This window comes from Anolis sagrei, chromosome X, assembly GCF_037176765.1.
Source record: "Anolis sagrei isolate rAnoSag1 chromosome X, rAnoSag1.mat, whole genome shotgun sequence".
NCBI classification, from domain to species: domain Eukaryota; kingdom Metazoa; phylum Chordata; class Lepidosauria; order Squamata; family Dactyloidae; genus Anolis; species Anolis sagrei.
This window is the reverse complement of record NC_090034.1, coordinates 83991999-84110272: the sequence shown is the minus strand read 5'-3', so window position 1 is coordinate 84110272 and position 118274 is coordinate 83991999. Positions and strand designations below refer to the sequence as shown.

The following is a 118274-nucleotide window of genomic DNA, read 5'->3' as shown; positions in this document are numbered from 1 at the left end:
TCCCGATAATGAAAGAAGATCTGTGAGGATATCATTATGCTTCTGATGAAGACGTTGAGAGAACTGTGAGACCCTGGTTGTGGAAAAAAGAGTGTAGACTTCTTCTGTGACGGCTTCAGAAAACTTGTTCATTATTGGCAGAAATGTATCCAATTGTCTGGTGATTGTGTGGAAAAGTGAATGGTAGTAGTTAAAGAGTACATTTTAAGGATTATTTCTGCGTTTGATTTATTAAAATATTCCCATCCAAACCCAAGTAACAAAGGTGGAGGCATTACTTTTCATTCAACCCTCGTAAACTCTCTGAAAGAAGCCAATTGGATGTCAAGGGTTTTAACTTTCAGGAAGTTGTGAATGTTCAGCATCAGGAGCCCCCCGGTGGCGCAATGAGTTAAACTATTGTGCCGGGAGGACTGAAAACCAACAGATCGGAGATTCGAATCCGGGAAGAGCACGGATGAGCTCCCTCCGTCCACTCTAGCTCCCCATGCAGAGACATGAGAGAAGCCTCCCACAAGGATGGTAAAACATCAAAACATTGGGGCGTCCCCTGTGCAACATCCTTGCAGACAACCAATTCTCTCACACCAGAAGTGACTTGCAGTTTCTCAAGTTGCTCCTGATGAGGGGAGGGGGGAGCCTCAGGGGTTTACAATGGCAAGCTGGTGTGTGCTATTTCTAAATAAACTTTTAATGTATGAGCAGTGGAGGCTGGGAGCTTCCATTGCCCTGAGGACAGTGAATTGATCCCATGTTTTAATGTCAAAAGAGCTCTCCAAGGTGCTGGCCCTTTGCTTTAAAATTCAAACTAAAACATGGAATTGGCACCGCTGCTGTTCGGAATGGAAGCTTTTAGGAAGTTGTGAATATTTTGCCTCGGGGACTTACAATGGCAAGTGGGTATGCGCTATTTATAAATAAACTCCACAAGTGCCTTGCCAATAAATACGACAGCAATTTGGACAAGGGTTAATAAGAACACAGGGAACATAGAGTAGTGGTTATCTTAGCAACAATATGAGGACTGCTTACTATTGGTCACTTGTACTTCCTATAAATGAAATTGGCCATAGCTATACATGGTTGGGTTTTTGTGTGTGTGTGTGTGTGTGTGTGTGTCAGAAGTGACTTGAAAAACTGCATGCCCATTCAGGTGCGTGCTAAATAATGCCCAGCTAAGAAGAAGGCTTTGCTTTGGGAGAGTGAATATTGCAATATTCTAAAACTCATCAACTAAAAGCAATGTTTGGGGGCAATCGGAATTTTTTTTAATGTCAGGAGTGACTTGAGAAACTGCAAGTTGCTTCTGGTGTGAGAAAACTGGCCGTATGCAAGGATGTTGCCCAAGGCCCGCCTGGAAGTTTTGATGTTTTATCATCCTTGTGGGAGGCTTCTCTAATGTCCATGCATGGAAAGCTAGAGCTGACAGAGGGAGCTCATCTGCACTCTCCCTGGATTCGAACCTCTGACCTGTCGGTCATTGGTCCTGCTGGCACAAGGGTTTAACCCACTGTGCCACTGGGGGCTCCACAGGGCCTATTGCTTGGTGGTTTTCCATGCCTCTTGGTGCATTTAGGACAATAAATTGTTTTGGGATAAGCAGTATATGCGCCCCAAGATTGTTTCTGTGGCTCTCAGTACTTTCAGAACTTCCAAAGGGCCTTTTATGGTCATAAAAAGAGGACAAGTTATCTTTAGATGCAAAATTTTGCCCTCTAAATACATTCTAAGGTTTAGATATTGGTTAATTGCACTTAGGAGACTTGTATTATATTGCTAGAGTTATACCAGGGACAGGCAAAGTGTGCAAGGATGATTGTGTGCCCTTGACAACACTCTTCCTGGCCCATAAAAGGAGAGAATTGCCTCCATGTGCAAGAATTTACCTTTAAAATACATTATAAGTTCTTGTATATTGAACAAAGCTTGAGAACCAAAAGTGGGCATCCAACCATTTTGGATTTTTCTGCTTTATTTTTCAGTTCTCCATATTGTTCCCGAGGGTTCTTGGGCCTAAAAATGACTCCGAGACCAGCTTCATTTCTCATATTGTTCCTTTTTTGCAAAGCTGGGTTTCAAGGAGCCTTATAAGTGTTTACAAAATGCAAATGAAGGTAAATATGGATAAAAATGCACAGTTCTGTTTCCAATGGACTTGAACTGTTTGTAGAATTAAATATCATCCAAATACATCAATCTGAAAGCAAAGCGTTAACATAAGAGCAGCATAATATGACAAAGCGGTTCTGGAGAAGAGTTTGTAAATCTTAGGTAAAGGTTTTCCCCTGACATTAAGTCCAATCATGTCCGACTCTGGAGGTTGGTGTTCATCTCCATTTCTAAGCTGAAGAGCCGGCGTTGTCCGTAGTCACCTGCAAAGTCATATGGCCGGCATGACTGCATGGAGTGCCATTACCTTCCTGCTGGAGCAGTACCTATTGATCTACTCACATTTGCATGTTTTGGAACTGCTAGGTTGGCAGAAACTGGGGCTAACAGCAGGAGCTCACACCGTTCTCCTGATTCGAATCTGTGACCTTTCAATCAGCAAGTTCAACAGCTCAACAGTTTAACCCACTGTGCCACCGGGGCTCCTTGTAAATCTTAACCAGTGCGTTTAATTCAAGTTATTGTAACAAGGGAGTTGTGTATTCCTCTTAAGCTGTCCCAGCTAGCTATTGGGTTGCAAAGATAGAATCCTAGAGTTGGAAGGGACCCCAAGGGAACACCTAGTCTGGTCCCCTTTTGCCATCCAGTCTCAGCTAACAACCCCATCTATCTTGCACAAACAGGCTGCGCAAAGCTCTGTGTTTACAGAAGAGACGAGCTAATGTGCCTTTCTTTCTGCTTGGAAACCCGCTGGCTCCCTAGCAACTCTTTTCTTCTCAGAGAGGTTGCCAACACGACTCCCGAGTGGCATGGGGAAATGAAGCTGAACAATATTAAATTGTCTTATGTATTCAAGGCTGCGGAAGATCTAAAACTACAACTCCCATGACACCATAGCATTCAGCCATGGCAATGAGTGGTGTCAAGTGTCATTCACTCTAGATCAACGTTTCTCAACCTGGGGGACAGGACCTCTGGGGGGGTCGTGAAAGGAGTGTCAGAGGGGTCACCCAAGACCACCAGAAAACACATATTTCTGATGGTCTTCGGAATCAAGTTTGGTCCAGATCCATCACTGTGTTGAGTCCACAGAGCACTCTGGATGTAGGTGAACTACAACTCCCAAACTCAAGGTCAATGCCCATCAAACTCTTCCAGTATTTCATGTTGGTCATGGGAGTTCTGTGTGCCAAGTTTGGTTCACTTCCATCATGGGTGGGGTTCAGAATGCTCTTTGATTGTAGGTGAACTGTAAATCCCAGCAACTACAACTCCCAAATATCAAGGTCTATTTTCCCAAGCTCCACCAGTGTTCACAATTGGGCATATTGAATATTTGTGCTAAGTTTGGGCCAGATCCACCATTGTTTGAGTCCACAGTGCTCTGGATGTACGTGAACTACATCTTCAAAACTCAATGTCAATGCCCATCAAACCCTTCCAGTATTTTGTGTTGGTCATGGGAATTCTGTGTGCCAAGTTTGGTTCCATTCCATCATTGGTGGAGTTCAGATTGCTCTTTGATTGTAGGTAAACTATAAATCCCAGTTACTACAACTCCCAAATGTCAAGGTCTATTTTCCCCAACCAACACCAGTGTTCACATTTGGGCATATTGAGTATTTGTGCTAAGTTTGGTCCAGATCCATCATTGCTTGAGTCCACAGTGCTCTCTGGACGTAGGTGAACTGCAACTCCCAAACTCAAGGTCTATGCTCACCAAACCCTTCCAGCATTTTCTGTTGGTCATGGGAGTTCTGTGTTCCAAGTTTGGTTCACTTCCATCATTGCTGGAGTTCAGATTGCTCTTTGATTGTAGGTAAACTATAAATCCCAGTTACTACAACTCCCAAATGTCAAGGTCTATTTTCCCCAACCAACACCAGTGTTCACATTTGGGCATATTGAGTATTTGTGCTAAGTTTGGTCCAGATCCATCATTGTTTGAGTCCACAGTGCTCTCTGGACGTAGGTGAACTGCAACTCCCAAACTCAAGGTCTATGCTCACCAAACCCTTCCAGCATTTTCTGTTGGTCATGGGAGTTCTGTGTTCCAAGTTTGGTTCACTTCCATCATTGCTGGAGTTCAGATTGCTCTTTGATTGTAGGTAAACTATAAATCCCAGTTACTACAACTCCCAAATGTCAAGGTCTATTTTCCCCAACCAACACCAGTGTTCACATTTGGGCATATTGAGTATTTGTGCTAAGTTTGGTCCAGATCCATCATTGTTTGAGTCCACAGTGCTCTCTGGACGTAGGTGAACTACAACTCCCAAACTCAAGGTCTATGCTCACCAAACCCTTCCAGCATTTTCTGTTGGTCATGGGAGTTCTGTGTTCCAAGTTTGGTTCACTTCCATCATTGCTGGAGTTCAGATTGCTCTTTGATTGTAGGTGAACTATAAATCCCAGCAACTACAACCTCCAAATGACAACCTCAATCCCCTTTCCAACCCCACAAGTGTTCAAATTTGGGTGCATCGGTTATTTGTGCCAAATTTGGTCCAGTGGATGAAAATACATCCTGCATATCAGATATTTATATTACGATTCATAACAGTAGCAAAATTACAGTTATGAAGCAGCAATGAAAATAATGTTATGGTTGAGGGTCACCACAACATGAGGAACTGAATTAAGGGGTCACGGCATTAGGAAGGTTGAGATGTACCTCTTATCATGGGAGGATGGGGTGGAACATTTTGTTCAATGCGAGAGTGCCTTTGCCTTCTCTCTGAGGCTGAGAGAGTGTCACTAAATGGATTTCCAATTTGAGCGATGATTCGAAGCCTGCTCTCCCAGTATCCTAGCCCAACAATAATAGGTACTGTATTTCTTCCTTTGTAAGAGCTGGGTAGGTTTAGCTTGAAGAAGAGAACTCTAGAAGGAACATGAGAGCCGTATTCGAATATTTCAAAGAAGGTCCCATTGAGGAGAAATGCTCAGGCTTGCATTCTGCTGCTTTGGAGACTAGGATTCAGTGGATTCAAACTGCAGTAAAAGATATTCCACCTAAACCTTAGGAAGAAACCCTTGATGGTAAGAGCTGTGCGACAGTGGAATATGGTTCCTGGGAATCCAGTGGAATTGCCTTCTCTGTAGGTTTTTAATCAGAAGCTGGATGGCCATCTGTTGGGAGGGCTTGAGTTGTGTTTTCCTGCCTGGAAGAATGGGGTCAGACTGGATGGCCTTTGTAGATTCCTTCCAACTCTATCTAATTCTATGAATTTTCAAGATGCAATGGATGGTGGCGGAGTTGCCTTTTCTATAGGTTTTTTAATCATAGGCTGGATGGCCATCTGTTGGGAGGGCTTTCATTATATCTTCCTGCCTGGAAGGATGGGGTCAGGCTGGATGGCTTATGTAGATTCCTTCCAACTCTATATGATTCCATGAACTTTCAAGATGTGATGGATGGTGGTGGAGTTGCCTTCTCTCGAGGTTTTTAATCAGAGGCTGGATGGCCATCTGTTGGGAGGGCTTTCATTGTATCTTTCTGCCTGGAAGAATGGGGTCAGGCTAGATGGACTTTGTAGATCCCTTCCAACTATATGAGCCCATGAACTTTCAAGATGTGGTGGTTGATGGTGGTCGACTTCTCTGGAGGTTTTTAATCATAGGCTGGATGGCCATCTGTTGGGAGGGCTTTCATTATATCTTCCTGCCTGGAAGGATGGGGTCAGGCTGGATGGCTTATGTAGATTCCTTCCAACTCTATATGATTCCATGAACTTTCAAGATGTGATGGATGGTGGTGGAGTTGCCTTCTCTCGAGGTTTTTAATCAGAGGCTGGATGGCCATCTGTTGGGAGGGCTTTCATTGTATCTTTCTGCCTGGAAGAATGGGGTCAGGCTAGATGGACTTTGTAGATCCCTTCCAACTATATGAGCCCATGAACTTTCAAGATGTGGTGGTTGATGGTGGTCGACTTCTCTGGAGGTTTTTAATCATAGGCTGGATGGCCATCTGTTGGGAGGGCTTTCATTATATCTTCCTGCCTGGAAGGATGGAGTCAGGCTGGATGGCTTTTGTAGATTCCTTCCAACTCTATATGATTCCATGAACTTTCAAGATGTGATGGATGGTGGTGGAGTCGCCTTTTCTGGAGGTTTTTAATCACAGGCTGGATGGCCATCTGTTGGGAGGGTTTTGATTGTATCTTCCTGCTTGACAGAAGGGAGGGCAGACTGGAGGCCTTTGTAGATCCCTTTCAACTCTATATGATTCCATGAACTTTCAAGATGTGGTTGATGGTGGTCGCCTTCTCTGGAGGATTTTAATCATAGGCTGGATGGCCATCTGTTGGGAAGGCTTTCATTGCATCTTTCTGCCTGGAAGAATGGGGTCAGGCTGGATGGCTTTTGTAGATTCCTTCCAACTCTATATGATTCTATGAACTTTCAAGATGTGATGGATGGTGGTGGTCACCTTCTCTAGAGGTTTTCAATTAGAGGCTGGCTAGCCATTTGTGGAGAAGGCTTTGATTGTGTTTTCCAGCTTGGAAGAATGGGGTCAGACTGGATGGACTTTGTAGGTCCCATCCAATTCTATAGGAATCATAGCATCAAAGACTTGGAAGAGGCCTCAAGGGCCATTCAGCCCAACCTTCTTCTGCCTGGCAGGAAGACACTATCAAAACCCTCCCAACAGATGGCCATCTCATTTCTGTTGAATCATAGAACCCGAAAGTTGGAAGGGACCCTTAAAGGCCACCCAGTCCAACCCTTTTGTGCCAGGCAGGAAGACACTATCCGATCCCTCCTGAGAGATGTTTCTACAGACTTGCAATATACAATGGATGGCGGTGGAGCAACTTTCTCTGGAGGTTTTTAATCAGAGGCCAGATGCCCATCTGTTGGGAGGGCGTTTATAGTCTCTTCCTGCCTGGAAGAATGGGGTCAGGCTGGATGGCCTTTAAGGGTACCTTCCAACTCTATATGATTCCATGAACTTTCAAGATGTGATGGATGGTGGTGGCCGGCTTCTCAAAAGGTTTTCAATCAGAGGCTGGATAGCCATTTGCGGAGAGGGCTTTGATTGTGTTTCCTGGATTGGAAGAATGGGGCCAGACTGGATGGACTTTGTAGATCTTATCCAACTCTATAGGGATCATAGCATCAAAGACTTGGAAGAGGCCTCAAGGGCCATTCAGTCCAACCTTCTTCTGCCTGGCAGGAAAACACCATCAGATTGGACTACTGCAATGCGCTCTACGTGGGGCTGCCCTTGAAAACGGCTCGGAAGTTCCAATTGGTCCAACGAGCAGCGGCCAGGATGTTAACTGGGGCCCCTTACAGAGAGGGGTCAACCCTCCTGTTCAAGGAGCTCCACTGGCTGCCGTTTATTTTCTGAGCCCAATTTAAGGTGCAGGTGCTTACCTACAAAGCCCTGAACGGTTTGGGACCATCCTACCTGCGTGACCGCATCTCCGTCTACGAACCCACGCATTCACTTCGGTCATCTGGAGAGGCCCTGCTCGTGATCCCGCCTGCGTCGTAAGTGCGTTTGGTGGGGACACGAGACAAGGCCTTTTCTGTGGTGGCCCCCGACTCTGGAACACCCTCCCCAAAGATCTTAGACAGGCCCCTACCCTGGCAGTCTTTAGAAAAAACTTGAAGACCTGGCTGTTCCGATGTGCCTTCCCAGATTAGGAAATCTCCAATACCAAGTCCCATAAGCACTTTATTAAAACTAAGATTGCTGCACACTGCACACTGCACTTGCCTTATAAGCCTTATATTCCACCTGTCACATCAGCACTTTTAATCCTGTACCCATTACTCTGGCCAGGTCCAGTTTCATTGTGTCTTAGTGTATTGTTTATTGCTTGTTATTATATTGCTTTAATTGTTTTTTTAATTTGCCTTGGGTTTTGTATTATTATGTTGTGTGTTGAGGCCTTGGCCTTTGTAAGCTGCATCGAGTCCTTCGGGAGATGCTAGCGGGGTACAAATAAAGTTAATAATAATAATAATTTAAAAAAAACCCCTACCAACAGATGGCCATCTCATTTCTGTTGAATCATAGAATCATAGAATCAAAGAGTTGGAAGAGACCTCATGGGCCATCCAGTCCAACCCCCTGCCAAGAAGCAGGAATATTGCATTCAAATCACCCCTGACAAATGGCCATCCAGCCTCTGCTTAAAAGCTTCCAAAGAAGGAGCCTCCACCACACTCCGGGGCAGAGAGTTCCACTGCTGAACGGCTCTCACAGTCAGGAAGTTCTTCCTAATGTTCAGATGGAATCTCCTCTCTTGTAGTTTGAAGCCATTGTTCCGCGTCTTAGTCTCCAAGGAAGCAGAAAACAAGCTTGCTCCCTCCTCCCTGTGGCTTCCTCTCACATATTTATACATGGCTATCATATCTCCTCTCAGCCTTCTCTTCTTCAGGCTAAACATGCCCAGTTCCCTAAGCCGCTCCTCATAGGGCTTGTTCTCCAGACCCTTGATCATTTTAGTCGCCCTCCTCTGGACACATTCCAGCTTGTCAATATCTCTCTTGAATTGTGGTGCCCAGAATTGGACACAATATTCCAGGTGTGGTCTAACCAAAGCAGAATAGAGGGGTAGCATTACTTCCTTAGATCTAGACACTATGCTCCTATTGATGCAGGCCAAAATCCCATTGGCTTTTTTTGCCACATCACATTGTTGGCTCATGTTTAACTTGTTGTCCACGAGGACTCCAAGATCTTTTTCACACGTACTGCTCTCGAGCCAGGCGTCACCCATTCTGTATCTTTGCATTTCATTTTTTCTGCCAAAGTGGAGTATCTTGCATTTGTCACTGTTGAACTTCATTTTGTTAGTTTTGGCCCATCTCTCTAATCTGTCAAGATCGTTTTGAATTCTGCTCCTGTCCTCTGGAGTATTGGCTATCCCTCCCAATTTGGTGTCGTCTGCAAACTTGATGATCATGCCTTCTAGCCCTTCATCTAAGTCATTAATAAAGATGTTGAACAGGACCGGGCCCAGGACGGAACCCTGCGGCACTCCACTTGTCACTTCTTTCCAAGATGAAGAGGAAGCATTAGTGAGCACTCTCTGTGTTCGTCCATTTAACCAATAACCCGAAAGTCCACTTAACCAAAAACCCGAAAGTTGGAAGATACCCTTAAAGGCCATCCAGTCCAACCCTTTTGTGCCAGACAGGAAGACACTATCTGAACCCTCCTGAGAGATGTTTCTACAAACTTGCAATATGCAATGGATGGTGTTGGAGCAGCTTTCTCTGGAGGGGTTTTAATCAGAGTCTGTCTGGAAGGCTTTGGTAGTGTGTCCTGGCTTGGAAGAACAGGGTCAGATTGGATGTCCTTTGGGATGTGTGTGCTCTCTTCCACTCTAGGATCCTATGAGTCAACCCAGCTTGGAAGCCGAGGCCTGCCTTGCTCCTCAGGACGCTCCTCAGGACGTGCCAAGTCAAGCTGATACACCTGGGGAGCCAGTCAGGAAGAGCTGGCGCAGAGGTGCTCCTGGGAGGGTGGGGCTTGGCAGGTGAATCACTGGCTCCTGCGGGAAGGAGAAGGTGGAGTTTGGGGGCCCTTTTGTTCTGCAGAGCCTGGAGAGCTGGTCAGACAGGAAGAGCTGACTCCTTGCAGCAGCAACAGGAGAGGAAAGAGGAGGCTGGCCAGGAGAAGGAGCTTGGATGGTGGTCCAGGTGTGCCAAAACCAGGCGCATGAATGTGGCGATGAGGAGTCAACACTGATCGGATGCTGTAGGGCAGCTTGGATGGCCTGATCTCCTAAGAACTACCATGTGTCGCCTGGGTGAGTGGCCACCTTCCCAAGGTCAACAAGGAGGAGCACCAAGGAAGCAATGTACCAGGGCCAGAGATAAGGGGCAGATCCATATTCGGGGTTGGACTAGATGACCTTTGGAGATCCCTTTCCTCTCCTGGAAGGCAGCAAAGTGTTGAGCCGAGACGATATCCAATTAACGCGATGTAACAAAATTTGAAAAAAATCTGCTCCTGGTTTGAAAGTGTTATTTCTTCTTTAATTATGCAGCACTTACTTTGAAAGTAGTCCTTCTACTCCAGAAACTTTGTTTTTTGTGGCTGCCACAAACTATGCTGAATTGCTTGAGGCTTGATGAGAAATTCATTGAAAAACTATCACAACATGTGCTGCAGGGTGTCCTGCAACAACAAAGTTTTTGTAGTTGAACCAACTTTCCCTATGTTTTTTTAAATGATATAGCCAATTAGCAAATGGCATTTATAACCCAAGGACAAAAATTATGTTACATAGTGTAATTTCTGCAAATTTTGGGGTTGGATTAGATGGCCTTTTGGGGTATTTCTCTTCTTCTGGGAGGTGGCAAGACACAAACCAAAGGTGCATCCGAATAATATCTGCACTGCCAAGGGTTGGATGCTGATTTGTTTTGTGAGACGTGGATAATTTTGGAAATTTTATTATTTGTCCAGCACCTTAAGGCATTGAATGTTCGCTGATTCGTTGTAAACCGCCCAGAGTCCCTACTGCAGCGTTTCTCAACCTGGGGATCAGGACCGCTGGGGGGGGGGGGGGGTCACAGAGGGGTCGCCAAAGACCATCAGAAAACACAGTATTTTATGTTGGTCTTGGAGGTTCTGTGGGAAGTTTGGCCTAATTCTATCGTTGGTGGGTTCAAAGGGCTCTTTAATTGTAGGTTAACTATAAATCCCAGCAACTACAACTCCCAAATGTCAAGGTCTATTTCCCTCAAACTCAATCAGTATTCACATTTGGACATATTAAGTATTCATGCCAAGTTTGATCCAGATCCATCATTGCTTGAGTCCACAGTGCTCTACAGATGTAGATGAACTACAACTCCAAAACTACTCAATGCCCATCAAACCTTTCCAGTTTTTTCTGTTGGTCATGGGGGTTCTGTGTGCCAAGTTTAGTTCAATTCCATCATTGGTTGAGTTCAGAATGCTCTTTGACTGTAGGTGAACTATAAATCCCAGCAACTACAACTCCCAAATGTCAAGGTCTATTTTCCCCAAACTCCATCAGTATTCACATTTGGACATATTAAGTATTTGTGACAAGTCTGATCCAGATCCATCATTGTTTGAGTCCACAGTGCTTTCTGGATGTAGGTGAACTACAGTTCCCAAACTCAATGTCAATGCCCACCAAACCCTTTCAGTATTTTCTGTTGCTCATGGGAGTTCTGTGTGCCAAGTTTGGTTCAATTCCATCATTGGTGGAGTTCAGAATGCTCTTTGATTGTAGGTGAACTATAAATCCCAGCAACTACAACTCCCAAAAGACAAAATCAATCCTCCCCTTCCCCCAACCCCACCAGTGTTCAAATTTCTGTGTGCCGGGTATTTGTGCCCAATTTGGTCCAGTGAATGAAAATACATCCTGTATATCAGATATGTACATTATGATTCATAACAGTAGCAAAATTACAGTTATGAAGTAGCGACAAAAATAATGTTATGGTTGGGGGCCACCACAACATGAGGAACTGTATCAAGGGGTAGCAACATGTGTCCTAACTTTTCCCTTATTAATTGCAATATTTCTACATTAAAAGGTCTCAGGGTGGCTTCTCATAAAGTCAACTGAAAACTATTTAAAAGATGCATCCAACAATCCAGCAAGTTCACACAAGCTGAAAATAGTTCATCGGTAATATTTCCTAAAGCAATGATTCTAATCCCAGACTCCCTTTTCATGGCAGAAAAAGGCCTTATGGGTTAAAAGGTGTGTCCTTTCCAACGTATTGTCTTTAGAAAGGTTGTTGTGAGTTTCCCGGTCTGTATGGCCATGTTCCAGAAGCATTCTCTCCTGACGTTTCTCCCACATCTATGGCAGGCATCCTCAGAGGTTGTGAGGTCTGTTGGAAACTAGGCAAGTGGAATCTGTGGAATTATGTCCAGAGTGGGAGAAAGAACTCTTGCCTGTTGGAGGCCAGCGTGAATGTTACCATTGGCCACCTTGATTAGCATTAAATAGCCTTGCGGCTATTCAATTCCAGGCAGGAAACAATCAGAGCTAGTTAACACCTCCCAACAAAGGATTCCTCCAGGCAGGAAACAGCCAGGTTTTGAAGTTGCAAGTCTATTCAATGCTAATCAAGCTGGCTAATAATGTGTTGTCAAAGGCTTTCATGGCCGGAGTCGTTGAGTTGCTGTGGGTTTACAACCATGTTCCAGAAGCATTCTCTCCTGACGATTCACCGACATCTATGGCAGGCATCCTCAGAGATTGTGAGGTCTTGCAGCCTTGCAGCTATTCAATTCCAGACAGGAAACAATCAGGGCCAGTTAACACCTCCCAACAAAGGATTCTCCCAGGCAGGAAGCAGTCAGGTTTTGAAGTTGCAAGGCTATTCAACGCTAATCAAGCTGGCCAACTGCAACATTCACTCTTGCCTGAATTGAATAGCCATGAATAGTCTTGCAGTTTCAAAACCTGGCTGCTTCCTGCCTGGGGGAATCCTTTGTTGGGAGGTGTTAGCTGGCCTTGATTGCTTCCAGTCTGGAATTGAATAGCTGCAAGGCTATTCAGTGCTCATCAAGGTGGCCAAAGGCAACATTCACACTTGTCTTCAACAGACAAGACCAGGAAAGGCTTTCTCAACACCTTTTGTCTTGTGTAAATCCAATAATTTCCCCCAAAGTTCAGATCCCACCTGCCTGGCATATTGGATGGCACCAAGGTTTTGGGATTTTCTAATGGAAAGATAATGACCTCTGTTCCCGTTCGATGTTTAACAAGTGGTTAATCTTTAAAGACACTGACTTGTTTGCGAAGGAAATGCCGCATTACCTGGGACTTCCTTATGGCCCTTAGGTCAACATACCACAATTCCTGATCTGGGGAGGGATTTTATGCTTGGAAAATAGCTGGCTGATAAGATCCGAATCTGGAGCCTCAGGGCAGGAATGTGGCTGGTATCTGTGTGCGTGCCTATTGTCTCCCATGCGGTGGTTTTCCTTGATAGTGGGCAGCCTGGCAGTTGTGCCTCGAATGCAAATTCAACAGTGGATTGCCTGCATAGGTAGAGAGTTGGGCTAGATGACCTCTGAGGTCCCCTCCAACTGGAAAAGTTCTATGAAACTTCCTTTTTACTGGCAAAGGGTACGTCTACACTGAAAAATGAATGCAGTTTGGCACCAGCTCAGACTGCCGTGGCTCTATGCCTGTGGTTATCAACCTTCCTAATACCGCGACCCCTTAATACAGTTCCTCATGTTGTGGTGACCCCCCAACCATAAAATTATTTTCGTTACTACTTCATAACTGTAATTTTGCTACTGTTATGAATCGTAATGTAAATATCTGATATGCAGGATGTATTTTCATTCACGGGACCAAATTTGGCACAAATACCCGACACACAGAAATTTGAATACTGGTGGGGCTTGGGGGTTTGATTTTGTTATTTGGGAGTTGTAGCTGTTGGGATTTATAGTAACCTACAATCAAAAAGCATTCTGAACTCCATCAGCGATGGAATTGAACCAATCTTGGCACTCAGAACTCCCATAACCAACAGAAAATAGTGGAAGGGTTTGGTGGGCATCGACCTTGAGTTTGGGAGTTGTAGTTCACCTACACCCAGAGAGCACCGTGGGTGTAAACAATGATGGATCTGGACCAAATCTCCCACGAATACTGAACATGGCACTCAGAACGCCCATGACCAACAGAAAATACTGGAAGGGTTTGGTGGGCATCGATCTTGAGTTTGGGAATTGTAGTTCACCTACACCCAGAGAGCAGCGTGGGCTTAAACAATGATGGATCTGGACCAAATCTGGCACAAATACTCAACATGGCACTCAGAACGCCCATGGCCAACAGAAAATAGTGGAAGGGTTTGGTGGGCATCGACCTTGAGTTTGCGAGTTGTAGTTCACCTACACCCAGAGAGCAGCGTGGGCTTAAACAATGATGGATCTGGACCAAATCTGTCACGAATACTCAACATGCCCAAATGTGAACACTGATGGAGGTTGGGGGAAAATAGACCTTGATATTTGGGAGTTGTACTTGTTGGGATTTATAGTTCACCTACAATCAAAAAGCATTCTGAACTCCATCAACAATGGAATTGAACCAATCTTGGCACACAGCGCTCCCATGACCAACAGAAAATACTGGAAGGGTTTGGTGGGCGTCTACCTTGAGTTTGGGAGTTTTAGTTCACCTTTATTCAGAAAGCACTGTGGTCTCAAACAATGATGGATCTGGACCAAATCTGGCATGAATACTCCACATGCCCAAATGTGAACATTGATGGAGTTTGGGGGAAAAATAGACCTTGATATTTGGGAGTTGTAGTTGCTGGGATTTATAGTTCACCTACAATCAAAAAGCATTCTGAACTCCATCAACAATGGAATTGAAACAATCCTGGCACACAGAGCTCCCGTGACCAACAGAAAATACTGGAAAGGCTTGATGGACATGGACCTTTGGAGTTGTAGTTCACCTACATCCAGAGAGCACTGTGGACTCAAACAATGATGGATCTGGACCAAACTTTGTTCTTAAGACTATCAGAAATATGTGTTTTTTGGTGGTCTTTGGCAACCCCTCTGACACTCTCTTTACAACCCCTGACCCCCAGGTTGAGAAACCCTGCTCTATGCGATAGAATCCTGGGATTTGCAGTTTTGCAAGGTCTTGAGCCTCCTTTGCTTCCCCAAACTACAACTTTTATGTTCCCATAGCATAACATTGAGGCATGGCGGTTGAAGTGATGTCAAGCTTCATTCATTATGCTGTGTCAATAAAATAAATTAGATTATTATGATTTTTAAAATATTTATCCTGGAAATCCTTGCGGATGGTAACTTACCCTTTAAACAAGGTTAGATATTAAAAGAAAGGCCACACTTTTCATAATCTGAAGTAGACTTAACAGCCACGTTTACTTTCCTGCTCCTGGTTTTATGCAGTTCGGTATATTATCCAAGTGCTGTCCCAAATTGATCAACTTTGCTATCACAAAATTGGGGATTTTTACTAGAAAGGATATTGGGATGCTTGGTCAGGACTACCAAGCCAAGACCTGGATCCTGGGTTGATTCCTTGTGATGCCTTGAGCATGAAGCCCACTTTGCCATGCGCAATTCAGATGTGAAACAAGTCTTACAAGAAAAGCATATAGACCAGGACTGGGCAAACTTTGGGCCTCCAGGTGTTTTGGATTTCAACTCCCACAATTCCTAACAGCCTCAGGCCCTTTCTTTTCCCCCCTCAGCCGCTTACTGAATGAGTCTCCCTTATATAGAATCCTAGATTTGGAAGGGATTCCCAAGGGCCATCCAGTCCAACCCCCTTCTGTCAGCAGAAAATGCACAATCAAAACCTTCCCAACAGATGACCATCCAGCCTGTTTAAAGATCTTCAGAAAAGGAGATGATAGATAGAGTTGGAAGGGATTCCCAAGTGCCATTCTGTCCAACCCCCTTCTGTCGGCAGGTAAAGCAAAATCAAAGCTTTCCAGACAGATGGCCATCAAGCCTGTTTAAAAATCCCCGGAGAAGGACATGGTAGAGATAGATAGAAACCTAGAGTTGGAAGGGATTTCCAAGGGCCATCCAGTCCAACCCCCTTCTGTCGGCAGGAAAAGCACAATCAAAGCCCTCCAGACAGATGGCCATCCAGCCTGTTTAAAGATCCCCAGAAAAGGAGATGGTAGATAGATAGAATCCTAGAGTTGGAAGGGATTCCCAAGGGCCATCCAGTCCAAACCTCTTCTGTCAGCAGGTAAAACACAATCAAAACCTTCCAGACAGATGGTATCCAGCCTGTTTAAAGATCCCCAGAATAGGAGAGGGGAGATAGATAGAATCCTAGAGTTGGAAGGGACTCCCAAGGGCCATCCAGTCCAACCCTCTTCTGTCGGCAAGAAAAGCACAATCAAAGCCCTCCAGACAGATGGACATTCAGCCTGTTTAACGATCCCAGAAAAGGAGAGGGTAGATAGATAGAATCCTAGAGTTGGAAGGGACTCCCAAGGGCCATTCAGTCCAACACCTTTCTGGCAGGCAGGAAAAGCACAACCAAAGGCTATCCAGCTTCTGTTTAAAAGCCTCCAAGGAAAGAGCCTCCATCACTGGACCCCCAGGCAGTGAGTTCCCCTGTTGAACAGCTCTTCTTATGGATGGGAGGTTCTTCCTCATGTTCAGGTGGGATCTCCTTTCCAGGAGATTGCACCTCCTCTGGGATGTTGAGGTCTGAATCTGAGCTCTTTTCTTCCCACCCTTCCAGACCACCTAAGCCCAAGTTGCACCCAGAAGCTCCTGATGAAAACGGGCCTCATCCTAATTGTCATCGGCCACCTCAACTTCATCACCGGAGCTCTGGTCCATGGCACAGTGCTGCGCCACATCGCCAACCCCAGGGACACCATCTCCTTGCAGTACGCTGTCTCCAACATTGTGACCGTCGTCTCCGCCATCTTGGTATGCATACTTTCCTTGTATCCTTTTTATGGTCAGAGGGAGTCATCGGAAAAGGCCGTTGCATGTATTTCCCATTGCATATATGACCCATGTAGTAATTTTATTGATTAGCCCTGAGGCCAGGGGTCCTCAAACTTTTTAAACCGGGGGCCAGTTCACTGTCCCTCAGACCGTTGGAGGGCCGGACTATAGTTTTTTTATTTAAAAAAATCAATAAAATATTCCTATGCACATGGCACATATCTTATTTTGCTGTGTGGAAAGGCCCTAAGAGGGTTAGGGTTCTTTCTAGCCCTCTTTAGGCAATAATTCCAGGAGCAGAGAATGGGAAATCGTCCTATTTCTAGTCTGAACAAAATCTGGCTACCAGTATTAAAAAAAACTCTAAAATTATAACTGTAAATAAAGAACAACACTCAAACACAGGGGAACTCCAGACAAGAAACAATCAGGGCCAGCTAATCACCTCTCAACAAAGGATTCTCCCTAAAAACTGTCAGGCTATGAAATGGTAATCAAGGTGGCCAATTGAAACATTCATACCTACCTCCAACAGACAAGAGTTCTTTCTCCCACCCCAGATCTTCCACAATTTTCCTAGTTAAAGGTTTTCCTCTGACATGAAGTCCAGTCGTGTCCAACTCTGGGGGGTGGTGCTCATCTTCATTTCTAAGTTGAAGAGCCGGCGTTGTCCGTAGACACCTCCAAGGTCATGTGGCCAGCATGGAGCACCGTTACCTTCCCGCCGGAGCGGTACCTATTGATCTACTCACATTTGCATGTTTTTGAACTGCTAGGTTGGCAGAAGCTGGGGCTGACATCGGAAGCTTATGCTGCTCCCCAGATTCGAACCTGCAACCTTTTGGTCAACAAGTTTAGTAGCTCAGTGGTTTAACCCACTGTGCCACCGGGTGCTCCAATACATGTTAGCAGTCTTCAAAAAGTTCAGCTTTTTGCAACTCAGAGCCCCTCCATGCAACTGAATAAAATCCCACATAAAATCTGCTTTGAACTGGGTTATCTGAATCCACACTGCCATATATCCCAGTTCAAAGCAGATATTGTGGGGTTTTCTTCCTTGATATTCTGGGGACCCTTCCACACAGCCCTCTATCCCAGAATATCAAGGCAAAAAAAACAAACAAACCCCACAATATCTGCTTTGAACTGGAATATATGGCAGTGTGGATTCAGATAACCCAGTTCAAAGCAGATATTGTGGGGTTTTCTTCCTTGATATTCTGGGGACCCTTCCAAACAGCCCTCTATCCCAGAATATCAAGGCAAAAAAAAAACCCCACAATATCTGCTTTGAACTGGAATATATGGCAGTGTGGATAACCCAGTTCAAAGCAGATACTGTGGCTGGCATGGCTGCATGGAGCAGCACCGCGCGCTCACACGTAAAGCATCTCGCGAGGTGCTTTACACGCGAGTAGACCCCGCGGAGCAGCCTCCCTTGGCTGGCTCACACTGCGCATTGGCCCTGATGGGCAGCCTGAGCCTGCCAAGGGAGGAGCAGCACCGCACCGCGTACTCACGCGTAAACACCTCACGAGGTGCTTTACACGCGAGTAGACCCCCGCGGAGCAGCCTCCCTTGGCTGGCTCTGCTCTGCGGGGTCTACTCGTGCGTAAAGCACCTCGCGAGGTGTTTACGCGCGAGTAGACCCCGCGGAGCAGCTTCCCTTGGCTGGCTCACGCTGCGCATCGCCCCCGATGGGCAACGTGAGCCTGCCAAGGGAGGGGGGCTGTGGGGGGGGGCGCTCCTCCCCCGCGGGCCGGATAGGTGCCCTTGGCGGGCCGGAAGTGGCCCGCGGGCCGTAGTTTGGGGACCCCTGCCTTAGGCCATATCACAATACAAACTAATTAATTAATTAATTAAATAAATATGATAAGATATGATAAAACCGAGTATATACATCATATTTCCTTATCACCCCTACAATTTACCCTCATCACCCCACATATGTGGTTCTCAAACATATTGTTTGACTCATTGTATATGTGTCCCATGGCATATGTATCCCATTCCATATATGTACCCTTGCATATATGTACCATTGCATATATATTCCATTGTATATATGTCCCATTGCATATGTGTCACTTGCATATATGTACCCTTGCATATATGTACCCTTGCATATATGTACCCTTGTATTTATGTCCCATTGCATATATATCCTGTTGCATATATATCCTGTTGCATCTATGTCCCCTTGCATATATGTCCCATTGTATATGTGCCCCATTGCATATATGTACCCTTGCATATATGTGCACTTGCATATATGTACCCTTGCATTTCTGTCCCATCGCATAAATGTCCCTTTGCATATATGTCCCATTTCATATATGTACCCTTGCATATATATACCTTTGTATTTATGTCCAATTGCATATATGTCCCATTGCATATGTGTCCCCTTGCATATCTGTCCCATTGTATATGTGTCCCACTGCATAAATATCCCCTTGCATTTATATATATACCCTTGTATTTATGTCAAATTGCACATATGTCTCATTACATATATGTCCCATTGCATATGTGTCCCATTGCATATATGTCCCATTGCATATGTGTCCTCTTGCATATCTGTCCCATTCTATATGTGTCCCATCGCATAAATATCCCTTTGCGCATATGTCCCATTGCATATGTGTCCCATTATATATGTCCTACTGTGCTTCTTCCATGCTTTTCAATGGGTTGCCATTAAGCTATATGTAATAGACTTTGGTTAACTCAGAGAACCCCTATAAATGCCACCTTCAATTCAGGAGGAAAGATGGGATATACGTAAATCAAATAAGCATATAAATACCCATCTTAAAGTATCATCTCATGGTTCTTTTCGTGATAGGAAAAAAAATTAGACTATAGAACAAGTGGAATAGTTTGCTCAAGGAAGTTTCCATTTACCAAAGCAAAGCAAAGCTATCATGTTTGTGTAATGCCTTCTTATGGAGATGTCTGCCTACTTATGGAGATCTCTGTGGATTTTCCATTAGATTTTCTTCAACAAGGAATATTTAAAGTGGTTTTGCTAATCCCTCGCTCTGAAATAAAGCCTAAAAGAACCTAGGTTTCATTGGCGGTCCTTTTAAGCTTGGACTTTTGGGCTGCCATTCCCAGAGTTCCCAAACTTGGTGGATTCTGGAAGCGACAGCCCCAAAACACTCCTGGTACCTTGGAAGATCTATCCTGCGCCAATTAGGAGAAAGGGACCAAGGCTAGAACTCATGGATGGATGTACCTTCAAATTGCCTGCTGATAAATGGGGACCCCATAAATTTCATAGGATTTTCTTAGGCAAGGAATGCCTATTCCTTTCTCTGAAATATAGCCTACAGTATTGATTTGTGGTTTCCCATCCAAGGACTGACCCTGCTTAACTTCCAAGATCATCTCAGTTCTGGTGCCTTACATTACATGCATAACATTACTTTCGATGCTACTTCATAACTGTAATTTTGCTACTGTTATGATTCACAATGTAAATATCTGAAAAGGATGTATTTCCATTCACTGGACCAAACTAAGCACAAATACCCCATACACCTAAATTTGAATTCAATTGAGATTTGGGGGGGGTGGGGTGGTGGTATTGATTTTGTCATTTGGGAGTTGTAGTTGCTGGGATTTATAGTTCACCTACACTCAAAGAGCATTCCGGCATTCCGGATTCCACCAGCGATGGAATTGGGACAAACTTGGCACACAGAACTCCCATAACCAACAGAAAATACTGGAAGGGTTTGGAGGTGTAGTTCACCTACATCCAGAGAACACTGTGGACTCAAACAATGATGGATCTGGACCAAACTTGGCACAAATGCTCAATATGCCCAAATGTGAACACTGGTGGAGTTTGGGGAAGATAGACCTTGACATTTGGGAGTTGTGGTTTCTGGGATTTATAGTTCACCTACAATGAAAGAGCATTCTGAACTCCACCGACGATAGAATTGGGCCAAACTTCCCACAAAGAACCCCCATGACCACCAGAAAATACTGTGTTTTATTATGGTCTTTGGTGACCCCTCTGACACCCCCTCATGACCCCCTCAGGGGTCCTGACCCCCAGGTTGAGAAACACTGTTTTAGGGTATTTCAAACCTTTGCTGTTCTTAATAAGCTTCCATTCATAAGGCTGCTATAACTTGAAGCGGATTTGATAGTTCATAGTAAGTGCCCACACTTTTGGGCCTAATGGGTCCCTTCTGTGGTCAATATTTTTCCTCCCAAACTCGGTTTTATCGTAGCATAAGCCAAAATGATGTGGTGTTTATTGTTCTTATTGGGACCCTATGATTGGCCTGCAGAGGCATCAAACACTGCTCCATTGATGTGTATTCATTCTCCCCTGGAGATGCAGCTGGGATTTGGGAGCTCCGCGAGAGCAATGTGGCATAGATATTGTGTCTCATTCCCTGACATCTGCGTTCTCTTGGCAGACAATCTCCTGCGGCATCGCAGCCATTGTACTCTCTCGATACATCTCCCGGAAACCGCTGGTAAGAAATGCCCGTTTTCTCTTAAGCTGCCAGTCGTCTTTCAGAGCAAGAGAGACCTGAAATATGCCGTGTTACTGATGGGAGGCATATTTGGACATACAGTTTGAGCATCCAGAATTCTGAAATCCAAAATCCCCAAACCCGGGGAACTGAAATAGTAGCACCTTTGCTCTGCAATAATTCAATGTACACAATATTTAAAAAAATGAACAAAATTATGAATAATGTTGTTGTATGAAATCACCTTCAGACTTTATGCTAATGGTACATCTGCATTGGGGAATTAATGCAGTTTGATGCTACTTTAACTGCTGTGGTTCAATAGGACGGTGTCCTGGGAGTTGTAGCTTTACAAGGTCTGCCCATAAGTATTTGGGCTTCGCCAAACTGCAACTCCTAGGATCTATAGTATTAAACTATGGTCATTGAAGTGTGGATGCATCCAATGAAACATAAATGTATTTTATGCTTCGACGTTGGTGCCATATCCAAGGTAGCACATTCTATCTGTGTATGCAAATACAAACATTCCAAATTCTGAATACGAGGGGTGTTCATTAAAGATTTCCCCTGACCCACTTCCTGTGGACTGAGAGCAATGAAACTTGGCCCAGTTCTGAGTCCTCCTCTCCATAGGTGCCACCTAGGGACACACACTTCTCCCATCTTTTTAATCAGCTGTAAACACCTTGCTTGTAGAAGTCAACAAGTTGCTCCAAAAGCCACGTTGTGGGTTTGGAAATCAGAGTCTCATGATCCGCAAAATGTTTGGCCTTCAGAAATAACTTAACTGTTGGAAAGAGGTGGAAATCCAATGTTGCAAGGTCAGGTGAATAAGGGGAATGAGGTAGAATTTCAAAGCCACAGGAGAACGCTTCCATTTGGGCAACATGTGAGTTGTGAACTGGTGCACTGTCTTGCAGAAGGCGAGCATGCCACATTGTCTCTTGGTTTTGATGGCCTCCCGCAGTTTCCCCGGCAGTGAAGCATAGTATGCCCCAGTGATCATTATACCCTTTGCTAGGAAATTCATCAATACTACTCTATGCTGGTCCCAAAATACTGTGAGCATGAGTTTGCCTGCTGAGAGTTGGGCACGTGACTTCTTTGGAGGCAGTGAGCCATGATGCTTCCATTGCATCGACTGGACTTTAGTCTCAGGATCATAGTGATGGACCCATCTTTCACCCTTTGTGATCACTCTGTTGACAAAGTCCTCCTGGTTTCCATGGCACATCATTGTCAATAGAGCCTGAGAGCATTCAACTCGTTCCTGCTTCTGGAAAGGTGTGAGCAGTCGGGAGACCCAGCCAGCGGATACCTTACGCATGTGAAGATGGTATTGGATGATTTTTTCCATGGACCCCACACTAATCTTGACATTTTGGGCTAAGTGGCAATTAGATATGCGGCGATTTTACACAATGGTGACCTCCACTTGATAGATGGTGTGTTTATCAATAGCGGAGTGGGGTTGCCCTGGAATTGGAGCTGCTTGCACCAAAGTCCGACCACATTTGAATTGGGTTGTTGTAGGTTTTTTCGGGCTATATGGCCATGGTCTAGAGGCATTCTCTCCTAACGTTTCGCCTGCATCTATGGCAAGCATCTTCAGAGGTAGTGACCTCACTTCCTCTAAGGATGCTTGCCATAGATGCAGGCGAAACATCAGGAGAGAATGCCTCAAGACCATGGCCATATAGCCCGAAAAAACCTACAACAACCCAGTGATTCCGGCCATGAAAGCCTTCGACAAAACATTTGAATTGATGATGCCAGTTCTTGACTACATAGAATCATAGAATCATAGAATCAAAGAGTTGGAAGAGACCTCATGGGCCATCCAGTCCAACCCCCTGCCAAGAAGCAGGAATATTGCATTCAAATCACCCCTGACAAATGGCCATCCAGCCTCTGCTTAAAAGCTTCCAAAGAAGGAGCCTCCACCACACTCCGGGGCAGAGAGTTCCACTGCTGAACGGCTCTCACAGTCAGGAAGTTCTTCCTAATGTTCAGATGGAATCTCCTCTCTTGTAGTTTGAAGCCATTGTTCCGCGTCCTAGTCTCCAAGGAAGCAGAAAACAAGCTTGCTCCCTCCTCCCTGTGGCTTCCTCTCACATATTTATACATGGCTATCATATCTCCTCTCAGCCTTCTCTTCTTCAGGCTAAACATGCCCAGTTCCCTAAGCCGCTCCTCATAGGGCTTGTTCTCCAGACCCTTGATCATTTTAGTCGCCCTCCTCTGGACACATTCCAGCTTGTCAATATCTCTCTTGAATTGTGGTGCCCAGAATTGGACACAATATTCCAGATGTGGTCTAACCAAAGCAGAATAGAGGCGTAGCATTACTTCCTTAGATCTAGACACTATGCTCCTATTGATGCAGGCCAAAATCCCATTGGCTTTTTTTGCCGCCACATCACATTGTTGGCTCATGTTTAACTTGTTGTCCACGAGGACTCCAAGATCTTTTTCACATGTACTGCTCTCGAGCCAGGCATCACCCATTCTGTATCTTTGCATTTCATTTTTTCTGCCAAAGTGGAGTATCTTGCATTTGTCACTGTTGAACTTCATTTTGTTAGTTTTGGCCCATCTCTCTAATCTGTCAAGATCGTTTTGAATTCTGCTCCTGTCCTCTGGACTATTGGCTATCCCTCCCAATTTGGTGTCGTCTGCAAACTTGATGATCATGCCTTCTACATCATAAGACAGCAAATCATCACCATAAACCTCTTTCATCTCATTGAATGTCTCCTTTGGTGTGCGGCCTTTCAAGTCAAGGAACTTGAGGACTGCTCTGTATTCCACTGGGTCCATTATCAAACCTCCCACCACTTCAGCACCTGTAAAATCAAGACCGTTATTAATTCTGAGTTGTAAATTGGTACATAACCTATTGAGACTTATATCATTACACATGTGCAGTTTCAGCGACGTGTGATAAATAGAACTGGGTCAGATGAAATCGTTAATGAATGCCTCTCGTAAAATCCCAAATCTGCATCATCTTTAGAAATTCGAATAAAAGGTAACCAACCTGTAATGTTACAGGTTTAAAAAATGGCTCAGGAAGAATAACATAATTTTGTGGGATTTTCTGCATCCATCTAATTAATATCACACAGTAAAAGGAGCATCCTGCAGAAAAAAGACGTCATTTTTGTGCATATAATAAAATAATGTATTTTCCATCTAGTAAATGAGCTTCCTAAACAGGAAACTCAATTTCCTGTCTGGGGAACCTGTTTTCTCTGCAGATATATATTATGCACAAGATTAGAAGATGTTTGGATACAGGGAGAAGTTGCAATCCACTGTTTTTCTTCTCCAACTTGCAATTATTCGGATAGTGAAGGATTTGCTTCCCTGTCTGCCAGAAGTGAGCAACTTGCATAAAGGTGTAAATGTGCTTTTTATTTGCTCCTAGTCATGGCACGAGCTGGCAGCTTTGCCACCTGCTACATCCAGAATATCAGATAATGGCTTGGAAAGCTTGGTCTTTCCAAAGTTCATTAAATCTGCTGTTGGAGACTTCAGATAAAAATGCCACACCCCAGCAGGGCGTTTTCCAAAGCCGTTTGTTTATGATCTTGAACTCACAAAATCGCAAGTCTAGGGCTCCAAAGTCCATTTTCTTCAAAGGGCTTAGTGTATACATGCTTCCCCGCTTCTGTGTTTGCAGAGTCCTCATAGGGCACAATCCAGGCGGGAGTTTCTTGAGACCTATTGTAATGAATGGGAAACATGCAAGAGCACCAATGCCTCCCGTTGTCCCCAGGGCTCAATGATGCCCCAATCAGAACCCCAAAAGCTTGGCAGCTGCAGGACAGAGATGTGGAATTATTATTATTATTATTATTATTATTATTATTATTATTTGATACACAACAAGATTAGTACACAGCAAACAAGATCACTATGCTGCCTTTGTATTACATCACACATCATACACTTCCCAAGTGCCTAGGACTGTGTGATGTATCCGCAAATAATGCATGCAGATCCGAGTAGGGTGGCCTTTTGCAGCTGACAGATGGTAATTTTGTCAGCGCCGATTGTTTTTAAGTGCAGGCCAAGGTCTTTAGGCACTGCACCCAGTCTGCCGATCACTGTTGTTGTTTGATGATGATGATGATGATGATGATGATTGTTGTTGTTGTTGTTGTTGTGTTTATTTATTCCCCACTTTTCCTAGCCACAAAGGAGACTTAAAACAGCTAGAAATGCCCATGCATGTTCTTAACCAAGAACTGTGTATTTGTTGGATTCTTATTTTGGGATCAGGTGGAACACTGCAATAGAGAAAGTGTCCTTCCTCTTCCTTTCAGTGTCCCAGTTTCTTTCCTTCTTCTGTTTCCCCCTTACTTCAATTGCTGCAAATTGAGCTGAAACTACAAAAAAATAACACAATGTAAGACAATTTTTGTTCCTGGGTTATAAATGTCGTTTCCTAATTGGTTGTATGATAAAAAACATGGAAAAAGTGTATTAAACTGCAAAAACTTTGTCTTTGCAAGAGATACATCCTGCAGCAGCACATTTTGCTATAGTTTTTCAATGAATATCTCATTGAGTCTCAATCAATTCAACGGTTTGTGGCAGCCACAAAAACAAAGTTTCTGGAGTGGAACAATTACTTTCAAAGTAAGGACTGGACACTTAAACAGGAAATAACACTTTCAAATCAGGAATAGATTTTTTCCCCCCAAATTTTGTTGCATATTGTAATTTATGGCCAGGATGGCCCAAAACAAAGCTCTGTGGAAACGACAGTCACAATGCTAACTCCTCCATTGGGAAAATAGCTTAGAAAGAAGGAGTGTAATTTGTGTTCAGGCTGGTTCTACATTGCTGAATTGATGCAGTTTGATGCCACTTGAACTGCCATGGCTCAATACCTTGGAAACAAGGGATATGTAGTTTGGTGAGGCACCAAGCACTCTACACTGTCAAATTAATGCAGTTTGACACCATTTTAATGGCTATGGCTCAATGCTATGGAATCATGGGATTTGTGTTTTTATAACCTCTTCAGCCTTCTCTGACAAAGAGTGCTAGTGCCTCACTAAACTACATATCCCTTGATTCCTTAAGCCCCTGGTGGCGCAGTGGGTTAAACCCCTGTGCTGGCAGGATTGAAGACCGACAGGTGAGCAGATGAGCTCCCTTTATCAGCTCCAGCTCCTCGTGCGGGGACATGAGAGAAGCCTCCCACAAGGATGATAAAAACATCAAATCATCCGGGCGTCCCCTGGGCAACGTCCTTGCAGACGGCCAATTCTCTCACACCAGAAGCAACTTGCAGTTTCTCAAGTTGCTCCTGACACGACAAAAAACAAACAAAAATAAACTAAACTACAGATCCTTTGATTCCATAGTATTGAGCCATGGCAAAGAAAATGGTGTCAAAGTGTCAAAGTGTGTTCATGTGACAATAGAGCTAACTCTGTAGAAGGCAGAGCAGAGGAAGCGTGAAATATTACTCTTCCCAGTTGAACGAAGCAGAAGCAAACAGCTGCAGCCTCTCCAGGCTTGCGCATAAGCGTACACAATTAATAACATGTAACAAAATTTGATTTTTTTTCCTGTTCCTGGTTTGAAAGTGCTGTTTCCTGTTTAATTGTGCAGTCCTTACTTTGAAAGTCATTGTTAAACTTCATAAACTTCTTTTGTGGCTGCCACAAACGATGTTGAATTGGTTGAAAGTTTGAAAAACGAGAGTAAAACGTGCTGCAGAATGTCCCGCAGAAGCAGAATTTTGGCAGTTTATTCATTGTTTTCCATGTTCTTATGATAGATTAGGAAATGAGATTATTGTATTGTTGAAGGCTTTCATGGCCAGAATCACTGAGTTGAGGACCTCACAACCTCTGAGGATGCCTGCCATAGATGAAGGCAAAACGTCAGGAGAGAATGCTTCTGGAACATGGCCGTACAGCCCGAAAAACTTACAGCAACCCAATGAGATTATTATTAGGAAATGACATTTATAATCCAGGGACAAAAATTGTGTTACATAGTATTAACTGGACATGTTGGCTATACTCTGATGCTGCTTGGCCATACAAATCTGGTTTTCATCTGGGTAGGAGAGTGCCTGGTGCACTTTGGGTCCCAGTTTTGTCTTACTATCCAAGAGGGTTTGGATTCTGCTTCTCACTGCTTGAACCAAAAAGAGATGTGTTTCTTTGGGCTTGACTCTTTCCCTCTTTCCAGAAATGGGCCGTCTTCTCCCTGAGTGTGGGCAGCACCCTGCTCTCACTCTTCTGCTCCGGAGGGCTGGCGGTGGCCATCGTGGTGACCTTTGCCAACCAGGGCCGCACCCTCCTGGAGCTCTGCACCTTCGCTAACGTGGACCTCATCCAGATCTCCCATGAGTGCCCCTTCGATCCCACCCGTGTCTACGTAAGTCTGCAGGAGCCCCTGCGCATGAAGGCTTCTATGTATGGAGGGTTTGTTTGTAAAGGAAACCTTTGAAGGCAATGACGGTTCCCCCCTAGGTTCATTATGGGAGTCAACATGTTCCTTTCTGGATGTTGTTGGGTTGCACCTTTGGATGTATCTACATCAGTGATTCTCAACTTTCCTAATGCCGCAACCCCTTAATATAGTTCCTCATGTTGTGGTGACCCCCAACCATAAAATTATTTTCGTTGCTACTTCATAACTGCAATTTTGCTACTGTTATGAATTATAATGTAAATATCTGATATACAGGATCTCTTTTCATTCAGTGGACCAAATTTGTCACAGATACCTGATACTCCTAAATTTGAATACTGGTGGGATTGGGACGTGATTGATTTTGTCATTTCGGAGTTGTAGTTGCTGGGATTTATAATTCACCTGCAATCAAAGAGCATTCTGAACTCCAACAACTATAGAATTAAACCAATCTTGGCACACAGAACACCCATGACCAACAGAAAATATTAGAAGGGTTTGGTGGACACTGACCTTGAGTTTTGGAGTTGTAGTTTACCTACACCCAGAGAGCACTGTGGACTCAAACAATGATAGATCTGGACCAAACTTGGCACAGATACTCAATATGCCCAAATGTGAACATTGGTGGAGTTTGGGGAAAATAGACCTTGACATTTGGGAGTTGTTGTTGCTGGAATTTATAGTTCACATACAATCAAAGAGCATTCTGAACCCCACCAATGATAGAATTGGGCTAAACTTATCACACAAATCCCTATGACCAACAGAAAATACTGTGTTTTCTGATGGTCTTTGGTGACCCCTTTGACACCTACTCACGACCCCCCAGGGGTCCTGACCTCCAGGTTGAGAGATGGCTGATTGTAGAACAGCTGCCATTGGATCTCACTTGAACTGCTATGTCTTTGTGCTATGGAATCCTGAGAATTTTGTAATGTACCAGCCCCTCTTTTGCGGGCAGCTTAAAGACCTTGTAAAACTACAACTCCCATACCATGGAGCCCTGGCAGTTCAAGAGGTGTCAAACTGCATTCATTCCACAGGTTAGATCCCCCCTTGGGTTAATTAACACTCACGAAAAACACTTTTTCTACCAGTTTTGGATTACACTATGTAACACGATTTTTGTTCCTGGGTTATAAATGTCATTTCCTAATTGGTTCTATCATAAACATGGGGAAAAAGTTTATTGCACTGCTTTATTTTTGCAGTCTGCACAAAAGGTTCAAAATGGCACATTGAAAGGTTAAAAATGGCAGCCACAAAAATGAAGTTTCTGGAGTATAACTACTTTCAAAGTAAGTATTGTGCAATTAAACAGAAAATAGCATTTTCAAACCAGGAGCAGACATTTTTTGTTACATAGTGTTATTTCCCAATCCCATTGCATTGCTGGTTGGAGGTACCATCTAGTAACTGTTGGTTTTGGGATGGACAGAAGGGCATCTTTGCTTCAGAGGGGAAAAAAGAGGGGACAATATGGGGTGCTTAGATCTCCCCAAGGGCTGTAATGTCTCCAGTTGTTGTGGGACTGCACCTCCCAGCATCCCTAAGTCAGGGATGACAATACTGGGAGTTGGAGTCCAACCATCTCCAAGGAGCTGCTTGATCCATATTCCCCTCCCATTCCTGAGTCTACAGCTAAGTACTGAAGAGAATTGTTTCCACACAAAAAATATTTTCTGCCCCCTCTCCAGAGCTCTGCCTTGGCCCTTTGGGGGCTTTCCTTTATCCTGGACTCCATTGAGATCGTCTTCAGCATCCGCTGCTTAATCATCGTTTCGGGGCTCCTCAACTTGAAGCTCTGTTGCAAAGGGACGCGCAAGAAGAAGGTAGGAGGAAAACGCTTGGAAACACCCTCCATATTTGGGGGAAGAGATTCCTTTGGGTGCATCTACATGGTTAGAATGAATGCAGATTGATCCCACTTAACTGCCATGTCTCAGTGCTATGGAATGATAGGAGCTGTAGTTTGGGGAGGCAGCAACACTCTTCAGCAGAAAAGGCTAAATAGATATATATATTTTTGGTTTCATAGCTGTGAGAATGTATTGTATTGCTTTGAGTGTTAGCTTTGGGTCTCCTTTTAGAGAGATGAAGCAGGATAGGAGTAATAAAGATGGTAATCAAAACAATAATAATAACTATTCTCCACTGCTGTCCATTATTATCATTGAATATACAGTGTTCCCTCACTTATTGCGGAGGTTACGCAATAAGTGAAAAACCGTGATGTAGGGACGCTATATTTATTTTAATATTTATACATTATTTTAGTAGTTATACACTATTTTAAGTCTTTATAAACTTAAAATAAAGAGAAGGAAAGGAAGGAAAGGCCCTTCAAGGCTAGAGGGAAGCAGGGAGGACTGAGGAGGGAAAGCACCTCGGAGAGCGGCAGTGGCAAAAACCCGCGAAACAGCGAAGATACTTCAATATATATATTAAATTAATATTTTTTTAACCGCGAAACAGTGAGTCCGCTAAAAGCGAACCATGAAGTAGCGAGGGAACACTGTACAGCCAACCGTCTGACAGCTTGAAAATATTCCAAGTAAAATCCAAAAACTTTGATTTGTCATTGGATATAATGGGACTTGAATGTCCATGGATTTTGGAACCAAACCCAAGGATCCACTATAACGCCCATTTATTACCTAGCCAATAGTAGTTTGTGAAAAAAAACACAATTTCTCTGCATTTATCTAAGCCCTTTTAATGCCATGGGATATTCCTTCCATCTTGTGGCCAGGAGTCCCACAGACAATACATTGCACAAAGTTCTCTTCATTACTTTTTCTTATGGGGTGCATCTCCACTGCAAAACTAATGCAGTTCTGTACCACGTGAACTGCAATTCTAGTAAATCATAGTAGTTATAGTTTCACAAAGTCCTTAGCCTTCTCCGCCAAAGAGTGTTGGTGCCTCTCCAAGCTACAAACTCTAGGACTGCAAGACATGGCAGTTCATATGGTGTCAACTGCATTAATTCTACAGTGTAGATCAGGCATGAGCAAACTTGGGCCCTCTGGGTGTTTTGGACTTCAACTCCCACCATTCCTAACAGCCTCATGCCCTTTCCTTTCCCCGCTCAGCCAGTTAAGCTTAGGTGGCTGAGGGGGAAATGGAAAGCGCCTGAGGCTGTTAGGAATTGTGGGAGTTGAAGTCCAAAACACCTGGAGAGAGGGCCCAAATTTGCCCAAGCCTGGTGTAAATGACCTGAGTCTGCCAGGATTATGATCTTTTGCTCATAGTAAAGCCCGATAATGCCCGGACCTAGAATGAGTCTTGTAGGGATGAGACTGAGAATAAAAGACTGAGAGGAGAGGAGAGAAGTCTGAGAGGAGACCTCATGAGGGCCATGTATAAATATGTGAGGGGAAGTCATAGGGAGGAGGGAGCAAGCTTGTTTTCTGCTGCCCTGGAGACTAGAACGCAATGGAACAATGGAAAGGAGATTCCACCTGAACATGAGGAAGAACTTCCTGACTGTGAGAGCTGTTCAGCAGTGGAACTCTCTGCCCCGGATTGTGCTCCTTCTTTTAAACAGAGGGTGGATGGCCATATATTGAGGGGTGCTTTGAATGCGGTTTTTCTGCTTCTTGGCAGGGGGTTGGACTGGATAGCCCACGAGGTCTCTTCCAACTATGATTCTGTGAGTCTATGATCCTGTCCCAATGACTGCTTGCAAATCTAAATTTGCACGAGTTTTCCCTTGATGTTACCTTTTTGGATTTAAAGGTCTCGCTGCAGCTGGTCCCAGTGGAGAACAGAGATGCCAGCGAAGGACGGGATCTTTTGAGGTTGGAGCGAGTGGAGACTGTGTGGCTGTAGAGCCCAACGGCTGCAGCCAAGGCGTGACCACAATTTCGGAAAGACCTTGGACAATGCAAGGACACATTCAGCCTTGAAGACGTCTCACTCCGAAAAGGACAGGAAGGAAATTTAGTGGACATTTGCATCTGCTGGGGTTTGCTCCCAGCATACCAAAATCCGTGGATGACCCAGTCCCATAATTACAGTAGAGTCTCGGTTATCCGACATAAACAGGATGACAGAACATCAGATAAACGAAAATGTCAGATAATATGGAGTCCCCTACTGTTACCCGTCCAACGTGGCACTGGACACCTAGAATATTAACAGAGACTCAAAGGTTTAAGGCAAGGCAATGCCTCGGGCTACAATCCCCCCAGAAGGAAGTGCCCGGATTCAGAAGAGGAGTGTGGAAATCACAGAGGGAAGGAGGGAGGATGCTTCTGCTTCCAGTCGTGCCTTTTTTCCTCCTTTCCTTCCTCTGCCTCATCTTGCCTCTTTCACTTATTGAGAATGGAGAGAGAGTTAGGGAGCGCTCCTTTAATTGAAGGGGAAATGCTGGAGGATAAGAGCGGTGGATAAGATGGAATGTCGGATAAGTGAAGGTCGGATAAGAGAGACTCTACTGTATATACATTATATAAAATAGCAAATAACTCAAATGAATACCAGGGAGGAATGAAGGAGCTATGAAACAGTGGGAGGCATCAGCATTGAGCAAGATCAAGATTTAGGAAAAAATTAAGAAAAATTCCTTTGGATGCAGGACTTATGGATAGGGAGGACTCAACTGTATTCAATCTCCATTGTGGATGAAAGTCTGGAGATAACTAAGCCTCCAATGGAAAATGTAGCAAAATATCGCTTTCCATCAACCTGAATCTCCCCAAATTTTGTTCCGTTCCCCTCTTTCTGTGTACTTTTAATACTCTGTACTTTTCAATTCTTTTCATTCTCCGGAACCAAAGGCAGAGCAGCCACAAACCTCTGTTGTGATCCGACGGACTTATGCACTGAGACAAAGCAACCCTTCTTGCATTTCCTTTTCAATTTTTTAATTTTGAAGGTATTAAAAAGAAACAAACAGCCCCACGATTGCCGCTGCCCGCTCCTCTTGGCATGCACCCTGGTGATAAGTGGATTGTAATATATATATTACATATATATATTAAAAATATTTTTTTCAAACAGCCGAACGTTTTGATTTGCACAATGAGGTGGAGCTGTGTGGTCTGTAGGTCCATATGTCTGTCCATAATGTGGGGTAGTGAGTGACCGTTGTTTTCAGCCATTTTGGAGGTAGAAAAGCCACCGTATGGTGCTCTCTCTTGGCAAGTAGCCCATCAAAGGGGCAACTTGGAGGGGAAAATAGCAAGGAAGGGAAATCTAGGGGTAGATCAATTGCAAAATGCCTTCTTACTTGGGGAGCAGAGGGAGAGTTTGAACTTTGAGGGCCTACAAGTCTTTCATTACTCCAATTGTAGAGGGATGGAAATCTAGGAGTATGTTTATGAAACGAAGTCACTAAGTCAAAGGGAAGGTATGGATGGAAACCACTGTGTGCCTTTAAACCTTTTCCAATTTATGGAAACCCTAAAGCAGGGTAGTTAAACTCACGTTCATGGAGGGTCACATCAGCCTTATTATGGTTGCCTTCAAAGGGTTGTTGAATCCATGGACAGACAATCCACGGACATAGAGAGTCAACTATAATTACGAAGTGGTCAGTGCTTTTTAATTTTACCTAGTTTGATGTTATTGAATGACAGCTAGGAGCTGTAGTGGCGCAATAGGTTAAACCTTTGTGCCAACTGAACTGCTGATCTATAGATCGGCAGTTCGAATCCGCAAGACGGACTGAGCTCCCATCTGTTAGCTCCAGCTTCTTATGCAGGGACATGAGAGAAGCCTCCAACAGGATGGTAACTCATCCAGGCAGATGGCCAATTCTCTCACACCAGTAGCGACTTGCAGTTTCTGAAGTTGCTTCTGACATGATAAAAAAAACAACTGCCATCAGAGGGGATAATGGAGACTGCAAGCCAACAACTCTTGTGGCTTTGAGGCTGGGAATGATTAAAGGGAAATTTAAGATCTGGCATCTCCACAAGCCTTGCATCTCAATCCAAACCCCTCTCCTGACAATTCCCATCATGTCTAATAAGGAATACAGGAGTTATTGTCAAAGGCTTTCATGGCTGGAATCACTGGGATGTTATAGATTTTTGGGGCTATATGGCCATGTTCTAGAAGTATTCTCTCCTGACGTTTCACCTGCATCTATGGCAAGTATCCTCAGAGGTTGTGACCTCACAACCTGTGAGGATGCTTGCCATAGATGCAGGTGAAATGTCAGGAGAGAATGCTTCTAGAACATGGCCATATATTCCAAAAAACCTACAACAACCCAATACAGGAGTTGTCATCCAGCATCTGGAGAATCACATAAAATGACATGGAGGGCTGGATTTGGGATGTGGGCATTGGGTTTGACACATGTGCCCTTATCATGGGGGTTTCTTGAGCTGACAATATGTGACTTGTCTAATATCAACCAATGAGTTTTCATGGCCAAGGGGGGATTTGAACTCACGTCTTCACAGAGTCTTAATCCAGTGCTCAAACCATGAAACTGCACTGGATTTCAAGATTCTTTCAGGGGAATTTTGTCAACATTTTGCCTCCTCCTGAGGCCGAGAGAGTGTGACTTGCCCATTTAGTCTCCATGGCTGAATGGGGATTTGAACCCAGAGTCCTAGTCTAATGTTCAAACCATGACATTGCTCACAGAGGAGTCAAGCAATGATCCGAAGTAAAGAGTGTAAACACAGCAAATGGGTCCTTGGTTTGAATGGCTTTCAGGGTTTCTACCTCTCCAATGCTAGAAATATAGGGGATGATGGAAAATTTCATTGGCAGGGTTCTTATGTCTTAATGCCTTCCTTTGGCTCCTTTGAACTACACTCCAATTCTGTTCCATTCATTATCAAACAGGATTCCTCTGTTAGTGGTTATTGGGAAGCATTTTCCATTGTAATCCTAGCCAGTATCCTCTCACAACTGAGTTAACGAAGTGCAAACTCTTTTTGCATTTGAAGTAAGCTGAGGGCAAAAGGAGACAGCGAAGAGGGAGAAAGGGGGGGCATTTTAAAAGTGGGATGGCAGAGGATGAATTGGGACTCTTCTGGCCAAATAGGGACTCTTAGACAGTACACGGAGTGGGTTCTGTCCAAAATAAGAAGCCAATTTCTGATCCGCAAAGCTGCCTCCCGCATTTTGCAGCTCCCAAATTCATTTTCAAATTATCCCTCCCCAAAACCCTAGTTTCTTTGGGGCCTCCAAAGGCCACATAGTCCATCCTGTGCAAAGAGACAAGACAGTGTCCGTTCTGCTAGGCCAAACCATAACTACAAAGGACGTTGGACTCTATAAACGATGCAAACTCGTACATGTTGTGCTTAGTTTACAGAATATATATATATAGATATAGATATAGATCTCCACTAGCCAAAGGAGAGGGACCAAGACCTTCTCCATCATACACACATGCACACACACACGCATTCACCCCATTGCTTCTACATTGGCACCCCTTTGACGTGGCTTTGAGGGCTGTTTCGGACCCGAATCCTCCCTTGATTTTGGAACAAACCGGAGACAGACAGAGCATGCATGCAGCCACCACAGTCATCAAAGTGTGCTAGACACACGTACGGACACACAAGCAACATGCAACCAAACCCCAAGGAGGTTGGTGGGTGAGACAGAGGCCCCAACACCCCCTGGAAAAGGAACCCCTCGGCCTCCTCAGTGGGGTCAGCATTCACACAAAACTACTGTGTTTCGGATGGAGGGATTTGGGGTAACGGAAGGGGCTTCCTGGCAGTGCCTAGGCTTGGCAGTGCAGTGGGGAGACATGTCCGGTTTCTCCGCAACGGGGGGCATGGGAAGCCAGTCGCCTCCCTGTGAGCCGCGTGAGGTGGATGGTGGTTGTCGTGCCGCGGTGGTTTGTTTGGGGGGTGTTTTGACTTATCCCCCACTTCTCTGGGAGACTGGCTCCTCCGACCAGTCGGTCGCACAGGCGGAAAGGGGACAGAGGGGGTCTCAGAACTGGGAAGCACTGCTGGGGTCACACTGGAGCAACCGCACGATGGAGGGGTCACTCTTGGCGCCTTTGATGAACTCCTCCAGGGACAGTTTGCCTGCCAAGGGAAGAGAGAAGAGAAGAGAAGGGAAGAGAAGGGAATTAAGCTGGACATCTGAAATGCACATATAGAACAGTGCATGGGAAAGGGATATTATGTATTTATTATTTTGTATCAAAAGCATTGCATAAATTATTACAAAACAGATAAAAATAGAAGGAGAACAAGCGGATATATATATATATATATATATTACCAAAAACAGGCAACAGCAACAGAAAGAGCCTCCTTGAAGACTGAGTAAATACCGCTGGGCGTCCCCTGGGCAACGTTTCTTGGAAGCGGCTAATCTTGCCAAACCCAAAAGCATTGCTTTCACACATTTTAAACATTTTAAATTGGAGATGTGTTTTTTCCCTCCACATATGGATGAACACCAAAGGTCTTCATCAAGACCATTGCTAGTGGTTATGTCTATCCTGTGCAAAGAGAAGGTTTGTCACTTGCTAAGGAAGAACTACTGGCCAAAATGTCTGAGGACATTTTGTGTGCCATCTTATGTATACAGGAAACACACAGAGACATCACAATGGGAAATATATAGGAATCTACTGTCTAGATCAAAATGAATCTACTGTCTAGATCGACAATATACAGGATGATTAGTCCAGGTGAGAGCTGAACAATGCTGAAGAGAGACTTCCTTCGATCTAGACTAGATTCCTTTTGATGTGTCACAGTGTTGACTTATGGTCTACTCAGAGTTCTAGATCCTTTTTCTATGGACTATTCTCAAACCAAGTCTCATCCATTTTATGATGGATATCTATCCAGTCCCTTTCTACTTAAAACATAATACATTCAAAAGCATTGGCCTTTTTCCTGCTGCACCACACTCTTAGCTCATGGCTGGAATAACTGGGTTGCTGTGAGTTTTCTGGGCTGTCTGGCTATGTTCCAGAAGCATTCTCTTCTGACGTTTCACCTGCATCTATGGCAGGCATGCTCAGAAGCCCTTAGACCTCACAACCTCTGAGGATGCCTGCCATAGATGTGGGTGAAATGTCAGAGAGAATGCTTCTGGAACATGACCATACAGCCCAGAAAACTCACAGCAACCCACTAATCATCCTGTGTTCAGTTCTGGTCACCACAGTTCAGGAAAGAGAGGGACCAGATGGAAGGTGTCCAGAGAAAGGAGACCAAAATGGGCAAAGCTCTGGAAACCACAAATCCCTCTGAGGAGTACCTTCAGGAGTAAGGGATGTTTAGCTTGGAGAACGTTAAATTAAGAGGGGACTTGAGAACCATGTTGAATTATCTGAAAAGGATGAGGAGGGGCTCATGCTGCAGCCGAATTGCATAGGCAAGACCATTGATTTGTAATCCAGTTGCACTCTGTTGTTGTTGATCTTCAGGGTTACAAAACGCAAGCCATGTGCAATCCCACATGTGGAGATTTATGCCCTACAGCCCCAGTACCTGATCTTGCATAGATAGCAACTGGGGCAAAGAAGCACAGGGTTGTTTACGTGTTGTACACCATGAAAGGACCAGAGCTCCATTGTGACAGATTGTGATGACCCTCTTGCACAATATATGAATGTATGGAAACTGTGAAGCAATGGATAGAAATGGCTGAGGGCACTACGGCCTGAAGCCATTTCTAAAACAGGTTCTTCTTGCTGCGTTGCATTTTGTGTGGGAACGGCATGTCGCTCCTTCTGCACTGGAAGTGGGCACAGAATGCAATCTTATCTTGAAAATAGGTAAATCCCAAGCAGATGCACAACAGCATTCCAGAAGCATTTGAGCTCATTGTGCCTCATTTTTTGCAAATCTGGCATGGGAAGAGTGACTGGGATTCTGTTGTGATGTAACAAAATATGGTCCTGGCAATGATCCATGGGACTATGAAAGTGCAGAGGAGTCCCTATGTGTTTCTGCAGTTCCCATGTATTTTTTGTGGATGGGTGCAAACTAGGGCACAACTTGGATAATAATAATAATAATAATTATTATTATTATTATTATTATTATTATTATTATTTAATTTATATGTCGCCACCATGTACCAAAAGGGACTCGGGGGCCTTACAAAAACACGCATTAATGCAACAGAATACACAAGGTACAGTAAAATACATATAATATTTTACTGTATCTTCTGAGGATGAGGGAGACCTTCTTATGGAAGAACAGAAAAAAGGCGAATCATTGGTATGTTTGGCTAGTTACACAGAGGAGGAGGAAAACGAGGAGGAGGAGAAAAGGAAGAAGAGGAAGAAGAGGAAGGTGAAGAATAAGAAGAGGAGGAAGGAGAAAGAAAGGAAGGAGAAGAAATAGAAGGAAGATGAATAAAGAAGAAGAGGAGGAGAAGGAAAGGAGGAAGAAGAAGAAAAGGAGGAAAAGGAGGAAGAGTAGGATGAAAGAAAGAAGGAGAAGAAGAATAGAAGGAGGAAGAAAAGGAAAAAGAGGAAGAGGGAGAGAAGGAAAGGAAGAAGAAGGAGAAAAAGAAGAGAAACAGGAGGAGGAGGAAAAGGAGGAGGAGAAGGAAAGGAAGAAGAAGGAGAGGAAGAAGATGAACAGGAGGAGAAGGATGAAGAGGAGGAAGTGAAGGAAAGGAAGAAAGAATAGAAGGATGAGGAAAGGAAGGGGGGAGGAGGAATAAAGAAAGGGAGGAAAAGGAGGAGGAGGAAGAGGAGGATAAAGAGGAGGTGTAAGAGGAGGAGAAGGAAAGGAAGGAGAAGAAGGAATAGAAGGCGGAGGAAGAAGAAAAAGTAGAGGAAGAGGAAGAGGAGGAGGAATGCCCTTCAATCCTTCTCACATTATATATTTGATAGAATAGTGATTTACGCATGTTAATTACAGGCCACATGTGACCCTGACTATTTTTTGAGGGAGTCTTTCACAAACCTTTGTGCAAATAATTCACAATCTCCATGATCCATATACTCAATACCTGGTTGAAAAAGTTATTTCCGGGCCTTAAAACAGCCTAGAGAAGACAGCAAAATGACACCGTGGCCCTAATGGTTATGGCTGGTGGATAATATTCTAAAACATATGAAGTGGGACCCAATTTAATGCGATGGAATCTTGGGAGTTGTAGTTTGGTACTCTTTGGCAGACAGGGCAAAAGGCCTTGGAAAACTACAGCTCCCAGGATTCCATGACACTGAACTGCAACCATTCAAGTAGTATCAAACGGAATTAATTTGACAGTGTAGATGCAGTGTCTTGACCTTGAAGGAGATGGGGGTGGTGATGGCTGACAGGGAGCTTTGGCATGGGCTGGTTCATGAGGTCACAAAGAGTTGGAAGCGACTGAACTAATAAACAACAGATGCAGTGCAGGACGATGCAACCTTGGAAGGTGGCCTTTAGGGTCATTTCAGAGCATGGCATCTAAATGCACCTTCTTTCTCCCCTATTGATCAGACATGGAGGCGCTTCCTTTTCACACTTTCACACCAGCAATTCATTTCTTGTGGCACTTTCCGGATAATTAGCCGATTAGCTCTTCCATCCTGGCAAGATCCATTATGGGTTTCAATCTGAACTTTGAAAGAGCTCTCCAAGGTGATGAACCTGTCTAAGGGTCATCCTTGGTGAGTTCCTATCAACAACAACAACACAATGTATTTCTTCAGTTTTAAGAAGCCCTTTCCCCCTCAATATGAATATATCTAAAAAGGTGGGATGTGTCTTAGAATTGCAGGTACTTTTCTAATACATAAAGCTTTTTTCACCCTGTGATACTGAAATTAGTGGAATTAGTGTGTTATGATCCATGTTGTCTTAGAAATGAGGGAATGCAGTTATTATTATTATATTTACATCCCAATTTCCTCACTTAAACAAGACTCAAAGTCGTTCCCAACATGGAAACCAATACAGTTTAAAACCTGCACGCACACACACACACACACACACACACACACATGAGAATGAAAATGGAATTGAACTTAGAATTGTGTTGTCAAAGGTTTTCATGGCCGGAATCACTGGTTTGCTGTGAGTTTTCTGGGCTGTATGGCCATGTTCCAGAAGCATTTTCTCCTGATGTTTCACTCACATCTGTGGCAAGCATCCTCAGAGGTTGAGGGGTTTGTTGGAAACTAAGTAAGTGAGGTTTATACCCTGGACATTCAACAGATATATAAACCTCACTTACTTAGTTTCCAACAGACCCCTCAACCTTTAAGGATGCCTGCAATAGATGTGGGCAAAACGTCAGGAGAGAATGCTTCTGGAACATGGCCATACAGCCCGGAAAACTCACAGCAACCCAAACTTAGAATTGTTAGAAACAAAACCACATAAAACCATGAAAAAAGGTTAAAATAATTAAAGTTTGAACTAAATTCAGAACAGATGCAACTTTACGGATTCCACCAGCAACAACAGGAATTCTGTTTCATTTTGAAGGTTGTCTTTAAAGTGAACTTTCTCTCTATTTTTTCACACATCGAAACAGGTAAGTGCATGCAATTTCATGAGGCAAATAGGCACATCCTCCCTATTTAGTTTTCCACTATGTAACAAAATGTGAAACATTTTCTGTTCCTGTTTTTAAAGTGTTATTTCCTGTTTAATTATTTGGTATTTACTTTGGAAGTAGCTTTTCTACCCCAGAAACTTTGTTTTTTTGTCTGCCACAAACTAGGTTGAATTGGTTGACTGTATGAGATATTCCTTGAAAAATAAGAACAAAATGTGTTGCAGGATTTCCTACCCACAAAAACAAAGTTTGTGCAGTTTAATAAACTTTTCCCATGTTTTTTAAATTATAGAACCAATTCGGAAATGACATTTATAACCTAGGAACAAAAATAGTGTAATTAAAGTTCAGACTAAAATCTGGAATGGATGCAACTGTACGGATGGCAGCAGCAACAACGGAAATTCTTTTCATTTTGAAGGTTGTGCTTCAAGGTGAATTTTCCATCTGCTTTTCGCACATCAAAGCAGGTAAGAGCATGCAATTTCATGGCCAACACAGCAAACAGACGTATTATCCCTAATTATTATCATTATTATCTGAACATGAGGAAGAACTTCCTGACTGTGAGAGCCGTTCAGCAGTGGAACTCTCTGCCCCGGAGTGTGATGGAGGCTCCTTCTTTGGAAGCTTTTAAACAGAGGCTGGATGGCCATCTGTCAAGAGTGATTTGAATGCAAAATTCCTGCTTCTTGGCAGGGGGTTGGACTGGTTGGCCCATGAGGTCTCTTCCAACTCTTTGATTCTATGATTATCATCATTATTATTATTACTAGCCACCCCCTGCCACACGTTGCTGTGGCCCACATGGGGGTTCTGTGTGGGAAGTTTGGCCCAATTCTATCATTGGTGGGGTTCAGAATGCTTTGTGATTGTTGGTAAACTATAAATCCCAACAACTACAACTCCCAAATGTCAAGGTTCTATTTTCCCCAAACTCCACCAGTGTTCACATTTGGGCATATTGAGTCTTCGTATAGAGTTTGGTCCAGATCCATCATTGTTTGAGTCTACAGTGATCTCTGGATGTAGGTGAACTACAACTCCAAAACCAAAGGACACTGCCCGCCAAACCCTTCCGGTATGGGAGAACTATGTGCCAAGTTTGGTTCAATTCCATCGTTGGTGGGATTCAGAATGCTCTTTGATTGTAGGTGAACTATAAATCCCAGCAACTACAATTCCCAAATGACAAAATCATATATTTTTTTGCATAAAGGACATACATTGGGTTGTTAGGTGTCTTGGGTCCAAATTTGGTGTCAATTGGTCCAGTGGTTTTTGAGCTATGTTAATCCCACAAACGAAAATTACCTTTTTATTTATATAGATTATTATTATTATTATTATTATTATTATTATTATTATTACTACTACTACTACCTTTGGCCCTGAATTTCTTGTGTAGGTCACCTCTCTGTCTGACCCAATTCCCCCTCTTTAAAAACCTGCTGTATTTAATCAGCCGCTCGCTGGATTTAGCTATGAGGTCCGTGTCCTAATCCCTTTCTCTCCCCTCATTTACCGTCGTTGTTGGTATCCATCTGTCGAAAGATTTTCTCCGTCCGTTTCTCTGGGGTCGACTCGTCCTCCGGCATCTTCATCACTGACGAGACCATTTTGTAGATGGCCTGCAAGAGAAGGAATAGAGGGAAAGAAGCCATTGAGACAAGCAGATCCCCCTCAAATTTCCACTCTCCGGATGGGGTTTGCCATGTCAGCGGGGTGGTGAATCCATTCCAGGCTTTAATGGGAGTTTATGCAAGAACTCCACAACCCAAAACGTGGAATGGATTCAGTGCTCCGTCGCAATATGAGTCACTTGCATTTGGAGATTGCTAAATTTGGCCAGTTTTTATTCGGATGTTTTGGGGGAAAGAACCTTGCAGCGAGTCCTTCTGTTGCTTTGAACACAGGTAAACATGAGGACCAGGAAGAGGATATTCACCCTTTAAACATTCCTAGACTAAGGGACAGATATCCTGATTCCTATTGATCAGTTCCTGTTAGAGGGATATTGATTAGTTCCCATTTGATGAGGCCCATTAACCCATTGATAAACACAAAGATGCAAAGTAACTTGAAGTGCTATACATTTGTAAAATTGAAGGGCCACTATAAAGCAGAGCTTTTAAAATCCCATCGGAAGGTTTCCTATAGCAGAGCCATTGAAATCAATGGGGTTTGAATGGCTCTGCTATAGGAACCCTTTCACAAGATACATTCATAGAATCATAGAGTTGGAAGAGACCTTGTGGGCCATCCAGTCCAACCCCCTGCCACGAAGCAGGAAAATCGCATTCAAAGCACCCCCGACAGACAGCCATCCAGCCTCTGTTTAAAAGCCTCCACAACACTCCAGGGCAGAGAGTTCCACTGCTGAACAGTTCTCACAGTCAGGAAGTTCTTCCTCATGTTCAGGTGGAATCTCCTTTCCTATAGTTTGAAGCCATTGTTCCGCATCCTAGTCTCCAGAGAAGTAGAAAACAAGATTGCTTCCTTCTCCCCATGACTTCCTCTCACATACTTATGCATGGCCCTCTCATCCTTCTCTTCTGCAGGCTAAGCATGCCCAGCTCTTTAAGCCGCTCCTCACTGGGATTGTTCTCCAGACCCTTGATCATTTTAGTCGCCCTCCTCTGGACACATTCCAGCTTGTCAACATCTCCCTTCAATTGTGGTGCCCAGAATTGGACGCTGTATTCCAGGTGTGGCCTCACCAAGGCAGAATAGAGGAGTAGCATGTCTTCCCTGGATCTAGGTACTATACTCCTATTGATGCAGGTCAAAATCCCATTGGCTTTTGTAGCTGCCGCATGACATCATTGGCTCATATTTAACTTGTTGTCCATAGCAGTTTGAGTCTACTTTATGGCCAAGGTTGCATCTCATGGCATCTTGGGATTTGTCGTTTGCTCTAGTGCCTCCTCCCTAACTACAAATATTAGGACTTCCCATGTAGGGTGCATCTACATTGTAGATTTAATGCAGTTTGACACCGGTTTAATTTATTTATTATTTATTTATTTGCTTTATTTCTATACCGCATTTTTCAGCCCCAAAAGGCGACTCAATGCGGTTTTGCCACAGTTCAATGTTATGGGATTCTGGGAGTTGTAGTTTTACAAAGCTTTTGGTGTCTCGCTAACTACAAATGCAATATCCCATAGTACTGAACCATAGTGGTTAAAGTGGGGTCAAACTGCATTAATTCTATGGTGTAGGTGCACCTTGAGCACTCTACTGGTGAGGTTTCCTCCTTTCATTTTAAGGTTCAGGAGGTTCCGAGAAAGGACTTCACATCTGTCTGCGTCTTCAATCCAAATCCGAACAGAGGAGAAAAAAACTGATTAAACAAAAGAAGCATTTGAAAAATACTCAGTGTGCAATTTCCCTGAGGACAGTGAGCATCAAATAATTAACATCCAATATGTTGAGGACGGGTTTCTCTGGGAGGAAAAACACAAAGTGTAGGAGCAGTTTGCCTCCCTCCCTCCCTTCTCTCTCTCTCTCTCTTTTCTCTTTCTTTTTGTCTCTTCTTTCTTTCTTTCTTCCTCTTTCTTTCCTTCTCTCTCTTTCTCTCTCCCTCTCCCTTCCCTCCCCCTCGCTTACTTTCCTTTGTTCCTTCCTTCCCCCCTCTCTTTTCTCTTTCTCTTTGTCTCCTCTTTCTTTCTTTCTTTCTTTCTTTCTTTCTCTTTCTTTTCTTTCCTTCTCTCTCTTTCTCTCTCCCTCTCCCTTCCTTCCTTCTCTCTCTCTTTCTTTTGTTCCTTCCTTCCCTCTCTCTCTTTTCTCTTTCTCTCCTCTTTCTTTCTGTCTTTTTCTTTCTTTCCTTCTCTTTCTCTCTCTCCCCCTTCCTTCTTTCTCTTTCCTTTGTTCCTTCCTTCCCCCCTCTCTCTTTTCTCTTTCTCTCCTCTTTCTTTCTTTCCTTCCTATCTCTCCCCCTTCCTTTCTTCTCTCTCTCTCTCTTTCCTTTGTTCCTTCCTTCCTTTCCTCTCTCTCTCTCTTTCCCCTTTCTCTCTTCTCTCTTTTCTTCCTTCCTTCTCTCTCTCTCTCTTCTCAGCATCCTTTGGAAATACCTACTTATAACCTCCATCCCTCACTTTGAAAGGTTTGGACACCATTTGTATGGTCTCACATCATCATCATAATCAACAACAACAATAGTAACAGCAGCAGCAGCAGCGACAACAACAACAATGTGTTTACACCCCACTTTCCTCTCTTGAGTGAGGCCAGAAGGGGCTCACAACCTTAAAAACAATACAATATAATATAAATATTGAAATATAATTAAATGTACAAAGAGAGGAAAAGCTGAAACTCTTGGCCCTAGGAACAGAGAAAGAAAGAAAGAAAGGGAGAGATGGAAGAAAGAAAGAAAGAAAGAAAGAAAGAAAGAGAGGCTGGGTGGGAGGGAGGGAGGGAGGGAGGGAGGAAAGAAGGAATAAAGGAGAGGGAGGGAAGGAGGGAAGAAAAAAAGAAACAAAGAGGGAGAGAGGGGAGAGAGGGAAGGAAGAGAGGGAGGAATGAAGGAAAAGAAAGAAAGAAAGAAAGGGAGGGAGGAAAGAGAGGGAGGAAGGAGAGGGAGGAAAGAAAGAAAGAAAGAAAGAAAGAAAGGGAACAAAAAGAGAGGGAGGGAAGAAAGAAAGAGAGAGAGGGGAGGGAGGGAGGGAGGGAGGGAGGGAGGGAGGGAGGGAGGGAGGCAGGAAGGAAGGAAGGAAGAGGGAGGGAAGGAGGGGAGAGAGGGAAGGAAGAGAGGAAGGAATGAAGGAAAAAAGAAAGAAAGAAAGAAAGAAAGTGAGGGAGGGAACAAAAAGAGAGGGAGGGAAGAAAGAAAGAGAGAGGGGGGAGGCAGGAAGGAAGGAAGGAAGGAAGGAAGGAAGGAAGGAAGGAAGGAAGGAAAGAAGAGGGAGGGAGAGAGGGAGGGAGAGAGGAAAGAAAGAGAGGGAGGAAAGAAAGAAAGAAAGAAAGAAAGGAAGGAAGGAAAGAAGGAAGCAAGCAAGCAAGCAAGGAGAGGGAGTGAGGGAGGGAAGGAGTGAGGGAGGGAAGGATGGAGGGAGGAATGAATGAAAGAAAGAAAGAAAGTGAGGAAAGAAGGAAGCAAGGAAGGAAGGAAAGAGAGGGAGGGAGGGAAGGAAGGAGGGAGGGAAGGAGGGAGGAAAGAGAGGGAGGAAAGAAAGAAAGAAAGAAAGAAAGAAAGAAAGGGAGGGAACAAAAAGAGAGGGAGGGAGTGAAGAAAGAAAGAGAGGGGGGAGGGAGGGAAGGAGGCAGGAAGGAAGGAAGGAATGAAGGAAGAGGAAGGGAAGGAGGGGAGAGAGGGAAGGAAAAGAGGAAGGAATGAAGGAAAAAAGAAAGAAAGAAAGGGAGGGGGGAGGAAAGAAAGAGAGTGAGGAATGAAAGAAAGAAAGGAAAGAAGGAAGCAAGGAAGAAAGAAAGAGAGAGAGGGATGGAGGGAGGAAAGAAAGAGAGGGAGGAAAGAAAGAAAGAAAGGGAGAGAGGGAGGGAGGGAGGAAAGAAAGAGAGTGAGGAATGAAAGAAAGAAAGGAAAGAAGGAAGCAAGGAAGAAAGAAAGAGAGAGAGGGATGGAGGGAGGAAAGAAAGAGAGGAAGGAAAGAAAGAAAGAAAGAAAGAAAGAAAGGGAGGAAAGAAGGAAGCAAGGAAGGAAGGAGAGGGAGGGAAGGAAGGAGGGAGGGAAGGAGGGAGGAAAGAGAGGGAGGAAAGAAAGAAAGAAAGAAAGAAAGAAAGAAAGGGAGGGAACAAAAAGAGAGGGAGGGAGTGAAGAAAGAAAGAGAGGGGGGAGGGAGGGAAGGAGGCAGGAAGGAAGGAAGGAATGAAGGAAGAGGAAGGGAAGGAGGGGAGAGAGGGAAGGAAAAGAGGAAGGAATGAAGGAAAAAAGAAAGAAAGAAAGGGAGGGGGGAGGAAAGAAAGAGAGTGAGGAATGAAAGAAAGAAAGGAAAGAAGGAAGCAAGGAAGAAAGAAAGAGAGAGAGGGATGGAGGGAGGAAAGAAAGAGAGGGAGGAAAGAAAGAAAGAAAGGGAGAGAGGGAGGGAGGGAGGAAAGAAAGAGAGTGAGGAATGAAAGAAAGAAAGGAAAGAAGGAAGCAAGGAAGAAAGAAAGAGAGAGAGGGATGGAGGGAGGAAAGAAAGAGAGGAAGGAAAGAAAGAAAGAAAGAAAGAAAGAAAGGGAGGAAAGAAGGAAGCAAGGAAGGAAGGAGAGGGAGGGAAGGAAGGAAGGAAGGAAGGAAGGAAGGAAGGAAGGAGGGAGGGAGGGAGGCAGGGAGGGAGGCAGGGAGGGAGGCAGGGAGGGAAGAATGAAAGAAAGAAAGAAAGGGAGGAAAGAAGGAAGGAAGGAAGGAAGGAAGGAAGGAAGGAAGGAAGGAAGGAAGGAAGGAGAGAGAGAGAGGGAGGGAGGGAAGGAAGGAGGGAAGGAAGGAAGGAAGGAAGGAAGGAGAGGGATTCAATTTGGAAGAAAGGAAACCAAAGTACAGTACTAGTTTGACATTATAGTAAGGGCTGCAGCAACAGCAGGGGGCGATACAGAGCCAGGCAAGAAAAGGAAAGGTTTTGCTGCATGCAAGAAATCCCAGCATCCCCTTTTCAGGCAATGAGGAACGAAAAGGAGGTTCTATATATTGCTTTTGATACTGACTTTCTTAATTGCATGGGAAGATCATGCCTCTTTGTTTATATCCATTTTCATTTTTGTCTCTTTTTAAGTTTTAAATTGTATTGTATTGTGTTGTCGAAGGCTTTCATGGCCAGACAATTCTAAGTTTGGGTTGTTGTGAGTTTTCCAGGCTGTATGGCCATGTTCCAGAAGCATTCTCTCCTGACGTTTCACCCACATCTATGGCAGGCATCCTCAGAGGTTGTGAGGTCTGTTGGAAACTAGGCAAGTGAGGTTTGTATATCTGTGGAATAATGTCCAGGGTGGGAGAAAGAACCTTTGTCTGTTTGAGACAAGTGTGAATGTTGCAATTGGCTACCTTGATGTGCATTGAATAGCCTTGCAGCTTCAAAGCCAGGCTGGTTGCTGCCTGGAGCTATCCCTTGTTGGGAGGTGTTAGCTGGCCCTGATTGATTTTTGTCTAGAATTCCCCTTTTGTGTGTTGCTCTTTATTTACTGTCCTGATTTTAGAGGTTTTTTTTAAATATTGGTAGCCACATTTTGCTCATTTTTATTCCCAACAAAGGATTCCCTCCCAGGCAGCAACCAGCCAGGCTTTGAAGCTGCAATTATTATTATTATTATTTGGTAGTTTTGTATACCGGTCTTCTCACCTCCATTCGAGGGACTCGGGCCGGTTTCCAACATCAATATTACAGACCATCATTAAAACATCATATTTCTAAATCACACTAAAACATTAAAACATTGAAACAATTAAAATGGCAAAAATACAATCATATGATTACAGTGGTCAGTCGTCATCAAAGTCATTATTCGTCATCATCCATCCATATCACAGGATCATGGCTCATTCGTTGAATACCAATCCCCAAAGCCAGGTTTTCACCTGTTTCCTGAACGTTAAGATCGAAGAGGCAGTTCTGATCTCCAGTGGAAGGGAGTTCCAGAGTCGAGGGGCCACCACCGAGAAGGCCCTGTCTCTCGTCCCCACCAGCCGCGCCTGTGAGGCCAGTGGGATCGAGAGCAGGGCCCCTCCAGACGATCTTAACAATCTTGATGGCTCATAGGGGAGGATACGTTCGGACAGGTAAATTGGGCCGGAGTCGTTTAGGGCTTTATAGGTTAAGACCAGCACTTTGAATTGTGCTCGGAAGCTGAGGCCATTAAATGCTAACCAAGGTAGCCAATTACAACATTCAGACTTCCCTCAAGCAGAGAAGAGTTAGGAAATGTGGGAGTTGAAGTCCAAAACACCTGGAGGGCCCAAGTTTGCCCATGCCTGGTTTAAGTGCACCTATGGTGACCCTAAATCATAGTATGATAAAACACTCTTACCTGGACATTTGCAAGCCTTTGTTTACAGAAAAAGATCCTTTTTTTCTGTAAAGGGAACAGTTGCATTTTATCCAGAGAATCTTTGCATCAAAAAAAGATTTGCTTGGACTGTATCACCATCAATCCCTTACCTGACTAATCTCCTAATAGGCTTTTTGGAAGGGATATCTGTCACAATCCCCTTTTCTCCGAAATTCTCTCATTTCGGTCACGGTAAAAAGGAGAGCAGCAGGCGGAGAGGCCGAATCCTGTCTAATCTTTCCACTTTTTGTAGTTCGAGGTCATTTTGGGTTTTGCTCACCGCAATGGTCGGTTGCTGTTGTGATGGGCCTTCGAGTCTCGTCAATACCATACATTAATGAGACTCGAAGGCCCATCACAACAACTCGAAGGCCCATAACAGTTGCTGTTGTTATGGGCCATCAAGTCTCATTAATGGATAGTATTAAGGAGACTCGAAGGCCCATCACAACAGCAACCAACTATTGCTGTTAGCAAAACCCAAACTGTATTAATTCTACAGTGTAGACGCACCTCGGCCATAGTTACTCTTCTCCCTTGTGGACAGAAAAAGTGGGGTATGAACATAAACAAAATAATAATAATAATAATAATAATAATAATAATAATAATACCGTTGCTCAGATTATAAATGCCATCTGCCTGCGACAAAGAACTGGTGGGATCACAAGCCGGAAAAAGTTACAGAGAATGAACACATCAAACTCCTCTGGGACTTCCGAATTCAGACAGACAGAGTTTTGGAGCACAATACTCCTGACCTCATGATCGTGTTAAAAAAAACAAAGTATGGATTGTCGATGTTGCAATCCCAGGTGACAGCAGGATTGAAGAGAAACAACTGGAAAAGCTGACACGATATGAGGATTTAAAGATCGAACTGCAAAAACTCTGGCACAAGCCAGTCAAGGTGGTCCCAGTGGTGATTAGCATACTGGGTGCAGTGCCTAAAGACCTTGGCCTGCACTTAAACACAATCAGCGCTGACAAGATTACCACCTGCCAGCTGCAGAAGGCCACCTTACTGGGATCTTCACGCATTTTTCGCCGATACATCACACAGTCCTAGACACTTGGGAAGTGTCCAACGTGTGATCCAATACAACAGCCAGCAGAGTGTCTGCTGTGGACTCATCTTGTTGTGTTTCAAATAATAATAATAATAATAATAATAATAATAATAATAATAATAATAGAACTCCAAAGACTCTGGCACGAGCCAGTAAAGGTGGTCCTACTGGTGATTGGCACACTGGGTGCAGTGCCTAAAGACTTTGGCATGCACTTAAAAACAATCAGCACTGACAAATTTACCCTCTGTCAGCTGCAAAAGGCCACCGTACTGGGATCTGCACAAATTATTCGCCGATACAATACACATTCATAGACACCTGGGAAATGTCCGACGTGTGACCAAATACAAAAGCAGCATAGTGATCTTGTTTGCTGTGTACTGATCTTGATGTGTTTCTAATAATAATAATAATAATAATAATAATACTCCAAAGACTCTGGCACGAGCCAATAAAGGTGGTCCCAGTGATGATGAGCACACTGGGTACAGTGCCTAAAGACCTTGGCCTGCACTTAAAAACAATCAGCGCTGACAAAATTACCATCTATCAGCTGCAAAACACTTGGGAAATGTCCGATTTGTGGTCAGATACAAAAGCCAGCATAGTGATCTTATTTGCTGTGTACTAATCTTGTTGTGTTTCAAATAATAATAATAATAATAATAATAATAATAATAATAATCAGCATAGTGATCTTGTTTGCTGTGTACTAATCTTGTTGTGTTTCAAATAATAATAATAATAATAATAATAATAATAATAATAAGCATAGTGATCTTGTTTGCTGTGTACTGATCTTGTTGTGTTTCAAATAATAATAATAATAATAATAATAATAATAATAATAATAATAATAATAAGCATAGTGATCTTATTTGCTATGTACTAATCTTGTTGTGTTTCAAATAATAATAATCATCATCATCATCATCATCATAGTGATCTTGTTTGCTGTGTACTAATCTTGTTGTATTTCAAACAATACTGTTTGTTCTTGGATAAATGAATTATCATTTGAGAGCAACCTGGTAAGCAGATGCCTCTTTTTTTGAATGAAATGTATCCCCATAAAAACAAAAGCATTTTGTGATAAATGGGAGGAAAATCTAGAAATCTAGTTGCAAATAGCCCCTTTCTCCTTAATTTCCAACAAAGGGATCCCTTCTCAAATTTGGGGTGATCAACCTCAAAGAGGTATCGTTTGCTCTTATGGATGTTTCCCAAATTGGGGGGACCCTAAGGGGCTTTGGAACCCTCTCAATGTTTTTCTCCCAGTCCTTTTGTTCAAAGAGTATTTCCCACCTCTCCAGGTGTTCCGGTTTCTCCCTGCCAAGGGCATTTCGGAGCCTCTTGGTTTATAAATATCTCAGAGACCCAGTTTGGAGTGAGCTCCGTCTCTCTCTTTCCCACCTGGAACGTGGCTTGAAGCCATTTCCTTTGCAACCTGAGCTACTTTCCTGTATTCCATGGGGTCCCCAGCGTTTCTTTGCCTGGAGCTATAGGCTACCCACATCCAGCATAAATCCCATCCCCGAGTGGGTTCCCCCGGCCCCCAGACAGAGGAACATCCCAAATAAATAGCCATTTACTGTAAATGGCAAAAGTGTAGTTTTTCACTGTCTTACAAGCTGGGAGGGTGCACACATCTATGCTGTAGAATGAATGTAGTTTGATCCCACTTCAGATATAATAATAATAATAATAATAATAATAATAATAATAATAATACACTGACACGATATGAGGATTTAAAGACTGAACTGCAAAGATTCTGACAAGCCAGTCAAGGTGGTCCCAGTGGTGATCGGCACACTGGGTGCAGTGCCTAAAGACCTTGGCCTGCACTTAAACACAATCAGTGCTGACAAGATTACCATCTGCCAGCTGCAGAAGGTCACCTTACTGGGATCTGCACACATTATTTGCCGATATATCACACAGTCCTAGACACTTGGGAAGTGTCCGACGTGTCATCCAATACAACAGCCAGCAGAGTGATCTTGTCTGCCGTGGACTCATCTTGTTATGTTTCAAACAATAATAATAATACTTTAACTGCTCTATCTCCTCCAAAGGGGAGATGCTTTCTCCATCTCTCTGGAGCACAGTTCATGGGTCTTGGAAGGGGCATCTACACAGTGGGATTAATCCAGTTTGACAACACTTGCACTGCTATGCCTCAATGCAATGGAATCCTGGGATTTGTAGTTTGGTGAGCCTTGGGTGTATCTACATTGTAGAACGACCTCGCTTTGATAGCACTTCAACTGCCACAGCTCAGTGTTATGGGATCCTGGGAGTTATAGTTTTCCAAGTGTTCTCTACCAAACCCCAATTCTCAGGATTCCATAGCATTGGGCCATGGAAGTTCAAGTCGTGCCAAACTGCATTCAGTCTACAGTGTAGATACATTCTTCATCTCCATTAAGCATAATTTGTGGGGCTTGGAAGGTCTACACTATAGGATTAATATATGTAGCTTAACACCACTTTGACTGCTATGGCTCAATGCAATGGGAATCCTGGGATTTGTAGTTTCCATTTGATCTTCGGTGCATCAAGAATGAATGCACTTTGGTACTGCCATGGCTCCATGATACAGAATCTTTGAGAGTTGTAGTTTGATGAGGCACAACCTCTCATTGGCAGAGAGGGTGAAAGGCCTTACAAAACTACATCTCCCAGGATTTCATAGCATTGGCAGTTAAAGTGAGGTTGAACGGCATTCATTCCACAGTGTAGATGCACCCCATGGGCCATGCTCCCTGACGATGCCATTTAGCATTATGTGCCAACTCAGCGGCACACAGTTTGTTATTCGCCCACAGATGCACAGAGAACACATTTTCCTATTTGGAAATTAAGAAAGAAATCTTAGCTACAGGAGCTGTTCCCAGAACAAGGTGAAATGGAGGAGTTATTCCTTCTCATCTACTTAAGGAACATTAAATCTAGCTTCTGAACATCCTAAATGGCACCAAGGTAGGTAAAGGTAAAGGATTTCCCTTGGCATTAAGTCCAGTTGTGTCTGGCTCTGGGGGTTGATTCTCATCTCCATTTCTAAGCCGAAGAGCTGACATTGTCCATAGACGCCTCCAAGGTCATATGGCCAGCATGACTGCATGGAGCACCATTACATTCCCACTAAGGCGATATGTATTGATCAATTCACATTTGCATGTTTTCAAACTGCTAGGTTGGCAGAAGCTGGGGCTAATTGCAGGAACTCACCCCACTCCCCAGATTCGAACCACCGACCTTTCGGTCAGCAAGTTCAGCAGCTCAGCAGTTTAACCCACTACAGCATCGGGGGCTCCTCGGTGGCACCAAATGCACCAATATATTACCAAACTACAACTTCCAGGATTTCAGAGCAAAAAGTCTTCCTAGAAAAAGGAATAAGATGGAAATTTGGCCGATGCATGATGTCCTTGCTCCCCAAATGCACCAAATGTTTCCTGACCCCCAGAAAACAGTCTGTGAAAGCTCTTCGCTTTAATCAATCTAAATGGTAGATTAAACTCCCGCTGCTAATGGCCCACGCTTCAGATTAGTGACCCTTTGCGGCGTGGATTTCTCCCCATTCTCTAATTAGGGCGGCAAGCTTTAATCGGTTTAATCAGCATCTTAACCAACCGGGGCTTTCGTGGATTAAACTGGGGGGGACTGGTTTTAATTGCCGGCGAGGCAAGTTTAATAGCCAGGGCTCACCCATTTTATTTCATTTTTCTTCCCGCTCTTGTTTGGGAACTCAACTGGAGGATGGAAGAGGACAATGAGTTGGTGATAGGTTTTGATAAATAAACATAATAATAGGTAAAGGAAAAGCAATTCAGGGCTTGCAAAAATATTTTGCAAGGAATTCCTCTCTTGGGGAGGTTCCGGGAAATCCAGTCTTGGATGCGTTACATCTGAAAATGATGGATGGAAGCACACATCGATGGCCCAAATGACCAAATATCAATGTAGGGAACAACATTCCTAATGCTGTGACTCATTAATACAGTTCCTTATGTTGTGGTTCTGGAATGACTTATTTTGCATAGAATTATGGAAAAAAATAGACCCATGTCTGATTCCACAACAAGCTGGCTTCAGGAAGGGCAAAAGCTGCACATCGCAAGTGCTGAACCTGACTCAGCACATAGAAGACGGCTTTGAAAGGCAGCAGATCACAGGAGCTGTCTTCATAGACCTGTCAGCAGCTTATGATACTGTAAACTACCACCTCCTCCTGAGTAAAATATATAATATCACAGAGGATTACCATCTCACCCGCCTCATAGGAAATCTGCTACAAAACAGGAGCTTTTCGTTGAGTTCCAGGGCCAGAGAAGCAGATGGCGAAAACAGAAGAACGGCCTGCCTCAGGAAAGCGTGCTTGCTTCATCCATGTTCAACATTTAGACAAATGACCAGCCATTGCCAGAAGGGACAGAGAGCTACATCTATGCAGATGATCGTGCCATCACCGCCCAAGCAGGGAGCTTTGAGATGGTTGAACAGAAGCTCTCCAAAGCTCTAGGTGCTCTTACTGCCTATTTCAGGGAAAACCAGCTGATTCCTAACCCATCTGAAACACAGACATGTGCTTTTCATCTTAAGAACAGACAAGCATCCCCAGCTCTGAGGATTACCTGGGAGGGAATCCCACTGGAGCATTGCAGCACACCCAAATACCTGGGAGTTATCCTGGACCGTGCTCTGACCTACAAGAAGCACTGCTTGACTATCAAGCAAAAAGTGGGCGCTAGAAATAATATCATACGAAAGCTGACTGGCACAACCTGGGGATCACAACCAGATACAGTGACGACATCTGCCCTTGCACTATGCTACTCTGCTGCTGAGTATGCATGTCCAATATGGAACACATCTCACCACGCTAAAACAGTGGATGTGGCTCTTAATGAGACATGCCGCATTATCTGCGCCCTACACCACTGGAGAGATTACACTGTTTAGCCAGCATTGCACCCATGACATCCACCGGGAAGTAGCAACCAATAGTGAAAGGACCAAGGCAATGACATCTCCGGCCCATCCCCTGTTTAGATATCAGCCAGCATGCCAACAACTTAAATCAAGAAATAGTTTTCTAAGATCTACAGAGACACTCACTAGAACACCTCAGCAAGCGAGAATCCAAAAGTGGCAGGCTCAAACCCAGAACCTCAATCAATGGCTGGTACCAAATGAGAGACTCCCCCCTGGGCACACAGAAAACTGGGCGACTTGGAAGGCGCTGAACAGACTGCGCTCTGGCACCACGAGATGCAGAGCCAACCTTCAGAAATGGGGCTACAAAGTAGAATCCACGACATGTGAGTGTGGAGAAGAGCAAACTACAGACCACCTGCTGCAATGCAACCTGAGCCCTGCCACATGCACAATGGAGGACCTTCTTGCAGCAACACCAGAGGCACTCCAAGTGGCCAGCTACTGGTCAAAGGACATTGAATAGAATACCAAGTCTGCAAACCTTGTGTTTTGTTTGCTTGTTTGTCTGTTTTTAATGCAATACAACTGTTTTGGTTAACTCCTGACATGATAAATATAAAAATAAAATGTTGTGGTGACCCCCAATAATAAAATTATTTTTGTTGCTACTTCACAACTGTAATTTTGCTACTGTTATGAATAGTAATGTAAGTATCTGATATGCAGGATATATTTTCATTGACTGGACCGAATTTGGCGTAAATACCCAATACACCCAAATTGGTGGGGTAGTTGTGGTTGCTGGGATTTATAGTTAACCTACAATCAAAGACCATTCTGAACTCTGGGATTTATAGTTATAGTTAGCTATTCTGAACTCCACCAATGATGGAATTGAACCAAACTTAGCACACAGAACTTCCGTGACCAACAGAAAATACTGGAAGGGTTTGGTGGGCATTGACCTTGAGTTTTGGAGTTGTAATTCACCTACATCCAGAGAGCACTGTGGACTCAAACATGATGGATCTGGACCAAACTTGGCATGAATACTTGATATGCCCAAATATGAACACTGATGGAGTTTGGGGAAAATAGACCATGACATTTGGGACTTGTCGTTTCTGGGATTTATAGTTCACCCACAATCAAAGAGCCTTCTGAACCTCACCAATGATAGAACTGGCCCAGACGTCTGTGTTTTCTGATAATCTTTGGTGACCCCCCTGACACCTCCCTCATGACCCCCCAGGGGTCCAGACATACAGGTTGAGAAACACTGCAGTAGGGGTTTGGATGGCGATTCCATGCCAGGTTTTAACCCAAGTTTCAAAGGCACGTTTCCACAATGATTTGTGTGTATGTGCGTGTGCGTGTGCATGTGTGTGAGAAGCAAATTGAGAAACTGCAAGTTGCTTCTGGTGTGATAGAATTGCCCAGGGGACATTGCCCGGATGTTTTGATGTTTTACCATCCTTGTGGGAGGCTTCTCTCATGTCCCCGCATGGTGAGCAGGAGCTGACAGAGGGAGCTCATCCATGCTCTCCCCAGATTAAAACCTCTGACCTGTCAGTCTTCAGTCCTGCCGGCACAAGGGTTTAACCCATTGCGCCACTGAGGTCTTCTTCCAAGATACTGAAACTACCCCACAACAGATCTAGCCTTTTGGAGAGCTGATTTGAAGTGACCCCAAATCCAGTATGGATTCAAAACCCCTACGAAATGGAAGCTGTCAGCCTTGATATAGGGATACTGTGCCTTGATTTAATATAGAGCAGAAACAAGTCCTTTCCCCCCACGTTGATCTCTAGGTGCATCTTCTGTGCAATGGATGCCTAGGCATTGTAATGTCATGGCAGCCCTCAGGTGAAAACAGACACTATGAAGACAAATGTTCTATTTTCTGTGTATACTTTTGAAGGTGTATCTAGGAGGAGGAGAAAGAAGAGGAAGAGGAGAAGAAGGAAGAGGGAAAAAAGGTGGAAGAGGAGAAAGCGGTAAAGGAAGGAGGGTGGTGGATGTGGGAGAAGAAGGGTAGAGGAATGAGGAAGAGGAGGAGGAAGAGTAGAAGAAGAAAAGGAAGGTCAGAGGAGAAAAATGAATGCATGGAGGAGAAAGAATTGAGGAGCATGGTCCTGCATGACTTTCCAAACCAATGCTCTAATCCAGGTATAGGCAAATCCAGACCCGGGGGCCGGATGCGGCCCCTTGAGCTCTTTTCTCAGACCTTCCTCTTTCTCACCATCCTATCCTTCCTTCCATCTCTCTTTCCTCCCTCCCTCCTTTCCATCTCTCTCTCTTTCTCCCTTCCTCCTTCCTTCCCACTCTCTCTTTCCCCTTACTTCCTTCCTTTTGGTCTTTCCTCCTTCCCTCCCTTCCCTTCCACCCTTCCTTCATTTCCACCCTTTCGTTCTTCCTGCCTTTCCTTTTTCCTCCCCCTTCCCTCTTTCTCTTTCTCCTTCCTTTCCTTTGTGGCGCAGCTGGCTGAGTGTCAGCTGCATTAAGATCACTCTGACCAAAAAGGTCATGAGTTCGAAGCCAGCCCGGGTTGGAGAGGGGATCCAACCAATTGTGTGTAGCCTGTTGTCGACCTTTGCAACCCAAAAGACAGTTGCATCTGTCAAGTAGGAAAATAAGGTACCAGCTTAAAGTGTGGGGAGGCTAAATTAACTGATTTATGAAGCCATAAAGAAGACTCCAGCAAAAAGCATTCCAGCGGGGAAGCATGCGGGGAATGCGGAAGTGCTTCATCAGCTATGCAGATGGACGATGAAAGCGACAGCTCCCCTGGCGGCCAGAAAAAGTTAAATAGCCTATGTATATGTCTGTATGCTGGGGAAAGTGGAAGGTAAAAGGAAGAGGGGCCAACCAAGGGCAAGATGGATGGATGACATCCTTGAAGTGACTGGACTGACCTTGAAGGAGCTGGGGGTGGTGACAGCCGACAGGGAGCTTTGGCGTGGGCTGGTCCATGAGGTCACGAAGAGTCGGAGATGACTGAACGAATGAACAACAACAACATATGTCTGTATATGTTTGTATGTCAAATATCGGCATTGAATGTTTGCCATATATGTGTACACTAATCTGCCCTGAGTCCCCTGCGGGGTGAGAAGGGCGGAATATAAAAGCTGTAAATAAATAAATAAATAATGAATGAATGAATGAATTGTCTTTCCTTCCTTCTCTCCCTCCCTCCCTTCCATCCTTCTCTTCCTCCCTCCCTCTCTTCCTTCTCTTTTTCCTTCCTCCTTTCCTCCTGAGGGATGTATAGCTGAAGAGAAGGTAGAGAGGGAACATGAGAACCATGCTTCAAGATTTGAAAGGGTGTCCCATTGAGGAAGAAAGGGGGAAAACTGACTTTCCGCTGCTCTAAAGACCAGGGCACAAGGAAGCCATGGTTTCACATGGCAGGGAAAGCAATTGACTGAAAAGATTAGGAAGAACTTTCTGGAGAGTGGCATAGGCTGCCTGGGAATGTTGTGGAGTCTCCTTCTCTGGAGGCTGTATATCGGGAGTGCCTTGATTGTGCCTTCCTGCATGGCAGGGGATTGGATTGGATGGCCCTTGGGGGTCTCTTCTAGCTCTAGGATTTTATATCAGGTGTAGGCAATACGAGGTCTAGTGGATACACTTTTTCTCTCCCATCCACCATCTCATCCTGACCAAGGCCAACCCTTTTGGGATTCAAATGATTCCCATCTTTCCTTTACTTTCTGCCTCCAAAAGAGAAGGGGAAGGGGAAGAAAGGGCAGGGAAGGGACTTCCCTCCCGGCCTGCCCAACTGGCTCTGGCCTGCCATGTGCCCCCCAAGTTAGAAAATTTGCCCATGCCTACTCTAATCTAAATACTCCCCAATCCATCCTTGCTGAATGGAAGAGAAGGAGGAGGAATTATGGTAGAGAAGGAAGAATGGGTAGGTTATACTAATTGTATTATTTTGCTTATTGTTTGTTGTTTTTACTATTGTTTGTTGTTTTATCATGTGGTGGTGTGGTGGAGGCTCCTTCTTTGGAGGCTTTTAAACAGAGGCTGGATGGCCATCTGTCAGGAGTGCTTTGAATGCAATATTCCTGCTTCTTGGCAGGGGGTTGGACTGGATGACCCATGAGATCTCTTCCAACTCTATGATTCTATGATTCTATCATGTGTTGTTGAGCTTGGCCTCATGTAAGCCGCTCCGAGTCCCTTGGGGAGATGGTGGTGGGGTATAAATAAAGTATTATTATTATTATTATTGGAGGAATGATGGAGGTGGACAGAGGAGGAGGAAAGATGGATGAAGGGAAGGGAAGGTGAAGAGGAATGGTGGGGATGATGGAAAAAGAAGGAGAAAGGGAGAAGGGAGGAGGAGGAAAATGAGGAGGAGAAGGATGGAGGAGGAAGGATGAGAGGGAAGAAGAAGACAATGCAAAAGAGAAAGAATGGCAAAGGAGCGTGACTCCAGCACAGTTTTCCTAACCCACTGCTCTAATTCCTCCACTTCCCAGGCTTGCTGCTTCTGTGCCCCACAAGGCATATTTGTGACCCTGAGAGTGAGGGGACCTCCTCACCTGCACGATCTCCAGCATCTCCTCCCGGCTGATGTACCCGTTCCCATCCAGGTCATACATGCTGAAGGCCCACATGAGCTTCTGCTCCAGCTTCCCCCTCGAGGTGACACTCAGGGCGATGATGAACTCTCGGAAGTCGATGGTGCCGTCACCATTGGTGTCGAAGGTGCGGAAGACGTGCTCGGCGAACTTGGAGGCGTCACCATACGGGAAGAAGTTGGCGTAGATCTTCTTGAACTCCTCCACATTGAGGATCCCGGTGGGACAGTCCTTCAGGAAGCCCTTGTACCACTCCTGCAGCTCCAGGTCCGAGAACTCAGTGTTCTCCCGGAGGTCCTGCAGCATCTCCGGGCGCAGCTTGCTGTTCTGCTTCCCCATGGTTGGATCGAGGCCTTGCACTGGAAACCAGGAAGGAAAAAAGACGGTCAAAACAGAGTGGTTTTCCGTGTCAGTGGGATGGTGGATCCAGTCCAGGCCTTTGCCTGTACCTTAAAGGGACTCTCCAAAGTGCTGAACCTATTCGAGCAACAGAGGAAGCTCCCTTAAAGGACAGATGAAAACTTGGTGGATTTCCCACTTTGCTGACATATTATAGATTAAATGCAGTTTGCCACCACTTTAACTCCCACAGTTCGATGCTATGGGATCATGGGAGTTGTAGTTTGGTGATGCACCAGCCCTCTTTGACAGGCTGTGTAAAACTCCCATGATCCCACAGCATGAAGTCTCTGCAGTGAAATGCTCTCAAAATGCATTAAGTTGAGTCCCCTTCGGGAGATAAAGTGGAGTATAAATAAATAAATAAACAAATAAATTATTATTATTATTATTATTATTATTATTGTCGAAGGCTTTCATGTCTGGAATCACTGGGTTGTTGTAGGTTTTTTCGGGCTATGTGGCCATGGTCTAGAGGCATTCTCTCCTGACTTTTGCTTGCATCTATGGCAAGCATCCTCAGAGGCAGGCCCGTAGCCAGGATTTCGTTTGGGGGGGGGGGCTAAATTTTTTTCAGGGGGGGTTTCAGGGGGCTGAGTTTCGGGGGTGGTGGTGGTGGCTGAGTCTGAGTGAAAGAGGGTCTACCCTAGCAAACCTTTTGTATCCTTACCCCAATACCCCCATGCATATGGGATATATTGAGTATGGTGATCAGATCATGATACGAATAAACATAACAGTTTAAATAATGCACCAGTAACGCCTTTTCGCGAACCACAATGAGAATTGGGGGGGGGGGGCTGAAGCCCCTCAACCCCCCCCCCCCCCGGCTACATGCCTGCTCAGAGGTAGTGAGATCTGTTGGAACTAGGAAAAAAGGTTTATATATCTGTGGAATGACCAGGGTGGGACAAAGGACACTTGTCTGCCTGAGCTAGGTGTGAATGAACACAGCATTTTATTTGAGAACACAGAAATGCTGGACCACTCTCACAACCACCATGTCAGACTACACAGAGAAGCCATTGAAATACACAAGCATGTGAACAATTTCAACAGAAAGGAGGAAACCATGAAAATGAACAAAATCTGGCTACCAGTATTAAAAAACTCTAAAATTACAACAGCACAACAACAGAGAGGAAACAAACAAGGACATCTAATAACCTCTTAACAAAAGTTTGCTCCAGGCACTGTCAGGCCATTATATGCTAATCAAGGTGGTCAGTTGAAACATTCACACCCTAGCTCCAGCAGACAAGAGTTCTTTGTCCCACCCTGGTCATTCCACAGATATATAAACCCCTTTTTCCTAGTTCCAACAAACATCACTACCTCTGAGGATGCTTGCCATAGATGCAGGTGAAACGTCAGGAGAGAATGCCTCTAGACCATGGCCATATAGCCCAAAAAAACCTACAACAACCCAATAATAATAATAATAATTTAATAAAATCTACAGTGTAGATGCACGTATGGAATCTACCAGCTGCTTCTGCATGGTTCCAATGCATAATGGTATTCATACTCAGATAGTCATCCTGGTTGATCAGAGCTCTATTTTGGGCATTAAAGGCATTCTCCCATATTTACATGCAATAGTCTTGCTTCATTCATCTGGAGTTCTGTGCACAAAAATGAGGACTAGAAACTTGCTTCCATTTAAAAAAACAAACAAAGCACTGAGACCAAGACCCTAAAGCACAGTTCACATTTTGCAGCATTATGAAACTGCAACTTCATTGCAAAAGTGCAACGGGACTCTATTAGTGCATTGTGAAGATGCAAATCTTTGCACCAGCAGGAGTCCTCCAATGCCCATGGAGCATTCCTGATGCACATTAAGAGCCTCTGATATGCACCAGCCACTCTCATTGTGTGTGGCCCTTCTTAGCTGGCATCTGGATGTGCATTTGTTGACAGTCCTGATGCACATCAGTTACTCTGTCTTCAAGAAATGGATGCCCTTCTGTCAAAACATTATGACAGCACCTATATTAAAACTGACATTATAAAGCCACAGTTTTTAGTCTTGTGTGCACAGAAGACCAAATTGCAGAACCAGGCTTGGGTTAATGGTTTGAGAGTTGGACTATAATTCTGGAAACTGGGGTTCAAATCCATTCCAAATACATCTTTGGCAGGCCACATTCTCTCAGCCTCAGAGGAAAGCAAAGAAAAATCCCCTCCAAAACTGTGCGATTGGCTCACCATAAGCCAGAAAGCATCCTTGAAGTGACTGGACTGACCTTGAAGGAGCTGGGGGTGGTGATGGCCGACAGGGAACTCTGGCGTGGGCTGGTCCATGAGGTCACGAAGAGTCGGAGACGACTGAACGAATGAACAACAACAAAGCCAGAAAGGACTTGAAGGCACACAGAAACAACAACAACAACAGTGTAAAAAGTCCAAATTGCCTAAATATCCTAGAGGCACCAAATCTTGTCTGACCTTGGAAGCTAAGCAGGGTCAGCTCTGGTTGTCACTTGGATGGGAGACCGCCAAGGAATATGGGGTTCCATAGGCTCTATTTTGGAGGAAGGAGGCTTTCTTTTCCCTTTGTCTTGGCCCCTGACTTAATGAGACTCCTCTAATTGGGACTACTAATAGCATCTGGCCCTACATGTGAACCTATTGCAATTACAAAAACAGCGGCTCTGATCACATCTGAAGTCCATAGCAAGAAGCATCGTTCTCCATCCCCTTGGGACAGAAAAGCATCTTTGCCAGAGAATTCTGCACAATGTTAAGCCTTTTCCTCCCCAAAATTAATTGCTATCCGTTTTTCACATTTGTCCAGGGCTTCCAGGAGGGAAAAAAAAAGACATTGTGCCTCATTATGGCTAAGCTTCACTGTTCTCTCAATGTTGAATATCTCTCTGGGCTTATCGACAGGAGAGAGAGAGAAAAACGATAAGAGAAAAGGGAGAAAATGTCTGCAAAAGAATGATTTTGCTTCCTGCCCTGTTCAGACCGGATCCAGGATATAAAACTAGCAGGAGAATCTCTTGAAGAAACGAACAGGAGAAAGAAGGAGAAGGGCTTCCATGCGCAGATTCATGACCTCTCCATTTATCCCACAGTACGGAGGCCATTGAGGGTGCATCTGCACTCTAAAAGTAATGTAGTTTGACACCACTTTAACTACCATGACTCAGAGCCCTTGGTGGCACAGTGGGTTAAACCCTTGTGCCGGCAGGACTAAAGACGGACAGGTCGGAGGTTCAAATCTGAGGAGAGTGTGGATGAGCTCCCTCTGTCAGCTCCAGCTCCCCATACGGGGAAATGAGAGAAGCCTCCCACAAGGATGGTAAATCATCAAAACATCCTGGCATCCTCTGGGCAACCCCTTGCAGATGGCCAATTCTCTCACACCAGAAGTGACTTGCAGTTTCTCAAGTCTCTTCTGGCACTTGTTATTATGGGAATTGTAATTGCATGAAATATTGGCAGAGAAGGCGAAAGGCCTTGTAAAATTACAACTCGCATGACTCCATGGCATAGAGTAATGGCAGTTAAAGTGGAGTCAAACTGCATTAATTCTGCAGCACAGATGCAGCTGAATCCTGGGTCATATTTTTAGTGTCAGCCATGAAAGAAACTATTTGGATTTTTGGAATTCAGCTGCTGCCAGAAGGTTCTCTTTTCAAAGACTATGGGCCCAAGAAAATATGTGGCGACAGTTCCAGAATTTATAGATAACTGGTTTTCCTCTTTCCATATTAGAAGCTTGTAGGGCCAAATTACTGCAGTTTGAAAGGCATGCATTCTGTAAACAGAGGATCCCAAATTTCAGTTTCTCATTTGCAAAGTGAAGAGAAAAAAGAAATGCAGCAGAGAGAAACAGAAATTGGAGGTGCTCCTTAAAAGCAAAGGTGAACTCTTTGCCCTTTTGTCTGGCAGAGAGTCCATTATGCAACTTCACAAGGGCAGGCTTTGCAACATATCCGCTGAGGGATCGGTTGCTGCCTGATGTGCATTTAAAAGGGAAAGCTACCCAATGCAATTCTAAACACAGAATAATAGGTGGCAAATCCCATAGTTTCATTAGGACCATAGTGGAGCCACGGTGGCGCAATGGGTTAAACCCTTGTGCCAGCTGAACTGCTGACCTGAAGATCGGAGGTTCGAATCCACGAGACGGGGTCAGCTCCCATCTGTCAGCACCAGCTTCCTATGCAGGGACATGAGTGAAGGCTCCTGGGCAACAACAGCCAATTCTCTCACACCAGAAGTGACTTGCAGTTTCTCAAGTCGCTTCTGACATGATAAAAAAATAGGACCATAGATAACAATCAAACAACAGTCTTATGGTAGATCCACTAAATCAATGGGATTCAACTATGGGTTGATTGTCTCCTCAGCCATTGATTCAATGTATCTACTCTAGCTGAGGATATAATTTCCAGCATACATTATAAGACCAAGTCATTGTGCTCTCCATATACGAGGGTTGAATAAAAAAGTAATGCCTCCACCTTTGTAAGTCCTCAACAGGTGGCAGTACTCATATGTGGCAGGTACTGGCTTGTTCAGTAGACTCTCCTCTACAGTTCCATTTTGGCGGGAAGCCTTAGCATTGAACAGTTGTGTTGTTAAAGTGCAAAGTATGGTACCCTGCATAAACAGTCAATCATTGCGACTTAAGCAACGTGCAGTCACTGAATGTTTGGAAGCAGAAGGTGTCACCTCAACATCTTTAAACTAACTCACCCAACTCATATCAACACAATAACCATAAACAGCTTGCATTCTCTGATGAATCTCCTTTGGGGTGACACCTTCTGCTGTCAAGAGTTCCATGACTGCACGTTGCTTAAGTTGCATTGACCGACCGTCTGGGCAGGGTTCTATACTTTGCACTTTAACAACACAACCATTCAATGTTAAGGCTTCCCACCAAAACGGAACTGTAAAGGAGAGTCTACTGAACAAGTCAGTACCTGCCGCATACCAGTACTGCCATCTATTGAGGAGTTATGAAGGTGGAGGCATTACTCTTCATTCAACCCTCGTAATTTTATGCCATTGTTGCAGGTAATTTCGGTCAAGTTGACATCAAATTATTGTGACCTTTGGAAATGAGAAGCTCCAAAAAGCCACCTAGTTCTTCAAAATCCTGCTCAGGTTTTGCAAAGCCATTGCTGTGGAGCTTCCTTTATTTATTTCTATCTATATATAATGCTGCTTCTCTCTTTTCTCCTGATGATGTACCATTGCCTTTGTTGTGGTTCAGCCAGCTGATGATGATGAGGGGATTGTTATTCCAGGGCCTGGGAGAGTGGATGGGTTTTTCAATGAGGGAAATGAGGGGAGTTTAGATTCTGTCTGGGAGAATGGGCTTGAAAGTGAAACTGCCTCTGAGTCCAACAGACAGGGAGATGCACTAGCTGGCAAACACCTTTCACCTACTCCTCTCAAAGCAACCCCAGATAAGGATAAGGCATTGGATGGGTGAGAAAGTTCATCAAAAATCACACCTGTGGTCAGCAGAAATATCAGGCTTCATCTTAGGGAAGACGTAAGCAAATTAAGAAAGTCACAGAGAGCCTGTGAGAAACAGCAGCATGAGAAATATCACTGGCAAAGCAGGTAAGGTCACAGGCATGACTTCATGTCTGGTAGACCTCAAATCAGAAAGTTGTTTCATTGAGAATTCAGATCAGGCAACACTACAACGCAGTGGGGATCTTGTACCTTGTTTCCAGTTCATGTTTTGAGTCTAAGATCTTGGGAGTTTGGATTCATGTTTTAAGAAGTTTCTATAGCCTTGCTTTTGGATTCATGTTCATGTTTTGATTCTTGTTTTCCTGGATTTATGCTAATGTTTGAGTCTGGTTTTCCTATACCTTGATTTATGGAACAGATTTGGACTGTTTGTATTGTTACCGTTGCAATGTTTGGTTTGGCTTATTACCAGTTTGGTTTGGCTTATTACTTGTTGACTATTTTTCCCATTACCTATCGGATTTTGGCTTTCTTATTTCTTATGGTGACTTTTCCTTTTAATATGTACTTTTCTCAATAAACTGTTTTACTACTACTTTTGGATTCCTGGCTGGTGTTGAGTCCAAGGTGAATCCTGGCTGGGGTGCAACAGCCTTTCCCAATGGAGGTCCCATGTTTCCTATATTTCCCAAGCATAACACTTAGTCGTTTCACCTTCAGTCCTGACTTGCTCTCTAACGTCTCTTTTTGTTGATGGAGAATTTATTTATTTATTTATTATTTACAGCTTTTATATTCCGCCCTTCTCACCCCGCAGGGGACTCAGGGTGGATTTCAGTGTACACATATATGGCAAACATTCAATGCCAATTTTTGACATACAACATATACAGACATAGACAGAGGCTATTTAACTTTTTCTGGCTGCTGGGGAGCTGTCGCTTTCATCGTCCATCTGTGACACTGATGAAGCACTTCCGCATTCCCGCATGCTTCCCCACTGGAATGCTTTGCTGGAGTCTTCTTTATGGCCTCATAAATCAGTTAATTTAGCCTCCCCACACTTTTAAGGTGGTACCTTGTTTTCCCACTTGACAGATGCAACTGTCTTTTGGGTTGCAAAGGTCGACAACAGGCTACACATAATTGGTTGGAAACCCACTCCAACCTGGGCTGGTCTTCGAACTCATGACCTTTTGGTCAGAGTGATCTTAATGCAGCTGACACTCAGCCAGCTGCGCCACAATCCCGGTATAACCATAAAATCAGAGAGGTCTGTTAATGCATTTCAGAGAATACTTTTCCAGAGGTGAGCATGTACCGAGAGCTCTTCTGGTGCCCACTGAACTCATTTCGTGAGGCAGGATATTTTTATAACTTGCTAAAAAAATGTATCTGGTGAGCATCTGTCTTGGTCACACAATGTTTTCCTTGCAAAATGCCATTTCCAGAAGGCCACATTCAGTTCTCAAGATAGTTTGATATGCTTTCAGTTAATTCTCTCCACCTTACGAGATAAAGGAGTAAAATAGATGGCAACGAGGGAAAAGCATGAAACCATAAGACGGATTCAATGAAGGAAGTCCTGACTGCCCTGACTTTGCAAAACCTGGTATTCGGGAATCTATTAGATCTCTTATTCAAAGACATACCAGAGGTCCATCAAGATTGGTATCTAGGGATCCTTTAGGTCTCTTATTCAAAGGCTTGCCAAAATCAATCTAAATTGGTGCTGTCTGTTCCAATTGGCAACAGCTGTCTCAGGTCTTAGCCAGAGAGAGGTATAGAGAAAAAAACTTTCCCATCCTCCACTGCAGAGTTGACTTGACCAAAGTTCTGCCAAATATGTGCCAGGATTTTGCAATACAGGAATGGTCCATCTAGATCACTTCCATTTCTCTGACCTGCAGCAGAGAGCACTATTCTTTCGTAATGGAAGATGCTGCTCTAATAGTTAAAACAGTTCCTCTTCTTTTTCCAGGAACAGAATAATTTGAAAAGAGCTGGAATCTGAGGGTAGGGAAGGGCTATATAGACAGTTGCAGCTACCGCTCACGACAGCTAAATGCATCTTCCATGTTCGGGAAGAGAGCATCGTTCCGAAGCCTTTTGCAAGGGCAAAGCAGGGCAAGCAAATTCTACTCTGAAGAGTAGTGGAGTATAGGGCTATCCAGACTCAAGAAGGGGTGTCAGGATCAGCTTTGAGGTTTCTCCTGACCTTCATTGAGAGCACTAGCGTGTCCTTTAGGGTAGGTTCAGTGACCGATTTGCCACATCGAGGTCCCTATGAAGAACTTGGTATACAGCTCACCCCAATGAACAAAACAAGCAACCACAGAATCTGGTTTTACAAAGCCATAAGCTATTTACAAGGTGAGTTGCTTAGAATGCTTCCATAATAACTGATCCATCTCCTACTCTTGGTCTGAAAGAATGGAGGGCAGCAAAAACAGCTTTGGAGGGTGAATCTTAGCTCCTCTCTCTCTCCTTTTATCTGCATGAGTGGAAAAAGCGAGGTCCGTGGCTCTTCTGGGACTGCAAAGAGGGTTTTTGAAGACATCTAAACATGGAGAAAAGCTTGTTTTCCACTCCTGGAAGCCCCTAGGAGCTGTAGTTTTGCTACAGTGTCTGGTTATCAAAATGATGAATCCATTCCAAGTTTTGGCTAGTATTGAAGGCACTTCCAAGCCCTCCTGGGGTTGGATTCAGCACCTTGGAGAGTTCCTTCAAAGTCTGTGTTTTAAATATGGGTTGCTTCATCGTCTGTCAACATGGTAGACACTAGCCACCACTTCCTTCACAGCAGCCCAGAAAACAAAATGGAGAAGGTCACCTGGGCCCTTAATCTTCCCATTTTGGGGCAGGTTTTTGTACCTGGAGGTTAGTTCACAACAGGAAAGAAAAGGGAGCCCTGGTGGCGCAGTGGGTCAAACCGCTGAGCTGCTGAACTTGCTGATTGAAAGGTCACAGGTTTGAATCCTGGGAGTGGGGCGAGCTCCCACTGTTAGCCCCAGCTTCTGCCAACCCAGCAGTTTGAAAACATGCAAAAGTGAGTAGATCAATAGGTACCACTCTGGCGGGAAGGTAATGGCACTCCATGAAGTCATGACCTTGGAGGTGTTTACGGACAATGCCGGCTCTTCAGCTTAGAAATGGAGATGAGCACCTGGACTTAATGTCACGACTGGACTTAATGTCAGGGACAAACCTTTACCTTTACCTTTTGGACCTGGAGATTGGTTCACAACAGGGAAGATATTAGGTCTGAAAACCCAAGGAAAGCATTTATCTCTTGCTGATAGCCTTGAAAGAGGTGTCCAAGGTGTCAGAACCTTTCTGAGGTTAAATTCAGCATCTTGGAAAAATCATTTTCATCTGCATTAAAATCTTGTATAGTTTCCCTGCAATAACTTTATTCATTGCAGGACACCGGGCCAATTAATTTTCCCATTTTGCGGCAAGTTTTTGCTCCTGGAGATTAGGTCATAGCAGGGGTGAAAATGAGCTCTGAAAACCCAAGGAAAGCGCATATCCCTTGTGGATGGTTTTGAAGGGGGTGTCCAAGGTGACAACACCCTTCTGCAACTGGATTCAACATCTTGGAGAGTTACTTACTTACTTAGGCAATCCCTCGCTTTCCGAGAATGATTGTCTTCCAATATTCTTGTGGGTCCGTATGTGGCTGTGGAGCCCTATTCTTGCTCTGCATCTTCTTCTGCAGTGAGGGCATTGGTTTCCAGGTGGAAGGCGGTCTCGGTCGGAGTTGGCTTGACGCGCCTTCCACTTGGCACGTTTCTCTTTTTCGCCCTCCACTCGTGCCTCCTCAAATTCTGCAGCACTGCTGGTCACAGCTGACCTCCAGCTGGGGCGCTCAAGGGTCAGGGCTTCCCAGTTCTCAGTGTCTATGCCAGAGTTTTTAAGGTTGGCTTTAAGCCCATCTTTAAATCTCTTTTCCTGTCCTCCAACATTCCGTTTTCTGTTCTTGAGTTCGGAGTAGAGCAGCTGTTTTGGAAGACAACGTGGCCGGTCCAGCGGAGTTGATGGCGGAGGACCATCGCTTCAATGCTGGTGGTTTTTGCTTCTTCCAGCACGCTGACATTTGTCCGCTTGTCTTCCCAAGAGATTTGCAGGATTTTCCGGAGGCAGCGTTGATGGAATTGGAGAGTTATAGTTGTATTAAAAACACGGATGGTTTTGCAGGCACCAATTCATTCATAGCAGCTCCCAAAACAAAATGGAAGTCGACATCTGTGCCTCTTCCCATTTGGGGGGCACGCTTTTGAAAATGAGCTCTTGGAAACTACATCTCTCTGTGACAGAACCTAACAAGAACTCATCCAGGAAAGTTCTGACCTAGTCCACTTTTATGGTTCTTAATTCCTGTGGGGGTTTTTTGCCCTGAAACAACTGGGAAGAAATGCTCAATGAGATCTTTTCATGCTCCCTTTCTGTCTTTGCCAGCACAAGCCTCCCCCACATCAGCTCCAAATATATTCCACAAAGGAGACATATGGCAATGGAGACACTGAGGACATTCAGAAACAAAGAGGCGTTGCGCTTCGCAGTTCGCGGTTCAAAGGCCCGGGACCTGCATGGAGACAAATCTGGGGGAGAAGCAGGGGATTTGGCCCCATGAATGAGCGATATAGGGTTGGTTAGAAACCCAATCGCTTTGCAGTGAGGGCACCATGCTTCCAAAATGAGAGCCTGTCCCCCCCAAATGTTCCTTCGGTCCCCAAATTCCTAGTGTTGTGGAAATTATATAAAAAAACTTCATACAAGAGTTTTGACATCCAAAGACAAAACCACGCAGTGAATGCCAACGCAGCAATGAATCATTTCTCACTGTTGGAAATGCTCAAAATTCGGGAGGGCAAATGGGATTCAAATGGCAGGAAAAGAGATTCCGCCTAAACATTAAGAACTTCCTGATGGTGAGAAGAACTGTTTGAGAGTGAAAGATGCTGTTGCCTGGAACTATATTGGATTCTCCTTTCTTCTTTGGAGGCTTTTAAGCCAAGGTTGGATGGCCATCTGTTAGGAGGGCTTAGACTATGTTCTTCTATCTGGCAGAATAGGGTCAGACTGGATTGCTTTTGGGGGTCCCTTCCAAATCTAGTGCAAATGTCTTTTGCTTTATAGTCTTTTAAGCAGAGGCAGGATGGCCATCTGTCAAGAGGGCTTGTGTCCTCCTGCCTGGAAGAAGGGAGTTGGACTGGATGGCCCTTTGGGAGTCCCTTCCAACTTTAGCTTTTGATTATTGTGAATCATCTCCTTTCTAAAGGTTTCTAAGCAGAGGCTGGATGGTCATCTGTTGGGAGGGTTTTGATTGTGTCCTTCTGCCTGGAAGAAGGGAGTCAGACTGGATGGCCTTGGGGGCTGTTCTAACTCCAGCTATCTTTCTTTCTTTTTCCCCTGGAAGATTTTAAGCAGAGGCAGGATGTCCATCTGTCGGGAGGGCTTTAATTGTGCCTTCTTGCCTGGCAGAAGGGGGTTGGACTGGATGGCCCTTTGGGAGTCTCTTCCAACTCCAGATTTTGATTATTGTGAATCAACTCCTTCCTAGAGGTTTCTAAGCAGAGACTGGATGGCTATCTGTCTGGAGGGTTTTGATTGTGTCCTTCTGCCTGGAAGAAGGGAGTCAGACTGGATGGCTTTGGGGGGCTGTTCTAACTACAGTTATCTTTCTTTCTTTTTTCCCTGGAAGATTTTAAGCAGAGGCGGGATAGCCATCTGTCGGGAGGGCTTTGATTGTGCCTTCTTGCCTGGCAGAAGGGGGTTGGACAAGATGGCCCTTTGGGAGTCCTTTCCAACTCTAGATTTTGATTATTGTGAATCATCTCTTTTCTATAGGTTTCTAAGCAGAGGCTGGATGGCCATCTGTTGGGAGGGTTTTGATTGTGTCCTTCTGCCTGGAAGAAGGGAGTCAGACTGGATGGCCTTGGGGGCTGTTCTAACTCCAACTATCTTTCTTTCTTTTTTCCCTGGAGGAGTTTAAGCAGAGGCGGGATGTCCGTCTGTCGGGAGGGCTTTGATTGTGTCTTCTTGCTGGGCAGAAGAGGGTTGACTGGATGGCCCTTTGGGAGTCCCTTTCAACTCTAGATTTTGATTATTGTGATGTCATCTCCTTTCTAGAGGTTTCTAAGCAGAGGCTGGATGGCCATCTGTCGGGAGGGATTAGATGGTGCCTTCCTGCCAACTCTAGGATTCTACGACCCTATGGCAGATACCTTAATGGAGGGCCAATCTCCCTATTATAGGGGCATTATAGAGGCAATGTCCCCCTATGAGAGGGGGATCCCTATGGATCCTCTAGATGATTGGTTCGTTCCTGTTGGAACGCTCTTTCCAAAGTGGGTCAGCTCCCTTTTGAGAAGAGGTTTATTTTCAGCAAAGCGAAGGACAAGATCGCACAAAGAGAGAGAGAGAAAAAATAAAAGGAGAGAGAGGGGGGAAGATTTGCCTGATTCATTAATATTTTAGGGTCCCTTTCCGGCTGCGGAGGCCTCTCACTCGGATCCCAATGACAAGGAACCCCGACAGAAGAGGAAAGAGGCTATGATTCTGACTAGACCTGGCAGGAAATGATGGGCTTAATGAAGGCACCGAAGGATGCACAACATTCAGATCTGCCAGCTAAAGTGGTGCCAAACTGCATTAATTCTACAATGCAGATGCAACATTTGGGATCGTCTTCCAGCTAAATCTTAAACACTGGCCCTGATCTTCCTCATTTGTCCCAAACAGAGCGGTCAAGAGCCTAGAAAATCCCGCTGGTTGCATTTTTTTCTTCTCCCCCAAATATTATTAATTACAATTTAATAGAAAAGTCACAAACAAACAAACAACAACAACAATACTTATGCATACATAAACACAGGCATACCTAACAACAATGACATATCCAACTACACAAGATACACCTCTACTTTAATTATATATGTTTGTAGTTAGTCCCTGGTTACATTCTCATTCTTACCTGACACTGGGTGCGTCTATACTGTAGGGTTAATGCAGTTTGGCGCCACTTGAGCTGTCATGACTCCATGCTATGGGATCCTGGGAGTTGTGGTTTTACACTTATTCATCCTTCTCTGTCATGGCTTGCATGTTTTCGAACTGCTAGGTTTACAGAAGCTGGGCCTAACATCAGGAGCTCACCTCACTCCCTGGATTCAAACTGCCAACCTTTTGGTCAGCAAGTTCAGCAGCTTAGTGTTGGTGCCTCAGCAAAGTATCCCATAGCATGGATCCATCCATGACAGTGAAAGTGGTATCAAGCTGCATTAATTCTATTATGTAGATACACTCTGCAATGGCTCAGTGAAAGAGAGTCTAGGGAGTTGTTTTAGGGAAGCCCAGCCTTATTTGGCAGAAAAAAATTCGAGACCTTGTTAAACGACAACTCCGAGGACCATTCAGCCAAGGCCGCCAAAGTGGCGTCAAACTGCTTTAATTCCACAATGTAGATGTCATTTAGATTAATGGTGGCAAGATTTATTCTTAGAATGGTCCATTTAAACTTCTTAGTACTAGGAGTTTATCTAATTCATGGCTACATTAAATAATAATAATAATAATAATAATAATAATAATTTATTTATTACATTTACATGCCACCCTTCTTACCCCAAAGGAGACTCAGATCGGCTTACAAGATATATATACATACAATATAGTATATTGATAGCATAGTACAATATCAGTATTATATATTACTATATTGTACTATACCATTATATTGTAACATTATTAGTAATATTACCTGTAATATAAATATATATAATTATAATATTGTATTATTAGTAGTAGTATTATATTGTATTACATTATAATATTATAAATATTATATGTATATACAATATATTATATTATATTATATTATATTATATTATATTATATTATATTATATTATATTATTAGTAAAGCACAGGAGACAAGATGGAACTAACTTCTGCCCCCCTCTCTCTTCACTCTGGCCAGAGCAGCAGTTGGTGCCGGGGTGGGGGGAGCTCCCAACTGATGTAAAGGTATAAAGGTAAAGGTAAAGGTTTCCCCTGACATTAAGTCTAGTTGTGTCTGACTCTGGGGGTTGGTGCTCATCTCCATTTCTAAGCTGAAGAGCTTGCATTGACCGTAGATGCCTCCAAGGTCATGTGGCCAGCATGACTTCATGAATCATAGAATCAAAGAGTTGGAAGAGATCTCATGGGCCATCCAGTCCAACCCCCTGCCAAGAAGCAGGAATATTGCATTCAAATCACCCCTGACAGATGGCCATCCAGACTCTGTTTAAAACCTTCCAAAGAAGGAGTTTCCACCACACGCCGGGGCAGAGAGTTCCACTGCTGAACGGCTCTCACAGTCAGGAAGTTCTTCCTCACGTTCAGATAGAATCTCCCCTCTTGTAGTTTGAATGGATCACCGTTACCTTCCTGTAGAAGCAGTATCTATTGATCTACTCACAGTTGCATGTTTTCGAACTGCTAGGTTGACAGAAGTTGGGCCTAACAGCAGAAGCTCACCTCACTCCCTGGATTCAAACTGCCAACCTTTTGGTCAGCAAGTTCAGCAGCTTAGCAGTTTAACCCACTATGCCACCATAGTATAACAACAACAACAACATTAATATTATTATTATTAATAATAATAATAATAATAATAATAATAATATCATTGGCACACTGGGTGAAGTGCCTAAAGACCTTGGCCTGCACTTAAAAACAATCGGCACTGACAAAATTACTATCTGTCAACTGCAAAAGGCCACCCTACTCGGATCTGCACACATTATTTGCCGAAACATCACACAGTCCTAGACACTCGGGAAGTGTTTGGCGTGTGATCCAATACAAAAACCAATAGGGTGATCTTGTTTGCTGTGTACTAATCTTGTTGTGTATGAAATAATAATAATAATAATAATAATAATAATAATAACCCATCTCTCCTTGCATTGTACATAGACAGTCTATTTTCCTATTGCTAGGTTTTTTATTGCATAATTCTGGTGTTTTTTTACCTCATTTGTGCAACACCCTTTGGGACCCGACGAAGAAGATAACTCACGTTAAATAATTGAAACCCTCTATCCGTCTTCCTCCCTTTTTACAACTTCCTTGAGCCATTTCCTTTGGTGTCTTATATTCTCATATATTATCCTCTCCTTCCTTTTCATCGTTTCCAGGTCTAACATACACTTTGGATAAAGGATGGATGACTGAGCTCAGTTGGGGCTCTCTCTTGAGAGGCTGCCATCATTGTTGGGGTGGTCTGTCTACACTGCAAAATGAATGCAGTGTCATGCCATTTTAACTGTTATGGGATCCTGGGAGTTGTCGTTCAACAAGGTCTTTCTCTGTGCATCACCAAACTACAACTCCCAAGATCCCATACCACTAAGCCATGAGTGCTAAAGTGATGCCAAACTACACTAATTCTGCAGTGTAGATCAGGCATGGGCAAACTTGGACCCTCCCAAGTGTTTTGGACTTCAACTCACAGCCTCGGGGCCTTTCCTTTCCCCCCTCAGCTGCATAAGCTGAGGAGGAAATATATGATTTTTAATCTCCTTTGGGAGAGAAGAAGCAGGAGACAATTATTATTATTATTATTATTATTATTATTATTATTATTATTATTAATGTGCTGTCAAAGGCTTTCATGGCCAGAATCACTGAGTTGCTGTGAGTTTTCCGGACTGTAAAGCCAGAAGTGTTCTCTCCTGATGTTTCGCTGACATCTATGGCAGGCATCCTCAGAGGTTGTGAGGTTTTGCAGCCTTGCAGCTATTCAATTCCAGACAGGAAACAATCAGGGCCAGTTAACACTTCCCAACAAAGGTTTTCCCCTAGGCAGGAAGCATCCAGAAGTTGCAAGGCTATTCAATGCTAATCAAGCTAGCCAACTGCAGCATTCACACCTTCCTCAATTGAATAGCCATGAATAGCCTTGCAGCTTCAAAACCTGCTTGCCTCCTGCCTGGGGGAATCCTTTGTTGGGAAGTGTTAGCTGGCCCTGGTTGTTTCCTGTCTGGAATTGAATAACTGCAAGGCTGTAAGGCTATTTAATGTTAATCAAGGTGACCAATGGCAACATTCACACTTGCCTCCAACAGACAAGAGTTCTTTCTCCCACCCTGGACATCATTCAACAGATATATAAACCCCCCACTTGCCAAGTTTCCAACAGACCTCACAAGGCAGAATGGCCATCTGTCAGGGGTGATTTGAATGCAATATTCCTGCTTCTTGGCAGGGGGTTGGACTGGATGGCCCATGAGGTCTCTTCCAACTCTTTGATTCTATGATTCTATGAGCTTTGAGGATGCCTGCCATAGATGTGGGCAAAACGTCAGGAGATAATGCTTTTGGAACATGGCCGTACAGCACGGAAAACTGATGACAACCCAATAATAATAATAATAATAATAATAATAATAATAATAATGTATTATTTTTAGTGCTAGGTGCTTTGAGTCTCCTTTGGGAAGAAGGAGGAGGAGGAGAAGGAGAAGGAGAAGGAGGAGGAGGAGGAGGAGGAGGAGGAGGAGGAGGAGGAGGAGGAGGAGGGGAGGAGGAGGAGGAGGAGGAGGAGGAGGAGGTGGAGGGGAGGAGGAGGAGGAGGAGGAGGAGAAGGAGAAGGAGAAGGAGAAGGAGAAGGAGAAGAAGGAGAAGATATTTAGCATTAGGTGCTTTGTGTCTCCTTTGGGAGAGGTGAAGAGGGATATAAATACATATAATAATAAAAACAGCAGTAATAATGGCAATAATATTATTGGGAGATACACTCTTTTCTATTATTATTATTATTATTATTATTATTATTATTATTATTATTTCTCTCCTGCTTTATCTCTCTGAAAAGAGACTCAAAGTGAGATTCCAAAGCGAAGAGATATAATGTAATTTAGGTCCAATAAGCTGGACCTCTTTGATGTAGAATCTCACTCTTTAAGATAGAATAAGAGGCTCGACCGTAAACATACATTATTAAATATCCAAGTCAGTAATAATACATGTCATTGCATTTCCAGTTTCGATACAGGGCTGTAAGCGCCGGAAAATGACGAAAGCTGGCAGGGAGCAAATTAATTCATTTGAAATGTGAAGGAGGGGAACATGTCAGAGATCATGGAGGGCCAAAAGGAGACATAAATGCACCGGAGAGCAACCTGAGCCTAGATGATCCCTAGGAGCCCAAATTATGAAATTGGGGCCCGGCCCTTGCACTTTAGACATATAATGAGGCCATAAGGCCCATTGGGAAAGATTATAAAGAGGAGAGAAGTAGGAACAGAGGAAGATGACATTACAAGCCAGTAGACACAAGACAGGGATGTCCTGGGTTTGCAAGAATTGAGGCCCATTTGCACTGCAGAATTACAGAACGATTGTTTCACTTTAGCTTTCATAGAGTACATCTACACTGTCAGATAAATGCAGTTTGATACAACTGTAACTGAAATGGCTCAGTGCTATGGAGTCTCCTTTGTGGAGAGAAAAAGGGGTACAAATTAATAATAATAATAATAATAATAATAATAATAATAAATAATCCTGAGAGTTGAAGTTTTACAAGACCTTCAGCTTTCTCTGTCACAGAGTGCTGCTGCCTCAGGAAACTACAATTCCCATGATTCCATTGCACTGAGTCATGGTTAATTTTGTTATTTGGGAGTTGTTGTTGCTGGGATTTATAGTTCACCTACAATCAAAGAACATTCTGAACTTCACCAACAATGGAATTGAACCAAACTTGGTACACAGAACTCCCATGACCAACAGAAAATACTGGAAGGGTTTGATGGGTATTGACCTTGGGTTTGAGAGTTGTAGTTCACCTACATCCAGAGAGCATTGTAGACTTAAACAATTATGGATCTGGACCAATCTTGGCACAAATACTCAATATGCCCAAATGTACACACTGGTGGCATTTGGGGAAAATAGACCTTGATATTTGGGAGTTGTAATTGCTGGGATTTATAGTTAACCTACAATCAAAAAGCATTCTGAACTCCACCAACAATGGGATTAAACCAATCTTGTCACACAAAACTCCCATGACCAATAGAAAATACTGGAAGGGTTTGGTGGGCAGTGACCTTGAGTTTTGGAGTTGTAGTTCACCTACATCCAGAGAGCACTGTGGACCCAAATAATGATGGATCTGGACCAAATTTGTTTCCTAAGATCATCAGAAATATGTGTTTTTCTGATGGACTTTGATGATTCCTCTGACATTCCCCTCATGGCCCCCCAGGCGTCCTGACCCCCAGGTTGAGAAACACTGGTATAGATGAACTCATCTTATGGAAACCTAGGCATTTAGAAGCACAATCCACAGAACTAGTCTGGTTTCTCTCTAGACAAAATCCAGGGATGCATTGGATGAAACTTTGGCAGTTAAAGTGGAATCGGAGCACTATAATTCTATAGTGTGAATGGAGCACAGGGCTCTGGAAGGTTTCTTGCGAAAGGATTTTCAAAGGTGGCTGGACAACAAATAACAACAAAATAGCAACAGAAAGACCAAGGGTCCCTCCACACAGCCATATTACCCAGAATAATCCACAATACAGATAATCCACAATACTTGCTTTGAACTGGATTATCTTGAGTCCATACTGCCATATAATCCAGTTCAATGTGGATTTTATACAGTTGTGTAGAAGGGACCTAGGCCTTGTGTTGAATGGCAGAACTGTCCAGCAGAAGGAAGGCTTTTTTGGGAGGGGGGGGGGATAAACATTGAGCCTATGACCTTGGAGAGGATGCAGTGTATTGGATAAAGAAACCCAGCCACGAAAACAATCCACGGAGTTTGTGATGCTGGATGGTTTTTCCCTTTAGTGAAAGGGCCTCCAATGTTTCTTGATTGGTTGGAGGATGATGGAAATAGCAACCTACCAAGCCTCCACTCACTGTTTGTAAATGTGTATAATTGTTAACCTATATTGTATGTACATTTTGGTTTGCCAGTTTGACTGGACCTCTTTGGTGTGGGAGGGGCTTCAGGCACAATACTCCCTTATGTATTTAAGTAAGTAAGTAACTAAGTAAGTAAAAAATGTATTTAGTCTGCTTACTATCTCTTTGGAGGTGGATGTGCCTGCTTACCACTTCATTGGAGGTGGATGTGTGTGCTTTTGTACTTGAGTGAGTACAGCTATATGTTTAAAGACATTTAAAGACTATGTACCTGTATGGTGAATATATACAACTTTTTTTTAGTAACTTGACATGTTATTTTTCAAAGAAAATGACTTTGTTTTGACTCTTGAGTGCATGTTTTAACTAAGAGTTGTTTTTTTTAAGGGAGTGTATATCTTTTGGGCAACAGCAATTGAAACTACAAATTCTACTTCAAAGAAACAACCATCCTCTGCTAAGGTAAAGATAGTCCCCCGACATTAAGTCCAGTCATGTCTGACTCTGGGGTGTGGTGCTCATCTCCATTTCTAAGCCGAAGAGCCAGCGTTGTCCGTAGACACCTCCAAGGTCATGTGGCCGGCATGACTGCATGGAGCGCCGTTACCTTCCCGCCGGAGCAGTACCTATTGATCTACTCACATTTGCATGTTTTCGAACTGCTAGGTTGGCAGAAGCAAGGGCTGACAGCGGAAGCTCACGCCGCTCCCCGGAATCGAACCTGCGACCTTTCGATCAACAAGCTCAGCAGCTCAGAGCTTTAACCCACTGTGCCACCGGGGGCTCCTCTGCTAATCAAATATATTTTAAATATATTCTTGGCAGTTTAAAGACATGGTTCTTCAGTTTAACAACTGAGTTACCTGTGTGTCATTACATTAATGCTTTATGAATATCACTTGTCTTAAGGGTTGACTTCTAACAAGGTCACCCTTTTTTGACTAGTGTTTTTCAAAAGGTGATCTTCGTGTTCAAACGGATGTGACATCATTTTTACCTTTTCAATAAGATTATGGTGCATTGGAATTTCCAATAGTTTATGGAATTTCCAATAGAGGATATTAGGCTTGGGCAGTTTCATTCGTTAATTTCGTAATTCGTTATTAATTCGAATTTAAATTAGCTTACGATCCAATATTCCATGCAGGAATAGTGTGAGGAATAAATTAGATTCGAAATTTTTTTTCAATTTATTTCGTAATTATTTCGTAATTATTTCGTAATTATTTTGTGATTATTTCTTAATTATTTTGTAATTATTTCGTAATTATTTTCGCATGTCTGGTGCAAGTTTTATAGTTGTTGTTTGTTTTATCCCACCAACAGTCAACAACAGAGGGAGAGGGAAGCTTCAGAAGTTCCCCCTCTCCCGTTTGGAGGTTTTTTTTAGCATATTGCGCAATTGCGTCCGCCATTAACGAATCGATTCGTAATTATACGAAATTTCGTATATTTTGAAATTTTTAAAAGGAAAATTTCGGAATTATTAAAAAAAACGAAACACAAGGGCCCCCTAAAAACAAAATGAGTTTAGAACCAAATTTTTCCGTGGTTACCCAAGCCTAGAGGATATGTATAAAATAAATGCATGGGTTCTTCCAAAAGAGCACCCATCCAGCTTATTGACAAGCTAGAATGTGTCCAGAGGAGGGCGACTGAAATGATCAAGGGTCTGGAGAACAAGCCCTATGAGGAGCAGCTTAAGGAGCTGGGCATGTTTAGCCTGAAGAAGAGAAGGCTGAGAGGAGATATGATAGCCATGTATAAATATGTGAGAGGAAGCCACAGGGAGGAGGGAGCAAGCTTGTTTTCTCCTTCCCTGGAGACTAGGACGCGGAACAATGGCTTCAAACTACAAGAAAGGAGATTCCATCTGAACATGAGGAAGAACTTCCTGACTGTGAGAGCTGTTCAGCGGTGGAACTCTCTGCCCTGGAGTGTGGTGGAGGCTCCTTCTTTGGAAGCTTTTAAACAAAGGGTGGATGGCCATCTGTCAGGGGTGATTTGAATGCAATATTCCTGCTTCTTGGCAGGGGGTTGGACTGGGTAGCCCATGAGGTCTCTTCCAACTCTTTGATTCCATGATTCTATGAACCCTGAAAGAGATCAAGAGAAGAGCAATTCTGGCTTTGCAACTTTCCCTCTGAGTAAATGCACTAAATGCAGTGAAATTCTGGTAGGTTTGGGCATAGCTTTGGAATACAAGTCTCCTCTTTTAAAAAAATACATTTGAAATGGATGGCAATGGGGCGCCCGTATAAGCGCACGCAGCTATGGCTTGCTTAGAATTAATCTGCCCACAAGATTATAGGAAGGCCAGGAAATGGAGTGTGTGCCTCCCTCTCTCTCTCTCTCAAAGACGCTTTCGTCTTTGGGTCCCTCCGCCTCCACTTTGCATTCAGGCCAAATTTCCAGAAGGAGTGGATCATGGGAATGGAGGCCCATATTGTGTGGATCATGTGCCACCTCCTCCTCTCATGGAGTCAAAATGTTTTGAGGAAGGTCAGGCACCAAAAGGGCAAGACGGAGTGCCATTCTGGGTCAGAGCAATGCACCATCTGGACCAGTCTCTTGCGTCTCATGTAGAAACGGGGAGCCTTTGGAAAGTCCTCCTCCAAAAAAGGCAAGGAGGGACCTTTTCATATCCCAAAGCTAGATCCAATCCTACTAGAGTCTCACTGCATTCTGTGCATTGACTCAGAGGTCAGGCTACAAAGGCTGGTGAAGGTTTCTCTTCTCTTCGGTCCCTTAGAAGTCACTGGTTTGCAGTCACCTGCAATGTCAATGCAATTTCAATGTCAATAGCTGTATCTTGCCTTGAGCCCCAGGAAAAGACAGGTAATAACATTATTATTATTATTATTATTATTATTATTATTGTGTTGTCGAAGGCTTTCATGGCTGGAATCACTGGGTTGTTGTAGGGTTTTTGGGCTGTATGGCCATGTTCCAGAAGCATTCTCTCCTGACATTTCGCCTGCATCTATGGCAGGCGTCCTCAGAGGTTGTGAGGTCTGTTGGAAAATTGGAAAATGGGCTTAATATATCTGCGGAATGTCCAGGGTGGGAGAAAGAACTCTTGTCTGTTGGAGGTAGGTATAAATACTGCAATTGGCCACCTTGATTAGCATTTAATGGCCTAGCAGTTTCAAGATCTGGCTTCTTACTGCCTGGGGGAATCCTGAAAATTCCACAGATATATAACTCCCAATGTTCAGGATTCCCCCAGGCAGTAAGAAGCCAGATCTTGAAACTGCTAGACCATTAAATGCTAATCAAGGTGGCCAGTTGCAGTATTTATACCTACCTCCAACAGACAAGAGTTCTTTCTCCCACCCTGGACATTTTCCTCATTGCCTCCATAGATGCAAGTGAAACGTCAGCAGACAATGCTTCTGGAACATGGCCATACAGCCTGGAAAATTCACAACATCCTGTTACTCTCTACTTCTTCCTCGTCCTCCACCACACTTTTGCTCCTTTTCAGCAGTCCTTTCCAGTGGCCAGTAGTTCTGCAAGCCCGTTTGTACCTATCAGTATTGTGCACAGTCCGATGGCATCCTTCCATTTTCTGTTTCTACTATTCACCGGCTGTTACTCATTAAAAGCTGTATTTTATGTAGCTCTGACAGTTTTTAAATGATTGTATTGTTTTAACTATGTATTTTAATATGTTCTGTGTTTAATTCTATTCCAACAATTGTATGCTTTGGATTTTAATTTACACATTGTTTTGTTTTTAGTGTCAGCCTCTTTGAGTTTTCTTTGGGAGAGAAGGAACAGGATACAAGTAATCATAATCATAAGACTAATGTATGATTTTTAGTGTTAGCCACTTTGAGTTTCCTTTGGGAGAGAAGAAGCAGGATGCAATCATCATCATCATCATCATCATCATCATCATCATCATCAGTGCCACAAATACCATCTGCCTGTGACAAAGAACTGGTGGGATCACAAGACTGAGAAAGTTACAGAAAATGAACATGTCAAACTACTCTGGGACTTCTGAATTCAGACTGACAGTTTTGGAGCACAATACTCCTGACCCCACAATTGTGTTAAAAAACAAAGTATGGATTGTTGACATTTTAATCCCAGGCGACAGCAGAATTGACAAGAAGCAACTGGAAAAACTGACACGATATGAGGATTTAAAGATTGAACTGCAAACACTCTGGCACAAGCCCGTAAAGGTGATCCCACAGTGGTGATCGGCACACTGGGTGAGGTGCCTAAAGACCTTGGCCAGCACTTAAATACAATTGGTGCTGACAAAATTTCCATCTGTCAGCTGCAAAAGGCCATCCTACTCAGATCTGCATGCATTATTCGCCAGTACATCATACAGTCCTAGACACTTGGGAAGTGTCCGATGTGTGATCCAATACAACAGCCAGAATAGTGATCGTGTTTGCTGTGTACTAATCTTGTTATGTTTATAATAATAATAATAATAATAATAATAATAATAATAATGCAAACACTCTGTCACAAGGCAGTCAAGGTGGTCCCAGTGGTGATCGACACACTGGGTACAGTGCCTAAAGACCTTGGCCTGCACTTAAATACAATAGGCACTGACAAAATTACAACCATTCAGCTGCAAAAGGTCATCCTACTCGGACTTGCATGCATTATTTGCCAATACATCACACAGTTCTAGACATTTGGGAAGTGTCCGAAGTGTGATCCAATACAAAAGCCAGCATTGTGGTCTTGTTTGCTGTGTACTAATCTTGTTGTATTTCAGATAATAGTAATAGTAATGTATGATTTTTGGTGTTAGATGTTTTGAGTATCCTTTGGGGAGAAGAAGCAAGATGATGATGATGATGATGATGATGATGATGATTTACTTAAATTGAATGCTCATACTTTTGGGCTACATGACATTGCCAAAATTAGGGTGTGCATTATAGTTGTGTATAGTGCTGAGCCAGAGCAGAAGGGGAAGCTCCACTTTGAGGGACATCTTCTCTAATTCAATGGCCTTGAGATTTATAGTTTGGTGAGACATCAACTTCCTTTGGCAGAGAAGGCTCAAGACCTTGTAAAACTACAGTCACCATAATTCCATAGCCTCGAACCAAGGCAATTAAAATGGATTTATTCTACAGAAGAGGTGCACCCCAAGGTTTCCTTTTCCATCACTGGAAGATTTGGTGTCTTAACACTTTTGTTTTTAAAGAAGGAATTCTAAGCAGGAAGCGACTGAAAAGTGATCATTTTTTGGCCAAATTACAAAGTGTGCCCTTTTTTGCTGCTATGCATTACATTCACTAGCAAATACTTTTTTTGGTTCCAGGTTGAAAATTGAGGTGCACATTAGATTCGCTGCCGCGTGAGACTCGAGTGATACATATATAAGGAAAGGAGAGTTGGTTTCCCTTTGCTCCCAATTTCTCCTCTCTACAAATGAATCAATAAACCTTTTCCCATTGTTTTCTAGACTCTAAAGTCTAGAAAAGTCTTGCAATTATTATTTGTTCATCACAAGGAACATTGCATTGTGTCCCTGGATCTGCTTCTTAATGAGCTTCAGCACCTTGGAGAGCTGCCATAGCGAGACACCTGGAGTGCATCCCTTGCCCCAAGGTCAAGGGAAAATATTTCTGGATGCAGATATTTTATTCCTGGGCTGGAAAGCAGGGAGAGAGAGGAGGAAACTTGTATTGATACTAGACTTTGTTCCAGCCCTGAAACCATTCGGGATTCCCTTTTCAAAAGGGATGAAGCTTTGCACTTAGTGTCCACAAATGTCTATAGCATCCCAGGCATGGATTCATATCAAGCTGTTTCTGAGCCTTTTCCAAACCCTCCCTGCTCTGCCATTTTCACAGCTGGAGCCGAATACAGAGATGATAGATTTCCCCTTCTATTTTTCTAGACGGAAATGCTGTTTCTGCTTATCTAGATACTGCCATAAATAATATCCGCTGGAGATACAGAAATCCAGGTCTCCTTGGTGCCTAAATGGGGAATCCTTCTTGCTTTGGCCAAGCATCCTTTGCCCTTCAGCTCCACAATGGAGGAAAGGCAAGGCGCAGTAATAATAGGGTGAGATGGATAACATGTTATCTGTCTTTTTCCAAAAAGCCATCTGAGCTCAAAGCCTCAGCTGCTGCTTCTGGGAGCAAATGCATTCAGTGAACATTAGGTGCCTTGCAAACATTTAGAAGAGCAAAGCAAGCAGAGGAGATTTCAAGCGCATTGGGGCAGAGATCATATTTTGAGGGTTATCTGCATTTCTTTATTTTGCTTGAATTATTATTGTTGTTATTGTTATTGGATTGTTGTGAGTTTTCCAGGGTGTATGACCATGTTCCAGAAGCATTCTCTCCTGATGTATCACCTGCATCTATGACAGACATCCTTAGAGGTTGTGTGCTCTGAGGATGCCTACCATAGTTGCAGGTGAAACATCAGGAGAGACTGCTTCTGGAACGTGGTCATACAGCACTGAGATTCAGAAGCATTCTCTCCTGATGTATCACCTGCATCTATGGCAGGCATCCTCAGAGGTTGTGTGCTCTGAGGATGCCTGCCATAGTTGCAGGCAAAACATCAGAAGAGAATGCTTCTGGAACATGGTCATACAGCACTGAGATTCAGAAGCATTCTCTCCTGATGTATCACCTGCATCTATGGCAGGCATCCTCAGAGGTTGTGTGCCCTGAGGATGCCTGCCATAGTTGCAGGCAAAACATCAGGAGAGAATGCTTCTGGAACATGGTCATACAGCACTGAGATTCAGAAGCATTCTCTCCTGATGTATCACCTGCATCTATGGCAGGCATCCTCAGAGGTTGTGTGCTCTGAGGATGCCTGCCATAGTTGCAGGCAAAACATCAGAAGAGAATGCTTCTGGAACATGGTCATACAGCACTGAGATTCAGAAGCATTCTCTCCTGATGTATCACCTGCATCTATGGCAGACATCCTCAGAGGTTGTGTGCCCTGAGGATGCCTGCCATAGTTGCAGGCAAAACATCAGGAGAGAATGCTTCTGGATCATGACCATACACCCCGGAAAACTAACAAACAACCCAGTGATTCTGGCCATGAAAGCCTTCGACAATATATTATTATTATTATTATTATTATTATTATTATTATTATTATCCTAGTATTCATTATTATTATTACATTATTATTATTATTATTATTATTATTCTAATAGGAGCCCCCGGTGGCGCAGTGTGTTAAACCCCTGTGCTGGCAGGACTGAAGACCGACAGGTCGCAGGTTCGAATCCGGGGAGAGGTGGATGAGCTCCCTCTATCAACTCCAGCTCCTCATGCGGGGACATGAGAGAAGCCTCCCACAAGGATGATAAAAACATCAAATCATCCGGGTGTCCCCTGGGCAACGTCCTTGAAGATGGCCAATTCTCTCACACCAGAAGCGACTTGCAGTTCCTCAAGTCGCTCCTGACACGGCCAAAAAAATTATTATTATTCTAATAGTCATAGTATTCACATCCTACTTCTTCTCTCCCAAAGGTGACTCCAAGCAGCTAACACTTTTTAAAAAATCAAGCAATATGTAAATTAAAATCTAAAGCCGACAAACATTAAAATAAACTGAAGCCCAGGACTTATTAAGATACACTTAAGACCAATAAATGACCGGATCTATTTCTGGCAAGGCACAAAGCTGCTGTTAAAACCCCCAGAGATGAAGATCTCACCAGAGGCCCATTGCTTTCCAAATCTGGGAATTTCCTAGTTTATTGTATTTGGGTGTTGTTTTTTTTAGAAGGAGAAGCACTGAGATTCAGGAAAGGTGGCTAAAGGGGAGATTCAGGCTTTGTTTATCGCTCCAAAGAAGGGATGGAGGAAGGAAAAAAACATCACAAGGAAATAGTTGGTTGAGTTGACTGGTCCCAATCCCCGGATGGGCGGCTCCCATGTAATTGAGGAAAGAATCCACTCCATGCTTTAATGCTGGCTTTCCAGGAGCTCTCCTAGGTGCTGAATCCAAGCCTTGCTGAGCTTCAGCACCTTGGAGAGCTGCCATAGAGAGACACCTGGAGTGAATGTATCCCTTTCCCCAAGGCCAAGGGAGAATATTTCTGGGATCAGATATTTCATTCCTGAGCTGGAAAGCAGGGAAAGAGAGGGGATCCCTATATTAATACTCTCCTGCCCTCGTTCTCTGCAAGCTAAGGCCATGGGCAGTCTCCGTTTTCCAGCTTCTCTAGGGGCCCTTTTACACAGCTGAATAAAACCCCACATTTTCTACTTTGAGCTGGAATATATGGCAGTGTGGACTTAGATAACCCTGTTCAAAGTAGATATTGTAGGATTTTCTGCCTTGATATTCCAGGTTATATGGCTGTGTGGAAGGGCCCTAGAATTGTCTTTGCCCCACTGTTCTATGGGTCCAGTTCCCTCTACTTCCATGTTCCTCATCTGCTTCTCTGCCCCACAACTCAATGAAGGTGATGGGAACTGGAATGAAAATCAGAGGGATAATGGAAATGGAAGCCAATGCATTGAGCAGATGGGAAGGGAGTTGTAATCCTCCTCCTCTTTCAAAGGACAGACCCAGGAAGAAGGCTTCCTTGGATATTCATAATGAAATGGCTCTTCCGTTGGCAAGAAATGACTTCTGGATGGAGACCTTCCATCCATCTTGAGATCTTCCTCTTTGCTGCTATCATCATCATCATCATCATCACCATCATCACCATCATCACCATCATCATCACCATCATCATCATCATCATCATCTTTATATCTTTGAAGTCTCATTTAAGAAAGGAAAGTGGGATATTCTTATTGATATTATTATTATTATTATTATTATTATTATTATTGGAACCCCCGGTGGCGCAGTGGGTTAAACCCCTGTGCCGGCAGGACTGAAGACCGACAGATCGCAGGTTCGAATCCGGGGAGAGGCGGATGAGCTCCCTCTATCAACTCCAGCTCCTCATGCGGAGACATGAGAGAAGCCTCCCACAAGGATGATAAAAACATCAAATCATCTGGGTGTCCCCTGGGTGACGTCCTTGCAGATGGCCAATTCTCTTACACCAAAAGCAACTTGCAGTTTCTCAAGTCGCTCCTGACACGACAAAAATATTATTATTATTATTATTATTATTATTATTATTAGTTTTCTTCCATGTGTTGCACCTGCAAAACCCACTGCAAAGGGGTGGCTGCTGACCTCATTCACCCTTCTCCTCATTAGATATATGAGAAGGGGTCTTGGCACTTTTTAAAAGGACAGAAAACCCCAGCTTTCCCCATCTCAGGCCCAGCTTTTCTCCATCAGATGCCATTGCAAATGATAAGATACCAAATAATCAAGGTGAGGTTGAGAAAAGAACCCAGCCTCCCTCCTTCTTGTGCCCTCCATCTTTCCTTAGTCCCAAGGGTGGCTCTGGGGCAGGGGCTCCCCTTCTCTCCCCTTCGTTTGCACAAGGGTTTCCCCATCAGCCGGGCAAGGCTTCCCCGCAGCTGGAAGCAAAGCTCTCTCTCTGCCAAGTGGCGAGCTAAGGGAGCCCGATCCACCTTGACTTGCAAGCGACACCATTTTGCAATTTGGATGCTTTTGCATTTTCCCCCAGGATGTACAATTAGAACTATTTTGCACACCCCCACCCCAATTTGCAATGTGAACTACTGGGATTTTGCATTCCCCCAAATGTACAATCTGGACTCTTTTGCATTTCCCCCCAAAAGATGCAATTAGGACTCGTTGGCATTTCCCCCCAAGATGTGCAATCAAAACTATTATGCATTCCCCCCAAATGTGCAATTTGGACTATTTTGCTTTTTCACTCTCGGAATCTGCAGTTAGGGTTTCTGGCGGTTCTATCTAGTCTATTTCAAACTATGAATTTTAAATTAATTTGCATTTTACAAGTATTGGCATTTTTAATCACTGCTCAGTGTTTTTAAGATAGGTATTTTATGGTCCTTTGTTTTATCTGTGTAATTTTACCTATTGACACATACATGCTTAGTACTCCTGCTATTATTATTATTATTATTATTATTATTATTATTATTATTATTATGACACAAAAGCACAGTATGTCACAGCAAATGAGATCTATATACTGGATTTTGTATCAAAATTTTTTTGTAGGGTTTGCAACCAGAGTTCCCCACTTTCTAAATCTTTGTAACCCTATTTCCCCAAAGGTGCAAACAGGACCGTTTGGCAATAGGCAAAATGGGCAAGTTCCAAAAGGATGAGAGTTGCCCTGGCATCCCCATTGGGCATCACTAACGCCCATGCCTTTGTATTGGGGATCGATCAATCAAGCCATACCTCTCCCCAAAATAAAAAGATATATTACCACTATGCATTACCAATCTCTCTATATTGGGGATCAATCAATAATTAATCCATATCCTCCCAAATGGAGAGACACCATCCCTCCTACTCCCATTGAGCATCATCAATACCAATACTTCTGTATTAGGAATCAATCAATTTGCTTGAAGAGAGATACACTCTCTCACCTGCTCTCCATAAACATTACCAATGTCAGTACCTATTGGGGATCCATTAAGTAACCAATCAATATATGCCTCTCTTAAGAAAAAGGTAACCTCCCACCTACTCCCCCTGAACATCTGTATTGGGGCTCGATCCATTAATTGATCAATCGATCACTCAGTCTCTCACCTGCTCCCCATAGACATTACCAATGCCTCTGTATTGGGGATCGATCAATCAACCCATACCTCTCCCCAAAAGAGAAAACTATATTTCTACTATGCATTACCAATGTCTCTATATTGGCAATCAATCAATAATTAGTCCATATCCTTCCAAATGGAGAGACAGCCTTCTTCCTACTACTCCCCTTGAGCATAATCAATACCAATACTTTTGTATTGGGGATCAATCAGTTTCCCTAAAGAAAGATACACTTTCTCACCTGCTCCCCAAAAACATTGCCAATGCCAGTACCTCTGTATTGGGGATCAATTGAGTAACCAATCAATATATTCCTCTCAGGGTGAGAAAAGCGGTATACAAATACTGTAAATAAATAAATTAAGAAAAAGGTAACCTCCCACCTGCTCCCCTTGAACATCTGTATTGGGGCTCGATCCATCAATTGATCAATCGATCAATCAATCAATCAATCAATCAATCAATATCATTCAAAAAGAGAGATATTTTCCCTCATTTTCCCTCTAAGTATCATCAATACCAATAGGTGATACTTTTAGACAGAAGTGTTGCTCTGGGTGCAGTGCCTAAAGACCTTGGCCTGCACTTAAATAATATTGGGGATCAATCAGTCTATCAATCTCCCCCCAAAAAGTGAAAGCAGCACCCCAAAAAAGAAATGCACTCTCCTACTTGCTCCCTCTAAGCTTCACCAATACCAATATCTCTATATTGGGGATCGATCAGTCTATCAACCTTCCCCCCAAAGAGCGAAAGGAGCACCCCAAAAGAGAAAGGCACTCCTACTTGCTCCCTCTAAGCATCACCAATACCAATGTCTCTATATTGGGGATCGATCAGTCTATTAACCTTCCCCCCCAAAGAGTGAAAGGAGCACCCCAAAAGAGAAAGACACTCCTACTTGCTCCCTCTAAGCTTCACCAATACCAATAGTTTTATATTGGGGATCCATCTGTACCCCTCCTAATTGCTCCCTCTGAGCATCTATTGGGGATCAATTGATCCATTCATATCCCCCCCCCCCAAAAGAGGAAAAACACTTTCCCAATTGCTCTCAATGATCATATATTGGGGATCCACCCATCCATATCCCCCTAAAGGAGATACAACCATCCCTATCACCCCAAAAGAGAGTCAGAGACCCTCTCACTTGCTCCCTCTAAGCATCAACAGTATTGGGAGTCAATAATCAATCCCAATGAGGAAGACCCCCCCCCCTCCTCCTCCTCCTCCCTTGCCTTGCCCACACGCCCCTCTTCGCCCTTATCTTTGGGCATCTTCCAATGTAGAGGGGATGGGGTCCTACCTGGTGTAGAGAGGGAGGGCTGTTGGAAAGGCTGGGCTTTTGGGGAGAGGGGGGCAAGGCTCCCTTCTTGCCAACGAGGGTCTCCTCCTCCTCCTCCTCCTCTGAGTCCAGCTACTCCTGCCTCTGCCTTGGCATCCCTCACTGCTCCATCCCAAGGAGACAGGCGCTGCCCACTTCCCTCCCTTTATCCCTCCCTCCCTCCTTCGGCTTAGCAAAAAAAGGAGAGAGGAAGAGAGGGGAGGGGGGGGGGTCCACGCTTGGAAATGCAAAACGGGAGCGGGAGAGTGGAACCCCCCCCCCCCTTGTCCTTTTTTGCTAAGCCGAAGGAGGGAGGGAGAGGGAGGAAAAGCAAAGCTGCTTCCCAATGCAAAGGGATGCCCTGCAAAGGCTGGGGGTCCTTGCTTCCCCTTGGAAATAACCAGGGATTCCTCCATTGCAATGGGATGGGAATCAGGGGGAAGGTGGGATGCGTTGGGCTGGGAGTTGTAGTTCTCTAAAGGGCAGGGAAAGCAAGGAGGAAGGTCTGTCCATTTATAATAATAATAATAATAATAATTATTATTATTATTATTATTATTATTATTATTATTATTAATGCAGTAGGGATTCCTCCATTGCAATGGGATGGGAATCAGGGGGAAGGTGGGATGCATTCGGCTGGGAGTTGTAGTTCTCCAAAGGGCAGGGAAAGCAAGGAGGAAGGTCTGTCCATTTATAATAATAATAATAATAATAATAATAATAATAATAATAATAATAATAGAGTGGGGATTCCTCCATTGCAATGGGATGGGAATCAGGTGGAAGGTGGGATGCGTTGGGCTGGGAGTTGTAGTTCTCTAAAGGGCAGGGAAAGCAAGGAGGAAGGTCTGTCCATTTATAATAATAATAATAATAATAATAATAATAATAATAATACCGGAGTGGGGATTCCTCCATTGCAATGGGATGGGAATCAGGGGGAAGGTGGGATGCGTTGGGCTGGGAATTGTAGTTCTCCAAAGGGCAGGGAAAGCAAGGAGGAAGGTCTGTCCATTAATGATGATGATGATGATGATGATGATGGAGTGGGGATTCCTCCATTTCAATGGGATGAGAATCAGGTGGAAGGTGGGATGCGTTGGGCTGGGAGTTGTAGTTCTCCAAAGCGCAGGGAAAGCAAGGAGGAAGGTCTGTCAATTTATAATAATAATAATAATAATAATAAATAATGGAGTGGGGATTCCTCCATTGCAATGGGATGGGAAGGTGGGATGCGTTGGGCTGGGAGTTGTAGTTCTCCAAAGGGCAGGGAAAGCAAAGATGAAATTCTCTCCATTTAAAATGATGATGATGATGATGATGATGACAACGACGACGACGACGATGATGGTGATGATATGGGACTTCCACTTGAAAAGGAAAGGACCCCCGTCTTGGTTGATGGAATGATAGACTGAGGGAAGAATTGGCCATTCAATCCAACATGCTGCCATAATAATAATAATAATAATAATTATTATTATTATTATTATTATTATTATTATTATTATTATAGTAATAGAATCATAAAGTTGGAAGGCACCCCAAAGACCATCCAGCCCACCCCATGCCACAATAATAATAATAACAATAATAATAGACTCATAAAGTTGGAAGGGAATCCAAAAGCCACCCAATCCAACCCTTTGCTCTTGTTGTTGTTGTTATAGAATCATAAAGCTGGAAGGGACCCCTAAAAGCCATCTAGGCCAGCCTTCTTCTACCATGCAGGAAAAGCACAATCAAAACACTTCTGAATGATGGCCATCTAGCCTCTGCTTAAAACCCCCAGAGAAGGAGACTCCGCCAAACTCTATCGACCCGTCTTTGCCTACCGCTTCTATTATTATTATTATTATTATTATTATTACATCATCATTAATATTTGCATCTCGCTTTCCTCTCTGGACAGAAACCCAAAATGGACCTTTCACTTCATGGAGTGTGGACTCCTTCAGTACACCTGCCTTGAGATTTTCCCCTTTGCCTTCTGCCTCTATTATTATTATTATTATTATTATTATTCAGTAAAACTGTGTTACATAATATTAGGCTCTCTTTGTCTTAATTGGCTTTTAATTACTGTATTTCAATATCAAATCAATCCATGGATTATGGCCTGGTCTTGTATGGGGTATAGTATTAAGTCAGTTTTTGATAGGAACTCTCAAGCAACCAGAAACGACTTTGATCTGGCATCTACCAATCGATTAGTAAAGTCAATACAGAGTTTATGGGATGGGGTGGTCTAAGTATGGGATATAGTATGGTCTAGTATGGGGCATAGTATTAGTTAGGCATATTTTTAATGGGAAACCCCAAGCAACCAGAAATGACACTGATCTGGCACTGACCAATCAACTAGTGAAATCAATACAGAGTTTATGGGATATAGGATGGGATAGTCTAGTATGGGGTCTAGTATGGTCTAGAATGGACTATAGTATTAGTTAGGTATTCTTTTAATGGGAATTCCCAAGCAATTAGAAATGACATTGATCTGTCATCTACCAATCAACCAGTGAAGTCAATTCAAAGTTCATGGGATGGGATGGTCTAGTATGGGGTATAGTATGGTCTAGCATATTCTAGTATGGGGTGGTTTAGTATGGTGTCTAGTATGGGTTATAGTATTAGTTAGGCATAACTTTAATGGGAACTCTCAAGAAACCAGAAACGACATTGATGTGGCATCTACCAATCGACCAGTGAAGTCAATACAAAGTTTATGGGATGGGATGGTCTAGTATGATCTAGTATAGTCTCATATGGGGTGGTCTAGTATGGGGTCTAGTATTAGTTAGGCATATTTTTATTGGGAACCCTCAAGCATCCAGAAACAACATTGATCTGTCATTTACTAGTGAAGTCAATACAAAGTTCATGGGATGGGATGGGCTAGTATGGGGTATAGTATGGTCTAGTATGGGGTGTAGTATGGGGTAGTACAGTATGGGGTATAATATGGTCTAGTATGGGGTGGTCTAGTGTGGGATATAGTATGAGTCAGGCATGTAGCCGGGGGGGGGGGGGCTTGAGGGGCTTCAGCCCCCCCCCCCCCCCAAATTCTCAGGGTGGTCCTCGAGAAGGCCTTACTGGTACATTATTTAAACTGTTATGTTTATTCGTATCATGATCTGATCACCATGCTCAATATATCCCATATGCGTGGGGGTATTGGGATAGTGATGCAAAAGGTTTGCTAGGGTAGATCCTCAGCCCCCCCCCCCCATCAAACTCAGCCCCCCCCCCCCCCCAAATCAAAATCCTGGTATGAGTTAGGCTTGGTATGAGTTAGGCTTATTTTTAATAGGAACTCTCAAGTAACTTTGATCTGACATCTCCCAATCAACCAGTGAAATCAATACAGAATTTATGGGGTATAGTACAATCTAGTATGGGGTATAGCATGGCCTAGTATAGGGTCTAGTATGGGGTGGTCTAATATAGAGCATAGTATCAATTAGGCCTATTTCTAATGGGAACTCTCAAGCAACCAGAAACATCCTTTATCCAATCCACATGGGTGTCGGTTAATGGAGAGTCTACTGGACTTCCAGGAGGAGCCCTGGCAAGGAAGCATGTGTGGGCAACCATCATTATCAATAAGTCCATTATCAGTCAGTCTGGCACCTTGGGAAGTTCTCTGAGAGCTGAGGCACAACCTGGAGCGGATCTGCCGCCCCTCTGGCTCAGAAGCCACCCGTTTGGGGAGAGGAAGAGTGCCTTGGGCGGCCAGTGCCCCTTGGATGGGTGGCAGGCCTCCCTGTCTGCACATGCGCCACGTCCCTCCAAGGCCGTCGGGACGAATGGAGCAGATGGCCAGGACAGATGGGAGGAAGCTGCATCCGTGCTCTAAATTACACAAATAAACACGGATGGAGTGATTAAAATTGCAGCCCCTGTTTTTCCAGTTTTGGAGAGAGAAAGAGCGAGAGAGAGACGGCACAGCAGGGCAAGGCTATCAAGGTTGCCGCTGGTCCTGGCACGAGAAGGGTCGGAGGTGGATTCTTCTTTTTTTTTTAAATAACAACCCACTCTTTGGTGCATTAAATAAAATGTACCGTATATTAAAACCTCCTTCCAAACTGGAGAAACGGGAAACCCTATTGAAGAATTTGAGGCCTATTCCATGCCAGTGGGGCAGAGAATCCATTCCGGTTTTTATGGCTCTCAGCGGTATGCCTGGACCTAATTGAGTTCAGCATAATTATAATTATAATTATTATAACAACTGGAAAAGTTGACACTGTATGAGGATTTAAAGATCGAACTGCAAAGATTCTGGCACAAGCCAGTCAAGTTGGTTCCAGTGGTGATCGGCACACTGGGTGCAGTGTCTAAAGACCTTGGCCTGCACTTAAGCACAATTGGCACTGACAAAATTACCATCTGTCAGCTGCAAAAGGCCACCCTACTTGGATCTGCATGCATTATTCGCCGATACATCACACAGTCCTAGACACTTAGGAAGTGTCTGACGTGTGATCCAATACAACAGCCAGCAGAGTGATCTTGTTTGCTATGGACTCATCTTGTTGTGTTTCTAATAATAATAATAATAATAATAATAATAATAATAATAATAGCAGCATCACAGAAAGTTCCTTTCCAGGTCTTGATCTTTTATCTTCAAATAAGTTCAAGGCCTTGGATAAAGTCATTCAAGGTTAGGATCAAAACTCGGAAAGGATTCACTGCCCTTCTGACATGGAAAAGTACCAATAATAATAATAATAATAATAATAATAATAATAATAATAAGTTTTTATTTATTACCTGCCTCTCCTTTTGGCTCAAGGCAGGGCACAACATGATCAAATGTATCTGTAAAATCACATATTAAAACAAATGCAACCATAAATATATATCTCAAAACATAGACATATTAAAATCACCAAGACAAAAGTTGAAACACCAGAAGCATAGAATGTGATTTGAAAATCATAGTTAGAACAGGTTGGGTAGGCCTACGTGCATAATAATTAATGCATAATAATGAATGTGGAATTAATGCAGTTTGATACAACTTTCAGTATCCTGGCTCAATGCTATGGAATCTTGGGAGTTGTGGTATTGCAAGGTATCGCTTTATCTTCCAAAGTGCCAGTGCTTCATCAAACTACAAGGAGCCTCCGGTGGCTCAATGGGTTAAACTCTTGTGCTGGAAGGACTAAAGACCAACAGGTCGGAGGATCGAATCCAGGGAGAGCACCGATGAGCTTCTTCTGTCAGCTCCAGCTCTCCATGTGGGGACATGAGAGAAGCCTCCCACGCATCCCACAAGGATGATAAAGCATTAAAACATCAGAGCATCCCCTGGGCAACGTCCTTGCAGACGGCCAATTCTCTCACACCAGTAGCGACTTGCAGTTTCTCAAGTCGCTCCTGACACTGGGGGGAAAAAATCAAACTACAACTCCCAGGATTCATAACCATGGCAGTCCAAGTCGGGTGAAACTGCATTCACTCTTCAGTGTGGATGCATTCAATATCCCATCAAACTACAACTCACAGGATCCCATAATATTGAATGGAGCCCCCAGTGGCGCAATGGGTTAAACCCTTGTGCCAGCAGGACGGCTGACGGAAAGATTGACGGTTCGAATCTGGGGAGAGGGGCAAGCTCTCGTCTGTCAGCTCCAGCTTCTCATGTGGGGACCTGAGAGAAGCCTCCCACAGGATGGTAAAACATCCGGACATCCCCTGGGTAGCATCCTTGCAGATGGCCAATTCTCTCACACCAGAAGCGACTTGCAGTTTCTCAAGTCACTCCTGACATGAAAAACAAAATCACTGAATCATAGCAGTTCAAGTGGGGTAAAACTGCAGTCACTCTTCAGTGTGGATGCATTCAATATCCCATCAAACTACAACTCCCAGGATCCCATAGCATTAAATCACAGCAGTTCAAGTGGGAGGAAACTACGTTCACTCAGCACTGTAGAATTTGCACCTAATACCTCTCCAAATTACAACTCCCAGGATTGAGCCGTTCTCATGAAAGTGAGACCAAACCACATTAACTCTGCTGTGTAGATCCACCCTAGGACTTTGTATCCCTCTCGTTGTTTTTGATCCCATCTCCCTCCTGAAATCCCTTCCAGCCCAAGGGATTAGTGTGGTTTTAAAAGGAACAGGGCTTTTTTTATTTTCCAGATTGAAAACAGGTTGCTTTCAAATCACTCTGCGTCAATCATTTCACTGTCACTCATGTGGCGGAGGATTAAAATAGCTATGAAAATGGTTATGGGGGGGCGGAACGATTAGTGGGGAAAGGGGGTCTTTCCACCTCCAAAAGCTCCAGTTTGGGAATCCTTTTGCCTTTGGATTCCTTATTCCTTCGAGAGCAAAGCTTATGTCATTGCATATTATTATTATTATTATTATTATTATTATTATTATTATTATTATTATTATTTTAGCATCCATAGCATTCAAAGGCAAAAGTAATCCCCATTTATTTCTATTTTTGAAAAGATGTTTCTCTGTCCTCAGCAAGATAAAAGGACCTTTGTAGCTTCTAAACCTTTTCTGCAAAGAATCTGTCCTTTCTGTGACTTTGATGGTTTATTTTTAATGTGCTGCATTTGTTTCCATTTGCATTTGGAAATGCGGCTGAATGTCCTTAAAGTGAATTTTGTGTTAATGAACGGTATTAAAAACTTTAAGGTCACCTTTGCGCAAATGTAAATATTAAATGTTAAAATGGGATTAAATGAAAACAGGTAGGATGCAAATTCATTAAATTAATAAGCAATTTACATGAGGAGCACAATAGTGAATGATGCAGAGGCTGGTCTTTATTGCTATTCTTTTTCTCAGAAAATGAGACCCCAAGGTACAGGTAAAGGTAAAGGTAAAGGTTTTCCCTGACATTAAGTGTAGTTGTGTCCAACTCTGCGGGGTGGTGCTCATCTCCATTTCTATGTCGAAGAGCCGGCGTTGTCCGTAGACACCTCCAAGGTCATGTGACCAGAATGACTGCATGGAACGCCATTACCTTCCCGCAGAAGTGGTACCTATTGATCTACTCACATTTGCAGGTTTTTGAACTGATAGGTTGGTAGAAGCTGGGCCTAAAAACGGGAACTCATGCCACTCCACGGATTCGGGCTGCCAACTTTTCGGTTAGCAAGTTCAGCAGCTTAGCTTTTTAACCCTCTCTACCACCATGAGACCACAAATCACTTACAAATCAAAACAAATACAGTATTTATTTATCATGTCAGAATTGAATTGGGTACAGTTATAATATATTTAAAAACACAAGCCAATTTAAAAATTTGGCATTATGCTAAATGTCCTTTGACCAGAAGCTGGCCACTTGGAGTGCTTTTGGTATGGCTGTGAGAAGGTCCTCCATTGTGCATGTGGCAGGGCTCAGGTTGCCTTGAAGTAGGCGGTCTGTCATCTGCTCTTTCCGCACTCGCATGCCATGGATTCCACTTTGTGGCCCTATTTCTTAAGGTTAGCTCTGCATCTCATGGTGCCAGAGCGCAGTCTGTTCAGCGCCTTCCAAGTTGCCCAGACTTCTGTGTGCCCAGGAGGAGTCTCTCATCTGGTATCAGCCACTGATTAAGATTTCAGGTTTTCACTTGCCATCTTTGGATTCTTGCTTGCTGTGATGTTCCTGAAAGTATCTCTGCTGATCTTAGGAAGCTGTTTCTTGATTTACAACGTTAGCTCACTGGCTGATATCCGAACAAAGGATGGGCTGGATATGGCAATGCCTTGGTCCTTTCATTACGGGCTGCTACTTCCCAGCAGATGTCAGATGATGCAATACCGGCTAAACAGTATAATTGTTGTGCTCCAGAGCAGGAACACCTCTGACCTTAAACACCACACCAGCTTGTTAAATCAGCAAACAGTTTATTGAAGAATATATGTAGGCAAAGCAGTAAAAATGGTAAAAACAGTATAGTCCCAAGATAAAGAATAGTCCATGAGCTCCAAGGTACAGGGTAAAACACAAGATTCAAAGGTACAAAATCCATAGAACAAGGCAGCATGAAAAGCCAATACACGGATCAGGAGCCTGGCAAAACTTGGTACCTGAAACTAGGAACACTTGGAAACAAGACTATCATGAAATTCCAATGGTGACGAGACTGAGGCAACTTTTTCCCTTGTATCAATATAAAGCTTATCCTGACCCCAGAACCGAAAGGAAAGCATTTCTCTTCCCTTACAACCAGATAAAAGTTTCTCATCTCTTTTCTTGCAGATAAATTGACCTTCATTGTGCCTGAGAACTTTGTCTCTGTTTACAAAAGTCTTGCTTTCTATATTCAATCTCATTAAATTCTGCACCTGACAAATAATCTTCAGAAGACAATTTCTCAGAGAAGACTGTTATTTATTATTTATTTACAGTATTTATATACTGCCTTTCTCACCCCTAAGGGGAATCAAAGCTGTTTACACATAAATAATGGCAAAATTCAATGCCTTGCATTGGGCACTAATACAATGCCAATACAAACAATTACAATAGTAAAATCACAATCTCTCTCTCTCTCTCTCTATCTATCTATCTATATATATAAATTTGTTAGGGGCATCCAACGAGGAAACAAAACTCAAAAAACCCCCAACGAAACTTAACCAAAATTCCCATGCCCATAACACAACCCACAAGGTACAAACATATCTACTCAAAATGAAAAACAACACAACAACACACTCACAAAACGGCAAAACAACAAAACTCAAAAATCCCCCAACGAAACTTAACCAAAATTCCCATGCCCATAACACAACCCACAAGGTACAAACATATCTACTCAAAATGAAAAACAACACAACAACACACTCACAAAACGGCAAAACAACAAAACTCAAAAATCCCCCAACGAAACTTAACCAAAATTCCCATGCCCATAACACAACCCACAAGGTACAAACATATCTACTCAAAATGAAAAACAACACAACAACACACTCACAAAACGGCAAAAGGATAAAACTCTAAAAAAACCAACAAAACTTAACCAAAATTCCCATGCTCATAACACAACCCACAAGGTACAAACATATTACTCAAAATGAAAAACAACACAACAACACACTCAAAACGGCAAAAAAACAAAACTCAAAAAAACCCCAACGAAACTTAACCAAAATTCCCATGCCCATAACACAACCCACAAGGTACAAACGTATCTACTCAAAATGAAAAACAACACAACAACACACTCACAAAACGGCAAAACAACTGAGCATGCGCATTGGCGCCCAGCCGCAAGTTCCCTGGCGCGTGCACATGCCCTTCCGGCCAACGTTCCCTCTGCGGAAACCATGCCCACTCCAAGCCCCGCCGCGCCGCTTCCCGCACACACACACACCCCTGCCGCACATACACACACAACCCCACACTCCATCACTCCCCCCGCCACCGCACACACACACGCAACCCCACTCCCCCCGCCGCCGCACACACACACGCAACCCCACACTCCATCACTTCCCCTGCTGCCGAATGCACACACGCAACCCCACTCCCCCCGCCGCCGCACACACACACGCAACCCACGCTCCATCACTCCCCCCGCCGCCGCACGCACACATGCAACCCCACTCCCCCCGCCGCCGCACACACACACACAACCCCACGCTCCATCACTCCCCCACCCCAATCTTACCTCCTTTTACTTCACGCCACCTCCAAACCCCACCCTGCCCCTTCCCGCGCTGTCAAAATCTAGGAAAGACAGGAAGGAAGGAAAGAAGGAAGAAAGAGAAAGGGAGGTAAAGAAAAAGGGGGAAGGAAGGAAAGTTAGAGAAAGAAGGAAGAAGAAAAGGAAAGAAAAGGAAAGATGGAAGGAAAGAAAAGAGAGACAGCGGAAAAGAAAGAAAAAGGGGGAAGGAAGGAAAGAGATAGAGAAAGAAGAGGAGAAGGAAAGATGGGAGGGAAGGAAGGAAGGAAGGAGGGAAAGAAGGAGAGAAAGAGGGAAGATTGGCCACAGCAACACGTGGCGGGTAAAGGTTGTTATTTCTATTATTATTATTATTATTATTATTATTATTATTATTATTATGCTATTATTCCTATGAGACCCTTTTAGGGGGAATGGGAGAGGTGTCAGGTCCCAGAGGCAATGCATTGCATTATTGTTATTGTTATGATGGTGGTGAAATAAAAGGAAATAAAAAGTGAAAGAAGGAAGCAAACAGGGAGGGAAGAAAGGCAAAGGAAGAAAGGGGGAGGGAATGAAGGAAAGAGAGAAGGATAAAACCAAGTAGTGAAAGAAAGAAAGAGGTAGAGAAGGAAGAAAGGAGAGAAAGGGGGAGGAAAAGGGGGAAGGAATAGGTAGGTACCTCTCTTTCATAATAGTCCAGATATCTACCTCAACTTTGATAAGTTTTACTATAGGCCACAGCAACGCGTGGCAGGGCACAGCTAGTATATATATATATATATATATATATATATATATATATATATATATATGTTCTGTGCATAATGAGTACCTTAAAAACAAAAGAACCAATGAACGAAAACACACCACATTTGGCAACAAAACAACACAAGGAGTGACCATCACTCAAAAATTATGTTTTTGTCATTTGGTAGTTGTAGTTGCTGGGATTTATAGTTCACCTACAATCAAAGAGCGTTCTGAACTCCACCAACAATGGAATTTAACCAAACTTGGCACACAGAACCCCCATGACCAACAGAAAACACTAGAAGGGTTTGGTGGGCATTGACCTTGAGTTTGGGAGTTGTAGTTCACCTACATCCAGAGACTCAAACAATGATGGATCTGGACCAAACTTGGCACAAGCACTCAATACGCCTAAATATGAACACAGATAGAGTTTGGGGAAAATAGATCTTGACATTTGGGAGTTGTAGTCATTGGGATTCACAGTTCACCTACAATCAAAGAGTATTCTGAGCCCCACAAATGACAGAACCAGGGCAAACTTCTCACACAGAACCCCCATGACCAACAGAAAATACTTAAGGCCATCCAATCCAAATCCCTTCATCAGGGCAAGAAAACATAATCAAAGTCCTCCTGACAAAGAGCCATCCAGCCATAGATGTAGATAGATAGATAGATAGATAGATGATAGATATGATTCACACACAGATATAGTATCATAGATTTGAAAGGGACCCTTAAAGAAGGACAATGATATGTTGCATGTTCCAGGGTGGGCAAACCACATCAACACTGACAAAGAAACAGCAAGAAATACTGTTTACCCACAAGGATAAAAAAAATTACATATATTAGAAACCAACACTCTCTCATTACTTTATTTTCCAGATCAACAGACTGGGCCACAGCAATGCATGGCAGAGGACAGCTAGTTAAATATAAATCATAATTTAAAAAATACATCAACAAGCATTAAAACAATAAAACAGTCTTGAGGGCCTCTCCCAGGAATGTGATCTTGTGGATCTCATGAGACACCTCAGGCCTCTTGTCTGGGCTTAACTCAGGCCCAGGCAAACCCTCATCCCTATTGCCAACAGACCCAGGCCCAGAAAACCCTTCATCCCCATTCTCATCATGAACATCAGACACAATCACACACTGAACTACAACAATAATTTCTCCAGCGGTGTTGGCCATAGACATCCTGTGATAATGTGGCATGTCTCATTAAGAGCCACATCCACTGTTTTAACGTGGTGAGATGTATTCCACACTGGGCATGCATACTTAGCAGCAAGGGCAGATGTCTTCAATGTGTTTGCTTGAGCTTTTTTGTTGAGTTCCAGGACCAGAGAAGCAGATGGTGAAAACAAAAGAACGGTCCACATCAGGGGAGTGTGTTTGCTCCACCGATGTTTAACCTTTACACAAATGATCAGCCACTGCCAGAAAGGACAGAGAGTTTCATCTATGCTGATGATTGTGCCATCAACGCTCAAGCAGGGAGCTTTGAAATGGTTATACAAAAACTCTCTGAAGCTTTAGGTGCTCTTACTACCTATTACAGGGAAAACCAGCTGATTCCTAATCCATCTAAAATGCAGACATGGGCTTTTCATAGAATCATAGAATCAAAGAGTTGGAAGAGACCTCATGGGCCATCCAGTCCAACCCCCTGCCAAGAAGCAGGAATATTGCATTCAAATCACCCCTGACAGATGGCCATCCAGCCTCTGTTTAAAAGCTTCCAAAGAAGGAGCCTCCACCACACTCTGGGGCAGAGAGTTCCACTGCTGAACGGCTCTCACAGTCAGGAAGTTCTTCCTCATGTTCAGATGTAATCTCCTTTCTTGCAGTTTGAAGCTATTGTTCCACGTCTTAGTCTCCAGGGAAGCAGAAAACAAGCTTGCACCTTCCTCCCTATGATTTCCTCTCACATACTTATACATGGCTATCATATCTCCTCTCAGACTTCTCTTCTTCAGGCTAAACATGCCCAGCTCCTTAAGCCGCTCCTCATAGGGCTTGTTCTCCAGACCCTTGATCATTTTAGTCGCCATACTCTGGACACATTCCAGCTTGTCAATATCTCTCTTCAAGTGTGGTGCCCAGAATTGGACACAATATTCCAGGTGTGGTCATCTTAAGAACAGACAAGCATCTCAAGCTCTGAGGATTACCTGGGAAGGAATCCCACTGGAGCATTGCAGCATCTGGGAGTTACTCTGAACTGTGCTCTGATTTATAAGAAACACTGCTTTAAGAACTTCCTGACTGTGAGAGCCGTTCAGCAGTGGAACTCTCTGCCCCGGAGTGTGGTGGAGGCTCCTTCTTTGGAAGCTTTTAAACAGAGGCTGGATGGCCATCTGTCAGGGGTGCTTTGAATGCAATATTCCTGCTTCTTGGCAGGGAGTTGGACTGGATGGCCCATGAGGTCTCTTCCAACTCTATGATTCTATGATCAAACAAAAAGTGGGTGCTAGAAATAATATCATACAAAAGCCGACTGGAATAAATATAGTGAAGTTAAGAGATACAGAACTCTTACCTGGTGTAGTGAGGATGTACCTACACTGTAGAATAAACACAGTTTGGTACAACTTTAACTGCCATTGCTTAATGCAATGGGATCCTGGGTGTTGCAGCTTTGCAAGGTCTTGAGCCTTCTCTGCTCAAAAGTGCCAAACTTCAACTCACAGGATCCCATTGCATTAAGCCATAGCACTTATAAAGTTGTGTCAAACTGCATCAGTTCTGCAGTGTAGATGCACCTAAGGTCTGCTGAAGGTTGACAAAAGCTCAAGCCTTAATTTCAAGAGTTGGATATGCAGGATTTGTGGTGAGTCATTCCCTTCTGGTTCCCACGTCGCACCCGATTTCTATGTTTGGATGCAAAAGACGGGCAGCAAAGGAAGACGACAAGCAGAGAACCGATGCCTTTGCAGTGTTTTTGCACATTATCTTCAGACAGTTTTATTTGTTTTAATCATTGCAATATTTCGTTCTATTTTAATATTTACACTTGTAGGTTCTTGAAGGATGGGTCAGATTGGATGGCCCTTGGGGTCTCTCCCAACTCTAGGATTTTTGGTTGTGAAATGGCTTTTATTGTAAGCTGCCTTGGTTCCTGGTCCTGGAGGAAAAGCAGGGTACAAATCAATATAATAATTATTATAGTAATTGTAATAACAATAAATATAATAATGATAATAATAATTTGAAATGTGGCAGAAGAGTATCACCGACTGCCAAAAAGACAAAGTCTGTATCTGTGAACAAACTAAGCATACAATAATAATAATAATAATAATAATAATAATGCATTTTTGCAAATACATCTATAAAATCATGTGTTAAAACATAGTTACAATGCAACCATAAAAGCCTACACATATTTTAAAAGCACATGCATCTAGTAGCCAGTCTAGCTGAACTGTAGTTGCCATACTTTGCATGTATCACAAGACGATGTTCCTCATGGGAAAAGATTATAATAAAGTGGAAGGCAATGGGAAAAGAAGACCACATGACATGTGGATGGATGCAACCAAGCCACGATGCATCTATAGTGCAGAATATAATGCAAATGACACCATTTTGATGACATGGAATTCTGGGATTTGTAGCTTGGTGAGGCACCAGCCCTCTTTTGCAGGGGAGGCTAACGACCTTGCAAAACTACAACTCCCAGGATCTCATAGCATTGAGCCAAGGCAGTTCAAGTGGTACCAAACTGCATTCATTCTACCATAGAATCCAGAAGGTCCTGGGAGGTAGGGGAAGGGAAAGAGGAAGGGAGGAAGCAGGAAGGAAGGAAGGAAGGAAGGAAGGAAGGAAGGAAGGAAGGAAGGAAGGAAGGAGAAGGAGGGGAAGGAAGAAAGGGGAAGGGAGGGAGGAAGGAAGGGAAGGAAGGATGAGAAGGGGGAGGAAGGAAGGCAGGGGATAGAAAGAAGAAAGCAAGGAAAAGGAAGGAAGGAATGAAAAGTAAGGAAGAAAAGAAGGAAAAGGAATGAATGGGAAGGAAAAGGAAGGAAAGAGGGATGGAAGGAAGGGAAAAGAGGGGAAGGAAAGCAGGAAGGAAGGAAAAGGAAGGAAGAAGGAGGGGAAGGAAGGGATGAAAAGGAGAGGAAGGAAGTGGAAGGAAGGAAGAGGGGAAGAAAGAGAGAGGAAGGAAGGAGGGACGAAAGGAAGGAGGGAGAAGGAAGGAAGGAAGAGGACAGGATGGAGGGAAGGAAGGAAGAAAAAGGAAAGAAGAAAGGAAGGAAAAGTAAGGAAAGGGAAGGAAAAGGAAGGAGGGATGGAAGGAGGAGAAGGAAGGAAGGCAAGAAGGCAATGCCTTGGCACTTTCTGCTGAGACCAAACCATCCTTGTCTCGAAACTGAGAAGCCTTGGGTTCGAAAACCAGACCCTTTTCCCCCCTTCCTTTGGAATTATATTTCCATCTGTCTCTGGAGGAAACAATTTCCTTCTGGTTTCTTGTGCTCAAAGATGACCAAAGAGCCTCTTGGGACTTCCTTGGCAGATGTTGCTGAAGTAGCTTCCTCCTCCTTCCCTCCCTCCCTCCCTCCCTTTCTTTCTTTCTTTCTTTCTTTCTTTCTTTCTTTCTTTCTTTCTTTCTCCTTCTCTCTAAGGAAACCTGCAGGTATTCCCTTAAGTTGCCATGGCAGCCGCAGAAGAATCTCCCCTACTGGGCTTTGCATGCCAAGGGAGAGTTTCCAAGTCTGTTTTATTGCTGGAAAATCCCTCTTTTGTGGTTAACAATCCAGAAAACCCTGCATTGGAGATCTCTATATTTCATGAGGTGGTGAGTTCCATGGGCAAAATGACCCCAAAGGATGGGAGACACCAGGGTTATAGCTACACTGTCAAATTAATGCAGCTTGGCACCACTTTAGCTGCCATTAGGCTCAAAGTTAGGAAATCCTCGGAGTTGGTGGCTTTGGAATAAGAAGAAACTACAGATTTACTAGTAAGAAAAACCAAAAGAACCCACATTGGTGTAGCATTAACTGACCAAACTGGAAGGGAAGCTTTCAACACAAATGCATTATTAAAAGTAACTTCCCAAGCCTTGCTCTGGCACTCTGATCCCTTTGCCATTCGATGTGCAGATTTCTTAACATGCAAATATACTTAAATGCAATAAATAATTACCAAGGTAACCAAGCAGCAGCAGGTTTGCAACAGGGAAAGCGGGCTGATAAAAGGCATCTGTAAAAATGAAATTTAAGAGACACAATGGTGGATTGAAAGATGAGGTTTTCATAGCATTGAGCCATGGCGGTTAAAGTGGTGTCATCTACATTGTGGATGCATTTTAGGGGTCTTTCGGTTTTCCTATGCAACTCTACATTCATTCTACAGTGTAGATGCACCATCAACTATAATTAAGCTACATAAGAATGGTAGCACAGAAGTTCCCTTTATTCCTTCCATTATGCAGTACTGACAATTTTAATCACTACTAGCCATCCCCTGCCAGGCGTTGCTGTGGCCCAGTCTGGTGATCTGAAAAATAAAGTAATGAGAAAGTGTTGGTTTCTAATATATGTAATTTCTTTATGCTTGTGGGTAAACAGTATTTCTTGCTGCTTCTTTGTCAGTATTGATGTAGAGATTGTCTGGTTTGCCTACTCTGGAACATGCAACATATCATTGTCCTTCTTTAGGGGTCTCTTTCAAATAATACTATATCTCTGTGTGTGTGAATCATATCTATCTATCTATATCTATGGCTGGATGTCTCTTTGTCGGGAGGGCTTTGATTACGTTTTCCTGCCCCGGGTGAAGGGAGTTGGACTGGGTGCCCTTAAGTATTTTCTATTGGTCATGGGGGTCCTGCCCCAATTCTGTCGTTGGTGGGGTTCAGAATGCTCTATGATTGTAGGTGAACTATAAATCCCAGCAACGACAACTCCCAAATGTCAAGATTCTATTTCCCCCAAACTCCACCAGTGTTCACATTTGGGCATATTGAGTCTTCGTGTAGAGTTTGGTCCAGATCCATCATTGTTTGAGTCCACAGTGATCTCTGGATGTAGGTGAACTACAACTCCAAAACCAAAGGACACTGCCCACCAAACCCTTCCAGTATTTTCTGTTGGTCATGGTAGAACTGTGTGCCAAGTTTAGTTCAATTCCATCTTTGGTGGGGTTCAGAATGCTCTTTGATAGTAGGTGAACTGTAAATCCCAACAACTACAACTCCCAAATGACAAAATCATTTTTTTGAGTGAAGGACATACATTGGGTTGTTAGGTGTCTTATGTCCAAATTTGATGTCAATTCCCCCAGTGGTTTTCGAGTTCTGTTAATCCCACAAACGAACATTATATTTGTATTTATATAAGATTACTTGTGGCTCCATGTCAGTGGGATGGCAAGTCCACTCCGGGTTTTCCCTGGGCTTTACGGTGCTTTAGAGCCTTGCCCTTTTTGGCTTATCAAACTTGGGGTGGGAGAGATTGACCGAGTAGTTTATGAGAACCATAAACACCTCGTTGGAACAGGGACAATTACCAACTAACTTTAAAAAAGTAATTGTAAGACCTACTCTAAAGAAGCCGTTCCTGGACTCCTCTGTATTAAATAACTACCGGCCCATTTCAAATCTTACCTTTTCTGAGCAAGGTTCTGTTATATATTTATTTTATTGAGGATGCGAAGGAGAACGAAGGGGGTATTTTCCTTCTACAAGTAAGGTGGGAGAACAATAATATGACAGAAAAGTAGGAAAATAAGACAGAGGAATGAAAAAGAGGGAGAAGGGTTCAAAATTTATTTTTTTTAAAGTAAAAAATGAGTCTTGGTGACTTCCATCTAGTCCTTTGCAATTTTACATTTGTCTATACAAGAATTGTTTGATATTGAGGGTAAGAAATTCTTAGTTTTATGGTGAAATAAATCGGATCTTCTTGTTTCCCCATTTAAAGAGTAGTGTCTTTTAGTATTTTATTTATTATCCCATTTTTTCATATTCCTCTAACTTGGACCAAATCTGTATATCTGATCAGGTTTCCCAATTTTTTATTTAATAAAAAGGTTAAGTTATCCACATCTTTGATTTCTCTTTCTTATTGTATCCATTCGTCTGCATCTGGTGTTTCCTTTTGCTTCCAATATTTAGCATAGCAAATCCTGGCAGCTGTAGTCAGATATGTAAATAAATTGTCATCATTGGGATCTAGTGTTATGTCTGAATCTGTTATGCCTAATAAGCAGAATTCCGGCTTCTTGGGAAATTTTATCTTAAGAATATGTTGAGATTCAAAATGTATCTTCTCCGAATTTTTTTTTGTTTTGTTTTGCTTCTTTGCAAGTCCACCACATACGAAAAAAACTACCCTCCTGATCCTTGCATTTCCAACAGATTTTTTTTGGTGTATTTTTTTATATTAAACTTAATTTCCTCGGCGTAATGTACCAAACGATGAGCAATGTTCTGGAGCAGGTGGTAGCTTCTCGGCTCCAGGCATTCTTGGATGAAACCAATTATCTGGATCCTTCACAGTCTGGTTTTAGGCCTGGTCACGGAATGGAGACAGCTTTGGTCACCTTGGTGGATGACCTCCATAGGGGGAGTGTGTCTTCTGGTTCTCTTTGATATCTCAGCAGCTTTCGATACCATCGACCATGGTATCCTTGGGTTAGATCTCCAGAATGGGTCTTGGGAGCACTGTTTGCAGTGGCTCCACTCCTTCCTGGAGGATCATACTCAGATAGGGGTTTTTTTTGTCGTGTCAGGAGCGACTTGAGAAACTGCAAATCGCTTCTGGTGTGAGAGAATTGGCCGTCTGCAAGGACATTGCCCAGGGGACGCCAGGATTTTTTTTGATGTTTTACCATCCTTGTGGGAGGCTTCTCTCATGTCCATGCACGAGAAGCTGGAGCTGACAGAGGGAGCTCATCCGAGCTCTCCCCAGATTTGAATCTATGACCTGTCGGTCTTCAGTCCTGCCAGCACAAGGGTTTAATCCACTGCACCACCGAGGGCTCCTGACTCAGATAGTGATGCTGGGGAACACCTGGCTGACTTGTGGGGTCCCACAAGGTTCTATATTTTCCCCCATGCTATTTAACATCTACATGAAACCACTGGGTGAGGTCATCTGGGTTTTGGAGTTGGGTGCCATCTCTATGCAGATGACACAACTCTACTACTCCTTTCCACCACAATCCAAGGAAGCTCCCCAGATCCTGGATCGGTGCCTGGCAGCTGTGATGGAGTGGATGAAGGTCAACAAACAGGCAAGACAGAGGTCCTCCTGGTCAGTCAGGCTGATTGGGGTATAGGGTAGCAACCTGTGCTCAACGGGGTTACATTCCCCCAAGGACACGTGGTTCTCCTGGATTCATCGTTGATGCTTGAGGCTCAGGTGTCAGTAGTGACCAGGAGGGTCTTTGCACAATTAAAACTTGTGTGCCGGCTGCGACTGAATCTCAAAAAGCCTGATTTGGCCATGGTGGTCAATGCCTTGGTCATATCTAGTATAGACTACTGCAATGCACTCTACGTGGGACTGCCTTTGAAGACGACTCGGAAACTGCAGTTAGTTACTAAACGGTGCTAGCTATAGGGAGCATACCACACCCCTATTTTATTTATTTATTTATTTATTTGTTTGTTTATTTATTTATGTGTGTATTTACGACATTTATATGCTGTCCTTCTCACCCTGAAGGGGACTCAGCGGCTTACAAGTTATATGTAAATACAATATATTATATTATTAGCATAGCACAATATTAGTACCATACATTTCCATATTGTACTATACCACTCTACTGTAATATTATTAGCAATATTACATGTAATATAAAATATATAATTCTTATATTGTATTATTATATTGTATTGCATTATAATATTATTATCAATATTATATGTGTATATACAATATATTATATTATTAGCACAGCACAATATTATTATTATATATTACTATATTGTACTATACCATGATACGGTAATATTATTAGTAATATTACATGTAATATAACACATATAATTCTTTTATTGTATTATTATTCCTATTATATTGTATTACATTATAATATTATTATCAATATTATATGTGTATACAATATATTATATTATTAGCACAGCACATCATCAGTTATATATTGATACTATAATATATTAATATTACAGCAGCTCCACTGGCTGCCGACAAGTTTCCGGGCTCAATTCAAAGTGCAGGTTATTACCTATAAAGTCCTATACACTTCAGGTCCAGCCTATCTTTGAAACCGTGTCTCTTTCTATGAACCAACGTGGGCCCTAAGATCTGCCAGGGCAGCCCTTCTCTCGATCCCACCTCCATCTCAAGTGCGGTTGGTGGGGATGAGAGAGCGGGCCTAATTGGTGTTGGCCCCTCGGCTTTGGAATGCCCTCCCTAAAGAGATTAGGGTAGCTCCCACCCTCCAGGTTTTTCAGAAACACATCTTTTTATATAAGCTTTTGACCATGTTTAGGAATTATGATCACTACATTCGAGGACTTAGTGAGTGGTCACTGTTGCACTTTATGAGGACTGATATTGTACATAGCCACCATTTTATACCCTGTCGGGTATTTTAGTCCTTTTCATTGAGAGGGGTTTTACTGTTGTATTATGTGCAATGCGGTTAATTTTATTGTTATTAATTTTACCTTCGTGGGTTTTGTTACATTTGTATTGTGTTGCACTATTGAGTGCATCCTGTGAACCATCCCGAGTCCACCTGGGAAGATGGTGGCAAGATACAAATAAAGTTTTTTTATAGTATTATTAGTAGTATTAGTATTATTATTCATTACCCATCTCTCCTCACAGCTCAAGGTAGTGCACATCATATTGTTGTTGTTGTTGTTGTTGTCAGTGATGACTCCATGTCAGTGGATGCTGAATCCACTCCGGGTTTTCCTTGAAAGTTAAAGGATTTACCCAATGGGCTGAACTTTGCCCCACGAATAGATCCAATCCCTTCCATAACTCCTTTAAGATGCAAATCTTGGAGAATCCACTCCAGGTTTTCCCTGAGCTTTAAAAGAGGTGAATGTTGTCCCTATGGATAGATCCAATCCCAGCCATAACTCCTTTAAGGCTCAAGCTAAATCCCGGTGTGGATTTGGCATCCCACTGACATGGAAGCCTTTGCTGTTGCCATTTTTCCACTCAAGGTAAAGTGGAAAAACCAGGGAAGAGAAAACGGAATCTTTTTCTCTTTCAGTATTCATTACCCATCTCTCCTCACAACTCAAGGTAGGGCACATCATCATCCTCATCATCATCCTCATCATCATCCTCATCATCATCATCATCATTACAGTCAGTGATGGCTCCATGTCAGTGGGATGCTGAATCCACTCTGGGTTTTCCTTGAATGTTAAAGGATTTACCCAATGGGCTGAACTTTGCCCCATGAATGGATCCAATCCCTTCCAAAACTCCTTTAAGGCGCAAATCTTGGAGAATCCATTCCAGGTTTTCCCTGACCTTTAAAAGAGGTGAATGTTGTCCCTTGGATAGATTCAATCCCTGCCATAAGTCCTTTAAGGCTCAAGCTAAATCCCAGTGTGGATTCGGCATCCCACTGACATGGAAGCCCTTCCCTGTTGCCATTTTCCCACTCAAAGTAAAGTGGAAAAACCAGGGAAGAGAAAACAGAATCTTTTTCTCTTTCAGTATTCATTATCTATGTCTCCTCACAACTCAAGGTAGGGCACATCATTATCCTCATCTTATTATCATTATCATTATCATTATCATCATTATTATTATTACAGTAGGTGATGGCTCCATGTCAGTGGGATGCTGAATCCAGTCCAGGTTTACCTTTAATGTTAAAGGATTTACCCAATGGGCTGAACTTTGCCCCATGAATGGATCCAATCCCTTCCATAACTCCTTTGAGGTGCAAATCTTGGAGAATCCACTCCAGGTTTTCCCTGACCTTTAAAAGAGGTGAATATTGTCCCTTAGATAGATCCAATCCCTGCCATAACTCCTTTAAGGCTCAAGCTAAATCCCGGAGTGGATTCGGCATCCCACTGACATGGAAGCCATTTGTTGTTGCTGTGTTTCCAAAGTGAAGTGGAAAAACCAGGGAAGAGAAAACCGAACCTTTTTCTCTTCCAGGAATGAAATCCTTGTTCCAGTTCTTTGCCCTTCATAACAGGCTCCCCAATGCATCCACACATGCACAGACACACGTAGACATGCACCAGAAAAGGTAAGGATGCAGTGGAATAAAAGATCCAGCATTTGCAAGAGAGACACACAGAGAGAGAGATCATGGGGAGGGGAAAGATGCAATGCAAAGAAACAAACAAACCAAGGGATTAATTGCAAATGCCAGATAATGAGGATCTCTGCTCCAAAGCCCATTCGTATAATTCAAATCCCTAACGAGGTTTTCCTGGAATACAAAGCCCTTTGTGGCGTCCCTGTTCTGTCCCCATCGGAAAGGGCTAAATCTCAAGGCATGAGGCAATGCTTTCGGGTGGGGAGCCCGGGGATTCATTTCATAATGGACAAGCCAACAACAGGCAAAGAGAAAGCCCAGCCAGGCGGTCAAGGTCAGAGCTCCCAAAATGAGGGTCACTTCCAAGGGCGGCTTTGCATCCTCCGCTTTCTGCATTGGCATCCCACGCCGGGATGCTTCCTTCCTTTGCAAACAAACCAAAAACATTTTAATATTGGGGTTGTCCTCAATTGGCTGGAATCCCATTAGCGCACATTAGGTTTAACGCTATGGGAAAGGTTGGACGCATTTATACGATGCTCAGCAGCTGCTTTCAGCTTACATTGTAGAAATAATGCAGTTTGGCACCACTTTACTCGCTTTGGCTTAATGCTAGGAAATCTTGGGAGTTGTAGTTTGGCAAGGTAATAATTGCATCTACACTGTAATAATGAATGCAGGTTGACACCGCTTTAAATGCTGTGCCTTGATGCTATGAAATCCCAGGAGTTGTAGTTTGGTGAAACAATGGGTGCGTCTACACTGTAGAATTAATGCAGGTTGACATGCTTTAAGTGCTATGACTTAATGCTATGGAATCCCAGGAGTTGGAGTTTGGTGAAAGAATAGGTGTGTCTACATTGTAGAATTAATACAGGTTGGCGCCACTTTAACTGTTATGGCTTAATGTAGTTTGACAAAGTCTTAGCCTTCTCTGCTGGTGCCTCTCCAAACTACAACTCCCAGGATCCCATATAAAATCATAGAATCATAGTTGGAAGAGACCTCATGGGCCATCCAGTCCAACCCCCTGCCAAGAAGCAAGAATATTGCATTCAAAGCACCCCTGACAGATGGCCATCCAGCTTTTGTTTAAAAGCTTCCAAGGAAGGAGCCTCCACCACACTTCAGGGCAGAGAGTTCCACTGCTGAACGGCTCTCACAGTCAGGAAGTTCCTCATGTCATTGAGCCATGGCAGTTCAAGTGGTGCAGAATTGCTTTCATTGTAGGCCATGTATAGGCAAACTTCAGCCCTCTATGTTTTTGGACCACAACTCCCATAATTCCTAACAGCCAGAGATTGTTAGGAATTATGGGAGTTGAAGTCCAAAACACCTGGAGGGGTGAAGCTTGCCTATGCCTGGTGTAGACGCATCCTTGGAGACCTGGGCTCGAATCCTTGATCAGCCATAGGAGCCCATTTGCCGACCTTGGGCGAGTCACACTCTCTCAGCCTCAGACGAAGACTAAAGCAACTCACTCTCTGAACAGATCTTGGCAAGAAAGCCCTCAGATGAGGTCTTACCAGACATTGGGATGAAATGCACACCTTTGGAACTCCCTGCTAATGGAGGCACATGCTGTTCTGCCTTCATTAACTTTTTAAAAGGGATTATTTTTCTCCCTCCTGCTTCTATGCATTTTAAATTAAAGTGCTCAGCATTTAATGTTCTACATTAGTGATGATTTTTAATTTCATTTGGTTGTGTGTGGATTTTGTTTTCCGCTGCTGCGGCTGAGTTGTTTTGTAATTATAATTTAGAGGGATTTTAGGAAGCGATGAGGCAGGCCCTTCCTTTCTTGGCATTGTAGAGGCAGATAAAGTCCTTTGCACAAAGCCTTGAGCTTGGCCATTTGAAGGAAAGAATGGGCCATGTTGTCTGTATTCCTTGTTAGTATTATTGCCAGTATCGTCGTTGTTGTTATCACTCTTAATCAGTGGTTCTCAACCTTCCCAATGCCGCAACCCCTTAATACAGTTCCTCATGTTGTGGTGACCCCCAAACATAAAATTATTTTCATTACTACTTCATAACTATAATTTTACTACTGTTTGAATCGTAATGTAAATAATCTGATATGCAGAATGTATTTTCATTCACTGGACCAAATTTGGCACAAATGCCCAAAATGCCCAAATTTGAATACTAGTATGGTTGGGAGGGGTGTGTGATTTTGTCATTTGGGAGTTGTAGTTGTTGAGATTTATAGTTCACCTACAATCAAAGAACATTCTGAACTCCAGCGATGATGAAATTGAACCAAACTAGGTACACAGAACTCCCATGACCAACAGAAAATATTGGAAGGGTTTGGTGGGCACTGACCTTGAGTTTTGGAGTTGTAGTTCATCTTCATCCAGAGAGCACTGTGGACTCAAACAATGATGGATCTGGACCAGATTTGGGACAAATATCCAATATGGCCAAATGTGAGCACTGGTGGAGTTTGGAAGAAAATAAACCTTGACATATGGGAGTTGTAGTTGCTGGGATTTATAGTTCACTTACAATCAAAGAGCTTTCTGAGCACCACAAACAAGAGAATTGGGCCAAATTTCCCACACAGAAACCCCATGACCAACAGGTAATACCGTGTTTTTTGATGGTCTTGGGCAACCCCTCTGATACCCCGTCACGACCATCCCCAGGGATCCCACCCCCAAGTTGAGAAATGCTGATGTAGATGCACCCAAAGGTGCAACACAACATCCAGAAAGCAACACATTCACCTACAATCAAAGAGCATTCTGAGCCCCACCAACAGGCCCGTTGCCAGGATTTCGTTTCGGGGGGGGGGGCTGATTTTTTTCGGGGACAGGGGTTCGGGAGGACTGAGTTTCGGGGTGGGCTGAGTCTGAGTGAAAGAGGGTCTACCCTAGCAAACCTTTTGTATCATTACCCCAATACCCCCATGCATATGGGATATATTGAGTATGGTGATCAGATCATGATATGAATAAACATAACAGTTTAAATAATGCACCAGTAAGACTTTTTCGCGAACCACCATGAGAATTTCGGGGGGGGGGATGAAGCCCCTCGAGCCCCCCCCCCCCCCGGCTATATGCCTGCCCACCAACAAGAGAATTGGTCCAAATTTCCCACACAGAAACCCCATGATCAACAGAAAATACTGTGTTTTCTGATGGTCATTGGCGCTCCCTCTGACACCCATCTCATGATCCTCCCAGGGTTCCCGACCCCTAGGTTGAGAAACACTGCTCTTAATAATAATTTTTATTCGTTACCAATCTCTCCTCACTGCTCAAGGTAAAGCACCTCAATTTGCGGAGCCCCCGGTGGTGCAATGGGTTAAACCCTTGTGCCGGCAGGACTGAAGACCGACAGGTCACAGGTTCGAATCCAGGGAGAGCGTGGATGAGCTCCATCTGTCAGCTCCAGCTTCTCATGCGGGGACATGAGAGAAGCCTCCCACAAGGATGGTAAAACATCCAGGCGTCCTCTGGGTAACGTCCTTTCAGATGGCCAATTCTCTCACACCAGATGTGACTTGCAGTTTCTCAAGTCACTCCTGATGCACACAAAAAAACCTCTCAATTTGCAAAATCCTGAAACAAAAAAAATTGCTGCCAAGTGTAATGCGCAGCGGCAATAAGTGCGCTCTTTGTAATTTGGTCAAAAATATGTGCATTACTGGTGCTGCCTGCTTAAAATTCTTTCATTATGAACAATTGTGTTAGAACACCAATGGAAAGGAAACATTGGGATGCATCTATGCTGCAGAATGAATCCACTTTATTTGCCTTCATTCAGTGCAATGGAACCATTGGGGCCGTAGTTAGACTACATTTTAAGCCTCTTCTGCCAAAGAAGTCTGATGCCTCACCAAACTACAAATCCCAGCATCCCATAACATTGAGCAACAGCTATTAAATTAGAGATAAGGTCCCTCGAAGAGCTCCTGAAGCAGCTTCCACTTTTGATTTGGCTTATCACTAAGATCACTATATGATGCAAATCTAATGCAAGGCCATTTAGCCAAAAAAGGTGAGCATTATATTTGAGTAAATATTGTATTTCACTTCTTGCCGTTGTTAATAATGCCATACGTTTGGCCCATCTCTGAGAGCTGATGCTGCTTGCAAAAAGGAGAGCAGACAGAGATAAAAGCTCATATCGCTTCAAACATTCAGGCTGGGATCCTCCGTGTTGTCAATCGAGGCGCACAGAGTTACATAACAGTTCGTTCCGCTGCACCGTATGGTTCCTGCAATAGGCCCACCGTTGTGTAACTGACGGTGTGTCTCTGCCCACGTGCCAAGTGTCCCTTCACGCCCATCTCCAGGAATCAAATCAGATGCAGAAGAGGTGTGCATTTGCCATGATGGCGCCAACATTTATTATTTATTTATTTATTTATTTATAGTATTTATATTCCTCCCTTCTCACCCGCAGGGAACTCAGGGCAGATTACAATGTACATATACATGGCAAACATTCAATACCATAGACACACAACATATATAGACAGACACTGGCTCAATGCTATGGGTTCCTGGGAGCTGTAATTTGCTCAAACACCAGTATGCTTGGGCAGAGAAGGCTCAAGACCATGCTAAACTACAACTCCCATTATTCCATAACTTCGAACCATGGTGCCGAACTGCATTCATTTGACAGCGTAGATACATTATTATTATTATTATTATTATTATTAAAGTTTATTTGTACCCCGCTAGCATCTCCTCAAGGACTCGATGCAGCTTACAAAGGCCAAGGCCTCAAACAACAACAACAACAACAACAGACAATAACAATACAATGCAAGCAAATTAAAAACATAAGCAATAACAACAACAAAACATTACACTATTACACAATAAAACCAGGGCCAGGCCAATGAAGGGTACAGGTTAAAAAAGTGCTGGGTGTAAGAGGTGATATGTTGGGATTCTGGGCAAGTGCAATGTGCAGAGAGTCTTAAGCTCTAATAAAGTGCTTCTGGGACGGAGTGCTGGAGGTTATCCTATTCAGGAAAGGCACATCGGAATAGCCAGGTCTTCAAGTTCTTCCTAAAGACTGCCAACGTGGGTGCTAGTCTAATGTCTTTGGGGAGGGTGTTCCAAAGTCGGGGGGCAACCACAGAGAAGGCCCTGTCTCTCGTCCCCACCAAGTGAGCCTGCGACGCAGGTGGAATCGTGAGCAGGGCCTCTCCGGATGAACGGAGGGAGTGCGTGGGTTCATATACGGAGATGCGGTCACGCAGGTAGGCAGGTCCCAAACCGTTTAGGGCTTTGTAGGTAAGCACCTGCACCTTGAATTGGGCTCGGCAGGTAAACGGCAGCCAATGGAGCTCCTTAAACAGGAGGGTTGACCTCTCTCAGTTAACATCCTGGCGGCCGCCCGTTGAACCAATTGGAATTTCCGAGCCGTTTTCAAGGGCAGCCCCACGTAGAGTGCATTACAGTAGTCCAATCTAGAGGTGACCAAGGCATGGATGGTCGCAGCTGGCGCACAAGTCTTAGTTGAGCAAAAGCCCTCCCGGACACCGCCGACGCCTGAGCCTCAAGCGTAAGTGATGAATCCAAGAGGACTCCCAAGATGTGGACCTGTGACTTCAGGGGGAGTGTAACCCCATCCAGCACAGGTTGCCACCCTATACCCCGATCCGGTTTACGATTGACCAGGAGGACCTCTGTCTTGTCGGGATTGATCTTCAGCTTGTTCTCCCTCATCCAGATAGCCACAGCAGCCAGGCACTCGTCCAGCACCCGAGGGGCCTCCTTGGAATTAGGTGGAAATGAGTAGTAGAGTTGTGTGTCATCTGCGTAGAGATGGCACCTAACTCCAAAACTCCGGATGACCTCTCCCAGCGGTTTCATGTAGATGTTAAAAAGCATGGGAGATAGAATAGAGCCTTGCGGGACCCCACAGGTCAAAGGCCAGGGGTCCGAGCAGGCGTCTCCCAGCTTCACCATCTGGGATCAACCCTCCAGGAAGGACCGAAGCCACAACAGCACCGTGCCCCCGAAACCCATCCCAGAGAGTCGTCCCAGAAGGATACCATGATTGATGGTATCGAAAGCCGCTGAGATGTCCAAGAGAACCAACAGAGTCACACTCGCCCTGTCCAGCTCTCACCAAGGCGACCAAGCCGTCTCGGTGCCGTGGCCAGGCCTGAAACCAGACTGTGACTGATCTAGGTAGTTGATGTCATCCAGAAAACCCTGGAGCTGGGAGGTAACCACCCGCTCCAGCACCTTGCCCAAGAAAGGGATGTTGGAGATTGGTCTGAAGTTGTTCAGCACCGTGGAGTCAAGGGAAGACTTTTTAAGAAGGAATTCGGGCTTTCTATCATGCCTTGATTAGAAGATAACCAATGGAATATACAGTCTGACAGAGTCTCATTCTCTGGAGATTTTGAAAAAGAGTCTCAATGGCCCTCTGTCAGGAGGGCTTGGATAGTGTCTTCTTGCCTGGCAGAAGGGAATTGGTTATTGCAGGTTCTCTTCCAATTGTATGATTTTTGGATTTTAACTCTTATGATTCTAGGGCCTCTTTCAACTGCCTTGAAACAGAGGCTGGATGGTCATCTGTTGGGAAGGATTGGATTGTGTCTCACTGCCTGGCAGAAATGGGGTTGGACTGGATGGCCATTGGGTGCCCCTTCCAACTCTAGGATTCTAACTCTAGGCTTCTAGGTTTCTAGGGTCCCTTTCTTTAAGCAGAGGCTGGATGGCTATCTGTCAAGAGGGCTTGAATTGTGTCTTCCTGCCTGGCAGAAGAGGACTGCCTGGATGATCCCTTCAGGTCTCTTCCAGCTGTTTGATTCTAAGGTTTTAATTCCAGGGTCTCTTCCCACTGTTTTTAAGCAGAGGCTGAATGGCCATCTGCCAGGAGGGTTCAGATTGTGTCTTCCCACATGGTGGAAGGGGTTTGACTGGATCATTCCTAGGGTGTCTTCCAACTGTTTGATTCTAGAGTCTCTTCCAGCTGTCTTTAGACTGGATGGCTCTCTGTCAAAAAGGCTTGGATGGTGTCTTCCTGCCTGGCAGAAGGGGGCTGGACTGGATGATCCCTTAAGGTCTCTTCGAAGTCTAGGATTCTATAAATGCCAGTCACAGTGGGCCTAAGCTCCCTGGTTCTGCAAAAGGCCTGCCTCCCACGTTCGCCTGCGCCTCTCTCGAATGCATTCAGGCAGAAAGAGGACTTGGAAATACCATCCGTCAATCACTGTGTGGACCGGACCCCACAGACATTCCCTGCCCACCTCCGCCTGCTTTCCTCCTCGGCACGCAATTCTGGAGCCTTTCCAGCATCACTCCTCCTAAGAA

General features: G+C 43.7%; 2 protein-coding genes across 2 annotated transcripts; one reads left to right on the top strand and one right to left on the bottom strand.

The window, feature by feature from the left end:
• The first annotated feature begins 9635 nt into the window (after window positions 1-9635).
• TMEM54 (transmembrane protein 54) lies at window positions 9636-32172 on the top strand. Its single transcript, XM_060784111.2, has 6 exons — window positions 9636-9881; window positions 16347-16540; window positions 21004-21063; window positions 27286-27474; window positions 29214-29348; window positions 31258-32172. The coding sequence occupies exons 1-6, from the start codon at window positions 9869-9871 to the stop codon at window positions 31348-31350; spliced, it is 684 nt and encodes a 227-aa protein (XP_060640094.1). The 5' UTR covers window positions 9636-9868; the 3' UTR covers window positions 31351-32172.
• Window positions 32173-32370: 198 nt separating this feature from the next.
• Window positions 32371-89537, bottom strand: HPCA (hippocalcin). The gene is made up of 4 exons (XM_060784108.2): window positions 89330-89537; window positions 58538-58935; window positions 41507-41612; window positions 32371-35534 (listed from the first exon to the last, which is right to left on the bottom strand). Exons 2-4 carry the CDS (start codon window positions 58913-58915, stop codon window positions 35437-35439), a joined length of 582 nt encoding a protein of 193 aa, XP_060640091.1. The 5' UTR covers window positions 58916-58935; window positions 89330-89537; the 3' UTR covers window positions 32371-35436.
• Window positions 89538-118274: the final 28737 nt, after the last annotated feature.

Excerpts from the sequence above, each read along its gene's own strand:
- TMEM54 (XM_060784111.2), top strand. Across the intron at positions 16,541-21,003 it reads CCGTCGTCTCCGCCATCTTG|ACAATCTCCTGCGGCATCGC; the intron begins GTATGCATACTT and ends TTCTCTTGGCAG. Across the intron at positions 29,349-31,257 it reads AAGGGACGCGCAAGAAGAAG|GTCTCGCTGCAGCTGGTCCC; the intron begins GTAGGAGGAAAA and ends TTGGATTTAAAG.
- HPCA (XM_060784108.2), bottom strand. The coding sequence starts at position 58,915 with ATGGGGAAGCAGAACAGCAAGCTGCGCCCGGAGATGCTGCAGGACCTC. Across the intron at positions 41,613-58,537 it reads AGATGCTGGAGATCGTGCAG|GCCATCTACAAAATGGTCTC; the intron begins GTGAGGAGGTCC and ends CTTCTCTTGCAG. Across the intron at positions 35,535-41,506 it reads GATGGATACCAACAACGACG|GCAAACTGTCCCTGGAGGAG; the intron begins GTAAATGAGGGG and ends TTCCCTTGGCAG.